Below are 136,176 nucleotides of genomic sequence, written 5' to 3' on the forward strand. Positions count from 1 at the left end.
TGCAGGTAAGGGGAGGGGGCTATGGGGGGGGAGATGGGTGAGGGAAGGGGGGCAAGGGGAGGGGGGGCTACAGGTGAAGGGGCTCCGAGGGACACTCGGGGACCCCTGGGGGACACTCAGAGACCCCCGGGGTGTCCCCACCCACTGACCCGCCTCCCCCCCCCAGCCTGAGGGACGCCTTGGACAAGGAGAGCACGGCGGGGACGGGGACGGGGACGGGGACAGGGACAGGGACCACCCAGCGCGTGGTCACCGAGACCACCCGGGAGGTGAAGATCCGGACCTACTGAGGGGGGGGCGCTGGACCCCCGGCCCCCCGAGCCGCGGGGGGGGGCCCCCGAGCCCCCCCAAATCGCAATAAAGTGGTGACTCCCCCTGGAATTCCCCCCGGACGGGGGGGATGTGCTCGTGTGTCTTTTGGGGTGGGGGGGTTTGGGGACACGGAGGGGGGGCTTTGAGGGGGGGGAACTGAGGCCCGAGGGGGTCCGGGGGGTGTGGATGGGTGGGTGGGACCCCCAGCTCTGTCCCCATTCCTGTTCCTGTCCCCAACACTGACCCCACGGGCACGGGACCCCCCTGGGACACCCCTGTTGTCCCCCCCATATCGGGGTCTCAGAGGACATCGAGCCCCCCCAAAACCAGCCGGGGGGGACCCGAAACTTGGAGGCCCAAAAAGTGGGACCCCCCGCTCTGGAGACTGTCCCACCCAAGGAGGGAGGGGGTGGTGTTGGGGGGTCCCATTGCGGTACCAGGGGGGCTTGGGGGGCCCAGTGCAATGGTCGGGGGTTCTGGGGGTCCCCGTGCCCAGGGGTCCCAGTGTTGGGGGGTCCCAATGCGGTGTCAGGGGTCCTGGTGTGATGCTCGGGGGTCCCGGGGGTCCCCCTGCCCAGAGAACACGGTGTTGGGGGGTCCCATTGCGGTGCCCGGGGGTCCCGAGGGTGTCGATTCTTGGGGGTCCTACTGTGGGTGCTTGGGGGTCCCGGGGGTCCCCGTGCTGAGGGGTCCCAGTGTTGAGGGGTCCCAATGCGGTGCCCGGGGGTCCTGGTGTGGTGCTCGGGGGTCCCGGGGGTCCCCCTGCCCACAGAACACAGTGTTGGGGGGTCCCAATGCAGTGTTGGGGGACCTGCTGTGGTGCCTGGGGATCTCGGGGGTCCCCGTGCTCTGGGAACACGGTGTTGAGGGGTCCCATTGTGGGTGCCCGGGGGTCCCAGTGAAGTGCTTGGGGGTCCCCCTGCCCAGAGAACACGGTGTTGGGGGGTCCCGTTGCGGTGCCCGGGGGTCCCGAGGGCGTTGGTTCTCGGGGGTCCCCCTGCTCCGGGAACACGGTGTTGGGAGGTCCCATTGTGGTGCCCGGGGGTCCCGAGGGTGTCTATTCTCGGGGGTCCTACTGTGGGCGCTTGGGGGCCCCGGGGGTCCCCGTGCTCTGGGAACACGATGTTGGGGGGTTCCAAGGTGGTGCCCGGGGGTCTCCCAGTGAAGTGCTTGGGGGTCTGGGCGTTCCCCTGCCCACAGAACAACAGATGTTGGGGGGTCCCGTTGCGGTGCCCGGGGGTCACGAGGGTGTCGATTCTCGGGGGTCCCCCTGCTCTGGGAACACGGTGTCGGGGGGTCCCATTGTGGCACCCGGGGGTCCCCGGGGGTCCCCATGCCCAGAGAACACGGTGTCGAGGGGTCCTAAGGCGGTGCCCGGAGGTCCCAGTGAAGTGCTCGGGGGTCCCGGGCGTTCCCCTGCCCAGAGAACACGGTGTTGGGGGGTCCCATTGTGGTACCCGGGGGTCCCAGTGAAGTGCTCGGGGGTCCGGGCGTTCCCCTGCCCACAGAACACGGTGTCGGGGGGTCCCATTGTGGTACCCGGGGGTCCCGGGGGTCCCCGTGCTCCGGGAACACGGTGTCGAGGGGTCCCAAGGCCGTGCCCGGGGGTCCCAGTGAAGTGCTCGGGGGTCCCGGGGGTCCCCACGTCTTGGAGTCCCAGCATCGGGAGGTTAAAATTCTCCGTCCCACTCCCAAAATTCCGGAGGGGCGGAGATCCCTCCCAAACAAAAAACGTGCCCGCCCAGAAACCTCTCGCTGCTTTTGGAGTCCCCCGGGTGGGTCCCACCCGCTGCCCCCGAGCCCCTGAGCCCGAGGGCTTCCTTCCCTCGCCGAAAGAGCCGCGGTTTGCTCGCAAGATCCCGGGTTTGCCCAATTTCCCAGCGCTACTCCCGATATTAAATAATAAATATTAAATAATAAATATTAAATAATAAATATTAAATAATAAATATTAAATAATAAATATTAAATAATAAATATTAAATATCGACAGAGGTTCCTCCCAGACGGAAGGCGGCAGGACACGGAGCTCCCGCTGCCCGCGGGGACCCCGAGACCCGAAGGCTGCGAGCCTTTTTTTTTCCTGGGAAAAGGGCTGTTAATCCAGAACTCGGTTCCAGCAGAGGGCAGAGGATCCCCGCGGATGGGGTTGCATCGCCCTGCTGGGAACAAGAGCGATGCTTTTGCACCGCTTTTGGATTATTTAGATTGTTTAGATTACTTAGATTATTTAGATTAGATTATTTAGAATATTTAGAATATTTAGATTATCTAGATTAGATTATTTAGATGATTTAGAATATTTAGATTATTTAGATGATTTAGAATATTTAGATTAGATTATTTGGAATATTTAGATTATGTAGATAATCTAACCTCTGCCTACTGTTCGAGCAGAAAAACCAGCTGTTAAAAGCATTTCCAAAAAAAATCTGAGGCTGAAACACCTTCCTGAAGTGCTTATACCTGCCCTGAATTAATCCACCCCCAAGAAACATTGGGATTTGACTGCCTGTTTGCAGCCTGAGGAACACAGGAAGTCACTGCAAGGGCTGGATCAGCGGGAGAAACAATCCCAGGGAGAAGGAGGGTGATGATAGCGAGGGTTCAGTTAACTGACCCCTCTGCCTACGTGAGGCCCCCCCGCCCCACACGTGCTCAGGGTGTGTCTGCCGGGCCCGGGAGACCCTCAGATACCAACGGCCTCCCCTGGCTCCTCCTGAGGGCCCCTTTATCTGCCAGAGCAAAGCCTTCCCTTCTATCGGCCCCCGGAGAGACACCCAACTGTCCCCCAACTGCTCTGATGGGATGATAAACCCGGAGGAGCCTTCGCTGCTGCTCTGGGAAAGCTCCAGGGCCTTGGGGAGCTGATGTGGGGCAGGGAGAGCAGCAAAGCAGTGGGGCCAACGGGGCCGGGGAAGTGATTCCTGCCCTGGGCTCGGCGCTCCAGGGAAAAAGAACTGAGGGAGGGCAGAGAAACGCGGGCGAGAAGTTGCAGCGGGGTCATAAATGCAAAGGTTGGAGGGGGAAAAGTGTGATCTGAGGGCTTCCCTCCTGTTCCACAGGGACACCCACTGGGAAAAACCCTCGTTTTGGGGTCACCTGGCTGCGGGTGACGCGGCAGAACGGCCACAAAGGGGCTTTGTCCGAGCTGGGAAGAGGCAGGACGGGATAACTCAAGGTCCTGGGATCCAAGGCCACGGGTGGGACGGGAGCTCTGGAGCCGGGCTGGGTCCTGCTCAGCCCCCGAAAGGTGCTACCAGAGCTGCCCGCTCTGCCCACGCCTTCCAGGAGCTGCCTCCAGATGGTGCTCCAGCCGGTTTTCTGGGATTTGAAGGGATTCCACTGCCTCTCCGATGGCTTTTCTGTGTGAGCAAGGAGGGAGGAGCGGGCTCAGCCCAGCGGCTCCTCCGCTGGAAACCCCCGGGAACGAGCCCCAAACGAGGCGCCCATAGGAAAGGAGAACTTTGGGTTCAGAACCTCGGATTCGTTTTGTCCGCTTTGCTTTATAAAGGACCCAGAAAGCAGCAGCTCTGCTGTCGCCACGTCGGGCTCGTCCAGACCCGGCGAGTCCCGGCCAGGGAAACCAGTCCCTGGGTGTTTCTTTAACGACCCACAGCACCCAAACCCCCCCAGATGATGAGACCGAGTTGCCCAGGGTGGGATCTGTGACTCTGTGACTCTGTGACCGAGCCAGGGGTGGCACCGAGGACCCTCCTACTCCTCCTGGAGATCCCACCAATTAACCCTCCACCCCCCCCGTGGATCCCCCAGGGAGCCTCCCCATGCCTGGACTGAATCCTGCTGTGCCGTGCCTCGAGGGGGAAAAAAGGGTTAAAAAAGAAACCGGAGCGATTTTGTGGAGAATGGGAAGAGTTGGGGGGGGGGTCAAAGAGCAAAACGTTCCCAGGGGGATATTCCTGCAGGGGAGCTGAGGAGTCACCACACAGGTGACTCTTGTTAGGAGGAATAGAAACCCTGAGAGGAAAATTAACCCTACCCAGGCCTGCTTAGCCCTGGCATTTGAAATCTGGGACAATCTTCCAGCAATCTCTTTTATTTTTTTTTTAATTATTTTTTTTAAATTTTTTTTTATTTTTATTTTTTATTTTTTTTTTACAAGGATGAGAAGTCGAGGATGTTACTTTGGGAAGGGCTGCGGTCCCTCAGCAGCTGAGATGGTGCAGGATGTGCTGTCAGAGGCAGTATCCCACTGGAAACTCCTTGCTGGTGCCATTCCCAGTGCTGGAAACACGAGGATTCCCCGTTGTCCCCCCCATACAAATGGTGTAGGGACAGAGAACAGCGTTAATGAAAAGTCTTTATTTTTTAATGATGTGCTGTTATTTTTCAATCCCTCCATCCCACGGGGGGTTTTCTCCCCTTTGGCAGGGCAAGAACAGCTCCAGCTGCTCGTTTTAATTTTTAAGAACTTTTATATTTCCCCCTGATCCGGCCAAAAAAAGACCCCGACACCCAAGTTCCAAAGGGGACTTGGGTATCTCACAATTTCCCAATACACCCCTATACATAAAAATCGTATTTTATCTCTCATAAAATCAAGGGGGGGGGGGTTGGAACACTGTTAAAAAATAATCTAAATAATCGAAATATTCTAATTAATCTAATCTAAATAATCTAAATAATCTAAATATTCTGATCTAAATAATCTAAATATTCTAAATAATCTGGAAAGGGGTAAAGACTCTTTTACACCAAAGAAAAGCTGAGGAACGGTGGGATCTGCCAGGAATGGTCAGGGCTGCCCCAGCACCTGAGCCCGGGAGACTTCCCAGAGCCTGGTGGTGCTCAGGGGGTGAGCAGGGCAGCCCTGGCAGCCTCAGGCACAGAGAACTCTGCAAAGTGTGTGGAAAAACAAGCGGAGGCTGAACAGAAACCCCTCGCTCAGCACTTGGGGGCCGTTTGTTTCTCCCGTTCCCGAGGCAGCTTCACCTCCCCTCTGCGGAGCTCCGAGGACTCCAGCAGATCTGCCAAACGAGCTCCTTCCCCTGCCCGACCCACTCTTCCTTCAGCCCTTATCTACCCTCACCTGTCTCCACCGGGTCGCTTTAAAAGTCCCAGACGCTTCCTTCCTTTGTTTGCCTTGGCCCGAAAGGGAAATGTCTTGTGTGTCAAAGGTTTGGTGCAGATTCCTGGCCGAGCTCTTTAACCATCCCCGGCCTCAGCAAATCGAGCTTCTTCTCCCAGCCGGGGGGTTGCACAGGGACTCAGGCTCTCTGCCCACATTTCTCCCTCTCCTGCCTCCACCTGGGATCGAGGTGGAGCATCAAAACCAGGGGTTAAATCCCTCCTGGCTCCTGCAAATTGGGGATGGAAAAGAAGTTCTGGGTTTCAAACGAATTTGCCCAGAGCCAGAGTTTCTCCGGGGCTGTGCCGCTGTCCCAGCTCTCCTTTCTCTGGAGGAAAAATCATCTGGGCTTAGACACCCAAAGCAGGACAGAGGGGTCCCTGCCAGAGGGGTGGGCAGGAGGCACGGCCTTGGTGAGCTTTGCCTGGGCTGAGCTGAGGACTCTGAGGAAGAATTTCCTCCTGGAAAGGGTGGTCGGGCAGAGGAAGGGGCTGCCCAGGGAGGTTTGGAGTCCCCAGCCCTGGAGGTGTCCGAGGAAGGCCTGGACGTGGCACTCAGTGCTCTGGGCTGGGGGACGAGGTGGGCATCGGGCACAGGGGGGACTTGGTGATCCTGGAGGGCTTTTCCAGGAGAAAAAGCCCTTTTTCCAGGGCCCATAGAGGGAGCCTGGCAGCTCCTGTCACCCTGGAGCACGGTGAGCCTGGGATGTGTCCCACAGAGTCTCCCCTTTCCCTCCCAGCCCCGTGTTTTGCTGAGGAGCAGAACCAGGGTGAGGAGGAGCAGAACAGGGTGAGGAGCAGAAGGAGGGTGAGGAGCAGAACCAGGCTGAGGAGGAGCAGAACAGGGTGAGGAGGAGCAGAACAGGGTGAGGAGCAGAAGGAGGGTGAGGAGCAGAACAGGCTGAGGAGGAGCAGAACAGGGTGAGGAGCAGAAGGAGGCTGAGGAGCAGAACCAGGCTGAGGAGCAGAACCAGGGTGAGGAGGAGCAGAACAGGGTGAGGAGCAGAAGGAGGGTGAGGAGCAGAAACAGGGTGAGAAGGAGCAGAACAGGGTGAGGAGCAGAACAGGATGAGGAGCAGCACCAGAGTGAGGAAGAGCAGAACCAGGGTGAGGAAGAGCAGAACCAGGGTGAGGAGGAGCAGAACCAGGGTGAGGAGCAGAACCAGGGCCAGGGGGTTCAGCAGCCCCAGGTGCATCCCCAGAGCAGATTTTGGGGCTCAGGAGGGGCTGGGCCCACCCACCACAAGCCGAGCACGCGGGCAGCACTTGGGTTGGGAGCTCCTCACCCTGTAGACGAGCACCTTGATGTAGGGGCTGAGCTCCCCCTCACCTCCTCCTCCTCCTCCTTCTCTTCCTCCTCCTCCTCCTCCTCCTCCTCACCAGCTCAGCAAGGAGCACTGGAAGGGGCTGCCCAGGGAGGTTTGGAGTCCTCATCCCTGGAGGTGTCCAAGGAAGGACTGGACGTGGCACTCAGTGCTCTGAGCTGGGGGACAAGGTGGGCATGGGGCACAGGGTGGACTTGGTGATCCTGCACAGCTTTTCCAGGAGAAAAAACCCCTTCTCCAGGGCCCACAGAGGGACTGAGGAGCACGGTGAGCCTGGGACGTGTCCCACAGAGTCTCCCCTTTCCCTCCCAGCCCCGTGTTTTGCCGAGGAGCAGCACCAGGGCTGAGCAGTTCAGCAGCCCCAGGTGCATCCCCAGGGCGGATTTTGGGGCTCAGGAAGGGCTGGGCCCACCCACCACAAGCCGAGCACGCGGGCAGCACTTCAGTTGGGAGCACCTTGATGTGAGAGCTGAGCTCCCCCCTCTCCTCCTTCTCCTCCTCCTCCTCGCGGTCGCGGGAGCAGCACCTGCCCGCGGGGGGAGAACCCGGTGCCAGCAGCTGCCAAAACCGCAGCCCGGGCGATGCCACCCCGCTCTCCCTCGCTGTGCTGCATCAAAACAAACCCACCCGGGGCCGTTCTCACCCCAAACTCCCCCGGGGCAAACAGGAAGCCGCGAGCACGAAGCGGGGAAGAGCGAGAGAGCCCCGGGGTGACCCCAGGAACGTCCCCCCCCCCGGGCAACACCTGCGGGGAGAGGGGGTTGGCAGGTAAACACGGGGGTTCACCTGGGCAGGGGATGCCCCCGGCACGGGGATCCGAGGCGGGGGGTTGCCCTCCCCGAGCTCTGTGCCCGCGTTAAACGGTGGTTCAGGTGCAGCTGTTGGAGTTTAACGTTGGAGCCGGGGAGGAAAAGGGGTTGGAGGTGTCGTGGTTTGGATCACACCAGGTCCCTGAACCCACTCCAAAAAGCCCCCTTCCCTTTATTAAAGGAAAGGGGAAAAACAAAACCCAAAGGACTTGATATAAACCGAACTAAAGCAATATATATATATATATTTACGATTATTTACAGTTCCCTTCCCTTCCCTTTCTTTCTTTTCCCAAACCTTCCCAAACCATCCCACACCTTCCCACACCTGTCTGTGTGTGTTTTCAGAGTGTTTCACCGCTCCCAGCCTCTCATTCCCAAAATTCCCAGCCCCGGGTCTCCCTGGGTCTGGCACGTGCCTGTTGGGGACATTTCGGGGCGATTTGGGTCTGTCCCAAAGGCACAGCAGGAGGTTGTGTGGTGGCATCCCAACATCCAACTGCAGAGATTCCTGCACATCCACCTGCACATTCCCTGCAGGATCCACCCTGGAGAATCCACCCTGGAGACATTCCTGCCCCTGGGGCACTCCCTGCCAAGGGCCCACCCCAGGACAGGGCTTCCAAAAGGGGTTGGGAAATTTTTCTCGTGCCGTTTTCCTGCGAGTTCTGAAGTCAGGCCCTCCCTGTCCCGACATCTCATCCCTCCTCTTCACAGCTGCTTCTCATTTCCCAGCCGTGGCCTTCCTGTTTTGTTGGATTTGTATTTTTTTTCAATCATTTTTGAGTTTTTTTTTTGGGGGGGGGGGCTGCCTTTAGCAGCTGCACACGATTCTCCCCCACGCCCATCACTATATTTAGCCCTCCAGACAGGCCAAACAAACGAGCAGGGCTGGGGTTAATAATCCCAAAATGGAGTTCAGCTGCCTCTGAACTGTGATTTACTGGGACCGGGGCCAGGCAAGATCCTCCTCACGCCCTCGCTGCGGAATCGCCCACCGGGGACCGGCTCCTTCAAAAGGGGAGAAATCATTTAAAATGCCTCTTCCTGGCTCAGACTGGGGATGGGAGATGGTTCTGCCGGGGGGTGAGGCCTCCAGGGAGGTGCTGGAGGGGCACTGTGGGTGTGAGTGATGCCTCCTCCACCCCTGAGCCGGGATTAGGGGTGGGTTTAACCCTAGGTGTGGTGATGCCTCCTCCACCCCTAAACCCGGATTAGGGGCGGGTTTAACCCTCCCGTGCCCCTCCCTGGGGCTGTTGGGGGGGGCTGGATGGTTTCCAGTGGGAATATCCCGCGAGGAATGAGCGTCGGGGTCGCCCTCAGTTCATCAGTGCATCCCAGAGGGAAGGGCTCTGGGATCAGGGATGTTCCAGGTGGCTGGAATGTTCTGGGTCTTTGCCACGTGGACACGGAGTGGGGCCACAGCCGCCCCCTTTCCAAAGGGCTCGGAGCTGTCCCCTTTCCCGAGGGCTCAGAGCCATTCCCTTTCCCGAAGGGTTGGAGCCGTCCCCTTTCCCGAGGGCTTGGAGCCATCCCCTTTCCTGAAGGATTGTTGGAGCCTCCCCCTTTCCCAAGGGTTTGGAGCCTCCCCCTTTCCCAAGGGCTCGGAGCCGTCCCCTTTCCCAAGAGTTTGGAGCCTCTCCCGAGGGGTTGGAGCCTCCTCGTGTCCCCCGTGCTGGGAGTGGCTGTGCAGGGGCACCCAGACCCCCAGGGGCACCTTCCCTGCCCCCTTCACGACCCCAATATCGATGTGGCAACCCCACAGGGCTCAAATTGGGTCCTAATCCTTAACGAACCAGCCACCACGTTCTGAGCCTAAAACACAGGTGGGACCCAAAACACCCAGTTTTGTGGGGCTGGGACACCCCAATCCTGCCCTGAACACCCCCAGGGCCTCCCCTACCAGGGCTGGGAGGAGGCCACGGTGCCACAGATGTGGCATTGCCACCTTTCCCCTGGGCATGGGGCACCAGCATCTCAGAAAGGACCCTCAGAGAGGTGAAGGTGCCTCAGGAAGGTGAAGGTCCCTCAGAGAGGTGAAGGTCCCTCAGAGAGGTGAAGGTGCTTCAGGAAGGTGAAGGTCCCTCAGAAAGGTGAAGGTGCCTCAGGAAGGTGAAGGTGCCTCAGGAAGGTGAAGGCCACCACCCTGGGGAGGGTTTTGGGGTGGGAATTCCAGGTGGAAGGAGCCACCTCCCGAGAAGACTCAAGCACTGGAGGACAGTCCCTCTACTCTCCCGCTTCCCTTCCCGCTCTCACCATCCTCCCCAGCCACCCCTCGCCCACCCCGGGGTCCTGGGGGGGCTTTTATTTTTAGCTGCCCTGCCTGGCAGACAGAACTCTCCTCCTCCTGCAGGAGCAAACCTGCTCCTCTCCTGCCTTCTGTGGGGAGCTGTGGCTGCGGGCAGCTCTCCTTCCCTGCCTGCAGCTCTCCCTCCCTGCCTGCAGCTCTCCTTCCCTGCCTGCAGCTCTCCCTCCCTGCGGGCAGCTCTCCCTCTCTTCAGGCAGCTCTCCTTCCCTGCAGGCAGCTCTCCCTCCCTGCAGGCAGCTCTCCCTCCCTGCCTGCAGCTCTCCTTCCCTGCCTGCAGCTCTCCTTCCCTGCCTGCAGCTCTCCCTCCCTACCTGCAGCTCTCCCTCCCTACCTGCAGCTCTCCCTCCCTGCCTGCAGCTCTCCCTCCCTGCCTGCAGCTCTCCCTCCCTGCAGGCAGCTCTCCCTCCCTATCTGCAGCTCTCCTTCCCTGCCTGCAGCTCTCCTTCCCTGCAGGCAGCTCTCCCTCCCTGCCTCGGGCATCTCCTGCTGGCACTGAAGGTCCACTCGATGCCCGAGGGTGGCTCTGGCAGTGCCCCTTCGGGCAGGGAGGGGGTCTGGGGTGTGATGAGAGCAGGATTGTGCCACTGGAAGCGCGGGCAGGGCCCTTGGAAGCACGGGCAGGGGTGGTGGGATGTGTCCAACTCAGCTCAAGACCCAGCTTTGACTGGAATTGCTGAGCTCCTGAAGGACCTCGTTCAACACTGGGCACCTGCCAAGCTTGTTATCCAAAGGTTTTCCAAACCCCACCCACCCCCTTTGCACCAAACACCGCCTCAGACCTGCCCCAGCCTCGTTATTCCTGGGAACAGCAGCCCTGGAGTTCCCACAGGATGAACAGGACTCTGCTCGTCCCAAAATGGTTTGGCTGGGAAGGGACCCCAAAGCTCTTCTGCACATTTTGTTTTCCAAGCACCTGCAGCTCCTCGGACACGTTGGATGCTCAGCATCCAGAAAATCCACATATTTCAGTCACTCTTTGCTGTATTTAATCCAAAAGCCTCTGGCTGAGTGAAAAGGGAAAATAAACCAGGGAAGAAGACAAAGAATATTTTGGGGGAAAAAAAAAAAACAAACCACAGGATATAATGACTGGTAAATCCCCAAAGGTATCAGATCTAGGACCCAAATTTTATAGAGTTCCAAATCTGAGTGACCACCCCCTGTCTTGGCTTTCCCAAGGGTCCTTCCAGCCAACAACTGGAAGAGGGAAACGTTCCCTCGGAGAACCGGGAGGCCCAAAATCCTCCTCTGGCTCATCCAGCCCTTGGCCTGTCCCGCAGGGAAATGCCCAGTTTGCCTTTGCCCTCGGGTGTCTCCGATGGAGATTTGGGACAGATCCACCTCCCACACCTCCAGGAACCTCCTGAGATCCACCCCCAAACCCCCTCCCAGCTGCCACAGGACACCCTTTGGGTTCTCTGGGACAGATCCACCTCCCACACCTCCAGGAACCTCCTGAGATCCCCCCACACAACCCCTCCCAGAGCCTGAGCTGCCACAGGACACCCTTTGGGTTCTCTGGGACAGATCCACCTCCCACACCTCCAGGAACCTCCTGAGATCCCCCCACACAACCCCTCCCAGAGCCTGAGCTGCCACAGACACCCTTTGGGTTCTCCAGTTGGTAGAACAGGAGCTTTCCTGGTCCCTTCACCTTTGGAACACAAAGATTTTTTTTTAATCTCTCCCTCCTGGGAGGCTTTGGGTCTGTCCTCCTAATTAGCCAGGGTTGCCTCACTTCCTCAGACGTGGAAATGTCTCTTTGTTGAGCAGGGCAGGGGCTCTTTTCTCCCCCTGCCCTTTGAACGGCTCCACTTTTGGCGATTCCTGCCCGTCCCTGCCCGTCCTTCCACCTCACGTGCAAATAATCCAAATAATTCGAACATCCAAGTAGGGAAAAGTTTGTGGCTCCTCATCCAGACCTGGCTCAGCCCCTGGAGCAGGAGAGTGACCCCGTCCTGGGCACTCAGCTCCTCCTGCCTGGTTGCCAAGCTCCCTCCTGGGCACACCTTGCCCACAGCCATCGCCTTTCCCCTCGGGATCTTTCCATGGGATCTTTATTCCCCCCTTTTTTCTTTTTCTGTTTCAGGATATCAGGTTCTCTTCTCTGAGAACAGAGGCAGAAAAATCCCAAGAACAAGGTGTTTGTGTTTTTTTTAACCCTGTGGGGACTTCTCCAGGAACTGGCATCACGTGGCTTTTAGAGGTGGGAAGAGGATGTTCTTCCATGCTCCCTCTTCTCCACTCACTGTTCCCGTTGGCATTAAAGGATAATCAGTGGATTATCCCGGCTGGAAACACCCAGGGCAGGTTGACTGTGATTCCCAAACCCAGAGCTCTGCTCCCTTCTCTCCACTGCCACTGTTCCCATGGGCATTAAAGGATAATCAGTGCCCGGGCTGGAAACTTTAATTAGAAATTAAATCACCGTTGGAGACTGTGATTCCCAACCCCAGAGCTCTGCTCTCAGGAGGGTTCCTGTGCTCTCTGCACAAAGCAGGGCAGCTTTAGGGGAAGAGGTGGAGTCCATCCCTTCGGAAGGCTCCCAGGAGGATTCTCCGGGTTGATGGAGGTTTTCCTTCCCCTGGACAGAGGCAGAACCCAAAGCCACGTGGTTGGAAGGGACAGGCAGGAAGAGCATCAGTGTCCTCCTCCTGGGGCTGAACCCTGAGGACAAGGGCCCTCAGAGAGGTGCCTCAGAAAGGTGAAGGTGCCTCAGAAATGTGAAGGTGCCTCAGAAAATTGAAGGGCTCTCAGAAATGTGAAGGTCCCTCAGAGAGGTGAAGGTGCCTCAGAAAGGTGAAGGTCTCTCAGAAAATTGAAGGGCCCTCAGAAATGTGAGGGTCCCTCAGAGAGGTGAAGGTCCCTCAGAGAGGTGAAGGTGCCTCAGAAAGATGAAGGTGCCTCAGAAAGATTAAGGTGCCTCAGAGAGGTGAAGGACCCTCAGAAAGATGAAGGTGCCTCAGAAAGGTGAAGGTACCTCAGAAATGTGAAGGTCCCTCAGAGAGGTGAAGGTCCCTCAGAGAGGTGAAGGTCTCTCAGAGAGGTGAAGGTGCCTCAGAAAGGTGAAGGTCTCACAGAGAGGTGAAGGTGCCTCAGAAATGTGAGGGTCCCTCGGAAAGGTGAAGGTCCCTTGGAAAGGTGAAGGTGCCTCAGGAAGGTGAAGGTCCTTCAGAAAGATGCAGATCCATCAGAAAGGTGAAGGCCACCACCCTGGGGAGGGTTTTGGGGTGGGAATTCCAGGTGGAAGGAGCCACCTCCCGAGAAGACTCAAGCACTGGAGGACAGTCCCTCCAGTCTCCCCCACTGTCCCGCTTCCCTTCCCGCTCTCACCATCCCCATCCAGGCCCAGGTTGTGCTCCCACCACCAGAGTGGGATGTTCAGAGCTACAAAACCAACTGTGGTGACCCCTAATTCCCACCAGATCCAGAGGGTGATGCTGCACCTGCATCCTCACGTTTTCCAAGCACCTGCAGCTCCTCGGACACGTTGGATGCTCAGCATCCAGAAAATCCACATATTTCGGTCGCTCTTTGCTGTGTTTAATCCAAAAGCCTCTGGCTGAGTGAAAAGGGGGAATAAAACAGGGGAGAAGACAAAGAATATTTTTGGGCAAAAAAAAAGAAAACAACTCCGCAGGATATAATAACTGGCAAATCCCAAAGGTATAAAATCGGACCTATGGCCCAAATTTTTTAGAGTTGTGAATCTGAGTGGCCAAATGTGATTCCCACATACAGAGTGTGTGTGGATCCAGAGGGGATGCTGCTGGAAAAACCCTGGAAGTGTCAGGCCTGGAACGTCCTCGTGGGTGAAAGTTCCCACCTTGGGACAAACCCAAGGACTGTCAGATGAGCAAACAGGACTTTTGTGACCCCGAAATCTCGTGTCTGGGAAGTTGTGCCTCCCCTGGGACGGGGTTTGGAGCAGCCTGGAAGGGGGGGATAGGTGAGCTTTGTGGTCCCTTCCGACCAGAATTCCCAGAGCTCTGTGTCTGCACAGTTTTGTTCCTCTCTGGCCCCCCTTTCCCACCTGTTTCCCTCGTTTCTCAGCCACCAGCACAGGTTCCCTTTCCCTGGGGACAGGAGTTAACGCCCCATCCCCGGCTCTCAGCCCCGCACTGAACACAACCACTCAACCCTCGCCGGGATGGGGGAAAAAAACCCAAAAAAAACAAAAAGGAAGAAGAGGAAGAGCCGAATCCTGTGCCGGTGACACTTTCTCGCGGGCCAACAAACCCAAGTCTGACGAGCTGAACCCTCTGGATGCCGCATTCCAGCTTGGTAACATTTCGGTAACACATTGCAAACGTTTGACTCATAGAAACTTGGACGGCCGGAGCCGGGGGAGGGGGGAAGAGCGTCACATTCCCATTCCCATTCCCGGCCAGGGTTTGCTTGTCGGATTTTTTTTTTTTTAATTATTATTATTTTTTTAATTTTTTTTTTTTTTTAAAGAACTGAAACTTCTCTCTGTTTAATGGGAGGAACAACAACAAAAAGAAAAGAAGCGTTTGAGCCTGCCGGCTTCCACCGGCGCTCTCATTGTGTCGGGGAGCGAGGGGCTGGTGGGGGAGGGCTCTGCTGCCAAGGGAGGGACCCGGGGCAGCTGAACTCGCTTTTCTTCTGCCAGTTTTTTTTCTCTTTTTTTCTTTTTTTTTTTTTTTTCTTTTTTTTTTCTCCCTCTGTGTTCCCAGGGCAGGGTTGGCTTTCTAGGTTTGATAAAGCATTTCCTTCCATTGTCATTCTATACGGCCTCTGGGCCCTTCGCTCAGTCCCTCCCCTTTCGCCGTCCCCTCTCTCTCTCTCTCTCTCTGTGTCTCTCTCTCTTCCTGAACTTCAGTGAATCTCGAGATATAAAGAAAGCAGCTGCCTCCCTCAAGCGCAGCCCGAACAATGAGACCTCATCTCCCCGGGCTTTAACTCCTCTGGATGCAGGGACAAAGCCAGGGTGAGTATCCCGCTGCTGGCTCCTCCAACGCGCCTTTCCCGGGGGGTTCCCGGGGCTCTGCCGGCTCCGGGGGGCTCCCACAGCACCGGAGGGGATGCTCAGAGTGTAAAACCTGCCCCAAAAACCCCAAAAAGCACTGCCGCCGTCCCCGCCGGCCGCTCCCGAGCGCCGGGAGGCTTTTCCCTGGATTTTGGGAAAATCCTGGTGACGCGGGGGGTGGGGGGGGGTAAAACCCGGCTCTGGGCGAGGCGGGAGGAATCCTGAGCTCAAAGGCAAAGGAAAACAAACATGATGCAATCAGGCGTGAGCTGCGGGAGGGGAGGGGAGGGGAGGGGAGGGAGGGGAGGGGAGAGGGAGATCCCCCCGCGGCTCCGGGGCTGTGCGGGGCAGGGGGATGCGGAGAGAGGAGCTTGGGAAGGCACCGGGAGAAGGGTGGGAGATGCCTCCAGGAGCCGGAGGTGCTTGGGCTGTGTGAGGACGGGAGGGTGCGAAAGGAGCATCTCCCGGGGATGCAGGGGGTGGGCAAAGCCTCAGGGTGCGGCGTGGGGCGTTATCGGGGTCTGGCTTTGCCCGAGCGATCCCTTCAGGTTGTTCCCTGCACTAAAAAGCGGGAGGTGAGAGACGGGACATCTCAGCAGCAGCAGGATGCAAATTAATCGAGGGAGAACCCGGGACAAAGTGATGGAGTTGCTCCTGAACCTGCAGCTCCCAAATCTTGCCGCCGCTCTGACCCTCCCGGGACAGTGTCACCCCTTCACGTGGGAGGCTGTGGTGTGGGGGTGGTATCAAACAGCCTCGGGGGGAGGTCCACGAGGCTTCCCTGCCCCACTGGGATGACCCCCAAGGCTGAGAGGTTGGTTTAGTGCCTCTAAACCCAGCCCAGGTGCCCCCCACGTCTCAGCAACCCCCTCTCTGAGTTCCTCCACCTCACCCGCCTCCTGTGCCTGTGACAAAACGTGATTCACGGGATCTCGGGCCTCATAAACAGGGGGATGACGGAACAAGGCATAAAAAGGACGTTTTTATTGCTCATTAGGGCATTACTGAGACTGTCTGGGGCTCTGGGCTGGTTCGGGGAGCTGTCGGAGAGTGGCGTGTTCTTGTGCCACGAATCTAAGAGTTCTCCCGTGTTCTGAGACACAGAAACTGCTCCAAACACGACTGGAAGTTCTCCCAGAGACCTGCAGAGTCACCCAGAGGGCCTGTGCAGTGTCTTGTGTGGAAACTCAGGGAACGCTTGACAGAGTTTTGAGTTTTTCTCTCCATAAAATCCCAGTCCTGGTCTGGTTTTGGAGCGTTTTCCCTCCGTCCTGGGGCAGCTGAGTGTGTTTGGGTCGTTTGCTCTTCATCTCTCCCAAATCCAGCAATTCTGGGCGGCTCTCTGGTGTCCCTGACAGCGGGTGGGGATGGCCTGGGAGTGGACATGAACTCCAGGGAGGAGCAGATCCTGTAGGAGGGAAACTGCCCCTCACCTGAAATCCCAGAGACTGAGCAGAAGGAGTTGGATAAAATTGGCCTTTGAAGCAGCAGAGAGAGAGGGGGGTGAAAGGAGCATCTCCAGGCTGGATCTGCAGCCAGAGGAGACCCCCAGGGCTGTCGTGCTCCTGCTGGGTTGGGGGTTCCTCCAACAGGAAGGAACCTAAATCCAAGGGAAACCTTCAGATTTCACGGAGCTTTTCCGGGGCGGATTCCCTCAGTTTTCAGGACGGGATGGGAACTTCACTGCCACTCCAAGTGCCCCCTCCCAGCAGAGTCCAGGAGCTCATCCCTGCTCCTGGCACTCCCACCAGGGAGGAAAGGGGCCAGCATTTCCATGGCAGCAATCAACTTTCCAGGGATGTTGCCTGGATTTTCCAGCAAGGGAGGGAGGGAACGGCATCGGCAAAGCTTTCATCCACCGGGCCAGGGCTGAGGTTCTGCGGTGGGAAGGAGCAGACACGGTTTGGAAAGGCTCAGGTGGGAGCCTTGAGAGGGCAAACAGCCCCAGAGGCCGTTCCTGCAGCACAGGAGATCTGGATCCAAGCGTGTCCTGGTGCTTGGAGCTCGGGAATTGTCCCTGCTGTGCTGCCCCATCCCTGGGAACGCTCCAGGTCCCACCTGATGGAGCTTCTGGGCGTCCTGAGGGACTCTCAGAGCTTTGGGTGCTCCTGGTCCCGGCTCTCTGACCCCGTTCCCTTGGTGGGGCTGAGCTCAGGGTCACACGTAAGGAAGGGAAACTGGGACAAAGTGCTTGGGAAGCGCCACCTGGATCAGTCAGGAAACAGGGATAGGGACTGAGGGGTGCCCAGCTGTGACCTCAGCAGCTGGGCTTGATGGTCCTGGAGGCCTTTTCCGACCCCAGTGATTCCAGGACCTTATTTCCAGCGACACTCCGTGTCTCTCCCGGACAGACCCGGCCACGAGCTGTGGGAAGATGCCCTTTAAATATGTATTAATTGGGCTTGGCCGATCCATCAGGGAGTTGACTTTCAAAGCAAATAAAACCAGGGAGCAGCCAGAAGGCCAGGAGGAAGGTAAACTTATTTTTTCCCCCGACAGACCAGGTGGATGAGGCGGGAAAAAAATCATGTGTGAGCTGCAGGAGTTCAGTGTTCAGTGGTTCCAATACCACCAGCAAACTGCTGGAGTTTGTGTGTGGTGGCCACACAGAAAGACCCTCGTGGCCACACACATTCCCCCCACCCTTGGAATTGGCTGGCCAAGGCACTGCAGGGCTGTTGGGGGCTCTGGAATTGTTATTCCCTCACTCCAGACTTGGATCTGCTTCGCTGTTGTTTTGGCGTCTTTCGAGTGCAAAACGCACGGGAGAGGGAAAAAAAATCCTTGTGCTGCGCCTGTAAAACCCATCCTGGGGCAAACCCACGGCAGGGAGAGCCAGGATTTATCTGGGGGGCTGCTCTTGCACCCCCTGGATTGAGTTTGGAGTGGGAGGAGACGGAGCCTCCCCGAGCTCAGCGGGTGCTGCTGCAGCCCTGGGCTGCCAGGCCGGGGCTCCTGCTGGTGCCCAGCGGGCTGGGAGACAGGGAATGCTGTGGCTCAGCCTGGTTTAGCCTCATTTTTCCATGTCCTCCTGCTCCTCCTGTCACCTCTGGCCTCCTTTGTTCTCGGTCCGTGTTTCTCAGCAGGTCGGGGAGAAGCTCTGCCTTCCAAACCCAGCCCCAGCACAGCCCCGGCTCCTTCCTTTCTTGCTTTCTTTCTTTCTGGGCTCGCTTTTCACACTGGGAGAGCAGTTTTTCCAGCCAGCCTGGCTTTGGAGAAGCTCAGGGCACTGGACATGTGCTGAATGAGCAACGTCTGGAGGGACAGATCCCAGGCTGGAGAGAGAGATCCTGAGCTGGAGGGAGAGATCCTGGGCTGGAGGGACAAATCCCAGGCTGGAGGGAGAGATCCCAGGCTGGAGGGAGAGATCCCAGGCTGGAGGGACAGATCTTGGGCTGGAGGGAGAGATCCCAGGCTGGAGGGACAAATCCCAGGCTGGAGGGACAGATCTTGGGCTGGAGGGACAGATTCCAGGCTGGAGGGAGAGATTCCAGGCTGGAGGGAGAGATCCCAAGCTGAAGGGAGAAATGGACCCCAGGCTGGGGGGAGAGATCCCAGGCTGGAGGGAGAGATGGACCCCAGGCTGGAGGACCTGTCCCCTGCCAGAGCCTTACAGGAGAGAAAAGAACTTGTTTGGGGACAAAAAAATGTTTTTAAAGGGAGTAAAGGCTTTGCAGAGCTGGATTTTGAACCTGAGGTTTCAGGTTTGGAGCAGAGTTATTTCCTTCCTTCTCTTTGTGCCTCTGCTTTGAATCTCCTTTAAATCTGGTGAGTGACACACGTTCCCCTCTGCTCCTTCACCCAGACAGACCCAGTTACTCTACATTTAACTCTTTAAAGGTGATTTAACTCTGTTAAATGCAGCAGCAGAGGCCACACTGGGATAGGGAGGACCCGCCTGGGGATTCCTGCTGCCTTTCCAGCCCGATCTCTTGGCTGGGATTTGTCCAGATAAAAGGTTTTCAGCGAGTTGGAAGAGCACCATGAGGTTCCTGGATGCTTCCCAGCCTCCAGCATCCTCTGGCTGCTTTTTCAGACGTGAAACCCTGAAATTACGAGGAGCTCAAGGTCAGGTTGCTGTGGGATGATCTCACAGCCCGGGGATCCTGCTCTGCTCAGGTGTCACAAGCAAAGATCCCTCTTCCCATTCCCTGAATCCATCACAGTTGAGGAATTCAGACAAACCAACACCTCATTTCTGCAGCAGAGCAGAAAAGGAAACGTTTCTGTCGTTGTGAAACCAAATCTCAGAGCAAAACTGAGACGAAATAGAGACCAGACACTGAGGCCTGGCTCAAATCCACCCCGGGCCGTGGGAACCTGAGCTGGGCCTGGGGCAGGAGGGGGAGTCAGTGGAGAGTCAAACACCCCCCGGGGCCAGGGGTGAGCTCAGAGGGTGGGGGGCACCGACCTGCTGCCCCTGCCCTCCTGCAGAACCTCCAGCCTGGGATCTGTCCCTCCAGCCTGGAATCTCTCCCTCCAGCCTGGGATCTGTCCCTCCAGCCTGGGATCTGTCCCTCCAGCCTGGAATCTCTCCCTCCAGCCTGGGATCTGTCCCTCCAGCCTGGGATCTGTCCCTCCAGCCCGGGATCTGTCCTTCCAGCCCGGGATCTGTCCCTCCAGCCTGGAATCTCTCCCTCCAGCCTGGGATCTGTCCCTCCAGCCCAGGATCTGTCCCTCCAGCCTGGGATCTGTCCCTCCAGCCCAGGATCTGTCCCTCCAGCCTGGGATCTGTCCCTCCAGCCTGGAATCAGTCCCTCCATCCTGGGATCTCTTTCTCCAACCTGGGATCTCTCCCTCCAGCCTGGGGTTGTCCAGACATTGCTCATTCAGCACATGTCCAGTGCCCTGAGCTTCTCCAAAGCCAGGCTGGCTGGAAAAACTGCTCTCCCAGTGTGAAAAGGGAGCACAGAAAGGAAGCAGGGAGCAGGAGGGATCAGGCACCTCCTGGAGTGATGGGACGGGTGAGTGGTGAACCTGGGACATCCCAGACTGCCAGGTTTGGGGAAGGAGCCATGCCAACAGCCAAGGCTGTGTCCCAGCTCAGCCCTGGGGAAGGCAGGACCCCCCCAGTTTCACCCCAGGGAAACACATCCAAAAATAAGAGGTTTGTAACCTTGAAAAGGCCCTTCAGGCTCTGCCTTCCCTCCATCCCTGCGGGGAGTGGGAGGGATCGGGGATCCTGGAGTGATGGGATGGGTGAGAGGTGACCCTGGGACACCCCAGACCACCCGTTTTGGGGAAGGGCCAGTGCCAACACAGCCAGGGCTGTGTCCCAGCTCAGCCCCAGGGGAGGCAGGACCCCCCCGTTTCACCCCAAGGAAACTCCTGCTCAGGCTGGAGGGACAGATCCCAGGCTGGAGGGAGAGATCCCAGGCTGGGGGGACAGATCCTGGGCTGGAGGGACAGATCCTGGGCTGGAGGGAGAGATCCCGGGCTGGAGGGAGAGATTCCAGGCTGGGGGGACAGATCCCAGGCTGGAGGGACAGATCCCAGGCTGGAGGGAGAGATCCCGGGCTGGATGGACAGATCCCACACTGGGGGGAGAGATCCTGGGCTGGAGGGACAGATCCCAGGTTGGAGGGACAGATCCCAGGCTGGAGGGAGAGATCCTGGGCTGGAGGGACAGATCCTGGGCTGGAGGGAGAGATCCTGGGCTGGAGGGAGAGATCCTGGGCTGGAGGGACAGATCCTGGGCTGGAGGGAGAGATCCCAGGCTGGATGGACAGATCCCAGGCTGGAGGGAGAGATCTCAGGCTGGAGGGAGAGATCCTGGGCTGGAGGGACAGATCCTGGGCTGGAGGGAGAGGAAGGCAGAGCCTGAAGGGCCTTTTCAAGGTTAGAAGCCTCTTATTTTTGGCTGCCTTTCCCCCTGGAGCCGGCCCAGGCTGGAGCTGTTGAAGTTTTTTTCTCGGGCCCTTTGTTTGTTTAATTGAAGTGCTGTTTGTTTTTGATCACGGGCCTGCGATAGGAGCTTCCTCTGCAGGCAGGAAGCCGAGATTTCCTGTCGGCCCCGCGGCCAACTCTCCCCGCGCAGGAAACCTCACTCTGCTCTGCTGAGTGGTCACTTTTCGGGGCTGCAGCGTCTCTGGGAGGTTTTTTTTCGCGGCGTTGTTTTGGTTTTTCTCTCTCTTTTGTTTGGTTTTTTTTTTTTGTGTGTGTGTGTGCGTTTTCCCCTTCCCCTCTCCGAGCTGTCAGCTCCCCGGGGGAAGGATGTGTGGAGAGCCCGGGGGCGGGGGGATGCTGCTGGCTGTGGAAATGGGAATGTTTAGGCTCGAATCTGTCGGTTCTGCCGAAGTTCTCGGGGTGAACCTTTATTGTTTTTTCACGGGACGCCGTTTCCTTTACTGCCAAGGAAGGTGTGTTTGCCCCAGGTCGTTTAAACCCCTCGCCTGGTGTCGTGTAAAGACTCGACACACAAACAAGGGGTTAAACCAGACCTGGATCAAACCAGGCCTGGATTAAACCAGACCTGGATTAAACCAGACCTGGATTAAAACAGACCTGGATCAAACCAGACCTTGATTAAACCAGACCTGGATTAAACCAGACCTGGATCAAACCAGACCTGGATTAAACCAGACCTGGATCAAACCAGACCTGGATTAGAACAGACCTGGATTAAAACAGACCTGGATCAAACCAGACCTGGATTAAACCAGACCTGGATTAAACCAGACCTGGATTAAACCAGACATGGATTAAAACAGACCTGGATTAAACCCCGCAGCTTCAAGTGTTTGTTTGCTTTGCTGTGCCAGGAGGGTCTTCAGGCAGAACTGGGATTGTTCACCCCGGAGAAGGGAAGGCTCTGGGGTGACCTCACTGTGGCCTTTCAGGACCTGAAGGGAACCTGCAGGAAAGATGGAGAGAGACTATTTCCAAGGGCCTGGAGTGCCAGGACAAGGGGGAAGGGGTTCACATGGACAAAACACAGGGTTAGGTGGGATATTGGGAAGGAATTCGTCCCTGGGAGGGTGGGGAGGCCCTGGAATGGAATTCCCAGTGGCTGCCCCTGGATCCCTGGGAGTGTCCAAGGGCAGCTTGGAGCAACCTGGGCTAGTGGGAGGTGTGGAACGAGATAATCTTTAAGGTACCCCCCACCCCCTGACCTCCAGGTCAGTCCCACAAACCCTCAGGGCCGGGATTTGACGTTTCCCAACCCGTGCAGGCGTTTCTGGGTGGAAAAGAGCTGCAGAATCGCAGCTCCCCGGCAGCTCCGGGCGCAGGGGGGGGATGGTTTTACTCGGCCTGTTTCTCCTGGAGCCTCCAGGAGCCGCCCCCAAGCCAGGCTTTGTCCCTCAGCGCCGCGCCCAGAGGTGAAGCGCCGCGGGATCAGATGGCTCCGGCCCCGGGAAGGCCGGACAGACAGACGGACCCGGAGCTGGGAGCGCCCCGGGGGCAGCAGATGGGCCGAGGTTTTAATGATCCGCCTGTCGTTAAAGGGGCTCCCCCGCGGGGAGGGAATCGGGGACGGGAAGGAGAAGAAGAAGCGGCCGCGGGAACAAAGCGGGAGGGAAGCGGCCGGGAAAGGGGGAGAGGAGCTGCTCCCCCCGGGAAAGGGGGAGAGGAGCAGCTCCCTCTGGGAAAGGGGGAGAGGAGCAGCTCCCCCCGGGAAAGGGGGAGAGGAGCAGCTCCCCCCGGGAAAGGGGGAGAGGAGCAGCTCCCTCTGGGAAAGGGGGAGAGGAGCAGCTCCCCCCGGGAAAGGGGGAGAGGAGCAGCTCCCCCGGGAAAGGGGGAGAGGAGCAGCTCCCCCCGGGAAAGGGGGAGAGGAGCAGCTCCCCCCGGGAAAGGGGGAGAGGAGCAGCTCCCGACCCCCGAGGAAGGGCGAGGGACGGATCAATCCTCGAGGAGGGGGCGGCAGAAGAGATGCTACGAGGTTTTAGCCGGAGTTGTGCAAGAGCAGCCGGCTGGGACCGTTTTGGGGGGGATAAAACGCCGCGGGATGAGCGGAGGGATGGGAGCTGGAGGAGGAGGAAGAGGAGGAGGAGGAGGAGGAGGAGGAGGAGGAGGAGGAGGAGGAGGAGGAGGAGGCAGAGGGCAGGACGGTCTCGCTCCAGCCGCGGTGCAATTTGGCTGCGAATCGTGCGGGGGGGATAAAACGCCGCGGGATGAACGGAGGGATGGGAGGAGGAGGAGGAGAAGAAGGAGGAGGAGGAGGAGAAGAAGGAGGAGGAGGAGGAGGAGGCAGAGGGTAGGACGGTCTCGCTTCAGCCGCGGTGCAGTTTGGCCGCGACTCGTGCTCGGAGCCATCCAAGGAAAAGTCCTCCTGCGGCCCCAGCCCTCGGCGAGCGCGTCCCCGCCAGCGCAGCCCCTTGTCCTGCCCCGCGCTCCCGGGGAGCTCCCGGGGAGCTCCCGCGGCCCCTCCGAACCATCGCACGGCGCTGACATCACCGCCGGTTGCCGTGGAAACGGCAGGTTGGCCAAAACACGACCCCTCGGCCCCGTCCCGTGTGTGCGTGTGTCAGGAAATGAAGGTTTTACGGCCCAGCTCGAGCTGAAAGAGCAGAAAGAGCAGAAAGAGCAGAAAGAGCCCGAGTGGGAACGGGCGGCCCCGGTACAGGCAGAGAACCACCCCCCCCCGGGGAAACCGGGACTGCTCCGGGGCTGGAGAGGCTGATTTGTGTGTCCTGAGTTATTTCTGGGCTGCGGAGCTTTCTGCTCGGGGCTGGAGTGCCCCGAGAAGGGGCAGCCCCCTCCTTAAATCCTTTGCCGTGGGAGTGGTGCCCGGGGAAGCCGGGGCTGCCCCGTCCCTGGAGGTGTTCAAGGCCGAGCTGGAGCGACCTGGGAGGGTGGGAGGTGCCCCCAGCCATGGTTGGGATGATCTTTGGGGTCCCTTCCGACCCAAAGCGTTTTCTGATTCTCCGACTGAAGCATTTCGGCTGCAACCCGGGGAGAGGCAGCAAATCCGGGTGAGGAGCTGAGCAGAGGCAGAAAACGGGAGAGAAATGGTCAGCTGGGGCTTGTGGCTGAGGTTGCCCAGAGGAGCGGGGGCTGCCCCATCCCTGGGGGTGTCCCAGGCCAGGCTGGAGCAACCTGGGCTAGTGGGAGGTGTCCCTGGGCTAGTGGTAGGTGTCTCTGGGCTAGTGGAAGGTGTCCCTGGGCTACTGGGAGGTGTCCCTGGGCTAGTAGGAGGTGTCTCTGGGCTAATGGAAGGTGTCCCTGGGCTGGTGGAAGGTGTCCCTGGGCTACTGGGAGGTGTCCTTGGGCTACTGGGAGGTGTCCTTGGGCTAGTGGAAGGTGTCCCTGGGCTACTGGGAGGTGTCCCTGGGCTACCGGGAGGTGTCCTTGGGCTAGTGGAAGGTGTCCCTGGGCTAGTGGGAGGTGTCCCTGGGCTAGTGGGAGGTGTCCCTGGGCTAGTGGAAGGTGTCCCTGGGCTAGTGGAAGATGTCCCTGGGTTAGTGGAAGGTGTCCCTGGGTTAGTGGGAGGTGTCCCTGGGTTAGTGGAAGGTGTCCCTGGGCTAGTGGGAGGTGTCCCTGGGCTAGTGGGAGGTGTCCCTGGGCTAGTGGAAGGTGTCCCTGGGCTAGTGGAAGATGTCCCTGGGTTAGTGGAAGGTGTCCCTGGGCTAGTGGGAGGTGTCCCTGGGCTAGTGGGAGGTGTCCCTGGGCTAGTGGGAGGTGTCCCTGGGTTAGTGGAAGGTGTCCCTGGGTTAGTGGGAGGTGTCCCTGGGCTAGTGGGAGGTGTCCCTGGGCTAGTGGGAGGTGTCCCTGGGTTAGTGGAAGATGTCCCTGGGTTAGTGGGAGGTGTCCCTGGGCTAGTGGAAGGCGTCCCTGGGCTGGTGGAAGGTGTCCCTGCCTGTGGTAGGGGTAGGATGGGATGGGATTTAAGGTCCCTTCCCACCCAAACCATTCTGTGACTGATTTTGTGCCTTTAGCACCTTCCCCAGCTCTGACTCAGGTCCAGGAAAATCTGAGCCTCGAGGCTCTCGGGCATCCCTGGCACTGAGCACAGCCCGTGCCCACCCAGCCACCAGCTCCAGGTCCAGCCCTGCCAGCAAATTCCCAATCCTCCAGAGCCTGTTCCTGCTTTAATCCCCATCCTCCAGCAAATTCCCAATCCTCCAGAGCCTGTTCCTGCTTTAATCCCCATCCTCCAGCAAATTCCCAATCCTCCAGAGCCTGTTCCTGCCTCACTCCCCATCCTCCAGCAAATTCCCAATCCTCCAGAGCCTGTTCCTGCCTCACTCCCCATCCTCCAGTAAGCTCAAATATTCCCACCAACCCTTTCTGGCTGAAATTTGGATTATTTACATTTTAACTCTTGCCTTACCTGCCCCCCCCCCCCCCCCGGCCAAAAATAAAGCCCAAACAAAGAGAAATCACTGGGCAGGAAAGGGCGAGATTTGGGCAGGGAAAGCTGAGTTTTGGGCAGGGAAAGCTGAGTTTTGGGCAGGGAAAACTGAGATTTGGGCAGGGAAAGCCGAGCTTTGGGCAGGGAAAACTGAGATTTGGGCAGGGAAGGCTGAGTTTTGGGTAGGGAAAGCCGAGCTTTGGGCAGGGAAAGCCGAGCTTTGGGCAGGGAAAACTGAGATTTGGGCAGGGAAGGCTGAGTTTTGGGCAAGGAAAGCTGAGCTTTGGGCAGGGAAGGGCAAGATTTGAGCAGGAAAAGCCGAGATTTGAGCAGGAAAAGCCGAGCTTTGGGCAGTGAAAGCCGAGCTTTGGGCAGGGAAGGGCGAACTCTGGGCAGGGAAAGCCGAGCTTTGGGTGAGCTTTGGACCCGGGGCCGGCGCTGCCGCTCGGCTTTTTTGGGGGCTGTTGTGCCGCGGGTATTTTTAGGCGGTGCCGCCCCGGGGCTGTTTCGCTCCAGGATGTCCGCTCGGAGCGTCTTTCTGGGAATCCCGCGCTCTCCGCGTGTAAACAGCCCCATTCAGCGGCTCTCGGAGCGCGGCTTCTGCCGCCGGGGGTGAGTCAAACAGGAAGGAGGAGGGGTTTAACCGGGCCCAAAAAAAATGAAAAATAGCGCCCTCGATGAACCGCTGGCGCAGCCGTGCTCTGGATAAACGAGTTCCCGGGCCCGAGGGATGCTCGGGGTGATTCCCGTGCTGCCCACACCGGGGTTTGGCTCTGAGCCTCCTCCACCCCCCCCCCTCATCAAAAAGTGATTTTTGAGGCCCCGGCTGCTGCTTTTGGGAGCGTCGTGGCTGCGGGAAAAGGGCTCTGGAGCAGGAGAGAGATCCTCGAGTGAGGAGGTGTCGCTTCGGGGGCTTCTCCCCCTGCTGTCCCCGAGCCCAAAATACGAACAGAAGTTGAGGTAGCTTCGAAAAATCGCCGTTAGAACAGGCTGGGAGGGCTGGGGGTGTCCAGCCTGGGGAACGGAAGGCTCCAGGGACACCTTAGAGCCTCTTCCAGGGCCTAAAGGGGCTCCAGGAGAGCTGGGGAGGGACCTGGGACAAGGGATGGAGGGACAGGACAAGGGGCAGTGGATTCACATGGACAAAGCACAGGGTTAGGTGGGATATTGGGAAGGAATTCCTCCCTGGGAGGGTGGGGAGGTGCCCAGAGAAGCTGTGGCTGCCCCTGGATCCCTGGGAGTGTCCAAGGCCAGGCTGGAGCAACCCGGGCTGGTGGAAGGTGTCCCTGCCCGTGGCAGGGGGTGGCACTGGATGGGCTTTGAGGTCCCTTCCAACCCAAACCATCCCACGGCTCCAGGACGAAGGTCCCTGAATCCTGATGTGCTCTGGGGTGTCAGCACAGCCCGACCCCATTTCCTGACAAACACCCCCCAGACACCTCATGAGGCACAAACACAAAACTCCAAGAGCCCCTCAGAGCCTCCTCTTCTCCGACCCTCACCAACCTTTCCCCTCCACCTCCAGAATCACCCGTGGCAGGGGGTGGGATGAAATGAGCTTTGAGGTCCCTTCCAACCCAAACCATTCCATGATTCCACGGCCGGGCCAGGACGGATCAGTGGCAGAAAGAGCCACATTTCCAAAAGGGGCCGAGGGCAGGAGGCTGCCAAGGACCCAAATCCGGGAGGAACGTGAGTCACACGGAGCATCCACAGGGACTGGGACTCCCAGGACACCTCAGCCCCCCGGGAGAAGTGCCCCTGGTGGTGAAGGGGGGGGGCTGGTGGCACGTTGTGCCACCTCTTATCTGAGTCATTTCAGTGGCTCAGGGGCCGATAAACAGCTCCTGCTCCCGGCCCCCGCCTTCGCCAACCGAAATCGGGAGGTTATTTTTAACCCCAAAAGCCCCGTCGAGAGCGGGGGAGGCTGTGAGGGGGGGCAGGAGGTGGGTTGGCACCGTGGGGATGGCACGGTGGTACTGCCAGCCCCACAGGGATGATGTGGTGGCACTGCCAACCCCGCAGGGACAACACAGTGGCACTGCCAGCCCCGCAGGGACAACACAGTGGCACTGCCAGCCCCACAGGGATGGTGTGGTGGCACTGCCAGCCCCGCAGGGATGGCACAGTGGCACTGCCAGCCCCGCAGGGATGGTGTGGTGGCACTGCCAGCCCTGCAGGGACAACACAGTGGCACTGCCAGCCCCATAGGGATGGTGTGGTGGCACTGCCAGCCCCACAGGGATGGTGTGGTGGCACTGCCAGCCCTGCAGGGACAACACAGTGGCACTGCCAGCCCTGCAGGGACAGCATGGTGGCACTACCAGCCCCGCAGGGATGGTGTGGTGGCACTGCCAGCCCCGCAGGGATGATGTGGTGGCACTGCCAGCCCCGCAAGGATGGCACAGTGGCACTGCCAGCCCCGCGGGGACAGCATGGTGGCACTGCTTTTCCTTCTTCACATCCCCCAAACCCAAACAGCTCCAGCTTTTCCTTCTCCATCACATCCCCCGAGCTGAACCCGCCCGGTGCCGCCCTTTCCCGAGGGGCTGCTGCTTTCTGGGGGGCTGGGAAAGGCCTCCAGGTTGGAGGAGAGGTCTGGAAGCAGCAGGAGAGGTGGAATTTTGGTTTCCCAGCCCAAGTGTGGGCAGGCAGGGCCGGGCTGAGACCGAGGGTGGCCGAGCTGCTGCTCCCCCAAGGGGACGGAGGGAGGGCCGGTCCTGCCGGGGTTTGGAAGGGTTGGCAGAGCCTCCAACTGCTCCAGGTGTGGAGCTTTTCCTGCTCCTCCAGCCCGGCTCTGTGGTCAGGGCAGGACACCTTGTGCTCTCTCTGGGCTGGTTTTGGATGAGGATGAGGCTTCCAGGCCTCCCTCGGGAAAACACCTCCGCTCCCAAACGCTGCAGGAAGAGTCTGGTTGTACTTGCTGCCCAAACAAAGGCTGCCTTGAGCAGGAGCAGCGACCCAGCCCTGCCACGGGATGACACCCCAGGTTTCCTTTCCAAAGCCCCCACACTGTCCATGAGGCCTTTGGGATCCATCAGTTCTGGGACGGCTTTTTCTGGCTTCGGGAACATTTCCATGGCCAAGACTCCCCAATCTCTCTGCTCTTCTCCCTGCACAGTGTGAGCAAAGACTCCCCAATCTCTCTGCTCTTCTCCCTGCACACTGTGAGCAAAGACTCCCCAGTATCTCTGCTCTTCTCCCTGCACAGCCCATTATGAACAAAGACTCCCCAATATCTCTGCTCTTCTCCCTGCACACTGTGAGCAAAGACTCCCCAATCTCTCTGCTCTTCTCCCTGCACACTGTGAGCAAAGACTCCCAAATCTCTGCTCTTCTCCCTGCACACCACAGTGTGAGCAAAGACTCCCCAATCTCTCTGCTCTTCTCCCTGCACACCACAGTGTGAGCAAAGACTCCCCAATCTCTCTGCTCTTCTCCCTGCACAGTGTGAGCAAAGACTCCCCAATATCTCTGCTCTTCTCCCTGCACACTCCCAGCACCCCTGGAAGGATTTGATCCTCTGGCTGAGCTGATTTGTGTTGCAGCCCCAGGACAGAGCTGGGAGCTGCTGCTTTTGGAGGAGGATACAATGAGATGGATTGTATCAGGGCACAGGAAGGATCCTCCAGGCCCAGCCCCAGAGCCCAATCACCCCTTTCCAACAGAGATTTCGGGAGGCAGGAGCTCCTGTTAGAGGCACTTGTGCAACAGGTTGTCACCAGAGGAAGTTTCTCCTCAGCCCTGGGCAGTTGGGGGTTGATTTATGTCCTGCAGCTTTAGATTTTCCGAGTTGCAGCAGCGTTGCACGAGGAGATAATTTGACCCTGAGTGTCTTAAAAGCCCTCTGCTGTCGGGGAACGTCTCTTTTTTATCCCCTTCTCACACACACCTGGTTCCTCCACGATGGAAAATGCAGGAAAATCCCGTGGCTCGGGATATCTCACCTGTGAGAGCGAGGCTGGGAATTGTCTCAGAGGGAAATGTTGGGTCTGGGATCTTCCAGGGAGCTGAACACGTTTCCCTGCGAGTTTTATCCCCCCCAAAAAATAACACCAGCTCTGTTCTGTGCCTTTGATTCCTGCTGCTCCCTCCAGGCACCGGGGACAATAAACACACAGTGGGGGGATGTGGGATGTGGACTTCTGTGGACAATTTGGCACCATCTCAGGCCAGCCAGGCACTAAAGCTGGACTTAATGGCCCTGGGAGCACTTCCAGCCCGTGGTCCTTCCTAGGTGAGAGCTGCCCTGAGTGGGACTCGATTCCTCTCCTGGCAGGGGAGGCAGACGAGTCCTGTGCCCCGTGGCAGCTTCACTGGGCTCTCTCCTGATTTACCATTTTCCTTTAACCCAAAATAAACGTTATTTAGGCTGAAAGCACTGAAAGCGCATCAGCAATTAGTGAACAGAAGGGCAATTACAGACAGAGAATTAATTTCCACCAGTGTGGCGGGGGGGGGGACACAAACTCTGCTCCATTGTCTGAGCCACGGGGGCCTTCCCAGCAGAAGGTTCTCTATTTGCCTCCAGAAATCCTGGATAACCACAGTTCTGGAACTTTCCCTCTTGCTCTTGGCCTCTTCCTCATTGTCCCAGCACGGTGGGGGTGGTCCCTGCAGCCTCCCCACACGGATCAAAAGCTTCATGTGCTGGTGGAGGACCAGGGTCCTGTGTCTGCCCTCGAGAGCAGAGCCCCATCCCACGGGGATGGCTGTGCCAAGAGCCAGCAGCTCCCGGGAATATTGCACAGGGAGGGCGACCCCAGAGCCCTGAGATCCTCCACGGAGAGCTGAGACAATTCCTACTCTTTCCTAGGCTTGCCCTCGAGGAATTCCATCCCACTCATCCTTGCAGGACTGGGGGACAGGGACCCCTTTCTGCTCTCCCGTCCCATCCCTCGTCCGTGAGGCGTCGGGAAATCCCAGCTCCAGGCTGGAACTTCTGGGATTGAGGGATTTCCCCCTTCCCGGGTGAGTGTGGGTGGCTCTGAGGCCGCTCCAGTTTTAGCTGCCCTGCCCCCCCCAGCTGTTAAACGGGACATTTCGCTGCCTCTGCTCCCGGGAGATCCGTTGTCTGGGAGATGCTTCTGCTCCCGGGACATTCGTTTCCCGGGAATCCGGCGGGAGCTTCCATGGAAACACCACCCCTTTCTCTGCCACGGCTTTGCAGGAGGTTGGCACAGAGCCCCGGGAGATTCTGGCAGCTTCGTTTGGCTTTGAACGGGGTCAGTCCCCGGCCCGGGTGCGAGAGCAGGAGGGAAGGATGCGAGAGATAAACCCGCTGGTGAGAGCGGGCGAGGGCAGCGCCGGGGCTCGTCATTCTGAAACCAGGCATGGAAACTGCTGAGAAAAGAGCTCCAGAGCGGGGCTCGGGCTCCTCCACACACGGGGCAGACCACGCCAGAGGGCTGCTCTCCCTGCCTGGGGTGCAGCAGCAGGGGCAGAGAGCAGAGACCTGACGGGCAGCGGCGGCTGCGGGCGGGCAGATGAGCGCCGACGACAAAGGTACCCCGTCCTCTGCGTGGTGCCCTCGCCCAGCCCACCTCGGGGGGCTTCTTGGGGCTTTCTTCACCCTCTGCTCATTGCTGAACGCCTCTGTTTGTCCTCTCGCTGTCGTGGCTCCCTGGGTGGTTTTAGGCCGGGTCCCCAGGCCGAGGAGATTCTGGAGGTGGAGGGGAAAGGTTGGTGAGGGTCGGAGAAGAGGAGGCTCTGAGGGGCTCTTGGAGTTGTGTTTGTGCCTTGTGAGGCACCCAGTGAGGTGTCTGGGGGGTGTTTGTCAGGAAATAGGGTCGGGCTGTGCTGACACCCAAGAGCACATCAGGGTTCAGGGACCTTCATCCTGGAACCATGGAATGGTTTGGGTTGGAAGGGACCTCAAAGCTCATTTCATCCCACCCCCTGTCACGGGTGATTCTGGAGGTGGAGGGGAAAGGTTGGTGAGGGTCGGAGAAGAGGAGGCTCTGAGGGGCTCTTGGAGTTCTGTGTTTGTGCCTTGTGAGGTGCCTGGGGGGTGTTTGTCAGGAAATGGTGTCGGGCTGTGCTGACACCCCAGAGCACATCAGGATTCAGGGACCTTCGTCGTGGAGCCGTGGGATGGTTTGGGTTGGAAGGGACCTCAAAGCTCATCTCACTCCACTTCCCTGCCATGGGTGATTCTAGAGGAGGCTCTGAGGGGCACTTGGAGTTGTGTTTGCACCTTGTGAGGTGCCTGGGGGGTGTTTGTCAGGAAATGGGGTCAGGGGGTGCTACTCTCACGGTCCTGACACCCCAGAGCACATCAGGATTCAGGGACCTTCGTCCTGGAGCCGTGGGATGGTTTGGGTTGGAAGGCATCTCAAAGCCCATCTCATCCCACCCCCTGCCATGGGCAGGGGCACCTTCCACCAGCCCAGGTTGCTCCAACCCGGCCTTGGACACTTCCAGGGATCCAGGGGCAGCCCCAGCTTTGCCATCTCCATCCTCAGAACTCGTCTTTGCCTCATTGGGGGTCACTTTCAGCTCCCTGTGCTCGTTCCAAAGTTGTCAGCAGCCCGGTCTGGGCTCCTCTTGGGCTTCCAGAGGGGCTGGGACACCCACAGAACCTTTGCCATCCCACCTCAGGGTACTCTGGGGGTTAAAGGGGGCAGAGCTGGTGCCCAAAGTGACTTCAGAAGGGCTGAGACATGCACAGAACCTTTGCCATCCCACCTCAGGGCACTCTGGGGGTTAAAGGGGGCAGAGCTGGTGCCCAAAGTGACTTCAGAGGGGCTGGGACACCCATAGAACCTTTACCACCCCACCTTGTGGCACTCTGGGGGTTAAAGGGGGGAGAGCTGGTGCCCAAAGTGACTTCAGAGGGGGGGACTGGCCAAGTGAGAGCAGCTCCCGGGGTACCTGGGTGCCAGGGGGTTTCTTTGCCAGGCTCAGTTAATCTCGGATTGTGGGCGCTTCCCGCGGACACCGGGCTGTCTCTGCACCCGCAAACCCCGCGGGAGAGGCTTCGGGGCGGCTTCGGCGCCCGGTTATCGGGGAAACCTTCTCCTAAAGGTTTATTAACCCCTCCCAAAGGTTTATTTATCAGAGGCCACCGAGTCCCGCCCGGAGCCGGGAGGGGGCGCGGGGCCGCCCGGGCTCGGAGCAGAAACTTTGAGTCACTCGCGGGGTGTTTTGGAGCGAAAATTCGGAGCTGCCGCGGCCCCTTCCCGGCCCCTTCCCGGCCCATTGTTGTGGTTTGACAATCACATTTTCCTGTTTTTAAAGCGAATGTTTTTCTCTCCCCCGGGGCCGCAACCGAAGCCCCGCGAGCGCCGCGGGGGAAGGTGGCCCGGGGGCTGATGCGACCCCCGGGGGGGGGCTGCGAGCCCGGAGAGACCCCCCTGGGACCCCCTCGGGGTCTGCAGACCCGGAGTGCCCCCCTGCGACCCTTCCGGGGGGGCTACGAGCCCAGGGCCACCCCCGGGGGGGCTGCGGACCCGGAGAGACCCCCGAGGGGCTGGAGACCCGGAGAGACCCCTCTGCGACCCCCGGGGGGGCTGCGAGCTCGGAGAGACCCCCTCTGCGACCCCTCCGGGGGGGCTTCAGACCCGGCGAGACCCCCTGCGACCCTCCCGGGGGGGCTGCGAGCCCAAGGCCACCCCTGGGGCGCTGCGGACCCGGAGAGACCCCCCTGAGACCCTCCCGGGGGGGCTGCAGACCCAGAGAGACCCCCCTGCGACCCCTCCGGGGGGACTGCGAGCTCGGAGAGACCCCCCCCGCGACCCCTCCGGGGGGGCTGCAGACCCGGAGAGATCCCCCTGCGACCCTCCCGGGGGGGGTTGCAGACCCAGAGAGACCCCTCCCTCTGCCACCCCTCCGAGGGGGCTACAGACCCCCCCCCGCGACCCCCTCGGGATCTGCGGACCCCCGAGGGGCTGCAGACCCGGAGACCCCCCCCCTGCGACCCTGCGGGGGGGCTGCGAGCTCGGAGAGACCCCCCCGCGGCTGCAGACCTAGAGAGACCCCCCCCCCTCTGCGACCCCCTCGGGGTGGATCTGCAGGCCCGGAACGATCCCCTCGGGGGTCTCCAGACCCGGAGTGACTCCCCCAGGGTTGCGACCCCCCCCAGAAAGACCCTCCCACGCTGTGCCGGGGGGTCGCAGCCCCGAAACGACACCGGGGGGCGACCCCTCCCCCTGCCCGGCCTCGCCCCCTCCCTCCCATCGCGTCTCGTTTTGCGCAACGGCGGCGGGGGCGGGGATTTGGGGGGGTGGGAGGGGGCGAAACGGGCAGAAACGTGCGATTATTTTTAATTTTTTACTTTATTTTTTGGAGGTTTTGGTTGGTTTTTTTTTTTTTAAGTCGACGGTTCCTCTTTGCCGCGCTGCGGTTTCACGCCCGGCAGCGGGACACGGCGGGGGGGGGGGTATTTTTGTTGGGCTTATTCAAGGAGCGTCTATTTAAAACAAACTTTTTGGGGCTGCCCAGCGCGCGTCGCCGCTCGGTTCAAAGCAGGGGCGGAGGATGGGGAGGGAGAGGGGGAAATGGGGGGGCCGGTGGCAGCCCCTCGGGGGGTGTCTGAGGGTGCTCAGAGCTCTCTGGGTGCTGGTGGAGGGCGGACCCACCGCCGGCACACACAGAAGTGGTGCAAGACAAGGGAGAAAAGCTATTTATTGCTCAAGTTCCTGTGTGCAGAGCGGCCCGAACGCTGCCAGATTTGCATAAAACATGAATAGTTTTACTGAATGAAAAGTCGAGAAGTTGAAACGCTGAGTGTTTGGCCGCGCTGGGCGTTTGCAGGCGGGATGAAATCGGGGATATAAAACGGCCAGGAGTGGGGTAACGCCTGCCCAGCACGGCCGGGAGCTGCTCGACCCTGCTCTGGCCCCGTTTCCTCCTCTCAGAGCTGAGCTGTGACACAGAGAGCCCTGAGCTGTGACACACAGAGCCCTGAGCTGTGACACACAGAGCTTGAGCTGTGACACACAGAGCTTGAGCTGTGACACACAGAGCTCAGAGCTGTGACACACACAGAGCTTGAGCTGTGACACACAGAGAGCTCAGAGCTGTGACACACAGAGCCCTGAGCTGTGACACACACAGAGCTTGAGCTGTGACACACAGAGCTTGAGCTGTGACACACAGAGCTCAGAGCTGTGACACAGAGCTCAGAGCTGTGACACACAGAGCTCAGAGCTGTGACACACAGAGCTTGAGCTGTGACACACAGAGCTCAGAGCTGTGACACACAGAGCTTGAGCTGTGACACACAGAGCTTGAGCTGTGACACACACAGAGCTCAGAGCTGTGACACACAGAGCTCAGAGCTGTGACACACAGAGCTTGAGCTGTGACACACAGAGCTTGAGCTGTGACACACAGAGCTCAGAGCTGTGACACAGAGCTCAGAGCTGTGACACACAGAGCCCTGAGCTGTGACACACAGAGCCCTGAGCTGTGACACACAGAGCTCAGAGCTGTGACACACAGAGCCCTGAGCTGTGACACACAGAGCTTGAGCTGTGACACACAGAGCTTGAGCTGTGACACACAGAGCCCTGAGCTGTGACACACAGAGCTTGAGCTGTGACACACAGAGCTCAGAGCTGTGACATACAGAGCTCAGAGCTGTGACACACAGAGCTCAGAGCTGTGACACACAGAGCCCTGAGCTGTGACACACAGAGCTCAGAGCTGTGACACACAGAGCTTGAGCTGTGACACACAGAGCTCAGAGCTGTGACACACAGAGCCCTGAGCTGTGACACACAGAGCCCTGAGCTGTGACACAGAGCCCTGAGCTGTGACACACAGAGCTTGAGCTGTGACACAGAGCCCTGAGCTGTGACACACAGAGCTCAGAGCTGTGACACACAGAGCTTGAGCTGTGACACACAGAGAGCTCAGAGCTGTGACACACAGAGCTTGAGCTGTGACACAGAGCCCTGAGCTGTGACACACAGAGCTCAGAGCTGTGACACACAGAGCTCAGAGCTGTGACACACAGAGAGCTCAGAGCTGTGACACACAGAGCTCAGAGCTGTGACACACGGAGCTTGAGCTGTGACACACAGAGCTTGAGCTGTGACACACACAGCTCAGAGCTGTGACACACAGAGCTTGAGCTGTGACACACAGAGCTTGAGCTGTGACACACAGAGCTTGAGCTGTGACACACACAGCTCAGAGCTGTGACACACAGAGCTCAGAGCTGTGACACACAGAGCTCAGAGCTGTGACACACAGAGCCCTGAGCTGTGACACACAGAGCCCTGAGCTGTGACACACAGAGCCCTGAGCTGTGACACACAGAGCTCAGAGCTGTGACACACAGAGCCCTGAGCTGTGACACACAGAGCTCAGAGCTGTGACACACAGAGCCCTGAGCTGTGACACACAGAGCCCTGAGCTGTGACACACAGAGCCCTGAGCTGTGACATACAGAGCTCAGAGCTGTGACACACAGAGCCCTGAGCTGTGACACACAGAGCTTGAGCTGTGACACACAGAGCTCAGAGCTGTGATACACAGAGCTCAGAGCTGTGACACACAGAGCTCAGAGCTGTGACACACAGAGCTTGAGCTGTGACACACAGAGCTCAGAGCTGTGACACACAGAGCTCAGAGCTGTGACACACAGAGCTTGAGCTGTGACACACAGAGCTTGAGCTGTGACACACAGAGCCCTGAGCTGTGACACACAGAGCTCAGAGCTGTGACACACAGAGCTTGAGCTGTGACACACAGAGCTTGAGCTGTGACACACAGAGCCCTCTGTGCCCAGGGTGCATCTCCAGCTCCCACTGATCCCACTGTGCTCACTCCCTGTTCCCACTCCCAGTTCCCATTGATCCTACTCCCTGTTCCCACCCCCAGCACCCCCGATCCCAATCCCAGCATCTCCTGATCCTGCTCCACTCCACTCCCTGTTCCCACCCCCAGCACCCCCTGATCCCACTCCCAGCACCCCCGATCCTGCTCCACTCGCTCCCTGTTCCCACCCTCAGCTCCCCCTGATCCTGTTCCCTGTTCCCACCCCCAGCACCCCCCGATCATGCTCCCTGTTCCCACCCCCAGCGCCCCCTGATCCGGATCCCTGTTCCCATCCCCAACGCCCCCTGATCCCGCTCCCTGTTCCCACCCCCAGCACCCCCGATCCCGTTCATTCCCTGTTCCCACCCCCAGCATCCCCTGATCCCGCTCCACTCACTCCCTGTTCCCATCTCGAGCACCCCCCGATCCCACCCCCAGCACCCCCCGATCATACTCCCTGTTCCCACCCCCAGCATCCCCTGTTCCCACCCCCAGCAGCCCCCAATCTTGCTCCCTGTTCCCACCCCCAGCTCCCCCCAATCCCTCTCCGCTCTCTCCCTGTTCCCAGAGCGTCTCCTCCCGGCTCTTGCCCAACTCCAGGGAGTTCCTGCACTTGTATCATCAGCAGGGAATAAAAAAGGGCACCGGGCTCTCCTTGTGCCCGAGTCAGCACCTCGCCCACCTGCCTGCTGGGCCGGCCTGTCCCGCTGCTGCAGCAGGAGCAGCAGGTCCTCCCGAGCATCCCAAACATCCCAAATTCCACCCCCAGCAGGGAAAACACAGCGGGGAAAAGGGAGAAAATCTGTGATATGAAGGTAGAGGTCGGGAGGAAGGTGTGGATCCTGCCCAGGCACCGAGCGGGCTCCTTGGGGCATGTTTGGTCAAGTCTCTGGCAGGAGGGCCCCAGACAGGGGGGTCTCAGGCAGGGGGGGCCCAGGCAGGGGGGTCCCAGGCGGTGCCACATGGGCTCTCTGGTGTCGCCAGCACAAGCCCTCCCAATGCCGTGTGTTCTCCCAGGAGATCCGAACATGAGCCAGAGTGTGCCCAGGGGGCCAAGAAGGCCAATGGATCCTGGCCTGGCTCAGGAACAGGGTGGCCAACAGGGCCAGGGAAGTGATTCTGCCCCTGGACTCAGCGCTGCTGAGGCCACCCCTGGAGTACTGTGTCCAGTTCTGGGCCCTCAGCTCAGGAAGGACATTGAGGGGCTGGAGCAGGTCCAGAGGAGGGCAACGAGGCTGGGGAAGGGACTGGAGCACAAGTGCTGTGAGGAGAGGCTGAGGGAGCTGGGGGGGCTCAGCCTGGAGAGGAGGAGGCTCAGGGGAGACCTCCTCACTCTCTGCAACTCCCTGACAGGAGGGGGGAGCCGGGGGGGGTTGGTCTCTTTTCCCAGGCAACCATCAGCAAGACAAGAGGGCTCGGCCTTCAGCTGTGCCAGGGGAGGGTTAGGTTGGAGATTAGAAAGAATTTCTTTCCATAGAGGGTGCTCAGCCATTGGAATGGGCTGCCCAGGGAAGGGGTGGATTCTCCATCCCTGGAGGTTTTTAAGGACAGACTGGATGTGGCATCAGTGCCATGGGCTGGGAACCACGGTGGGGTTGGAGCAAGGGTTGGACTGGATGATCTCGGAGGTCCCTTCCAACACGGCTGATTCTGTGATTCCCTGATTCTCTGTTCCCAGGGCTCTGGGAAGGGCAGCCCCATGCCAGGACAGGGCTGGCTGTGGCCCAGCCCCGGGGAGCAGGGCGGGTCGGGGTGCTGGGTGTGCCTCAGAGGGAACGCTGCACTCTGGGAACGTCACTCCCGTGGGATCAGAACCCCGGCACAGCCACCACCCCCTTGCTGCTCCACGTGCTGCCCTGGGAAGTGTGGGAAGGGGAACGTGGCAGTGCTGAGCTCAGAGGGGGTGCTTGGGGGTCTCTGAGGTGTTCCTGGATGGGGTTTGGAGGGTGGAAAAGATGCCGAGCAAAGGGCTACCTGTGTCCTTTTTCCCTCGGCACATCCCGGTGGCTCCTGGTGCCCAGCAAAGGGCTGCCTGTGCCCTCTTTCCCTTGGCACATCCCAGTGGCTCCTGGTGCCCAGCAAAGGGCTGCCCATGCCCTTCTTCCCTTGACACATCCCAGTGGCTCCTGGTGCCCAGCAAAGGGCTGCCCGTGCCCTCCTTCCCTTGGCACATCCCGGTGGCTCCTGGTGCCCAGCAAAGGGCTGCCCATGCCCTTCTTCCCTTGACACATCCCAGTGGCTCCTGGTGCCCAGCAAAGGGCTGCCCGTGCCCTCCTTCCCTTGGCACATCCTGAGGGCTCCTGGTGCCCAGCAAAGGGCTGCCCGTGCCCTCCTTCCCTTGGCACATCCCAGTGGCTCCTGCCATTTGGAATGCCAGGAGTGCCCCCCTTAGCCCTGGAGACGTTCCCAACCTCACCCTTATGTCTTCCAGCTCCACGTCTGACTCGGGAGCCCGGTGTGATGGGCGGGGGCTGGAAAAGTAGCCCCGTGGCTTTGGTGAGGAGCCACCACTGTCACCCACCCTCCTTCCCCCCAAAAAACCTTCTCCTGGTTCCCCTCCACCCCTGGGCATCGGGGCTGAGCCCTAGGGGTGCTGCAGGGGTGCCCTGAGCCTCACCCACCCTCCTTCCCCCTCCGGGCAGCCCAAAACCTTCTCCTGGCTCCCTTCCACCCCTGGGCATCGGGGCTGAGCCCTGGGGGTGCTGCAGGAGCCTCCTCAATTCCCTGAGCCCCTGCTCGGAGCTGGGACGAGCCCGGAGCGACTTTGTCCCGTCCCGGGGGTTGCGCCTTTGTCCCGGGGGTTGTGCCTTTGTCTGGGGGTTGTGCCTTTGTCTGGGGGTTGTGCCTTTTGTCCCGGGGGTTGCACAACGTGTGGGGGTGAAGCACCTTCATCTCCCCGATCAAAAGAACCCGTTTCTTTCCCAACCGGCAGCGGGTTCTGCAATGTCCTTCCCCCCGCCTGCTCTGCACGGGAGGAGGGACCCGGAGAGGGAAGCGGTGCCTCCCTTTCCAGGCTAAAAATACCGGCTGCGCTTCCGAAATCCTCCCGGTTCAATGATCTCCCCTGACCCCGGGGCTGCTGAGGGGGGAATTCCTCAATAGTCATTCCTCAGTAATTCCATCCAAGCCCCTCACCCGGCTGGAGGGGGGTCTCGGTGGGGTCTGTTTGCTGTCGGAGGTGGGTTTTGCTTGTGGTGTTCAGGGAATTTTTGAGAGGGGCCGAAGCCAGGCTGCTGCTCCTCCTGCTTCAAAAACGGAAATGGGAAAAGCTTACACGTTCCAAAGGTGGATCCAGAGGCTGGGAAAACTCTGGTTTTCCAGCTCTGCAAGAGAGAAACCCCAGCTTCCCCCAGGATGTGCTGGGGTGGATTCCCAGGGGTCCTGGTGTGAGTTTTGGGGCTGTCCTGTGCAGAGATACGAGCTGGACTCGGTGATCCTCGTGGCTCCCTTCCCACTCGGGATATTCCACGATTTTATCCCACGATTCTGGACCAGAATGGGAGGGACCTGCATGGGAGCTCAGCAGGATCGGCTCCACCACGTCCTTCCCGAGTGGTTTTGAGCCTTTGGAAGAATGAATTTTAGGGAATTTGGAGGGAACTGAGCAGCAGGAAGAGCTCGATGGGGAGGATGAGCCCCTTTTCCCCCAGAACAGCCCCCTCCCCTCCCACTTTTGATTGGCTTCACTGAGTAATATGCAAATTTATGCAGAGCGGGGCCCGCTGGGACTGAGTTGTGAAGTTATTGACATAAGAACATTGTCAAGGCAATTCGGGTGTTGCTGGGGCTCTCTGAGAGGACGAGGACTTCTGTCCCGGGGTTATTTTCCAAACCAAAGAGGCACTTTGAAACCCCTGGGATGAGGAATTCCTGCCAAAGCCTCTGTTCTTGCCGCGGGCTGAGGCATCAGGTGCCGTTTGAGGGCTGAGCCTCTCCTCGGGGGAGCTTTTGCCGCCCGTTTCCGAGGTGAAACCGTGAATCCATGAAAGGATCCACGAGGTTTTGGAAGCTGGAACCGTGGATCCGTGAGGTTCTGGAAGTGAAAGGGAAGGAAAGGGCCGATCCTGGAGAAAACAGGCATAAACGAAAGGGAAAGAGAAAACCCCAAGAGGTGAGAGAGAGGCGCCCTGAAACCTCTCAGATTCGAGAGAGATGCCAAAAATAACCTCTGGGTTACCGGGGTTACCAGCGCCGGCCCCCGGGGGTGCTCGGTGTGTAACTTCCCGGCGCTGTTTTGGTGCCGTCAAACCGAGCAAAACAGCTCGGCAAAAACACCTCCCGGCCCCAAAACACCTCCCGGCCCAAAAAACACCTCCCGGCCCAAAAACACCTCCCGGCCCAAAAACACCTCCTGGCCCAAAACCACCTCCCGGCCCACTCGTGCTCCGGGGTTTGTCCCCCGTGAGCCCCCCGGGGCTGCAGCCGAGCCGCGGCTCCTCCAGGTCTCCCCCTCCGGGCTTTGCTCTGAGTCTGAAGTGATTTTCTTCCTCGCAAAAGAGAAGTGCGATGCAGCGGTTGGAGAATCCCCCCCGCGCTCTGGATTTCCTGGAAGAGCAGCTGTTCCCTCTCTCCCGGGAGCCGCGGCCAAGCAGCCGCCGCCGCGGGCTGTTCCCCCCGCTGGCAGCGAGGGAATCTCGGGATATCGCCGGGCTTTGGGACGGGATTTAACGGCCCCGAGCTCCTCCGCCTCCTTCGCTCGGAACTCGGCTCCGTTTCTTTCTTTGGGGGGCTCGGTTTCCCCGGGAGCGGCGTGGGGAGGCTCCCGCCGTCCTGGGGGATGTCCTTACACATCCCCAGCTCATCCCGGGGGATTCTCCTGCTCTCCTGTGCCCACCTCATCCCCCAGGATGCTCTCCTGTGCCCACCTCCTCCCGCAGGATGCTTTCCTGCGCCCACCTCATCCCACAGGATTCTCCCGCTCTCCTGGCACCGGCTCCTCCCTCCTCCCCCCGGTTCCTCGGGCTGCAGCGGGAGCTGCCCCATCCCTGTCCCGGTGCCCCGGGAGGGTGACGGGGGACCCGCCACAGGGGGAGCGGGACCCCGGGCAGGGGCGGGCGCGGGGGGTGCGGTGCCTTAATCCCGGAATTTACCGCCCTTTGGCGGCTCGTCTCTGCGCTCCCGTCTCCAGTTGAATTCCCAGAGCTCTCCCCGGCTCAGACGCCCCCGGGATGGAGCAGCTCGGGGGTAGATTTGACTCCCAGCCTCCAGGACTCGCCCCGCGTTCCCGCTGCCCGGGTCTCTCCCCCCTCCAACCCCCCGGGGGTGTCTGGAAGGAGCCTCTCGCGGTCCCTCGGCTGGGACCCCGCAACTCCCCGCCCGCCCCCGCCGCTGTTGCCGTCGCAGCCGGTGCCGGGGGCGGAGCGGCACCGCCCGCAGCCCTCGCCGGGGCCGCCCCGCTCCTCCCGCCCGGTTCCGGCGCGGCCGCGGCGCCGCAGGTGGAGCCGAAGCCCCGCGGAACCCTCGCGGAGCCCCCCCCGGGGCCACCCCCGCCCCCGGGACGCTCCGGCATCGCCTTTGTCCCCCGGCCCCGCCCGAGGTAGGTCCCGGCTCCATCCCGCGGGTCTGTCACCCCCGGTCCCCCCCGCCGGGCTCAGCCAGGGCCCACTCCCCGCGAGCCCCCAGGGAGGAGCCGCCTCTCCCGGGTCACCCCCCGAGGGGCTCCGCTCGCCCCTTCCCCAAGTCTTGCACCCCTCGCTCTCCGCACACCCCCCCAGGGCTCGCGGGATCCTGGGAAGGGGTGCCCTGCCCGGCGTTGGGATCCAGGAGCTCCCCGCAGGGGCTGGTCCGGATCGGGGGTCCCGTTCCCGGGGCTCTGCAGCCTCCGGGCGGGGCTGACAGGGGGTCGGTGCCCCCCGGGTGTGGGGAGAGGCGCTGGCAGGGCTGTCACCCCTGTCACCTCTGGGTCTGTCACCCCTGGGTGTGGAGTGCCAGGCTCGGGGCGCTGCGGAGAGCCCGGGCCGTGCCGGTGTCCGGGGAAGCGTCGGGTGATGGCAACTCCCAAACGCAGCTGATCCAGCCGGGAGGAGCCGGTGTCCCGTCGAGCGCGCGCGGGGCTCAGCCTGGAACCGCGGGAGGGACTCCGGGCTAACGAACCCCCGGCTCAGGGGGTCCCTCGACCCGCGGCCGCCTCCCGGAGCGGGCGTTGGGATGCGGCAAAGCCGAGCCTGGGGTTCGCTGGAGTGTTTCGGGGCAGATCCCGCTGCCTCTCCCCGCGCGGGGAGCGGGGCTGGGAGGGCACAGCGCCCACAGCACTGCCGGGTTTGCCCTCCTCGGGTGGGTTTGCTGCGAGGGCACCACTCTCTCTCTTCTCAAACACCTTGTGGGGAAGGGATGTGCCCCGGGAAAAGAGCTGTCGGTGCCCCGAGTAGCCCGGATCCACCTGGAGATTGAGCAGGAGCCAGTGCAGCCCCCTCGTCCAAGACTGGCCCTGTGCTGGCAATCCCTGGGCAGCTTCCCACACCTTTTTTTTCCACGGGAAGGGTGTTCTGTGGGGTTTGGATGTTTTAGGAGGCTCTGCCGAGTGATGGGATGTCGGGAGACTCCTGCAGAGGGTGTGGGATGTGCTGGACTTGGCTCAGTGGGGAGTGAGCAGGGCAGATGAGTGAGGTGTCGCTCGAGGGGGAAGGAGGGAAGCGAGAGGCCGGAGGGTTTGGATTGTGCCTCGGTTTCTTCCCGCCTGGATGACCCGTGAGTGGCTCTGCCCTGTGCCTGTGCCAGGAGGAGGGTGGGGAGCGTGGGCCCCTCTCCGAGGGTCCAGATGTGATCCCTCTGCCCAGATGTTTGCAGAGGGTTCCAGCCCCAAATCACAGCCCTTCTCAGGAGATCCCCGGCGCTTCCTGGTTTCGCAGCGAGAGGGTCGGAGGATTTCAGCACTTCCTACTCCCTGCCTGCTGCGAGCAGGAAGTGGGAGCACAAAAATGGCAGCAGAAGCGCTCAGAGCCGGGCTGGAAGCTCGGCAGGAAGAGCGTGGGATGGCAGGGAGGTCACCCCTGAACTGAGCAGGGTCCTGAACCTTCGGGACGCGTCATTTGGGATGAGGGGTCAGTCCCAGTGTCGGGGCTGGTCCGAGTGTGTGCCTTGTCCTGGGACAGAGGATGGAGGTGAGTGAGGATGGGACAGGAGCATGTCTTGTCCTGCAGTTTATTAAATGGCTTCGTTGGGAACCTCCCCGGGGCAGGGAGAGGCTCTGGCTCCGTGCTGGGAGCTGTCCTGGCCGCTCCTGAGCCGGCAGAGGCGTTTCAGTGCCACGCCGTGTTCCGTGCGGGCCGACAAAGCCACAGACTCTGTGGTTTTGTGGGGCTGGATTTGTGTGGAGGGCTGGGGAATCCAGGCTGGGGGGGCTGGAGCACAACTGGCCCCGGTTTCTGCTTCACACTTGGCTGGCTGTGGGCTGGAATCGGGACCCAGGTGACACCAGGGGACAGAGGCCGGTGGCTCCGAGTATCCCGAGGCCGTGGCACGTGAGCGGCCACGTGGATGGCTTTGGGATACACGAGGCCAAAAAGTTCCCCCAGCGTGGGACAGGAGCAGTTCTGGGGGGAGCCGAAAGCCGGCCCTGCAAAACTCCAAAGCCATTTAGGAAGCGTTGAAAGAAAAATGAGGCTGGAGAGCGTCGGCGGCGAGGAGACAGTTTGTGTTGGGAGTCTGTGGCTCGGATTTTCAGGCGTTTTCCTGTTCCAGCCGTGGGACACAATGGCATACGTGCTTTTTCAGCGAGTCTGGGAAATCCTGCAATCATGGCTTTAACAGCTGGGACCTTGAGGAGGGGAAAAAACAAACAAGTGTGTTGGCAACGCTCCGAAAGGAGGCAGCTCCTCCTGTGCCCCGGCAGGGCAGGGTGTGAATCTCCTCTTCCATCTCTGGTTCAAACATCAAACCCTGGTTGTTCTGCTCTGATTTATTACCTTTTGATCTGCATCCAGCCCAGCCGCTGCTCTCCGGGGCAGCACAGGAGGGAGGTGAGTCAGTCCTGTGTCTGTGCCTCATTCCCTTGCTATGCTCCCCGAGGGCAGGAGTCAGGAATGCATCCGCTCTGTCCCGCTCAGGCTCCCCACTAACAGCTTCTCTGCCGACTTTGGGTCAAAAAAAGCCTGGCCTGGCCTGGCTGAGTGTGCACAGGCCGAGTGGTCTCCTGTCAGCCTCGAGCAGCCCCCCCTGTGCCCGCGGCTCAGCTCCCGCCTGGCACGGCCCCGTTCCCTTCTCTGCCGCCCTAAAAATCCCTCAGGAAGCCCTGCTGGGAGCAGCCCCGCGGCCTTGCTGAGCGAATGGGATGTTTTCCTGCCTTTGTTGGGGTTGTTTGTGGTTCCCCCCCCTCTCCCAGCTCTCTGGCCGGGCTGCTCTGCTCAGGTGCCCTCCCCGCAGAGCTGGGCCCAGGGCGTGCTGGGGACGCTTCTGTCACTGAGAGCTCTGAGCTGGCACGTTTGGGGCATGATGTGACACTTCTGTCACTCAGAGCTCTGAGCTGGCACGTTTGGGGCATGATGTGACACTTCTGTCACTCAGAGCTCTGAGCTGGCATGTTTGGTGTGCGATGTGACGGTGCCACCAAGCTTTCAGGGGGGGTGCAGGGCCCTTAATGTGGACTTCTTGGCAGAAAAGCCTTGTTAAGCTGAGCCAAGGAACTTGGGGAGAGCGGGACGGAGACGAAGGATTTGTTTTCGTTGTGTCTTGGAGAGCTCCGTCCTCCCTTTTCAACCGTGTTCCCCATACGGCAGCAGTTGGAACTTGGGATGAATATCCTGGATTCGGGCAATTCTGGAGCTGCTCAGGATGAATGTCCTGGATTCGGGCAGCTCTGGAGCTGCTCAGGATGAATGTCCTGGATTCGGGCAGCTCTGGAGCTGCTCAGGATGAATGTCCTGGATTCGGGCAGCTCTGGAGCTGCTCAGGATGAATGTCCTGGATTCGGGCAGCTCTGGAGCTGCTCAGGATGAATGTCCTGGATTTGGGCAGCTCTGGGGCTGCTCAGGATGAATGTCCTGGATTTGGGCAGCTCTGGAGCTGCTCAGGATGAATGTCCTGGATTTGGGCAGCTCTGGGGCTGCTCAGGCTCCCTCCCAGCGCTCGGTTGGCTCTGAGTTCAGGCCGAGCTGGGACGCCGGAGTGGCACCGTCCCCGTTGTCACAAACGGGGCCCGAGCGCCCCTTGAGCTGAGCCTGGAGATTTCCCAGAGTCAGCCGGGAGGAGGGATCGGTGCCAGGGCACGGCAGCCCTTGGCAGAGCGGGGCTGGAGTGGGGAAGGATCAGCAGGAGGCACCGGGACTGGCAGGGAGTGAGGGGGTGGCACAGTCGAGGCTGGTGGCACACGTCCCTGTCACTGTGGCACATTTGGGGCTCGTGCCACATGTCCCTGTCACTGTGGCACAGCCAGGGCTGGTGCCACATGTCTCTGTCACTGTGGCACAGCCAGGGCTGGTGCCACATGTCTCTGTCACTGTGGCACAACCAGGGCTGGTGCCACATGTCCCTGTCACTGTGGCACATTTGGGGCTGGTGGCACACATCCCTGCCACCACAGGGCTGGGCTGGTGCTGTGGCAGCCACAGCCAGGGCTGGTACCACATGTCCCTGTCACTGTGGCACAGTCAGGGCTGGTGCCACATGTTCCTGTCACTGTGGCACATTTGGGGCTGGTGATATGGCACATTTGGGGCTGGTGCCACACATTTCTGTCACTGTGGCACAGCCGGGGCTGGTGCCACATGTCCCTGTCACTGTGGCACAGTCGGGGCTGGTGATATGGCACATTTGGGGCTGGTGCCACATGCCCCTGTCACTGTGGCACAGCCAGAGCTGGTGATATGGCACATTTGGGGCTGGTGCCATGTGTCCCTGTCACTGTGGCACATTTGGGGCTGGTGCCATGTGTCCCTGTCACTGTGGCACATTTGGGGCTGGTGCCATGTGTCCCTGTCACTGTGGCACAGTCAGGGCTGGTCCCACATGTCCCTCTCACTGTAGCACAGTCAGGGTTGATGCTACATGTCCCTGTCACTGTGGCATATTTGGGGCTGGTGCCACACATCCCTGTCACTGTGACACATTTGGGGCTCGTGCCACATGTCCCTGTCACTGTGGCACAGTTGAGGCTGGTGCCACACATCCCTGTCACTGTGACACAAACAGGGCTGGTGGCACACATCCCTGTCACTGTGGCACAGTCGAGGCTGGTGGCACACGTCCCTGTCACTGTGGCACATTTGGGGCTGGTGGCACATGTCCCTGTCACTGTGGCACAAACAGGGCTGGTCCCACATGTCCCTCTCACTGTAGCACAGTCAGGGTTGATGCCACATGTCCCTGTCACTGTGGCACATTTGGGGCTGGTGCCACACATCCCTGTCACCATGGCCCATGTTGGGCAACGTCCGGGGAAGGATCTCTGAGTCAGTGCTGTGCTGTCACCCAGCCAGGCCTCCAGCAGGGAGGGATCATCCCAAGGGGGATCTCCGTGGAGGTCCTGACACGGTGGAAGGGCTGGAGTGAAGCAGTGACCGTCCCACTTTGGTACCTGAGTGCGCCCATCACGCCTGTTGGTTTGCCTCCTGTCCACCTAAAATTCTCTGGGGGTGTTCTTGAGCCTTCAGGGAGGGAGGAACTCTGAGGGAAGGAGGATCTCTGAGAGAAGAAGGATCTCTGAGAGAAGGAGGATCTCTGAGGGAAGGAGGATCTCTCAGGGAAGGAAGATCTCTGGGGGAAGGAGGATCTCTGAGGGAAGGAAGATCTCTGGGCGAAGGAGGATCTCTGGGGGAAGGAGGATCTCTGAGAGAAGGAGGATCTCTGAGGGAAGGAGGATCTCTGAGAGAAAGAGGATCTCCGAGGGAAGGAGGATCTTTGAGAGGAGGATCTCTGAGGAAAGGAGGATCTCTGAGGGAAGGAGGATCTCTGAGGGAAGGAGGATCTCTGAGGGAAGGAGGATCTCTGAGAGAAGAAGGATCTCTGAGAGAAGGAGGATCTCTGAGGGAAGGAAGATCTCTGGGGGAAGGAGGATCTCTGAAGGAAGGAGGATCTCTGAGGGAAGGAGGATCTCTGAGAGAAGAAGGATCTCTGAGGGAAGGAGGATCTCTGAGGGAAGGATCTCTGAGGGAAGGAAGATCTCTGGGGGAAGGAGGATCTCTGGGGGAAGGAGGATCTCTGAGAGAAGAAGGATCTCTGAGAGAAGGAGGATCTCTGAGGGAAGGAGGATCTCTGAGGGAAGGAGGATCTCCGAGGGAAGGAGGATCTTTGAGAGGAGGATCTCTGAGGAAAGGAGGATCTCTGAGGGAAGGAGGATCTCTGAGGGAAGGAGGATCTCTGAGGGAAGAAGGATCTCTGAGGGAAGAAGGATCTCTGAGGGAAGGAGGATCTCTGAGGGAAGAAGGATCTCTGAGGGAAGGAGGATCTCTGAGGGAAGGAGGATCTCTGAGGGAAGGAGGATCATCTCTTACACAAGGGAGGGGAAAAGCTGTTGATGCTGAGGCTGCTCTTTCAAAAGCCGCCTCTGTTGCGTAAGAGGAGCCTTGGGCGGCCCCAAAAACGCGGAGAAAACTTCCTCTCGAGGCCGGAGACAAAGCCAGGATTGCTCCCTCAATTCCTTTCTTCCTCGAACGTTTTCCTGAACTTCAAGGCTTATGTAAATTCCCCAGGTTTGCTCGGGGCTTGGGGCACCGGAGATTAGTTTCCTTACGTCGCCCAGGGGTGCAGCCACCACGTGAAAATCCTCCTGTGCTCCTTCCACAGACTCTTGGCTTCACCCAGTGCCTTCAGCAACACTTGGGAGGCCACTGGGAGCAGCTACTGCTTTCCAGGTTTCCCTTCGGTGTCTGTAGGGTGGGAATTCTGGTGGCAGAGCTGTCCCTGAGGCGGGACTGTGTCCCCGCTCCCCTCGCCTTGCTCACTCCCAGCTTTTGCCACGTCCCTCCTGCCCCCCTGGGTGCTCTGACCTCCCTGTCCTCATCCCAGGGCTGGCCCGGGGCTCCTTGCTGGCCCAGGGATGCCGAGGAGGGAGGATTGGCTGGTTGGAGGGTTGAAGGTTCGGGAAGGAAGGAGCCTCTGCTTCTCTTGGGGCTCAGCTCCCGCTTTCTGCTGAGCTCAGGATCATCCCTGCTCCTCCTTTTCCTTCTTCCAAGGCCACCCCAGCACGTCCCTGCAGCAGTGGGAGGGTGTCCAGGTGAGGCTGTGCACGGGAGGGTGCCCAGGTGAGGCTGTGCAGGTCTGGGAGGGTGCCCAGGTGAGGCTGTGCATGGGAGGGTGCCCAGGTGAGGCTGTGCAGGTCTGGGAGGGTGCCCAGGTGAGGCTGTGCATGGGAGGGTGCCCAGGTGAGGCTGTTCAGGTCTGAGAGGGTGCCCAGGTGAGGCTGTGCAGGTCTGGGAGGGTGCCCAGGTGAGGCTGTGTACGGGGGGGGGGGGGAGGGGGTGTGCCCAGGTGAGGCTGTGCACAGGATGGTGCCCAGGTGAGGCTGTGCATGGGAGGGTGCCCAGGTGAGGCTGTTCAGGTCTGAGAGGGTGCCCAGGTGAGGCTGTGCAGATCTGGGAGGGTGCCCAGGTGAGGCTGTGCAGGTCTGCAGCCGCTCCATCCGCCTGGGATGTGTTTGGAGAGGGGATTGTCCTGCTCTGCTCCGAGCTGGGATGATCCTCGTGGGCCTCTCCCAACTCACATTCCATGGTTCTGTGAGAGACCAACCCTGGGGGCAGACACGGTTCCCCATGGATCAGGGATGGGTCAGGGATGGATCATGGATCAGGGATGGATCAGGGATCAGGGATCAGCGATGGATCAGGGATGGATCACGGATCAGGGATGGATCATGGATCAGGGATGGATCATGGATCAGGGATGGATCAGGGATGGATCATGGATCAGGGATGGATCATGGATCAGGGATGGATCATGGATCAGGGATGGATCAGGGATGGATCATGGATCAGGGATGGATCAGGGGTGGATCACAGATCAGGGATGGATCAGGGATGGATCATGAATCAGGGATGGATCAGGGATGGATCACAGATCAGGGATGGATCAGGGGTGGATCATGAATCAGGGATGGATCATGGATCAGGGATGGATCAGAGGTGGATCACAGATCAGGGATGGATCAGGGATGGATCACGGATCAGGGATGGATCAGGGATGGATTATGGATCAGGGATGGATCACAGATCAGGGATGGATCAGGGATGTATCACAGATCAGGGATGGATCAGGGATGGATCATGGATCAGGGATGGACCAGGGATGGATCAGGGATGGACCAGGGATGGATCAGGGATGGATCATGGATCAGGTCACTCCTCGTGAGCCAAATCCCACCGTGGCCTTGCTGGGACTGGGACAGGGCAGGTCTTCCTCATCCCCAGTGTCCCGTCCGTCCCCACAGGAGGTGGCAGTGTCCCCCGAGGGCCTCCCCACCCCGGGGGACAGTCCCTGCCACGGTGCCACCACGGCTGGGTGTTGTCTGGGGGACAGTCCCTGCCACAGTGACACCACAGCTGGCTGTTGTCTGGGGGACAGTCCCTGCCATGGTGCCACCACAACTGGTTGTTGTCTGGGGAACAGTCCTTGCCACGGTGCCACCACGGCTGGCTGTTGTCTGGGGGACAGTCCCTGCCACGGTGCCACCACGGCTGGCTGTTGTCTGGGGGACAGTCCCTGCCATGGTGCCACCACGGCTGGGTGTTGTCTGGGCCCCTGCCAGCCCCGTGCCTGTCACCTGCTGGCACCGGGCAGAGGGGACAGCGGTGCCAGGCCACGCCCTGGGACAATGGAACTGCAGAGTTTAGCAAATCTGCAGCCTGGGGTGGATATCCAGCCTTTGCAAGCCGGGTTTAACACGGGCAGGCTCAGAGGCCTCAACAAGCAGTCGCTGTCTGGGCGAGGGCTGGGCCGGGAGGTTCCCTCAGATGCCCCCCAGGTGAGTTTGGGGGATGTTTTTAGAACAGATCGAGCTGGTGGGTCTGGGCAGTTCAGTTATTTCATCGAATTTTAGAATGGTTTGGGTCAGAGGGATCTTAAAGCTCATCCAGTCCCACCCCTGACACCTTCCACCAGCCTGGGCTGCTCCAGCCTGTCCCTGGACACTTCCAGGGATCCAGGGGCAGCCACAGCTTCTCTGGGCAACCAGAGGGGCCTCCCCACCCTCCCAGGGAGGAATTCCTTCCCAATGAGCACTGTGGGCTCTGTCAATCCCTGCTGGTGACTTACTCCTGTCCAAAAACCAGGAGAAAATCCCCTGGTGGGAGGGGAGTGAGCCGGCGGAGCCCCCCCGGCACCGCGGGGATCCAAACACAGCTCCTGCCGACGGGGTGGACGCGCCGGGATTGGGCAGGGACCGGCTTCGGGTGGGGAGTTGGATCCCCAGAAACTGCAGCTCGTGTGTGTGTGTGTGTGTGTGTATTTGTTTTCCCCGGTCTCCAAGGGCTGGAATCAAACCCGCTGCCGGGGTTGCCGTTCGGACTTCCCCGCGTTGATCTCAGCGCTGGTGGTTAACCAAGAGCAGACCTGTCCTGCGCACATCTGGCGGCTGGGTGGGATCCCAGCCCTTCCCTCCATCCAGGAGAGAGCCTGGGTGGGATCCCAGCCCTTCCCTCCATCCAGGAGTGAGCCTGGGTGGGATCCCAGCCCTTCCCTCCATCCAGGGCTGAGCCTGGGTGGGATCCCAGCCCTTCCCTCCACCCAGGGCTGAGCCTGGGTGGGATCCCAGCCCTTCCCTCCATCCAGGAGTGAGCCTGGGTGTCATCCCAGCCCTTCCCTCCATCCAGGAGAGAGCCTGAGTGTGATCCCAGCCCTTCTTCCCTCCATCCAGGAGTGAGCCTGGGTGTCATCCCAGCCCTTCCCTCTATCCAGGAGTGAGCCTGAGTGTGATCCCAGCCCTTCCCTCCATCCAGGAGTGAGCCTGGGTGTGATCCCAGCCCTTCCCTCCATCCAGGAGTGCAATCCCAGCCCTTCCCTCCACCCAGGGGCGAGCCTGGCAGGCTGGGAGGGGCTCCCAGAGCAGAGATTTCGGGGGCTGGGGGTGCTCTGGTGGCCTCGGTCGTGTCGGTTCCCTCGGAGGCCCCGCTGGGCCGCTCGATCCCGGCGGGATCTCTGCCAGTCCTGCTCCAGGGAGCTGCCTGGGCAGGCTCAGCCCAGGCCAAGGGGCTCAGCTCCACGTGGGCTGTGTGCTGCAGGAGCTGCTTGGCCAGGGTTTGGCCGGATCCTGGTGTGGCCACACCGGGCTGGTGCCCACGGGGCTCCAGCTCTGCAGCTCTCGGTGGGCTCCTCCAGCCCTGGGGACGCTCAGGGGGCCGTGGGGTCACTGCCGTGCCCGGGGGCAACCCACACGGCCTCCCGCTCCTGTGGGGATGCTGCAGTTTGGGATTTGAGTGTTTGGGATTTGAGGGACGGAGACGCCACCGGGGGGTCATCCCAGCGTCCCCCCCGCGTCCCTGCCCGCCGCTCCCCGAATCTTTCTCGGGGAGGTGAGAGTTGTTGTGCAGAGTTTCCTCTCTGTGTCCTCTTATGTCACGCAGCCCCGGCGGCTCCCGAAATAGCTGCCAATCCCCGGAGGTTTCACTTCAAGGTCTCTATTCTTAGCGCTGGCGGCCGCTCGAGCCGCGTTACTCAGCCATGAGCTCAGGGACCGCGGGGTGAGCGCCAGCCCGGGCCATGCGGGGCTCCCGCCCGTGCCCCGTGGCACCTCCGGAGGGTCGGTGCGGGCAGGACCGCGGGGTCCCGCGCTCCGAGGGAGCCGCGTGCGCCTGAGCGGGCAGCGAGCGCTTTGCCGGAGCCGCTCTCCCTCCTTCCCTCCCTCCCTCCCGGCGGAGTCGGCACGGGATGACTCAGTGCTGAGAGTCCCCTCGGTGGCCCTGTTGCATCTCAGCCGCCCCAGAAGCCGCCTCGGACGCTCTCCCCGCCCCGCCGGCCGCGGGATGCGCGGCGGGGATGGAGCAGAAGTGAGCGTGGGATGCGCAGCGGCGGCTTCCCGGGAGCGGAACCCGCTGGATGTTCTCGGCTGAAGGGCTCCCTCGCCCTGGGGATGTTCAGCCCCTCCTGTGAGTGCTTTGCCCGTTCCTGGGATGTTGGTTTGGGTTTTTTTTCCCCTTCCTTGCATCCAGAGTGGGTGGGGTGGGACGGCTGAAGGTGTGCAGGGAACATCCCTATCCTGGATGGAGAACTTCCCAAGCTCTCCCCTGTGCGCGGTGGGCACGGCCACCGCCGGGGCAGGGGTAGGGCTCTGAGGTTTGATCTCCTGTCCTCGGGGTCCCGGGAGCTTCCAGCAGCCACGGGAGGGCAGCGGGGCAGCCCCAGACACGGGACAGGCTCCTCTGTCGCTGCATTTTCCCTGAGCACTCACCAGTCACCCCCCAGCTCCTCTCAGACCTGCTCAAGGTACCGCCTGGGTGGGTGCAAAGGGACCCCTCGCCAGTCCTTCAGCAGGACTTTGGCTGTTTGAAAGCGCTTTTTTGGGGAGGGATCTTGTTTTCCAGGCTTCACTTCAACCCCCTGAACATTTCCAAGCCCTTCCTGGAGCTGTTTGGCTCCAGCCTTGCCGGGCTTAGGGCGCATTTCCACCCCGGCTCGGGTCAGACCCAGGATCCTGCACCTCGAGGAGGGGGGAACGAGCCCTTTTTTTGGGTGGGAAAGGTGCTTTTGCAGCGCAGGGAGGCGGCTGGGGCCGCTGGGGAGGGAGTGTTGTGTTCCGAGCTCGCATCCTGCCTGCGCCGCGGGGACGGGTCACGTGCGGGCGAGGCCTTTGTCCTGCGCCTCGCTGCTTTTTTTAACATTTATTTTTAGGTGCTCTTTGGCTTCCTCTTCCTCCTGCTCCGCGCCGCACTCCCTCTTTCTAAAACTCCCTCTTCTAGGACTGCTCTTTTTTTGAGCATTCGGTTCCTCCTTAAGCCCGGTTTTTGCAGGCCTTTGTCTGCGCCTGGGAGCCGGCCCAGCGGAGCGTTTGCAGCTGCTCGGCTCCTTCGGGGCAGGCGAGAACAAATAAAGGTTTACACGGGGTGAATCACTGGAGCCTTATCTGTCGCTGGGATTTGGGACAGCTGGACAACTCCCGCTGGAATCTGCCTGGAGGGCACGGAGGCTCCTGGGGAGGGAAAAACTTCCCCTGCCAAGGGCCTGAGTGGGATTGTGCTGCTGATCCCTCAGTGGGTTTGTGCTGCTGATCCTTGAGTGGGTTTGTGGTGTGGATCCCTCAGTGGGTTTGTGCTGCTCATCCCTCAGTGGGTTTGTGCTGATCCTTGAGTGGGTTTGTGGTGCTGATCCCTCAGTGGGTTTGTGCTGCTGATCCCTCAGTGGGTTTGTGGTGTGGATCCCTCAGTGGGTTTGTCCTGCTCATCCCTCAGTGGCCTCAGCAAATCCTTCGTCGTGTCCCTGAGATGGTGATGAAGCCCCGCTCTGGAATAACTCCCTTTGCTCTGGAATAACTCCCTTTGCTCTGGAATGACTCCCTTTGCTCTGGAATAACTCCCTTTGCTCCGGAATAACTCCCTTTGCTCTGGAATGACTCCCTTTCCTTAAAGACTCGCTCCGGGCTCCTGTGGAACTTCAGCCTCGGGGGTGCTTTGGGTGGTTTGAGCGCTGGGGGGGAAAAGCAGAAGGGTCCTGGTGGGACCCTCGTGCTGGAGGGACTCTTGGAGTGCTGGGACCCTTGTGCTGGTGGGACCCTCGTGCTGGGGACCTTTGTCCTGGTGGGACCCTTGTGCTGGTGGGACCCTCATGCTGGTGGGACCCTCGTGCTGGTGGGACCTTTGTGCTGGTGGGACCTTTGTGCTGGTGGGACCCTTGTGCTGGTGGGACCCTTGTGCTGGTGGGACCCTTGTGCTGGTGGGACCTTTGTGCTGGTGGGACCCTTGTACTGGTGGGACCCTCATGCTGGTTGGACCCTGGTCCTGGTGGGACCCTCGTCCTGGTGGGACTCTTGTCGTGGTGGGACCTTTTGAGTGCTGGGACCCTTGTGCTGGAGGGACCCTCGTGCTGGGGACCTTTGTCCTGGTGGGACCCTTGTGCTGGTGGGACCCTTGTGCTGCTGGGACCCTCGTGCTGGTGGGACCTTTGTGCTGGTGGGACCCTTGGAGTGGTGGGACCTTTGTGCTGGTGGGACCCTTGTGCTGGTGGGACCCTCAGAATGGTGGGACCCTTGCGCTGGTGGGACCCTTGTGCTGGTGGGACCCTTGTGCTGGTGGGACCCTCATGCTGGTTGGACCCTGGTCCTGGCGGGATCCTTGTCCTGGTGGGACCTTTGTGCTGGTGGGACCCTGGTGCTGGTGGGACTCTTGTGCTGGTGGGACCCTTGTGCTGGTGGGACCCTCATCCTGGTGGGACCCTCGTGGTGGTGGGACCCTCCTCCTAGTGGGACCCTTGTGCTGGTGGGACCCTCGTCCTGGTGGGACCCTCAGAGCGGGTGAGCTCTGAAGGCCCAGAGCCTTTGTGGGAGGGAGCCCTCGGCACCCCCCGGGCGCTGCAGGAACCCTGGTGTGGCTTTGCTGGTTTAGGAGGCAGGATTTGCAGATAAAGTGGCCTCAGTTGGCGTAATAACAGAACTGTGGGAGAAGGGAGGGGACTCCAGATAAGCCCTGGGCTTGTGCCGGGGCAGTTTGAACCTGACACCGAGGTGGGAGTTGCACCAGAGGAGCCTGTGTTGTGCTCCTGCTGTTCCCATCCCCTGGCTCTCTGGCTTAGCCTTGGTTTATCCTCTTTCCACAGATCAAGGCACCCCCTACCCCTAACCAAGGCCTTACCCACAGCTCTGGTGGTGTTTAGTGGCAGGAGTCCACCCTTCCTGGCGAGCCAGGCCTCGGGAGGGGACGGTGGCTCCACTGGGGAGCAGGGACAGACCTCAGCTCCCGAGTGCAAGGGCTCTGTAAACCAACCCCTCAGGCCCAGGATGGGGCAGTTTAGGGGCAAATCTGCGGTTCTTGGGAGTTCTGAGGGACATCCTGGCCAGCCTGGATCGATTCTCCCTCCCCTTCTGCGTCCCCACCCGTGTCAGGCTCCGAGTGCTCCGTGCTGGGGGAAGCAAACAGGGCTCGTAAAACCCTCCCAGGCCGGGGTGGAACCTGCTTTTCCCGTATGACAGAGCAGCTCTCAGCCACTCTGCCTTTCCCCACGAGGGTGCTCAGCCAGGGTTTGGCTTTCCTGCCCCATAACTCGATTTTTAGCCGTTATTAAACGGGGCAAAAGCCCCGCTGGCTTCGTCCAGGCAGCTCTTCCTGGAGTCAGGTTGTCCTGTGACACCTTGTCCGGTGCAGCGGGACTGCCCCTGGGCGTGCCCTGGCTGCCGACCCCTCCTCTCCTCATCAGCTGGATGCTCCATAAAAGCAGCAGGAATAACAATTCACCGGGGTTAAACCACGACCCTCCCCTCCCGGACCCTCCCCTCCCCTCCCCACTTCAGGGCTCTGCCGCCGCAAACAGCCGCGTAGAGGGGGGGTAGGAGGGAAAAGGGAGGGAGGGGAAGGTGAGTGCCAAGCCCTCGTGTCCACAAATGACTAAATCCTGCCTGAAAAGTCCAAGTATGAAAACATTAGTTTTTGGTTTTGGCCGAGCCTCGTGGCTCGCTGGGCTCGAGCCACCCCTGGCTGCTGCCTGAGGCTCTGCCCGCCCTGCAGATGGACGGTGTGGGGGGGTGTCGGGGTTCTGGGGTGCAGGGGGGGATGTTTGAGGGCTCTGAGCAGCCTCGGAGCCCGGGATGAGCCGGCAGGGATTGCTGTGCCCGCTGGCGAAGCGCGTTGGCAGGAGCTGAGGGCGGTGCTGCGGTCCCTGGAGAACCGCGGGGGTTGGGGAGGAGCCGCCGGGGCGGCCACCGGGGGCAAACCCGGCCCCTCGCCCGCCCTCGGGGCTTCGCAGGTTCCTTCTCGGGCCTTCCTTTCATGGGGTTCCCACAGGCTCCTGCTGCTCCAGCATCCCGGGCTGGGACGGTGGAGTGACGGTGTCACCTCCCTGCCCGGGAATGGGTCGCGAGCCTCGCTGAGCCCCGGGGTGGGTCAATCCCCCTGTTTGTGGGGAGCAGGGGGGTCTCAGGTGGGACATGGGGGGTCTGAGGTGGGACATGGTGGGTCCATCCTCCTGTTTGTGGGGAGCAGGGGGGTCTGAGGTGGGACATGGTGGGTCCATCCCCCTGTTTGTGGGGAGCAGGGGGGTCTGAGGTGGGACATGGAGGGTCCTTCCCCCTGTTTGTGGGGAGCAGGGGGGTCTCAGGTGGGACATGGGGGGTCTGAGGTGGGACATGGTGGGTCCTTCCCCCTGTTTGTGGGGAGCAGGGGGGTCTCAGGTGGGACATGGTGGCAGATCAGAGCTCTGAGCAGCCCCGAGCCAACACTTGGTGCGTGTTGGGCTGTTTAATGCAGAGCAGGAGCTTGGGAGGGAGCAGGGGAGGCTGACTCAGTCCAACGGGGTGTCCTGGGAGTGCAGATCCTGCTGCCCCCAACATGCTGCTCCAGCATCCCAGGCTGGGACAGTGGCCCCGTTGTCACTTCCCTGCCTGGAGCTGGGTCTGGAGCCTTGTGGTGGGTCCATCCTCCTGTTTGTGGGGAGCAGGGGGGTCTCAGGTGGGACATGGGGGGTCTGAGGTGGGACATGGGGGCTCTGAGGTGGGACATGGTGGGTTCATCTTCTTTGTGGGGAGCAGGGGGGTCTGAGGTGTGACATGGTGGGTCCATCCCCCTGTTTGTGGGGAGCAGGAGGGTCTGAGGTGGGACGTGGTGGCTTTTACCATCTCTCCTCTGCCAGCCCTGAGCCACAGGCACTTGGTGTGTGTTTAATGCCCAGCAGGAGCCTGGGAGGGAGCAGGGGAGGCTGACCCAGTCCAACGGGGTGTCCTGGGAGTGCAGATCCTGCTGCCTCCAACATCCAGCGTGTCCCACCCCCGTGGTCCAGGCAGGTGCCTCCAAACCCCGGTGTTGTTGAACCGCAGAGCTGCCAGAGACCTCGTTCCTGGGGGAACAGGGCGGGAGCCCGTGGTCTCCTCGTGCCTTTGCCATGTTTTGAGCACGAGCAGGGCTGGTCCAGGCCCTGCCCAGCCCCTGAGCATCCCTGAGCACTCCTGCCTGTGCTCTGCTCTCCAGCTCCCCGGGCTGAAGAATTTCCTGCTGCTGCTGCTGGAGCCTGGATGATGCCGATGTCGGGCTTTCCCCTCCCGATTCCCAGCTGGTCGGGCTCTCCCAGCTCTGCCCCACGGGCAGGGGCAGTGCCTGGCTGGATCAGGAGGTGGTTTGGGGCCGGATCCCCCCATTCCCGACCCCGGCCCCGTTCCCAGGTTTGGGGCCAGGGCCTGGCAGCCCCTGGTGCGCGGCCGGGCCCGGCGGTGAGACGCTGGTATGTGAGACATAAACTCAACCCCCAAGTTGAGATTCCAGCCCTGTGAAAAACATCAGCTCCCCTAAATGGAGCCCAGATGGTGGCGGAAGGAAGGGTCAGGAATTGCAGGAGCCCGGGGAGCAAAAAGGGCCCCGGGGCCGTGGGGGAGGGAGGGGAGCTTGGGTTACAGCTCGGGGTCAGCTCCTAAACCCAACCCCGCTGCTTAATCCACCTCATCCCCTTGGAAAACAACCCGGGGATGACAAAAGTCTCCCGAGTTGCATCACCGGGAGTGCAGCTTTTCCAAAGAGGAGCTTTCCCACAGCCCTGGAGCCGGTGGGAGGGTCTGAGAGAGGTCAACACATGGGCTGTGCCCACCCGGGGGGACAGGAGCTTCCCAAAGTCCCGTTTAGGGTGTGTTCAGAGCCCTGGGGGAGCCTAAACAGGCTGGGAATGGCAGGGACAGGTTATGGGATGGCAGGGACGGGTTATAGGATGGCAGGGACAGGTTATGGGATGGCAGGGACAGGTTATGGGATGGAAGGGACAGGTTATGGGATGGCAGGGACGGGTTATAGGATGGCAGGGACAGGTTATGGGATGGAAGGGACAGGTTATGGGATGGAAGGGACAGGTTATGGGATGGCAGGGACAGGCTGGAGGAGCCTGGACAGGCTGGGGGATGGCAGGGACAGGTTATGGGATGGCGGGGACAGGTTATGGGATGGCAGGGACAGGTTATGGGATGGAAGGGACAGGTTATGGGATGGAAGGGACAGGTTATGGGATGGCAGGGACAGGCTGGAGGAGCCTGGACAGGCTGGGGGATGGCAGGGACAGGTTATGGGATGGCAGGGACAGGTTATGGGATGGCAGGGACAGGTTATGGGATGGCAGAGACAGGTTATGGGATGGCAGGGACAGGTTATGGGATGGCAGGGACAGGTTATGGGATGGCAGGGACAGGTTATGGGATGGCAGAGACAGGTTATGGGATGGCAAGGACAGGTTATGGGATGGCAGGGACAGGTTATGGGATGGCAGAGACAGGTTATGGGATGGCAGGGACAGGTTATGGGATGGCAGAGACAGGTTATGGGATGGCAGGGACACGCTGGGGGAGCCTGGCTGTGACTCAATATCCTGTTGTGACAAAAGCAAACGTCCCGGGGCACTGCTGGGAGCTGTGTCTGGGAGGCTGGGAGCCCTGGGAGGCTGGGAATTGGGAGCCAGGGGAGGCTGGGAGCCATCCTCCCTCCCTCCCTGGGCCACAGGAGCCTCCAGTGCAGCTCCTTTGGGGTGTTTTGAGAAGGCAGCGAGCGGCTGATGAGGTGGGGGGACCTCAGGGGTGTCTGGTGGGGCTGGATGGAGCCCGGGAAGCCAAGCAGGGCCAGGAGAAGGAGATCTCCACGTGCCCACAGCAGGGAATTCCCTTTCCAGGTATTTCCTTTCCAGGAGAGGTGCTGGCCCTGGGCTGCAGCACAGACCTGGCTCCAGGGGTGAGAGTGTCCTGGGAGGGTCCCTGGAGGGTTTGGCCATGTTAGAGGAATGTTGGGAAGGGCTGAATTCCTTGTCCCCTCTGAACTTGGAGAGCTGGGGGGGAACAGAGGGGAAGGGGGGAGGTGTTTGTGTAGGAATCAGGGCTCTCCCTGCCAGAAGAAGTTGTGGAGACCTCAAACACACCCAGGTGGGATCAGCACCCCTCCCTCAGGACCCACCATCCCTCCAACCTCCCTCCTCTCCCTCCCTTCCCCTCCTGGGAAGAGCTGCTGTGCCCCAGTGCCCCCTGCTCGGGTGGTGACAAAGAGGGCAGGGCAGGAGGGCTGCAGAGGAGTAGGAGCTCTGCTGCAGGTCCTGAGCCACGGGGTGAGCTCCCAGGAAGGCCCAAATCCCTGGAGATAACTGTGTGTGCAGGAGCAACACACCCCTGCCCTGTGGGAGATAAGTCTGTGTGCAGGCACGGCCCGGGGACAAACAGCCAGGAGGGCAAACACCCGAGTTCACCCTCACCTGCAGGGACACAGGGAGCCTGAAGCACCTCCTGGGGGGCACAGCCAGGCCAGGAGGGAGCTTGGCACTGCCCAGACCCAGTTTGGGGTCGGAAAATCACATCAGAGGGACCTGGACAGGCTGGATCCAGGGGCTGATTGCAAGGGGATGAGGTTCAACCAGGCCAAGTGCTGGGACTTGCACTTTGGGCACAACAACCCCTGGGGCCAGAGGGGCTGGAGAGCAGCCAGGCAGGAAGGGAGCTGGGATTTGGGATGGACAGGGAGCTGAACAGGAGCCAGAGTGTGCCCAGGGGGCCAAGAAGGCCAATGGACCCTGACCTGGCTCAGGAACAGTGTGGCCAACAGGTCCAGGGAAGTGATTCTGCCCCTGGACTCAGCGCTGGTGAGGCCACCCCTGGAGTGCTGTGTCCAGTTCTGGGCCCTCAGCTCAGGAAGGACATTGAGGGGCTGGAGCAGGGCCAGAGAAGAGCAACGAGGCTGGGGAAGGGACTGGAGCACAAGTGCTGTGAGGAGAGGCTGAGGGAGCTGGGGGGCTCAGCCTGGAGAAGAGGAGGCTCAGGGGAGACCTCCTCACTCTGCAACTCCCTGACAGGAGGGGGGAGCCGGGGGGGGTTGGTCTCTTTTCCCAGGCAACCATCAGCAAGACAAGAGGGCTCGGCCTTCAGCTGTGCCGGGGGAGGTTTAGGTTGGATATTGGGAAGAATTTCTCTACAGAGAGGGTGCTCAGCCATTGGAATGGGCTGCCCGGGGAGGGGGTGGATTCTCCGTCAACCTCTGTGTCCTTCCACCCTCGCTGGTTCTGCTGGGAGAGGTTTATTGGTTGTGCATCAGCAACTTCCACGTCCAGGAGAAGGAACTGAGCCACTGGGAGAGGGAGATGATGCTGGTCCTGCTTGGGCAGTGCTGTGGTGGCTGTGCTTGAGTCCTCCAAAATCACAGAAGGATTGAAGGCTCCCCGGAGTCTGGGCTCTTGGGGGATGCCAGGAGGCAGCAGGAATTGGGCCAGGAGGTGGGAGAAAGGAGATGGGACACCAGTAGGAGAGAGGAGATGGAATGTCTAGTAGGAGTAAGGAGATGGGACACCAGTACGAGAAAGAAGATGGGAAACCAGGAGGAGTGAGGAGATGGGACACCAGTAGGAGAGAGGAGATGGGAAACCAGGAGGAGAAAGGAGATGGGACACCAGGAGGAGAAAGGAGACCCTTCTGTGGCTGGTGACTCTCTGGTGGCCTTAACACTGTGGCAGCACTTCAGAAAAGGCAGTGGCCCAACCAAAAATCCTCAGAGCTCCAAAAAGCAGAGCCTGCCTGGCAGGGGGAGCTGGGGCCGGAGCTCAGGGGGTTCGTTCCAGCAGAGCAGACCCGAGGTTTCGGCCGCGGGACGGAGGCGGCGACGCGTCGGGGGCAGAGGTTGGCCTGTGGTTTTGGGGTTGACCTTGTCCATCCTGTGTGAACCGGCCCAGCAGCACCACGTCCCATCACTTCCCGGCTCAAATCTCAGTGAAGGGAGTCCCTGGGGAGGCGTCTGGAGTCGGGTCCTTCCCCGGCCCAGGAGCTCCACGCCTGGTTTGCGGTTCCAGCGGCTCCGGCGGCTCCGGTGGTTCCGGCTCTGTCCATGCTCGGGGGGGTTGTGGGGCTGTGTTGGTGCTGATGACAAAGCCCTGGTGGGTCTGTTGGGGTCAGGGGGGTTGTGGGGCTGTGTTGGTGCTGATGACAAAGCCCTGGTGGGTCTGTTGGGGTCAGGGGGGTTGTGGGGCTGTGTTGGTGCTGATGACAAAGCCCTGCCAGGTCTGTCCGTGCTCGGGGGGCTCTGGGGTCGTGTTGGTGCTGATGACAAAGCCCTCGTGGGTCTGTCCGTGCTCGGGGGGCTCTGGGGTCGTGTTGGTGCTGATGACAAAGCCCTGCCGGGGTCGGGGTCGGGGGGCTGGGAGGGTTTGCACTCGGGGGGTTGTTTCCTCAGGGGGCCCTCGCTCTCGGGGCTGGATGTGCCGTGGGTGTCTGTCCTGTGGGCATCTGTCCCATGGGTGTCTGTCCCGTGGGCGTCTGTCCCGTGGGTGTCTGTCCCCTGGGTGTCTGTCCCGTGGGTGTCTGTCCCGTGGGTGTCTGTCCTGTGAGTGTCTGTCCCGTGGGTGTCTGTCCTGTGAGTGTCTGTCCGTGAGTGTCTGTCCGTGGATGTCTGTCCATGGGTGTCTGTCCCGTGGGTGTCTGTCCATGGGTGTCTGTCCCGTGGGTGTCTGTCCTGTGAGTGTCTGTCCGTGAGTGTCTGTCCGTGGGTGTCTGTCCATGGGTGTCTGTCCCGTGGGTGTCTGTCCTGTGGGTGTCTGTCCCGTGGGTGTCTGTCCTGTGAATGTCTGTCCGTGGGTGTCTGTCCGTGGGTGTCTGTCCATGGGTGTCTGTCCCGTGGGTGTCTGTCTGTGGGTGTCTGTCCGTGGGTGTCTGTCCTGTGGGTGTCTGTCCGGCTGACTCACAGGGTGAGTGGAGGTTCTGCCCCACCTGGGCTGGGGAATGGGGCTGGGGATGGGAATGGGAATGGGAATGGGAATGGGAATGGGATGGGAATGGGATGGGGATGGGGATGGGGATGGGGATGGGAATGGGAATGGGGATGGGAACAATGTTGCCTGATTTATCCCCATTCCCCACCTGGATTTATCTCCATTTCCCACCTGGGCAGGAAATGGAGATAAATCCAGGTGGGGATGGGGGTAAATCCAGGGGGGAATGGAGATAAATCCAGGTGGGGATGGGGATAAATCCAGGTGGGGATGGGGGTAAATCCAGAGGGAAAGGGAGATAAATCCAGGGGGGGATGGAGATAAATCCAGGTGGGGATGAGGATAAATCCAGGGGGGAATGGAGATAAATCCAGGTGGGGATGGGGGTAAACCCAGATGAGGATGGGGATAAATCCAGGGGGGAATGGGGATAAATCCAGGTGGGGATGGGGATAAATCCAGGTGGGGATGCGGGAGAGGTGGGTGCTGGCACAGAGGGGACCTCGACTCTCCCCCAGCCCAAACCAGCCCGGCCCGGCCGTGCCTGGCACGAGGTGCCAAGGGAGCCCAGGAGGTGCAGGGTGTGGCTGGGAGGGGTGCAGGGTGTGGGACGGGGTGCTGGCACATCTGCAGGTGGGACAGGGAGACTTGCAGAAGGATTTGTGGGCTCGGCCCGGTTGGGGCGTGTGCTGTGTCTGCACAAATCCCTGGGCTCCCTCCCTCCCTCCCTCCTGCCTCACTGGAGCAGCTCCTGGCAAAGCCCCACAGCATTCCCTCTGCCCAGGGGGCTCCTGGGGTCGCCTCCTCACAGCAGCTCTCGTGCCTTCCTGACCCTGGGGATGAGGTATGATATTTGCCAGAGCTCCCCCACTTGCCAACCAGTCAGCCCAGTGCCCATTCCCATTCCCATTCCCGTGCCACTGGTCGCTTTTGGGATCCATCAGCACCTGGATCTCCCAGCTGGGGAGATGGGGACACCCCAAATAAATGAGCAAAGCTCCCAAAGTGGCATCTCACTCCAGAACCTGGCGGGTTGATTTTGTCCGAGCACCCGAATTAACGTCGGGAACTCTCTGACTTCTGTGACTTCATGGCAGGGAGGAGAAAATCACCCTCCGGAGGTCTGGCTGGGAATTGTGGCTTTAATGCAGGAGGGAAAAAGAGCTCTGTGAGGCAAAGACTAAGGAGGGAACTGCCTTTGGGGCTGGGTGGGTGGATTTAAGCCCGGAGTGGGACGGGGGGCTCTGGGGAGGGTTTGTGCAGCTCAGGGCTCTGCTCCCGGGTCAGGCCTCAGCTCTGGCAGGGCTGGGTTTAAAGGGGAGCCAAACAGCTGGGAGAGGAGCTGAGGCTGCAGGAGCTGATTTCTCTGGGAAGGTTGTGGTTTATCCAGTCGGGATCGTGGCCTCCCCGGGCCGTGCGAGGCAGGGGCTGTTCACCTCCTGTGGGAGCATCTCCACCTCTGCCAAGGCAGGAATTTGCCCTGGGCACTGCTCCCCGTCTGTCTGCAGGGACAGGGACCCGAGGGAGCAGCCACAGCCCCCGCAGAGCCCGTCCCTGCGTCCCTTTGGGTGTCACCAATTCCCGCTCCAGGACCATCCCAGCGCTCCCAGCTCCCCGTTCTTCCCTCCAGCAGCAGCTCTGGGACCATCCCGGCTCTCCCAGCTCCCCGTTCTTCCCTCCAGCAGCAGCTCTGGGACCATCCCAGCGCTCCCAGCTCCCCGTTCTTCCCTCCAGCAGCAGCTCCGGGACCATCCCAGCGCTCCCAGCTCCCTGTTCTTCCCTCCAGCAGCAGCTCCGGGACCATCCCAGCGCTCCCAGCTCCCTGTTCTTCCCTCCAGCAGCAGCTCTGGGACCATCCCAGAGCTCCCAGCTCCCCGTTCTTCCCTCCAGCAGCAGCTCTGGGACCATCCCAGAGCTCCCAGCTCCCCGTTCTTCCCTCCAGCAGCAGCTCCGGGACCATCCCGGCGCTCCCAGCTCCCCGTTCTTCCCTCCAGCAGCAGCAGCCACGTGCCCTTCCCACGGCCCACGCGGTTTTTCTCGGGTTGCAGGAGCCCTGGCAGTGGCTGAGGGAGCAGAGCTCCCTGCCAGCCCTCCGAGGGTGGAGAGACCAGCTTTTCTCCTTCCCTCAGCACCGGGAGCTGCTGGGCTGGAGCCGCCGGGCCACGGGTTTGGCAGCCACGAATCACAGAGTCCTGGAATCACTGAGCTGGGAAAAGACCTCCAGGGTCACCAAGTGAAACCTTGGAGGGGTTGGGATGGCAGGAGAGGGGCCACCTGAGAGGGCACAGGGGGCTGGCAGCGAGCAGGGACGAGCCAAGGAAGGGCCAACTGATGCTGGACCTCCTGGAAAGGGAGAGCTGCTGCTGCTGCTGTAGAGAGAGGGGGGGGAATAATTTGGGAGCATGGGAATGGTTTGCCATTAGATGGAGTGAATGGTCTCACAGGCATGTATCTTCAGGACCTTGGAGTGAATGGTCTCACAGGGATGTATCTTCAGGACCTTGGAGGTGGGAATAGGTCCTGTCTCCCGGGCTTGACTTTGGGGAGCTGAGCTGAGTTTGCCATCGTGGTGCTCCCGAGGGATGTGTGTGAGGGGGGCATCCACTCCCAGGCAGTGAATGTGGAGCAGAAGAGTCACCTCCAGGCATTTTGGGCACAGCAGGAGAATCCTGGAGCTCTCTCCAAGCCCGTGTCCTCCAGCGGGAATCGTTTGGGTCTCTCCAAGGTGGGAGTTTTCACGCGAGGGTGGAAGATGCAGAGTCAGGCAGTGGAGGGACCTCTGTGTTCCAGCAGGGCTGGTCCTCCTGGGGCTTTGGGAAGGGACAGTGGCCTTCTGGGAGCTGGAAGTGTCCTGGTGACGTGCCCGGAGTGGCAGTGGGACCTCCTGGAGCAGGAGCCGCCCGTGGATCCCCGGAGCCCTGGAGCCATCCCTGGGGAGCTGGGGACTCACAGCAGGGCACCCCATGTCCCCTCCTGCCCTGTCCCCTCTCCCTGAGGGCAGAGGGGGCTGCAGAGCCTGTCAGGAGCAGCTCCCAGGGCTGGGATGGGGATGAGCCCCGTTGGGAATGTCAGGAAGGGCCAGGATGGGCATGAGACCCCTTGGGAATGTCAGGAAGGGCCGGGATGGGGATGAGCCCCTTTGGAATGTCAGGAAGGGCCGGGATGGGGATGAGCCCCTTTGGAATGAGCTGCCGGAGGGGGCTGAGGGAGGAAATCCAGGGGCTGAGGGAGGAAATCCAGGGGCTGTCGCTCTCCGGGGCCGGCGGGATTTGAGGAATATCCCTGCAGCCACCCGGTGATGCAATGGGGGGGGGGGGAGATGCTGAGCTCTGCCCCCGCCCCTGCCCCGGGGAGGGGTGACCTACGGCTGCAAAAATGCACTTCCACTTGGGGGGACTGCTCCCAGTCAGGGATGAAAACATTTGTTCCTGACATTGGAGTCATTCCTGGGATTGCAACACCCGGGCTGTGTTTCCAATTAATCTGCTGAAGCCGTCACGTATTTCCAGCACGGAGAAAATCTGGCATTCCCTTCCCCCCTCCCCCCCCCCCGGCGCTGAAATGCCAGCTGGGATGGGATGGGATGGGATGGGATGGGATGGGATGGGATGGGATGGGATGGGATGGGATGGAGTGAGGAGGGAATGCCCTCCCCCCGGGCACGGGATCACGGAGGGGCAGCGGCAACTCCTGGGGGATGTGGGAGAGGGCAGAGCGGCTCCTCCTGGGAACGGAGCCGCTTGGAAGGGCTGTTGGGTCACTGCTGGGTTTTTCCCGACCGGTTTCCTGCTGTCTCTGGGGGGTGTGTTGGGTTTTGGGGAGAAGGGGGAGGGGGGTGCAGTGGGTTGTGCTCGGGGGTATTCGCCCCGCGGGATTCACGGCCCTGGAGGGAAGGGCTGGGAGAGCTGGGGATGGGGGAGTGACCTCTCCAGCCCAGCCTCCTCCCAGGCCCTCCCCTGGGTGCTCCTGCCCCGGCTGAAGGCTGCAGGGTGGGTTTTTTTGGGAGCTGAGCCATCCCTGTGGCGCGGGGATGGATCAGGCTCCCGGGGTCGGGATGGGTTTGGAGCCCCCAGAGCTGGGTGTGGGATGGGGGGTCCTGGAGGTGCATCCCCACGTCGGGCGGCTCTCCAGGGAGCCGCTGGAAGGACAGACATCCCCTCGCTGGTGGATTCCTCTCCCTGGGCTGCCTTCGCTGCCCGGAGCTGGAAGGGACCCGTCACATTCCTCTCATTCATCTCCCGGGGGATTTTCTGAGGAATGAAACGGGCTCTGGAGCCCGGCCCCAGCTGGGCGGGAGCGTGTTGTGCACAAGCACAAACACTCTTGGAAAGGCCCTAAAACCCAGCCCTGCCCAAGGAGGAGGATCAGGATCCCCCCTCCCCCCAGAGCCCGCAGGGATGACCCCGGGATTGGGGATGGGGAAGCTCCGAGGGTCTCCTGGGCTGGTGAAGAGGTGGCTGCTGACTGGGGTCACTGGTGGCCTTTCCCTCGAGGGAGAGCCCTGCGAAACCGCCTTTGGAAAAGGAATGTGGGAACTGCTTTGCCCCGGGGGGAGCCAGAGCCGGGCTGGGGTGTCCCCTGGCCCCCCCGTTTCCCAGAGCTGTAGGGACAGGGTCGGGGGTTTCCTGCTCCAAACGGCTTCCTCTGGAGCTGCAAAGCGTTAAGTGAGGGGGGCGGTGACGAGACCACTCCCAAAAAGCGGGTCGGGCTCCGTTCCCAGCGCGAGGGCAGCGCCGGGGCAGCGCGTTCGTGCTCCTCCGGGGGGGGAGTGCCGTGCAAACCCGAGCCCCCTCCTCGGAGCAGAGCCCTAAAAACCCGCCCCAAAGCCCCGGGAAGCTGGGAGAGGAGGGGGGAGGCAAGTTTAGTGCAGGTATTTAATGCATCGGTGTAACCAACCCAAAGGATTCTGTGCCGAGTTCCCAAGTCGCTCCTGGAATAGAATCTTCCCGATGTGCCTCTGCTGGAAGAAGTCTGGGCCGTGCAGTTTTGGTTGTTTTTTTCTTTCAGCAGGGAGGATGTAACCTTTCTATATTTTGCTGGCAGGACAATAATCCTGATGGGTTCTATTTTTAACCTGTCAGCGGGGCAAAAACGCGCTCGGGAACGTTGAGGGAGCGGGAGCGGCTTCGGGAGCCACACCAGCAGCTCCGAGGGGGCCTGGCCCCCATTTTTGGCAGGTCAAGAGAGGTCAGGCTGCTCTGGGATGGTCTCCCTGCTCTGGGATGGTCTCCCTGCTCCGGTGGGGCCCGGGGGTCGTGGTGGGGAGGAGGGGGGACGTGTGGCATCATCCACCCTCCTCCTCCTCCTCCCCGTCCCCGCCCAAGGGTCTGTGCTGCCGACTCTGGGATGCTCCTTCAGCCCTGAAATCCCAGCTCATGTCCTAAAAGCATCTCAAACCTTTTAAATAGATGCGGTTTATGGGTTTTTTTTTAAAGGAGAACAATTTATTTTTTACAAGGAAACAGTTCCTGTCGCCACCTCGATGCCGCCGAAGGGCTGCGAGTGGCAACTCGCCCTCCGAAATCCCTCCCGGGTGGGGGGTGGGTACCAAAACTGGCACCGTCTGGAGCCGCCACCCCCAAATTCGGGGGCTGACCCGTGACTTCGGAGCAGGCCCTGCTGCTGCCACCCTCCTGTGCCGTCAGCAGCGTCCTCGGCAGGCCGGGCTTGCGTCGCTCCTCGCAGAGTTTTCCAAGTGCTGACGTGTGTGCCGGAGCAGCCCGAACACGTGCACTTCCCATCTGGAGCAGAAAACAGGGATTTAGGGTGGGACCGGCTCCCCCGGGGGCTTCGTTTCGCCCTCGGGGCTGGGCCCGGAGAAAGTGTCTTCTGCCGTCTCGGTGCTGCTTTTTTTTCCCGTGTTTTTTTTTTTTTTTTTTTTCTTCTGAGCGGTGGAAAATCCCCCCCGCTCCGGGGAGTGGATTTTGGGGCGTCGCAGAGTCTCTGCCTTGCAGCCCCTCCGCGGGACCGTGCGCAGGGAGCTCCGGGCGTCCACGGCGGCCGCCGGATTTGGGATTCAATCGGGACCTGGGGGGGGGCCCCGGTGAAGCTGGAGCTGGACAGGGCAGCAGGTTTGTGTTCGGGGCCGCTCCTCTGGGGCTCGGAGGCGGTTTTGGCTCTGCCCTGCCGGGCGCGCAGCTCGGCCCGGGGCGGACAATGGCAGGAAGCGGAACCACGAGCGGCTCCCGCATCCTCCCGGAGCCTCTCCCGAGCTATTTCCATCCCATTGTCCGCGGGGACAGGAAGGATGTTTCCAGCCTTCTTCCTTTTTGCCTCACAGGGACGCGTGGGGCGGGCAGGGAGGGAGAAGGAGGGGATTTGTGTCGCCGGTGCTTGTGCAAGAGGCACAATCGCGGCTCTTTGAAGCGCCGCCCCGGGCAGGGGGTGATGCGGCTCGGGCTGAGACCTCCCTGAGCTGTCCCCGCGCTTGGCACCGGAGATGCAGCTCGTCCTGTGTCCCCGCTGGCAGCCGGCGGGCTCCGGGGTGCCCTCCCGGGGGCTCGGAGCCCTGCCAGAGCTGCTCCTGCGGCGCGGCCGGTAGTGGACCTGGGCACTGGGGGTGGCAGCGCCGGTGGAGACGCTGCTGCCTCCACTTCCCTCGCTCCCGGGGCGGGGGTGAGGCGGCTGGAGCTCCCTGGGAGGTATTTTGGGGAGGCAGAGTGAGATCCTGGCGTTATCGGTGCCCTGAGCACCGTGGCGGGGTCGCGAGGGGATGAAACCATCCCCCTGTGCCCTCGGGGTGGGGATGGTTTCAGTTGTCTTTGCGACGTCCCCTCTTGCTTCGTGATGCAGAAATAGGGCCATGAAAGGGAGTTCTGCCTTTCTTTGCCTGTTTTTAGCCCTTCCCCTCGTGGACAGGGCTGTGGTGGTGACAAAGAGGGGGCTGCGAAGTCCTCCCCGTGTTTTTTTTGCAGAGCTCCCGTTGCTGGGGAAGGCGAAGCCGAGGCTCCTCCTCGTGCTCCCACGTGCCAGGAAGTGAAAGCAGAATTAATTAAGGCGAGAAATGATCTTAATTTGTCGCCGGCTGAATCCCTTTAGCACCAGCAAACCCCGAAGCTCGTGGTCGGAGCGCGGCCACACCTCTCCCGCCGTTCGGAGGTGCAGAAGGGGCACAGCTCCCAGGGTCTGGGGGTTTACTGGTTTTACTGGGGGGGATTGTTGCTTCCTGGTAGCGGCCAAACTGGGAAATGCCCATCTCCCAGTGACCTGGATCGCAGCTGAGCCGGGATCATCCTGGGACAGCCAGGAGAGGCCAAAGGCAGCTCTCACATGTGCTGGCGCCGAGTCCGTCCCGGGGTTTTTTTTCCAGGGAGGAGCAGAAACCTTTCAGGATCCCTTTGGGCTCTTCCCTTCGCCCGTCCCGCGGCGGATCGGGAGTCAGCGTGGCTCTTCCATCCCCCTGGAACAGCACCCGCCCCGCGCGGTCCCTGTCACGGGGACACCCCCCAGAGCCCTCCCGGAGCCGCCCAAACATTCCTGACACATCCCAGGGTCGGGGCCAGCCCCTGGAACCTGCCCGGAGCACCGGGAGCTCCCGGATTTCGCCGTGTCCAGCGGTGCCAGGGAGATGGAGCAACGCCTCGGCCCTCGGAGCTCTCTGGATCAGGGAAACCCGCGGACGAGCCCCGTTGTGCCCAGGGCTCGGGGTGACACCCGCCCCTGGTTTGAACCCTTCCCACACGCTGTGCGTCGGCCTGTGGGGCGCGGGGGGGTGGAGAAGCCCCGGGGAGGAGGAGGAGGAGGAGGAGGAGGAGGGGATGTGCAGTTCTGTGGTTTCGTGGTTGGAGGGAGCACAGGAGCAGCTCCGGCACCGGCGATGCCGGAGGAGCCGCCGCGATAAAACCCCACGGCAGGGCAGGGCTGGAGTTTCCCCTCCCAATATTTCTTTTAAAACCGGAGCGAGCAAAGTGGTGGCAGCTTTCTGATCGCACCTCCCTGCCACGGCCAAGGGGGTCGGGGTGGGCACCGCCGGGAGCGGCAGGAGGAGGGCTGGAATTGCGGGCTGGAATTGCGGGCTGGAATCGCAGGCTGGAATTGCCGGCTGGAATTTTGGGCTGGACGCTGCTCGTGCCTCCCCTGCCGAGAGCCCTCGGCGTTTCCACCTGCCGCCGCACCAACCACCTGCCCCGAGGAGCCCACGCAGAGCCGCCTGTTTGTTTTGTCTGAAAGCAAACTATCCCCCCAAGGGCCCGGGGGAGGGATACCCGCGCTGCCTTAATTGCCTTTAATGAGCCTGCCGGGGCCGGCTGCCAGCGAGGGCTCTGCCAAGGCCGGGGCTCGCCCGTGGGAACCGCACGGGCGTGGTGGGAGCGGGATCCCGGAGCTGGGATCGCGGGGCTGCTCTGCCCGTGCCGTCGGTGTGCCGGGGCTGGCCGGGCACGGGGACCCGCAGGGACACGATGCCGTCTGTGAGGGGGGGTTGTGAAGCGGGTGGGAGGTGCCCCGGGGGTCTCACGGAGACAAAGGGGTGTTTTTTTAAGTGCCCCTGGAGCATCTTCCATCCAGAGCGGGGTCGGTGGGTGGGTCCAGCCACCTCTGTGTGAGTTTTAGGGGTCGGGATGTGTCTGGGATTCTGAGTTGACTCCAGCTCTGCTCCTGAGAGGTTCTGAGGGCTCAAATCCTGCTCCCTCCCCGAGTTACAACTCGGCGTCCGAGTCATCCCGGCTGCCCTGGGCTCGCCAGGAGTTCGTCGTTTATTCTCCTTTCCCCCCTCCTTATCCAGGAGGGATTAATCCCTCTTTCTGGGTTAACCCCCGGGGCGGTGTTGCTCCATGTGGAGCACACACCCACCGCACCCTCCGTCCCCACCTTCTGCCACCTCAGCGGGACCCGGGGCCTCCTCCGAGGTTTTCCCTCGTGCTCCTGCTTTTCCCAGCCCAGGCTCCAGCTGCTCGGGGCACTCCAGCTCCTCCTGGCATTTCTTCACCCTCCCAGCTCTTTTCCCCGGGAATCCTTCCCGGTGCCTTGCCTGGTGCCTTGTTCCCCTGTAGCTCCTCCAGCCCGGATGGAATCCCAGGGGGTGGATCTCTTCCCAGCTGCTTCCAAGCACCAGCTGGAACCCGGGTTCATCCCGGGGGGTTGTCACTGGTGTCCCCGGTTGGATCCAGGCAGGTTTGATCCCCGAAGGATTTGACACCTCCACCTTGTCCAGCTGCTCCCTGAGCCCAAGGCTGAGCTTTTCCAGCTCCTTCCCGAGCCCCCCGGGCTGGGAGGCAGCACCAGCCGGGCCCAGGGGGAAGGACCCCGGGAGTGTCTTGGTGCAGGGAACCGAAAACCTTGTGGCTTCCGTGCTCTGACACAAATAACTCTCACCCCGAGCTCTCTCTGCTCTCCCAGGGGAGCTCCTCGGTGGCTCCTTTCTCCAGCTCCAGGGTGGTGGTGCCGGTGGTTGAGCAGTTCTGGATCCACACAGAGGGAGTTCCCTCTGTGCCTCTTTCCCTGGGATGCACCTTGTTCCCCACTGGGTTGGGACTGCCCGTGTTCCTCGCAGCTCCTTGTCCTGCTGGGCCTGGGGGTTTGTGGGTTTTTTGCCTTAAATTCTCTTTTCACGCCCCTTTTCTGCCCTGGGCCAGCATTTGCCAGGGGGGGGTTCCTTCTGGGCAGCTCCCAGAGAGGCTCCAATGCCCGGGCAGGAGAGTGGGTGTTGTGGCAGTCCAGGCTTTTTTTTTGTCTCAGCACTTCCAGATCCAGCTTTGGAGAGCCCTGAGCTCTGCCCCGGGGCACAGGGGGGTGGGTTGTGACCCAACCCCACTGGGTTGGGACTGCCCGTGTTCCTCGCAGCTCCTTTTCCTGCTGGGCTTGAGGTTTTTGGGGGTTTTTGCCTTAAATTCTCTTTTCATGCCCCTTTTCTGCCCTGGGCCAGCGTTTGCCGGGGGGGTTTCCTTCTGGGCAGCTCCCAGAGAGGCTCCAATGCCCGGCACAAGGCACTTGCTGACAGTGGATATTGTGGCAGTCCAGGCTTTTTTTTTTTTGTCTCAGCACTTCCAGATCCAGCTTTGGGGAGCCCTGAGCTCTGCCCCGGGGGTTGTGACTCAATCTGGGCACAGCGATTAAAACAACCAGGATTTCGGCTGAGCTGTGGCACTGCCGGGTGACCCAGACCCCAACCCGCGCCGTGCCCACCGGGGGGATGCTCCAAAGGGGGGGTTCCAGCCGCGGGGTCCCCGGGGGGGGGCCGTGGAGCGGGAGGTGCCGCCGAACCCTCCTCCGGGCTCCTTCCAAACCGGTCGGGAGCGCCGGGAACGCTCCCCCCCGCCCCTGCAAAGGGCTGCTGGCCGAGGAGAGGTTCTGCAATCGTTTGATCTCTCCCTCCCCTGCCTCCCTTGGCGCGGAGGCCGCATCCTCTCGTGCTGATGCAATCGGAGCCCGAGCGGGAAGAGGACGCGTCCCGTGTGCCCGGAGGAGCCGCCGCGGCTTCCCGGGAGCGCTTGGATGCGGCCCCCGGGCTCCGCCGGCACCATTCCCGCTGGGAGAGCGGGGAGCTGGAGCAGCGCACGGTGCCAGGAGCGCTGCCAGAGCCTGTGCCCGGAGGAGATCCGCGGGGATGCGGCGGTTCTAGGCTGGAGGCTCCTCTCGCCAGGAACCTGCCGAGGGACGAGATGAGGCTGTGGGAGGCCCCCGGGGTGTCCCAGCTCGGGCGGAGCGGGGGGACTCGCCTGCCCGGAGGTGCTGCCGGTCGCCCGCGTCCCTTTTCGCCCGCGGATCTCGGCAGCGTTTGAGTTCTCGGGAGCGAACCCGGAGCCGCGTCCCGAGGAGGGGGCGGCGAGGAAGGGCGAGCTCTCCTGGAGGGGCTTCGGGGGAGGACCGGGAGGAGCAGATTTGCCTCTCCAGTGGGATAACGCGATGTTTGGGGCTCCGCCAACCCGCGGCTGCCGCCTCTGGAGCGGGGAGTGACCCTGAGGTGAGGGGAGAATCCCCCGGGATGGGGGGATGTTTCCCTGCCGGGAGGGGGGAGGACTTTTCCCCAGATCACGAGTTTCCACGAGCCTGCCCTGCTCTGGGGGGAGCGCGAGGCGCTGCTTTGGCTTTTTCCCTCGGCAGAGCCCCGTGGTCGCGGATTTCCCTGCGTCCCGCAGGAAAAGCGGCGGCGGCTCCCAGGTTTCCTGGGAATACCTCGCGCTCCTCCGCGCGCCCCCGGGATCCTCCTGGGATGGGCTCTGTGGCCCGTGGGGGGTGGGAGGAGGTGGGAAATGACTGCCAGGGAAATTTCCAGCCGTGCCAGGGATGCTGGAGATGGATGGAACCCCCCCCCCCGCCGTGCCTCCGGTCCCAGACGAAGCTCCTCAGTCCCGCCTTGTCCCTTGTGCTTCCCACGCTCCACCCGCGTGTCCTGGGACCCGTGGGGTGTGCCCAGCCCTGCCCGTGCCCAGCTCTGCCCGTGCCCAGCTCTGCCCGTGCCCAGCCCTGCCCGTGCCCAGCCCCTGCCGTGCTTTAGGACTTGGCTCTTTCTGTGAGCCGCCCATCCCAAATTTCGGCCCGAACCCCCCAAAAATCGCCGCTTTCCGCCGCGGTTTTGTACCTCTGCGCCTTCAAAAGGCGCCTCCGAAGGCTTTAAAAACTCATCCAGGCTTTTAAAAGCTCATCCCGGGAGCTCGCGCGGGGGTCGCTCCATCTCCTCCGGGAGCTGTGGCTGAGCAGGAAGGAAGTCGTTGGGTGGTTTGAGCCCTGCCCGAGGTGGAGTTCGTGTCCTCGCTTAAAGGTTTGGGGCTTTTGGGGCCGTTTAATGTGGTGCAGGGTTTGGGATTGCAGGGTTTGGGATTGCAGGGTTTGGGATTGCAGGGTTTCGGATTGCCTCGCCTGCCTTTACCCCGGGGACAGAAGCTTTCAGGGACGTGTGGATTTGAGAGCACGTGGAAAAAAACAAACCCTTGGAATAGGACACCCTGGACGCTCCCGGGTGGATCTGCTGTCCCAGAGCTGCTGCCTCGTGTCTGTGGGGTCCTCACACGGAGCCGGGGCCGCCCCCAGGGATGGGTTATTTAGTCCTGAAGAGTCCTCTGCACCCCTTCCCTTGGCGCCGGGATCCTGCCTTCTCCTCCCGCTGGATGCTCTGGGAATGTTTGCACATTCCGGGGCTGGATTTGCCGGGGGGTTTTTTTTGCGGGGAGCAGCGTTTTGTCCTCGATCCGACGCGGTGCCCCGAGGGCCGGGCGGGGTCACACACGAGGTGCCGCGACTCTGGGATGAGTCCGGGATGAGTCCGGGATGACTCCGGGATTTCCTATTCCTCCAGTTCCCCCTCTGTGATCTCCCCGTGCCTCCAGCAGAGGCCCTTTCGTGTGGTTTCTCCTTTAAGTGTTGTTAATTGGAGCGAATTCCCCCCTCGGGCTGCTTTTCCTTCCCGGGGAGCAGCTCTGGAGAAAAGACCTTTTCCTTTCATCCGGGAGGAATGTTTTTAATCTTCGACCCCGGTGAACTCTGAGCTTTTCCCAGCGAATGAGCTGGAGATGGGAAATGGGAAATGGGTTTATGGAAGTTTATAAAGGTTTATAAAGGTTTATAAAGGAGAGGGGTTGTTAACAAACACCCCCCCCCAGCTTTGGCTGCTGCTCCGCCTCGGGGAGACTCCTCACCCTGTGCTGTGGCCTCATGGGCAGGGATGCAGGCAGGGATACAGGCAGGATGCAGGCAGGGATATAGTCAGGGATACAGGCAGGGATACAGGCAGGATGCAGGCAGGGATACAGTCAGGGATACAGTCAGGGATACAGGCAGGATGCAGGCAGGGATACAGGCAGGATGCAGGCAGGGATACAGGCAGGGATATAGGCAGGGATACAGGCAGGGATACAGGCAGGGATGCAGGTGGGATACAGGCAGGGATACAGGCAGGATGCAGGCAGGGATACAGGCAGGGATACAGGTAGGATGCAGGCAGGGATACAGGCAGGATGCAGGCAGGGATACAGGCAGGATGCAGGCAGGGATACAGGCAGGGATGCAGGTGGGATACAGGAGGATACAGGTAGGGATACAGGCAGGGATGAAGGCAAGGATACAGGAGGGATGCAGGCAGAACCCAGCCCGTGCATCCCAATCCCAGCCGGTGCATCCCAATCCCAGCCCGTGCATCCCAATCCCAGCCCGTGCATCCCAATCCCAGCCGGTGCATCCCAATCCCAGCCCGTGTATCCCAATCCCAGCCCGTGTATCCCAATCCCAGCCCGTGTATCCCAATCCCAGCCCGTGCATCCCAATCCCAGCCCGTGCATCCCAATCCCAGCCAGTGCATCCCAATCCCAGCCCGTGCATCCCAATCCCAGCCCCGCGGGGACAGCGGCTGAGGCTCCTGCCCGAGGGCTGGGCTGCTCTCCCGGTGCCCCCATTCCTCCTCCTGTGCCCCCAGTCCTCGTCCTGTGCCCCCAGTCCTCATTCTGTGCCCCCAGTCCTCCTCCTGTGCCCCCAGTCCTTGTTCTGTGCCCCCAGTCCTCCTCCTGTGCCCCCAGTCCTCATTCTGTGCCCCCAGTCCTCATTCTGTGCCCCCAGTCCTCGTCCTGTGCCCCCAGTCCTCATTCTGTGCCCCCAGTCCTTGTTCTGTGCCCCCAGTCCTCCTCCTGTGCCCCCAGTCCTTGTTCTGTGCCCCCAGTCCTCCTCCTGTGCCCCCAGTCCTCCTCCTGTGCCCCCCCGGTGCCCAGCACGTGAAGTTTTGTGTTTTCCAAGCCCTGGCAAACCGCCCTGAGTGTCGTGGTTGGGTCCCGTGTCACCCCGGGGCACCTCAGCCCCGTCCCTGCTCCCGCCGTGCCTCCTTTCATCCCACCCTCCCTTTTTCCCAGCTCCTAAAAAATCCCTCCGAGGCATCCCCAGCCCGGTGTGGGATGGGCAGGGGGAGGGTCCCCGCGGGCTCCTCCCCGGCGGCTCCGGAGCCTCCTGGCCCCGGGGATGCTCCGGAGCCTTTTTCCCGTCTCGGGGGCGGGTGCTGAGGAGTTGTTTTCCTGGCTGCCGGCTCCTGCCCGCCCTTCCCTCCCGCTTCTCCTCCGCCGCCGCCGCCTCGGGGGTTGTTTTTGTGAAGCCCCAGATGAGGGAGGGAGATTCCCAGAGCCCCCTCCTCGCCCTCCCCCTCGGCTCCGTGTCCTGCCCGCGTCTCCCCCTCCATCCCAGGGGTGGCCGTGGCAGCTCCTCCTTCACCTCTGTGTGCCCCCCAAGACTTTTTTTGCCCCCCCCCAGACCTTTTTTGCCCCCCTCAAGTCCTTTTTGCCCAATTTTGCCCCACCCCTCAAGGCCTTCTGACCCCTTTTTGCCTCCGGGGCAGGAGCAGCATCAGCCCCAAGGGTGGGGAGGTGACGCCAAAGCTCCACTACTGCCCTTTGGAGCTCCCCGGGGGCATCTCGAGGCTCTCAGGGTTGGGGTGACCCTTCTCCAGGTGCTCCAGAAGCCTTGGTGGGCTGGTCCCTTCCTCCTCGGACCCCTTTTGATCCTCCTCAGACCCCTTTTGATCCTCCTCAGCCCCCCTTTGATCCTCCTCCTCGCTGGGAAATGGGCACCAGGAGGTGACAACCCGGGTTGTCACTTAAATCCTTCAAAATTGAGACTTTTGGGGGCTGCTGGAGCTGGGGGGGAGGTCTCTGGAGCAGAGGAAGGGCTGGGAGGAGACAGGACCAAGTTCTGCAGCCCCTTGGGATGAACTGTCGGCTCTCTGGAGCACGTCAGTGGTTTTTGGGAGCCCTGCCTGGCGGGTGTGGGTGGGTGGGAGAAGACTGGGGGTCTTCATCTTCGGGGTGACACCGCCCAGACTCTTTGTTTGCCCCTCAAAGCTCGGCTGAAACGTTCATCGTGTCCTTTGTTCATCTCCTTGTGCCGTCCTGACCCCCCAGAAGGGGCCGTGGGGCTCCACCTCGTCCCGTGGATCCCACATCCAGCAGATCCCACATCCCAGGGATCCCACATCCAGCAGATCCCACATCCCAGGGATCCCACATCCAGCAGATCCCACATCCCAGGGATCCCACATCCAGCAGATCCCACATCCAGCAGATCCCAAATCCCAGGGATCCCACATCCAGTGGATCCCACATCCCAGGGATCCCACGTCCAGCAGATCCCACATCCCAGGGATCCCACATCCAGCAGATCCCACATCCCAGGGATCCCACATCCAACAGATCCCACATCCAGCAGATCCCACATCCAGTGGATCCCACATCCAGCAGATCCCACATCCAGCGGATCCCACATCCAGCAGATCCCACATCCCAGGGATCCCACATCCAACAGATCCCACATCCAGCAGATCCCACATCCAGTGGATCCCACATCCAGCAGATCCCACATCCAGCGGATCCCACATCCAGCAGATCCCACATCCCAGGGATCCCACATCCAGCAGATCCCACATCCCAGGGATCCCATATCCAGCAGATCCCACATCCCAGGGATCCCACATCCCGTGGATCCCACATCCCAGGGATCCCACATCCAGCAGATCCCACATCCCAGGGATCCCACATCCAGCAGATCCCACATCCCAGGGATCCCACATCCAGCAGATCCCACATCCAGCAGATCCCACATCCCAGGGATCCCACATCCAGCAGATCCCACATCCAGCAGATCCCACATCCAGCAGATCCCACATCCAGCAGTGCCACGGGAGCTCAGCAGCTTCCAGGGTGATCTCCATCACCCTCCCTGTCACGGGGTGCAGCAATTAGAGCCAATTAACCGGGGGCAAATTAAACCCCAGGCTGTTATCAGGGAGGTGGAGAGAGGGGGAAACCCTGGGATGAGGTTTCCTGGGAATGTCAGGGCCTTCTCCTCCCCCGTGGCCTGAGGCCGGGGATGGTTCTGTCCTGGTAAATTAGGGGGCAATTAGGCAGAGCTAAATTAGGGGTCAATTAAGCAGAGCTTTGGGGAAAATGCCCTGGGGCTGTGGGTGCTCCAGGGGGGAAAATGGGACTGGCTCAGGGGTGTAACTGGGACAGTTTCACGGGTGTAAATGGGCTGATTTGGGGTGTGCAACTGGGCTGATTTTGGGTGTGCAGCTGGAACTGTTTCATGTGTGTAACTGGGACTGTTTCATGTGTGTAACTGGGACTATTTCAGGCTTATAACTGGTGTTATTTTGGGTATATAAATGGATTATTTCAAGTATGTAACTGGCAGTGTTTCAGTGTATAACTGGCACTGTTTCAGTGTATAACTGGCACTGTTTCAGTGTGTAACTGGCACTATTTCAGTGTGTAACTGGCACTATTTCAGTGTATAACTGGCACTGTTTCAGTGTATAACTGGCACTGTTTCAGTGTGTAACTGGCACTATTTCAGGTGTGTAACTGACACTGTTTCAGTGTGTAACTGGCACTATTTCAGGTGTATAACTGGCACTGTTTCAGTGTGTAACTGGCACTATTTCAGTGTGTAACTGGCACTGTTTCAGTGTGTAACTGGCACTATTTCAGGTGTGTAACTGGCACTGTTTCAGTGTGTAACTGGCACTATTTCAGTGTGTAACTGGCACTATTTCAGTGTATAACTGGCACTGTTTCAGTGTATAACTGGCACTGTTTCAGTGTATAACTGGCACTATTTCAGTGTGTAACTGGCACTATTTCAGGTGTGTAACTGGCACTGTTTCAGTGTATAACTGGCACTATTTCAGTGTGTAACTGGCACTATTTCAGTGTATAACTGGCACTATTTCAGGTGTGTAACTGGCACTATTTCAGTGTATAACTGGCACTATTTCAGGTGTGTAACTGGCACTATTTCAGTGTATAACTGGCACTATTTCAGTGTATAACTGGCACTATTTCAGTGTGTAACTGGCACTATTTCAGTGTATAACTGGCAGTGTTTCAGTGTATAACTGGCACTATTTCAGTGTGTAACTGGCACTGTTTCAGGTGTGTAACTGGCACTGTTTCAGTGTGTAACTGGCACTGTTTCAGTGTATAACTGACACTATTTCAGTGTATAACTGGCACTGTTTCAGGTGTGTAACTGGCACTGTTTCAGTGTGTAACTGGCACTATTTCAGTGTATAACTGGCACTGTTTCAGTGTATAACTGGCACTATTTCAGTGTGTAACTGGCACTATTTCAGGTGTGTAACTGGCACTGTTTCAGTGTATAACTGGCACTATTTCAGTGTGTAACTGGCACTATTTCAGTGTATAACTGGCACTATTTCAGGTGTGTAACTGGCACTATTTCAGTGTATAACTGGCACTATTTCAGGTGTGTAACTGGCACTATTTCAGTGTATAACTGGCACTATTTCAGTGTGTAACTGGCACTATTTCAGTGTGTAACTGGCACTGTTTCAGGTGTGTAACTGGCACTGTTTCAGTGTGTAACTGGCACTGTTTCAGTGTATAACTGACACTATTTCAGTGTATAACTGGCACTGTTTCAGGTGTGTAACTGGCACTGTTTCAGTGTGTAACTGGCACTATTTCAGTGTATAACTGGCACTGTTTCAGTGTATAACTGGCACTATTTCAGGTGTGTAACTGGCACTGTTTCAGTGTATAACTGGCACTATTTCAGTGTATAACTGGCACTATTTCAGTGTATAACTGGCACTATTTCAGTGTGTAACTGGCACTATTTCAGTGTATAACTGGCACTATTTCAGTGTATAACTGGCACTATTTCAGTGTGTAACTGGCACTATTTCAGTGTATAACTGGCACTATTTCAGGTGTGTAACTGGCACTATTTCAGTGTATAACTGGCACTATTTCAGTGTATAACTGGCACTATTTCAGTGTGTAACTGGCACTGTTTCAGTGTGTAACTGGCACTATTTCAGTGTATAACTGGCACTATTTTAGGTGTGTAACTGGCACTGTTTCAGTGTGTAACTGGCACTATTTCAGTGTATAACTGGCACTATTTCAGGTGTGTAACTGGCACTATTTCAGTGTATAACTGGCACTATTTCAGGTGTGTAACTGGCACTGTTTCAGTGTATAACTGGCACTATTTCAGGTGTGTAACTGGCACTGTTTCAGTGTATAACTGGCACTATTTCAGGTGTGTAACTGGCACTGTTTCAGTGTGTAACTGGCACTATTTCAGTGTGTAACTGGCACTGTTTCAGTGTATAACTGGCACTATTTCAGTGTGTAACTGGCACTATTTCAGTGTATAACTGGCACTATTTCAGTGTATAACTGGCACTATTTCAGTGTATAACTGGCACTATTTCAGGTGTGTAACTGGCACTATTTCAGTGTATAACTGGCACTGTTTCAGTGTATAACTGGCACTGTTTCAGGTGTGTAACTGGCACTGTTTCAGTGTATAACTGGCACTGTTTCAGTGTGTAACTGGCACTATTTCAGTGTATAACTGGCACTGTTTCAGTGTGTAACTGGCACTATTTCAGGTGTGTAACTGGCACTGTTTCAGTGTGTAACTGGCACTATTTCAGTGTGTAACTGGCACTATTTCAGTGTGTAACTGGCACTATTTCAGGTGTGTAACTGGCACTATTTCAGTGTGTCACTGGCACTATTTCAGTGTATAACTGGCACTATTTCAGGTGTGTAACTGGCACTATTTCAGTGTATAACTGGCACTATTTCAGTGTATAACTGGCACTGTTTCAGTGTGTAACTGGCACTATTTCAGTGTATAACTGGCACTATTTCAGTGTATAACTGGCACTATTTCAGTGTGTAACTGGCACTATTTCAGTGTATAACTGGCACTATTTCAGTGTATAACTGGCACTGTTTCAGTGTGTAACTGGCACTATTTCAGTGTATAACTGGCACTATTTCAGTGTGTAACTGGCACTGTTTCAGTGTATAACTGGCACTGTTTCAGTGTATAACTGGCACTATTTCAGTGTATAACTGGCACTATTTCAGTGTATAACTGGCACTATTTCAGTGTGTAACTGGCACTATTTCAGTGTGTAACTGGCACTATTTCAGTGTATAACTGGCACTATTTCAGTGTGTAACTGGCACTATTTCAGTGTGTAACTGGCACTATTTCAGTGTGTAACTGGGCTGTTCCGGGTGTGTAACTGGCACTATTTTGGGTGTGTAGATGGACTCTTTCAGGTGTGTGAGTGGCACTATTTTGGGTATGTAAATGGACTCTTTCGGGTGTGTGAGTGGCACCATTTCAGGAGCCTCTTCACCCTGCAAAGCCCTTCCCAGCCCTGGTGTCAGAGACACCTTGGAGACCTTCCAGAGGGGTGGGATTTAGGGGAACATCCCCCCGCCCCCCCAATGGCTTTGCAGGTGTGTGGCTGCTCCTCCTCCATGGCCTGTTCTTCCCACTGGCATCAACCTCCTTTCCCGGGATTTGCCATCCCTGGAGCTCCTTTTCTGAGATTTGCCATCCCTGGAGCTCCTTTCCCGGGATTTACCATCCCTGGAGCTCCTTTCCCAGGATTTGTCATCCCTGGAGCTCCTTTCCTGGGAACTACCATCCCTGGAGCTCCTTTCCCAGGATTTGCCATCCCTGGAGCACCTTTCCCAGGATTTGCCATCCCTGGAGCTCCTTTTCTAAGATTTGTCATCCCTGGAGCTCCATTCCCTGGATTTGCCATCCCTGGAGATCCTTTCCCGGGATTTGCCATCCCTGGAGCTCCTTTCCCAGGATTTACCATCCATGGAGCTCCTTTCCTGGGAACTGCCATCCCTGGAACTCCATTCCCTGGATTTGCCATCCCTGGAGCTCCTTTCCCGGGCTCTGCCCTCCCTGGAGCTCCGTGCCCGGGTGAGGAAGGAGGAAAATGCCTCCCAATCCCACCTTTCCCAGCATCCTGCCAGGAAACCCCCCTTGGCCACTCCGGAGCTGGGGAAGCAAAGTGGGGGTGGGCACCGACTTGGGGGTCCCTCCCCCTCCCAAAAAAGCCTCAGGCCCCACCCCCAGAGCCGGGCAGGCCCAGGGAGGGGGGGTTTGGATTTGCCGGGTTTTTTTGCGGGGAGCAGCGTTTTGTCCCTAATTAACGGGGGTGCCTTTTGTCCCTAATTAACGGCGGTGCCTTTTATCCCTAATTTGCTGGGTTAGAAACTGGCTGCTGGGTCAGGAACCGGCTGGAGGGCCGGGCCCAGAGAGTGGTGGGGATGGAGCTGCATCCAGTTGGGATCCATCACCAGTGGTGTCCCCCAGGGCTCAGTGTTGGGCCCAGTTCTGTTTAATGTCTTTATTGATGATTTAGATGGGGGGATTGAGTCCATCATCAGCAAATTTGCAGATGACACCAAGCTGGGGGGGAGTGTCCATCAGCTGGAAGGCAGGAGGGCTCTGCAGAGGGACCTGGACAGGCTGGATCCATGGGCTGATTCCAAGGGGATGAGGTTCAACCAGGCCAAGGGCCGGGTCCTGCCCTTTGGCCACAACAACCCCCGGCAGCTCCAGGCTGGGCCAGAGGGGCTGGAGAGCAGCCAGGCAGGAAGGGAGCTGGGATTTGGGATGGACAGGGAGCTGAACAGGAGTCAGAGTGTGCCCAGGGGGACAAGAAGGCCGATGGATCCTGGCCTGGCTCAGGAACAGTGTGGCCAACAGGGCCAGGGAAGTGATTCTGCCCCTGGACTCAGCACTGGTGAGGCCACCCCTGGAGTGCTGTGTCCAGCTCTGGGCCCTCAGCTCAGGAAGGACATTGAGGGGCTGGAGCAGGTCCAGAGAAGGGCAACGAGGCTGGAGAAGGGTCTGGAGCACAAGTGCTGGGAGGAGAGGCTGAGGGAGCTGGGGGGGCTCAGCCTGGAGAGGAGGAGGCTCAGGGGAGACCTCCTCACTCTGCAACTCCCTGACAGGAGGGGGGAGCCAGGGGGGGGTTGGTCTCTTTTCCCAGGCAACCATCAGCAAGACAAGAGGGCTCGGCCTTCAGCTGTGCCAGGGGAGGGTTAGGTTGGAGATTAGAAAGAATTTCTTTCCATAGAGGGTGCTCAGCCATTGGAATGGGCTGCCCAGGGAAGGGGTGGATTCTCCGTCCCTGGAGGTTTTTAAGGACAGACTGGATGTGGCATCAGTGCCACGGGCTGGGAACCACGGCGGGGTTGGAGCGAGGGTTGGACTGGATGATCTCGGAGGTCCCTTCCAACACGGCTGATCCTGTGATTCTGTGATTCTATGATACTATGATTCTGTGATTCTCTGAATCTGGGATTCTGGGATTTTGGAATTCTGGGATTCTGTGATTCTGGGATTCTGTGATTTTGGGATTCTGGGATTCTGGGATTCTGGGATTTTGGGATTCTGGGATTCTGGGATTCTGGGATTCTGGGATTCTGTGATTTTGGGATTCTGTGATTAATTACCGGCGGTGCCCCGAGGGTTCCCCCCTGCTCTGAGCCCAGCAGGGTGTGACCCGAGCATGGCAGGGACTGACCCGAGCCCAACAGGGACTGACCCGAGCCCAACGGGGACTGACCCGAGCCCAACAGGGACTGACCTGAGCCCAATAGGGACTGACCCGAGCCCAACAGGGACTGACCCGAGCCCAACGGGGACTGACCCGAGCCCAACGGGGACTGACCCGAGCCCAACAGGGACTGACCCGAGCCCAACAGGGACTGACCCGAGCCCGGCAGGGACTGACCTGAGCCCAACAGGGACTGACCCGAGCCTGGCAGGGACTGACCCGAGCCCAACAGGGACTGACCCGAGCCCAACGGGGACTGACCCGAGCCCAACAGAGACTGACCCGAGCCCAACAGGGACTGACCTGAGCCCAACAGGGACTGACATGAGCCCAACAGGGACTGACCCAAGCCCAACAGGGACTGACCCGAGCCTGGCAGGGACTGACCCGAGCCCAACAGGGACTGACCCGAGCCCAACAGGGACTGACCCGAGCCCAACAGGGACTGACCCGAGCCCGGCAGGGACTGACCCGAACCCAACAGGGACTGACCCGAGCCCAACAGGGACTGACCCGAGCCCGGCAGGGACTGACCCGAGCCCAACAGGGACTGACCCGAGCCCGGTAGGGTGTGACCCGAGCCCAACAAGGTCTGACCCGAGCCCAACAGGGACTGACCCGAGCCCAACAGGGACTGACCCGAGCCCAACAGGGACTGACCCGAGCCTGGCAGGGACTGACCCGAGCCCGGCAGGGTGTGACCCGAGCCCAACAGGGACTGACCCGAGCCCAGCGGGGACTGACCCGAGCCTGGCAGGGACTGACCCGAGCCCAACAGGGACTGACCCGAGCCCAACAGGGACTGACCCGAGCCCGGCAGGGTGTGACCCGAGCCCAACAGGGACTGACCCGAGCCCTGCAGGGACTGACCCGAGCCCAACAGGGACTGACCCGAGCCCTGCAGGGACTGACCCGAGCCCAACAGGGACTGACCCGAGCCCAACAGGGACTGACCCGAGCCCTGCAGGGACTGACCCGAGCCCAACAGGGACTGACCCGAGCCTGGCAGGGACTGACCCGAGCCCAACAGGGACTGACCCGAGCCCAACAGGGACTGACCCGAGCCTGGCACGGACTGACCCGAGCCCAACACGGACTGACCCGAGCCCAACAGGGACTGACCCGAGCCCGGCAGGGTGTGACCCGAGCCCTACAGGGACTGACCCGAGCCCAATGGGGACTGACCCGAACCCAACAGGGACTGACCCGAGCCCGGCAGGGACTGACCCGAGCCTGGTACGGACTGACCTGAGCCCAACAGGGACTGACCCGAGCCCAACAGGGACTGACCCGAACCTGGCACGGACTGACCCGAGCCCAACAGGGTGTGACCCGAGCCCAGCATGGACTGACCCGAGCCCAGCATGGACTGACCCGAGCCCGGCAGGGACTGACCCGAGCCTGGCAGGGACTGACCTGAGCCCAACAGGGACTGACCCGAGCCCAGCATGGACTGACCCGAGCCTGGCAGGGACTGACCCGAGCCTGGCAGGGACTGACCTGAGCCCAACAGGGACTGACCCGAGCCCAGCAGGGACTGACCCGAGCCCAACAGGGACTGACCCGAGCCCAACAGGGTGTGACCCGAGCCCGTTGTGTCCCCGCAGCCGCCGTGCCCCCCCCGTGCGCGTCCCCGCGGGGGCCCCAGGCCGTGCCCATGGACCTGCGGCTCGGGCAGCGCGTGGTGAAGCCCGGCTCGGACACGGCCCTGCTGACCCTCAAACACACCCAGCAGCTCCAGCACCAGCTCTTCCTGGCCAGCCTGCACCAGCAGCAAGTGGAGCAGCTCGCCCACCAGCACGTCAGGGTACGGGGGGGGGGGGGGTGGGAGGGGGGGGTTACGTCTGCTTTTGGTATTGTTTGGTTACGTTTTATTTAAATTAAATTATTTATTTTATTTAGATTTATTTTATTTAAATTTATTTTATTTAAATTTTTCATTTAAATTTTTTACTTTATTTAAATTATTTATTTTATTTAAATTTATTTTCTATAGATTTTTTATTTAGATTTTACTTAAGTTTATTTAAATTATTTTATTTAAGTTTATTTTATTTAAATTATTTATTCGATTTAAGTTTATTTTGTTTAATTTTATTTTATTTAAATTATTTATTTTATTTAAATTTATTTTCTATAGATTTTTTATTTAGATTTTACTTAAGTTTATTTATTTTATTTAAGTTTATTTTATTTAAATTATTTATTCGATTTAAGTTTATTTTGTTTAATTTTATTTTATTTAAATTATCTATTTTATTTAAATTTATTTTCTATAGATTTTTTATTTAGATTTTACTTAAGTTTATTTATTTTATTTAAGTTTATTTTATTTAAATTATTTATTCGATTTAAGTTTATTTTGTTTAATTTTATTTTATTTAAATTATTTATTTTATTTAAATTTATTTTCTATAGATTTTTTATTTAGATTTTACTTAAGTTTATTTAAATTATTTTATTTAAGTTTATTTTATTTAAATTATTTATTCGATTTAAGTTTATTTTGTTTAATTTTATTTTATTTAAATTATTTATTTTATTTAAATTTATTTTCTATAGATTTTTTATTTAGATTTTACTTAAGTTTATTTATTTTATTTAAGTTTATTTTATTTAAATTATTTATTCGATTTAAGTTTATTTTGTTTAATTTTATTTTATTTAAATTATTTATTTGATTTAAATTTATTTTCTTTAGATTTTTTATTTAGATTTGACTTTATTTTATTTAAATTATTTATTTGATTTAAGTTTATTTTATTTAATTTTATTCTATTTAAATTATTTATTCTATTTAAATTATTTATTCTATTTTAATTATTTATTCTATTTTAATTTATTTTATTTAAATTCTTTCTTTTATTTAAATTTATTTTCTTCAGATTTATTTTATTTAAATTTATTTTCTTCAGATTTATTTTATTTAAATTTATTTTCTTCAGATTTATTTTATTTAGATTTATGGCTTGGGCACTGCAGGGGGAGGGTTTTGCTTTCCTGGGCCGTCATCCCTGAGCTTCTCTGGCATCCCCCGGAATTCCTGCCCCGTCAGGAGGTTACAGCAGGATTTGGGGGGATGGTTCCTCTGGGGGAACCAGAGGCGCTGCAGAGGGAGGGCGGCTGGGGGGGCACACAGGGGGCTGTGGCCACCTCCAGGGGGCTGTGACCACCTCCAGGGGGCTGTGGCTGCATCCAAGGAGTTGTGGCCACCTCCAGGGAGCTGTGGCCGTGTCCAGGGAGTTGTGGCCGTGTCCAGGGAGTTATGACCATCTCCAGGGGGCTGTGGCCACCTCCAGGGAGTTGAGGCCATGTCCAGGGAGCTGTGGCCACATCCAGGGAGCTGTGGCCACGTCCAGGCAGCTGTGGCCACGTCCAGGCAGCTGTGGCCACGTCCAGGGAGTTGTGGCCGTGTCCAGGGAATTGTGGCCACGTCCAGGGGGCTGTGGCCACCTCCAGGGAGTTGAGGCCACGTCCAGGGAGCTGTGGCCGCATCCAGGGAGCTGTGGCCACATCCAGGGAGCTGTGGCCACGTCCAGGGAGTTGTGGCCACGTCCAGGGAGTTGTGGTCGTGTCCAGGGAATTGTGACCACCTCCAGGGGGCTGAGGCCCCCTCCAGGGAGTTGAGGCCACCTCCAGAGAGTTGTGGCCACGTCCAGGGAGTTATGACCAACTCCAGGGGGCTGTGGCCACCTCCAGGGAGTTGAGACCACCTCCAGGGAGTTGTGGCCACCTCCAGGGAGCTGTGGCCACCTCCAGGGAGTTGAGGCCACCTCCGGAGAGTTGTGGCCACGTCCAGGGAGTTGTGGCTGCATCCAAGGAGTTATGACCACCTCCAGGGAGCTGTGGCCACCTCCAGGGAGCTGTGGCCACCTCCAGGGAGCTGTGGCCACGTCCAGGGAGTTGTGACCACCGCCAGGGGGCTGTGGCCACCTCCAGGGAGCTGTGACCACGTCCAGGGAGTTGAGGCCATGTCCAGGGAGTTGAGGCCATGTCCAGGGAGCTGTGGCCGTGTCCAGGGAGCTGTGGCCACCTCCAGGCAGCTGTGGCCACGTCCAGGCAGCTGTGGCCACGTCCAGGGAGTTGTGGCCGTGTCCAGGGAGTTGTGGCCGTGTCCAGGGAATTGTGGCCACGTCCAGGGGGCTGTGGCCACCTCCAGGGAGTTGAGGCCACGTCCAGGGAGTTGTGGTCGTGTCCAGGGAATTGTGACCACCTCCAGGGGGCTGAGGCCCCCTCCAGGGAGTTGAGGCCACCTCCAGAGAGTTGTGGCCACGTCCAGGGAGTTATGACCAACTCCAGGGGGCTGTGGCCACCTCCAGGGAGTTGAGACCACCTCCAGGGAGTTGTGGCCACCTCCAGGGAGCTGTGGCCACCTCCAGGGAGTTGAGGCCACCTCCGGAGAGTTCTGACCACGTCCAGGGAGTTGTGGCCACGTCCAGAGAGTTGTGGCCACCTCCAGGCAGCTGTGGCCACCTCCAGACCCACCATCAGGGTCTCCAGTGCTGATGCTCCCCAGGTGATGCCTTGGGCTCGGGGGGGGGGCTTTGGGCTGTGCTGGGTGGGATTGGGGTCTCCAGGGGGGGTTTGGGGGGGTCTTGGCTTGTGCAGGGCAGGGTTGGGGGCTCAGTGGCCGTGTCCCTGTCCCACAGGTGGCCATGGAGTCCCCGCACCACGAGGCTGAGCCGGGGCAGCAGGAGCAGGAGCTCAGGCAGCTCCTCAACAAGGACAAGAGCAAGCGAAGTAAGGACCCAAAATCAGGGCCCTGTGACCCCAGAATCAGAGCCCTGAGGCTCCCAAAATCAGGGGTTGTCTCGTGGGGGAGGGAATGAGATCGGAGGGGCTTCTCCAGGGGGGTTCTGACCTCGTCCAGACCGAGCTCTGCCTTCCCTCGTCCAGCTGGGAGAGCTCACTGGGATCCCCGGGATGGGTTTGGAGACCCCCTGTCCATGGCAGGGCTCGTTGGGACCCCCAGGATGGGTTTGAGGAGCTTGATGGGACCCCCAGGATGGGTTTGCAGCCCCCCCCAGGGCTCGTTGGGACCCCCAGGATAGGTTTGGGGAGCTCAGTGGGACCCCCATGGTGGGTTTGCAGCCCCCCTGTCCATGGCAGGGCTCAGTGGGACCCCCGGGATGGGTTTGGAGACCCCCCCATCCATGGCAGGGCTTGGTGGGACCCCCAGGATGGGTTTGGGGAGCTCAGTGGGACCCCCAGAGTGGGTTTGCAGCCCCCCCAGGGCTCAGTGTGACCACTGGGTGGGTTTGGGGAGCTCAGTGGGACCCCCAGGATGGGTTTGCAGCCCCCCAGGGCTTGGTGAGACCCCCAGGATGGGTTTGCAGCCCCTCCAGGATGGGTTTGCAGACTCCCTGTCCATGGCAGGGCTCGGTGGGACCCCTGGGCTGGGTTTGCAGACCCCCCAGGACTCGGTGGGACCCCCAGGATGGGTTTGAGGAGCTCAGTGGGACCCCCAGGATGGGTTTGCAGCCCTCCTGTCCATGGCAGGGCTCGGTGGGACCCCCAGGATGGGTTTGGGGAGCTCATGGGACCCCCAGGCTGGGTTTGGGGAGCTCAGTGGGACCCCCAGGATGGGTTTGAGGAGCTCAGTGGGACCCCAGGGTGGGTTTGCAGCCCCCCTGTCCCTGGCAGGACTCGGTGGGACCCCCAGGGTGGGTTTGAGGAGCTCATGGACCCCCAGGATGGGTTTGGTGAGCTCAGTGGGATCCCTAGGATGGGTTTGGGGAGCTCAGTGGGATCCCTAGGATGGGTTTGGGGAGATCAGTGGGATCCCTGGGATGGGTTTGGGGAGCTCGGTGGGACCCCCAGGATGGGTTTGCAGCCCCCCTGTCCCTGGCAGGACTTGGTGGGACCCCCAGGCTGGGTTTGGGGAGCTCGGTGGGACCCCCAGGATGGGTTTACAGACCCCCCAGGACTCAGTGGGACCCCCAGGATGGGTTTGCAGCCCCCCTGTCCATGTCAGGGCTCGTTGGGACCCCCAGGCTGGGTTTGGGGAGCTCAGTGGGACCCCCAGGTGGGTTTGCAGCCCCACCATCCATGGCAGGGCTTGGTGGGACCCCCGGGATGGGTTTGCAGCCCCCCCCAGGGCTCGGTGGAACCCCCAGGATGGGTTTGGGGAGCTCGGTGGGACCCCCAGGATGGGTTTGCAGCCCCCCCAGGGCTCGGTGGGACCCCCAGGATGGGTTTGCAGACCCCTCCAGGATGGGTTTGCAGCCCCCCCAGTGCTCAGTGGGACCCCCGGGAGTGTTTGCAGCCCCTCAGGATGGGTTTGAAGCCCCCCCCGGATGGGTTTGCAGCTCCCCCAGGGCTCGGTGGGACCCCCGGGTGTGTTTGCAGCCCCTCCAGCCGCGATGTCCCAGCGCCATCTGGTGCCGGCACTGGTGGAACTGGGGACGGTGCTGGGGAGGGAGGGAATGGGCGGGATTTGCTCCCAATTTTGGGACGTGCAGGGCTCCCCATCGCACCCCGAGGAGCAGCTGCGCCCACCCCGCTGCCCCTGAGCCCCCTGAGCCCCCTGAGCCCCCTGAGCCCCCTGAGCCCCCTGAGCCCTCCCTGAGCCCCCTGAGCCCCCTGAGCCCCCTGAGCCCCCTGAGCCCCCTGCCCACCCAGCCCCACCCAGCCCCAGCTCCCTCGGGGAGGGGTTTTCCCAGCAGGGTTGGTTTTCCCTCCCATGCCATTCCCAAGGATTCAGCTCCTGGGAACAACACCCCCCCCCCCCCCCCCCCCGCCCCTCTGGAAGTCGCTCCTGGAATCCTGGACTGGGTTGGGTGGGAAGGGACCTTAAAGCTCATCCAGTGCCACCCCCTGCCACAGGCAGGGACACCTCCCACCATCCCAGGGGGATCCAACCTGGCCTGGGACACTTCCAGGGATCCAGGGGCAGCCACAGCTCCTCTGGGCAGCCTGTGCCAGGCCCAGATTAGTCACACAGATTAAAATAAATTAGGGGACATTAAAGCTCATCCCACCCCTGCCATGGGCAGGGACACTCCCACCATCCCAGGGGAATCCAACCTGGCCTTGGACCCTTCCAGGGATGGGGCATCCTCTGGGAAATCCATTCCAGGGCCTCCCCACCCTCCCAGGGAGGAATTCCTTCCCAATATCCCATCTAACCTTCCCCTCCTCCAGTTGGAAGCTCCTCATCCCTTGGCCTGGCTTTGTCCCAGGTCTCTCTCCGGCTCTTGGAGCCCCCAGGGAAGGAAAACGACCTTTAAAGGGTCACTTCCAACCCAGAATGTTCAGGGATCCCATGAAAATGAACAGGCAGGAATACAGGAAAAGCTGCTCAGTCTTGGAACAATGGAGGGGAAAATTAAAAAACTGTGGAGTGCTTTGGGTTGGGAGGGACATTAGAGCTCATCCCACCTTTCCATGGGCAGGGACACCTCCCACCATCCCAGGGGGATCCAGCCCGGCCTTGGACACTCCCAGGGATCCAGGGGCAGCCACAGCTTCTCTGGGAAATCCATCCCAGGGCCTCCCCACCCTTCCCAGCCAGGAATTCCTTCCCAATATCCCTCCTAAATCCCCCCTTTCCCACTGGGAAGCCATTCCCTGTGTCTGTCCCTCCAGCCCTTGTCCCCAGTCCCTCTCCAGCTCTCCTGGAGCCCCTTCAGGCCCTGGAAGGGGCTCCAAGCTCTCCCTGGATCCTTCCCTTCTCCAGGGGAACATTCCCAGCTCTCCCAGCCTGGCTTCAGAATCGAGGAATCCTGGAATGGGTTGGGTGGGAAGGAGCATTAAATCCCATCCCATCCCACCTTTCCATGGGCAGGGACACCTCCCACCATCCCAGGGGGATCCAGCCCAGCCTTGGACACTCCCAGGGATCCAGGGGCAGCCACAGCTTCTCTGGGAAACCCATCCCAGGGCCTCCCCACCCTCCCAGATTAACCACACAGATTAATTAATTAATCTGAGCTCGGAGGTGCCGGTTGCTGGCACAGGAACGTGGAGCATCCAGAGGCTGTTCCAGCCGGGATGTGGGCTGGGAATGGGCCCACCCCCGTGCCCTCAGGGGGGCTGCAGCCCTGCTGGGGGTTTGGGGGGCCCTGCAGGGACCCTCCCCAGCGCTCTGGGCCCCCCCAGGTGCCGTGGCCAGCACGGTGGTGAAGCAGAAGCTGGCCGAGGTCATCCTCAAGAAGCAGCAGGCGGCCCTGGAGAGGAGCAGCAACCCCAACCCCGCAGCCCTGCCCTACAGGTGAGTCCCTGGGGACGCTCCCAAAACCCTGGGAAAGCTCCCAAAAACCCCAGGAAAGGGGCTCCCCCCGGGAAGGTGACGTGGTTTGACCCCACAGAGCCCGTCTTGAAAACTTCTCTCGACGTTTTAGGGGATTTGGGGGGGATTTGGGGGGTTGGGGAAAAATTTGCTTTGGGGTCAAACCACAAATTTGACCCCTTTGGAGGGTGGTGGAGCAGCTCCAAGGAGCATTTGGGCCCTTTTGGAGCAGCTCCAAGGGGGATTTGACCCCTTTGGAGGGTGGTGGGGCAGCTTTTGGGGGATTTGACCCCTTTGGAGAGTGATGGGCCAGCTCCAAGGGGGATTTGACCCCTTTGGAGGGTGGTGGGGGCAGCTCCAAGGGGGATTTGACCCCTTTTGGAGCAGCTCCAAGGGGGATTTGACCCCTTTTGGAGCAGCTCCAAGGGGGATTTGACCCCTTTGGAGGGTGGTTGAGCAGTTCCAAGGGGGATTTGACCCTTTTTGAGGGTGGTGGGGCAGCTTTTGGGGGATTTGACCCCTTTGGAGGGTGGTGGGGGCAGCTCCAAGGAGCATTTGAGCCCTTTTGGGGCAGCTCCAAGGTGGATTTGACCCCTTTTGGAGCAGCTCCAAGGGGGATTTGACCCCTTTGGAGGGTGGTTGGGCAGTTCCAAGGGGGATTTGACCCCTTTGGAGAGTGATGGGCCAGCTCCAAGGGGGATTTGACCCCTTTTGGGGCTGCTCCAAGGTGGATTTGACCGCTTTTGGAGCAGCTCCAAGTAGGATTTGACCCCTTTGGAGGGTGGTGAGGCAGTTCCAAGGGGGATGTGACCCCTTTTGGGGCAACTCCAAGGGGGATTTGGCCCCTTTGGATGATGGGGGGCTCTGAAGATGGTTGGGGGGGGCTTCTCCCCGCAGGTCTCTGGAGCCTCTGGACCCCGAGGGCGCTGCCCCCACCGTGCTCAGCACCTTCCTGCCCCCCGTGCCCAGCGCCCCGCTGGACCCCCCGGAGCACTTCCCTCTGAGGAAAACGGGTCAGGCCTCGGGGGGGTGACCCCAAATCCCCGCCCCCTGCTCAGAGAGGGCGGCTGGAGCCCCCCCCAAGGGGTCCCAGGCCTCACCCCCCGCCCTCCCCGCAGCGTCGGAGCCCAACCTGAAGGTTCGCTGCAAGCCCAGGAAGTGCCTGGAGCGGCGCAAGAACCCCCTGACCCGCAAGGAGAGCGCTCCCCCCTCGCTCAAGAGGCGCCCGCCCGAGCCCATCGGTGAGAGCCCGGCCTAAAGGGGGGCTTAGGATGGGCTTTGGGGCCGGCCCAGGGTGGCCACAGCTTGCTCGGGGTCCTGCAGTAGGAGCAGAGTCGCTGGTTCCCTCCCCGGAGCCAGGAGAGGACCTGGATGGTCCAGGAGGGACCTGCAGGGCTGGGAAGGTCCCAGACCCCCTGGGCAGATGGGGCTGCTTGGGGTTCCTCGCCCTGGGGGGCTTAGGATGGGCTTTGGGGCCAGCCCGGGGTGGCCACAGCCCATCCAGGGTCCTGGAGCGGGAGCAGAGTCTCCGGGTTCCCTCCCCGGAGCCAGGAGAGGACCTGGATGGTCCAGGAGGGACCTGCAGGGTTGGGAAGGTGCCAGACCCCCTGGGCGGATGGGGCTGCTTGGGGTTCCTCACCTTGGAGGGTTTAGGACAAGCTTTGGGGCTGGCCTGGGGCAGCCACAGCCCGCCCGGGGTCCTGCAGTGGGAGCAGAGTCTCCGGGTTCCCTCCCCGGAGTCGGGAGGGGACCTGGATGTGGACTTTGGGGGGTCCAGGAGGGACCTGCAGGGCTGGGAGGGTCCCAGGCCCCCTGGGCAGATTGGGCTGCTTGGGGTTCCTCACCCTGGGGGGCTTAGGATGGGCTTTGGGGCCGGCTCGGGGTGGCCACAGCCCGCCCAGAGCCCCAGGGTGGGAGCCAAGTCTTGGGGTCTCTGCTTCCACATCCCCTCCCCGGAGGCAGGAGAGGACCTGGCTGCGGATTTTGGGGGGTCCAGGAGGGGCCTACAGGGCTGGGAGGGTCCCAGGCCCGGGGCAAATGGGGCTGCTCGGGGTTCCTCACCCTGGGGGGGAGCTTCCTGTGCTGCTGGGGCAGCTCCAAGGGGGATTTGGTCCCTTTTGGAGTGACTCCAATGGGAATTTGACCCTTTTGGAGGGTGGTGGAGCAGCTCCAAGGGGGATTTGACCCCTTTTGGGGTTGGTGGGGCAGCTCCAAGGGGGATTTGACCCCTTTTGGGGCAGCTCCAAGGGGGATTTGGCCCCGGGAGCTCCAAGGGGAATGTGACCCCTTTGGAGGGTGGGGGGCAGCTCTAGGGGGGCACTGAGGGGCTGTGCAGCCCCGCTCTGGGGGGTTGTCCCCTCACCCCCTGGGTGTCCCCCCAGACTCGTCCCCCAGCAGCAGCAGCACCCCCGTGTCTGGGTGCAGCTCCCCCAACGACAGCCTGCCCTCGGAGCACGGAGCCCTTCCCAGCGCCCCTGGGATGGCCCACGAGGTGAGGCTGTCCCCATGGCTGTCCCATGTCCTGTGGGTGTTCCCAGTGTCCCCATGGCTGTCCCCACGGCTGTCCCATGTCCCTGTGGGTGTTCCCAGTGTCCCCATGGCTGTCCCCATGGCTGTCCCATGTCCCTGTGGGTGTTCCCAGTGTCCCCATGGCTGTCCCCACGGCTGTCCCATGTCCCTGTGGGTGTTCCCAGTGTCCCCCTGGGTGTCCCCCATGGCTGTCCCCAGTGTCCCCCTGGGTGTCCCCAGTGTCCCCTGCTCCCAGCCCTCCATCCCAGAGTGCATTCCCTGTTCCCTGCCTTGTGTGTTGTCCCCATGGCTGTCCCCAGTGTCCCCATGGCTGTCCCCAGTGTCCCCTTGGGTGTCCCCAGTGTCCTCCTGGGTGTCCCCATGGGTGTCCCCTGCTCCCAACCCTCTTTCCCAGAGTGCATTCCCTGTTCCCTGCCGTGTGTGCTGTCCCCGTGGCTGTCCCATGTCCCCATGGCTGTCCCCTTGGATATCCCATGGCTGTCCCCTTGGGTATCCCATGGCTGTCCCCTTGGATATCCCATGGCTGTCCCCTTGGGTATCCCATGGCTGTCCCATGTCCCCATGGCTGTCCCATGTCCCCATGGCTGTCCCCTTGGGTATCCCATGGCTGTCCCCAGTGTCCCCATGAGTGTCCCCAGTGTCCCTTACCCTGGCCCCCGATGTCCCCACGGGCAGCTGGGGCTCAGCCACCCCCTCGTACCACCTGAGCTGGTGTTGGTGCCCCCCTGGTGCCCCTTGAGCTGCCCCAGGCTCCGACCCCTGCCGGAGTCGGTGCCCCCCATGACCCCTGGTGCCCCCCGAGCTGCCCTGGGCTCTGATCCGTGCCGGTGTTGGTGCCACTGGAGCCGCTCTGGGCTCTGATCCCTGGTGGTGTCGGTGCCCCCCTGTGCCCCCCGCCCTGCCCCAGGGTCCAATCCCTGCCAGTGTCAGTGCCCCCCGTGACCCCCAGTGCCCCCTGACCTGCTCAGGGCTCTGATCCCCCCAGTGTCGGTGCCCCCGGTGCCCCTGGTGCCCCCCCAGGCTCTGGTCCCTGCTGGTGTCAGTGCCCCCCCGGTGCCCCCAGAGCCACTCCAGGCTCTGATTTCCCCCGGTGTCAGTGCCCCCGGTGCCCCCCAAGCTGCTCGGGGCTCTGATCCCTGCCAGTGCCCCCTGGTGCCCCAGGCTCCAATCCCTGCCGGTGTCAGTGCCCCCCGTCCCCGCCAGGGCCCCCTGAGCTGCTCGGGGCTCTGATCTGTGCTGGTGTCAGTGCCCCCGGTGCCCCCGGTGCCCCCCGGGCTCTGATCCGTGCTGGTATCAGTGCCCCCCGTACCCCCCCCCGGTGCCCCCTGGGCTCTGATCCCCCCTGGTGTCAGTGCCTCCCAGTGCCCCTGGTGCCCCCTGGGCTCTGATTCCCCCCCCCCGATGTCGATGCTCCCGGTGCCCCCCCCGGGCTCTGATCCGTGCTGGTGTCAGTGCCCCCCGGTGCCCCCCCTGGGCTCTGATCGCCCCCCCCCCGTGTCTCGCAGCCCCCCCGGTGCCCCCCAGGCTCTGATCCCCCCCCCGATGTCGGTGCCCCCGGTGCCCCCGGGGCTCTGATCTGTGCTGGTGTCAGTGCCCCCCAGTGCCCCCCCGGTGCCCCCCCTGGGCTCTGATCCCCCCCCCCCGTGTCCCGCAGCCCCCCCGGTGGCCCCCAGGCTCTGATCACCCCCCATGTCCTGCAGCCCCCCGGTGCCCCCTGGGCTCTGATCCCTGATGGTATCAGTGGCCCCCCAGTGCCCCCCTGTGCCCCCCCCGGGCTCTGATCCCCCCCCCGATGTCAGTGCCCCCGGTGCCCCCCAGGCTCTGATCCCTGATGGTGTCAGTGCCCACCAGTGCCCCCCCGGTGCCCCCCCCGGGCTCTGATCCCCCCCCCGTGTCCCGCAGCCCCCCCTGGCCCAGCGGCTGCGGCTCCAGGAGAGCTCCCTGGCCCAGTTTGCCCTGCAGAGCGCGGCCTCCCTGCCCGCCCTCACCCTGGGGCTGCCAACCACTGCCACCGCCAGCGCCAGGGTAGGCACTGCCCGGGGCCTCGGGGGGCGGGAGAGGTCCTTCCTGGGGGCACTGGGGGTCTTGGGGGGGTCTGGGGGTCCTGCTGGCTTTGGGGTTCCAGGAGAAGCTCTTTCTGCTGGGTTTGGGGTTCCTGCTGGGTTTGGGGTTCCTGTTGGGTTTGGGGTTCCTGTTGGGTTTGGGGTTCCAGGAGAAGCCCTTCCTGCTGGGTTTGGGGGTCCTGCTGGGTTTGGGGTTCCTACTGGGTTTGGGGTTCCTGTTGGGTTTGAGGTTCCTGCTGGGTTTGGGGTTCCTGTTGGGTATGGGATTCCTGCTGGGTTTGAAGTTCCTACTGGGTTTGAGGTTCCTGCTGGGTTTGAGGTTCCTGCTGGGTTTGAGGTTCCTGCTGGGTTTGAGGTTCCTACTGGGTTTGAGGTTCCTGTTGGGTTTGAGGTTCCTGTTGGGTTTGGGGTTCCTGTTGGGTTTGGGGTTCCTGTTGGGTTTGGGATTCCTGTTGGGTATGGGATTCCTGCTGGGTTTGAAGTTCCTGCTGGGTTTGAGGTTCCTACTGGGTTTAGGGTTCCTGCTGGGTTTGAGGTTCCTGCTGGGTTTGGGGTTCCTGCTGGGTTTGGGGTTCCTGCTGGGTTTGAGGTTCCTGCTGGGTTTGGGGTTCCTGCTGGGTTTGGGGTTCCAGGAGAAACCCTTCCTGCTGGGTTTGGGATTCCTGTTGGGTTTGGGATTCCTGTTGGGTTTGGGGTTCCTGCTGGGTTTGAAGTTCCTGCAGGGTTTGAGGTTCCTACTGGGTTTAGGGTTCCTGCTGGGTTTGGGGTTCCTACTGGGTTTGGGGTGCCAGGAGAAGCCCCTCCTACTGGGTTTGGGATTCCTGCTGGGTTTGGGGTTCCAGGAGAAACCCTTCCTGCTGGGTCTGGGGGTCCTGTTGGGTTTGGGGTTCCTGCTGGGTTTGGGGTTCCAGGAGAAGCTCTTTCTGCTGGGTTTGGGGTTCCTGTTGGGTTTGGGGTTCCTGCTGGGTTTGGGGTTCCTGCTGGGTTTGGGGTTCCAGGAGAAGCCCTTCCTGCTGGGTTTGGGATTCCTGCTGGGTTTAGGGCTCCTGCTGGGTCTGGGGTTCCTGCTGGATTTGGGGTTCCAGGAGCAGCCCCTCCTGCTGGGTTTGGGGGTCCTTGCTGGGTTTGGGGTTCCAGAAGAAGCCCTTTCTGTTGGGTTTGGGGTTCCTGTTGGGTTTGGGGCTCCTGCTGGGTTTGGGATTCCCAGGCAGGTACCATCCCCTCCTCGCTCTGTGCTGACCCAACCTTCTTCCTCTCTTCCTCCTCCTCCTCCTCCTTCCCCCCTCCCCGGCCCAGGGCGAGTCGGAGCGCCGGCCCCTGCCCAGCCTGGCCCACCGGGTGCCGGTGCTGAACGGGCCCGTCCTGCCGGGCACCCACCCGGGCACCCACCCGGGCACCCACCCGGGCACCCACCCGGGCACCCACCCGCCCCTGTTCCTGCCCGCCAGCCTGGAGCAGCACGAGCCCGGCGGGTCCCTGTCCCCCCGCCTGCAGCCCCTCATCATCCTCGAGCCCTCGGTCACACACGCTCCCCTGGTGGCAGGTGAGGATGGACGGGCTGGGAACGGGGGGCTGGAGGGCAGTGCCCGACCCGGGGGGTGCCGGGGGGTGCCCGGTTGGCAGCCAGGAGAGACTCCTCCCTGGCAACCAGGAGGGATGTCCCTGTCCCGGGGGCATCGGGGAGGGGATTGTCCCGCCCTGCTCCCACCTGGGGTGGCCTCACCTGCAACACTGGGGCAGTTTTGGGGCCTGACCTGCAACATTGGGGTGTTTGGGGTCTCACCTGCAGTATTGGGGTGTTTGGAGCCTCACCTGCAATATTGGGGCGGTTTTGGGGCCTCACCTGCAACATTGGGGTGTTTGGGGTCTCACCTGCAGTATTGGGGTGTTTGGAGCCTCACCTGCAATATTGGGGTGTTTGGGGTCTCACCTGCAACATTGGGGTGGTTTTGGGGCCTGACCTGCAACATTGGGGTGTTTGGGGTCTCACCTGCAGTATTGGGGTGTTTGGGGCCTCACCTGCAACATTGGGGCAGTTTTGGGGATTCACCTGCAATATTGGGGTGTTTGGGGGGTCTCACCTGCAACATTGGGGTGTTTGGAGCCTCACCTGCAACTTTGGGGTGTTTGGGGTCTCACCTGCAACTTTGGGGTGTTTGGGACCTCACCTGCAACATTGGGGTGTTTGGGGCCTCCCCTGCAGCACTGGGGCAGTTTTGGGGCCTCACCTGCAGCACTGGGGCAGTTTTGGGGCCTCACCTGCAACACTGGGGTGTTTGGGGGTCTCACCTGCAATATTGGGGTGTTTGGGGTCTCACCTGCAACACTGGGGTAGTTTTGGGGCCTCACCTGCAACATTGGGGTGTTTGGGGCACCGAAAGAGAAGATTTGAAGCCATTTGAGAGGCAATGAAGGTGGGGAAGGGGCTGGAGGGGCTGAGGGCACTCGGTGTGTGCAGCTGGGGCAGAGGAGGCTGAGGGGAGACCTCACTGGGGGTTCAACGGCGTCAGGAGGGGCAGAGGAGGGGCAGGGACTGAGCTCTGCCCTGGGGGGAGCAGGGGCAGCACCCGGGGAATGTTCTGGAGCTGGGCCAGGGCAGGGCCAGGGGGGAGCCCAGGGAAAGGTTCTGCCCCCTGAGGGTGGGTGGGTTGGTGGTTGACCGAGGCTGGCAGAGCTCAGGGGGTGTTTGGGTGATCCTCTGGGGCACAGGGTGGGATTTTGGGGTGTCTGGGCAGGGCTGAGGGTTGGACTGGATGGTCCTGGTGGGTCCCTTCCAACTGGGCAGATTCTGGGATGTCCTGGGGCTGTGCCAGGGCAGGATGGATTTTGGGAAAAGGTTCTTCCCCCAGAGGGTGGTTGGGCACTGCCCAGGCTCCCCAGGGCAGTGGGCACAGCCCCAAGGCTGCCAGAGGTCCAGGAGGGTTTGGCTGATCCTCTGGGGCACAGGGTGGGATTTTGGGGTGTCTGTGCAGGGCACAGGGTGGGACTGGGTGCTCCTGGTGGGTCCCTTCCAGCCGGGCAGAGTCTGTGGCTCTGGGAAGGGCCGTGGGCACAGACTCTGCCCTGTGCCCCTCATCTGTCCCTGCTCTCCCCTGCAGTGCCAGGCCTGGGCACGGTGCCCTTCCCCTTCGGCCCCTCCCTGATCCCCGCCGAGCGCCTGGCACTGCCCGGGCACCACAAACCGCTGGGCAGGACCCGCTCGGAGCCGCTGCCCCAGAACCCCAAGGCCATCCAGCAGCAACAGCTCCTGTTCCAGCAGCACCACGCCCAGTTTCTGGAGAGGCTCAGGCAGCAAACGCACCTGGGCAAGGTGAGCCACGGCTCCCTGTGCCCTCTCTGGGCTCACTGTACCCTCTCTGGGCTCCCTGTGCTCCCTGTCCCCACTCTGTGCTCCCTGTCCCTTCTGTCCCCTCCCTGTGTTCCCTGTCCCCTCTGTTTGCCCTCTGTCCCCTTTCTGCCCCCTTTGTCTCCTCTCTGTGCTCCCTGTCCTCTCTCTGTACTCCCTGTCCCCTCTGTCCCCTCCCTGTGCTCCCTGTCCCCTCTGTCCCTCCTCTGTCCTCTCTCTGTCCCCTCTGTGCTCCCTGTCTCCTCTGTCCCCTCTCTGTCCCCTCTCTGTTCTCACTGTCCCCTCTCTGTCCTCCCTGTCCCCTGTGTCCCCTCCCTGTCCCCTCCCTGTCCCGTGTGTCCCGTCCGTGTCCCGTGTCCCCTCCCTGTTTTCACTGTCCCCTCTCCGTCCCCTCCCTGTTCTCCCTGTCCCTTGTCTGTGCTCCCTGTCCCCTCCCTGTCCCCTGTGTCCCCTCCCTGTCCCCTCCCTGTCCCCTCCCTGTCCCCTGTGTCCCCTCCCTGTCCCCTCCCTGTCCCCTCTCTGTCCCCTGTGTCCCCTCCCTGTCCCCTCCCTGTCCCCTCCCTGTCCCGTGTGTCCCGTCCGTGTCCCGTGTCCCCTCCCTGTTCTCCCTGTCCCCTCCCTGTCCCCTGTGTCCCCTCTCTGTCCCCTCTGTCCCATCCCTGTCCCCTCCCTGTCCCCTGTATCCCGTCCCTGTCCCCTGTGTCCCGTCCCTGTCCCGTGTCCCGTCCCTGTCCCCCGTGTCCCGTCCCCTCTCTCACTGTCCCCGGGGCTGCAGCGCGTGGTGAAGTCGAGCGAGAAGCCCCGGCTGCGGCAGATCCCGTCCTCGGAGGACATGGAGGCCGAGGGGACCCTTCCCGAGGCTGGCACGGAGGGCACCGACCCCGCCAGGACCCGCGGGGAGCCCCCCCGGCCGGGCAGCAGCGGGAAGGAGCCCGAGAGGACGCCGAAGGTGCTGCAGCCTCAGGACGAGCTGCTCCTGCAGCAGGTCCGGGAGGGCTGGCACGGGTGGGCACGGCCCCGGGGAGGGCTCTGGGCAGAGGGGCTGAGCCTTCCCCGCCTGCCCCGGGGGCTCTGGGGGGCACCGCGGGAGGTTTGGGGCCTTGGAACGGGCTCGGGGTTGGGCTGCAGGAGGGGGAGGTTGGGCTTTGTCCCTCACTCTGCATCGGCCCCACATTGCTGGGAATCGTTCCGCATTGCTGAGCTTGTCCCCAAATTATTGGATTTTGTCCCCACATTGCTGAGCATTGTCCCCAAATTGCTGGACTTTGTCTCCACATTGTTGAGCATTGTCCCCAAATTGTTGGGCATTGTCCCCACGTTGCTGGGCGTTGTCCCCAAATTGTTGGACTCCCTGCATTGCTGGACTTTGTCCCCTCATTTCTGGACTTTGTCCCCTCATTTCTGGGCTTTGTCCCCAAATTGTTGGACTTTGTCCCCGCATTGCTGGGCTTTGTCCCCACATTGCTGAGCATTGTCCCCAGATGTCTGGGCATTGTCCTCACATTGCTGAGAATTGTCTCCACATTGCTGGACTCAGTCTCCACACTGCCAAGCATTGCCCCAAAATCGCTGGTGTTTGTCCCCAAATCCCTGATGTTCCTCCCCAGACGGTTGGTGGCTGGTGTTTGTCCCCAGAGGGCTGACCTTTGTCCCCACAGTGCTGACCTTTGTCCCCAGCTGCCCTGCCCTCCCCTCACCGTGCCCTGTCCCCCCCAGGCCTACCTGTGGGATTCCTACCAGCGGGTGCAGCAGCAGCTCCTCAAGCGCCAGCCCCTGGACTCCCCCGCCGTGCCCACCCTGCCCACGGGGCACAGACCCCTCTCCCGGGCACAGTCCTCCCCTGCCACCGCCACCGTGTCCCTGCCTGCCCAGGACAGTGCCAAGGGCCTGGCCCTGCCCGTGCAGGAGCCGCCGGCAAAGCCACACTTCACCACAGGTACCGGGGCCAGCGGGGTGGGCACAGGAGCTGGGGGGCACTCGGGGTGGGCACAGGAGCTGGGGGGCACTCGGGGTGGGCACAGGAGATGGGGGGCACTCGGGGTGGGCACAGGAGCTGGGGGACACTCGAGGTGGGCACAGGAACTGGGGGGCACTCGGGGTGGGCACAGGAGCTGGAGGGCACTTGGGGTGGGCACAGGAGATGGGGGGTATTCGGGGTGGGCACAGGAGCTGGGGGGCACTTGGGGTGGACACAGGAGCTGGAGGGCACTCGGGGTGGGCACAGGAGCTGGGGGGCACTTGGGGTGGGCACAGGAGCTGGGGGGCACTCGGGGTGGGCACAGGAGCTGGGTTAGGGGGGCAGCCCTGATGCCCTGCCCAGCTCAGGCACAGAGCTGGGTCTGGGGCACTGCTGGGGGTCCTACCCAGCCCCTGGCAGGAGCTGGGTTGGGGGCAGCACTGATGCCCTGCCCAGCCTGGGCACAGCAGCTCTGTGTGGGTTGGGGGCAGCCCTGGTGCCCTGCCCATCCCGGGCACAGCGACTCTGTGTGGGTCAGGGGCAGCCCTGGTGCCCTGCCCATCCCGTGCCCAGCAGCTCTGTGTGGGTCAGGGGCAGCCCTGGTGCCCTGCCCATCCCGTGCCCAGCAGCTGTCCCTGTGCCCGTGGCAGGGCTGGTTTACGACTCGGTGATGCTGAAGCACCAGTGCTCGTGCGGGGACAACAGCAACCACCCCGAGCACGCCGGCAGGATCCAGAGCATCTGGTCCCGCCTGCAGGAGCGGGGGCTGCGCGGCCGCTGCGAGGTGAGGGGGGCACGGGACTGGCACGGGGGTGGCACGGGGGCTGGGGGCTGGCATGGGGGCTGGGGGCTGGCACGGGGGGTGGAACGGGGGAGGGGCTGGCACGGGGGCTGGCACAGGGACAGGGTGGCACAGGGAAAGGGTGGCACAGGGAGTGGCACGGGGACAGGGGGCTGGCACAGGGACACGAGGCTGGCACAGGGGGTGGCATGGGGGCTGGCACAGGGAGTGGCACAGGGGGTGGCATGAGGGGTGGCACGGGGCAGGGGCTGGCACGGGGACAGGGGGCTGGCACAGGGGGTGGCATGAGGGGTGGCATAGGGACAGGGGGTGGCACAGGGGGTGGAATGGGGACAGGGGGCTGGCACGGGGACAGGGGGCTGGCACAGGGGGTGGCATGAGGGGTGGCATGGGGCAGGGGCTGGCACAGGGGCTGACATGGGACCAGGGAGCTGGTACAGGGGGTGGCACAGGGGTGGCACGGGGACAGGGGGCTGGCACGGGGGGTGGCATGAGGGGTGGCATGGGGGCAGGGGCTGGCACAGGGGGTGGCATGGGGGGTGAAACAGGGACAGGAGGCTGGCACAAGGACAGGGGGCTGGCACAGGGGGGGCATGGGGGGTGGCATGGGGCACGGGCTGGCACGGGGGCTGGCACAGGGGGTGGCATGGGGCAGGGGGCTGCGGGTGCTGGCACGGGGGCAGGGGCTGGCACAGGGGGTGACACAGGGGGTGGCACGGGGGCAGGGGCTGGCACAGGGGGTGGCACAGGGGGTGGCACGGGGGCAGGGGCTGGCACAGGGGGTGGCACGAGGGGTGGCATGGGGGCAGGGACTGGCGCGGGGGGTGGCACGGGGGCTGGCACAGGGGCAGGGGGTTGGCACAGGGGCTGGCACGGGGGTGGCACGGGGGCAGAGGGCTGGCACAGGGGGTGGCACGAGGGGCGGCATGGGGGCAGGGACTGGCATGGGGGCTGGCAGGGGGCTGCGGGCTGGCATGGGGGTGTTTGGGTGATCCTCTGGGGCACAAAGTGGGATTTTGGGGTGTCCTGGGCAGGGCACAGGGTTGGACTGGGTGGTCCTGGTGGGTCCCTTCCAACTGGGCAGATTGTGGGATTCTGGGATGTCCTGGAGCTGTGCCAGGGCAGGGTCAGGGTGGATCCCAGGGAAAGGTTCTTCCCCCTGAGGCTGGTTGGGCACTGCCCAGGCTCCCCAGGGCAGTGGGCACAGCCCCAAGGCTGCCAGAGCTCAGGGAGGGTTTGGATGCTCCTCTGGGGCACAGGGTGGGATTTTGGGCTGTGGGGTTGGACTGGGTGCTCCTGGTGGGTCCCTTCCAGCTCAGGAGGTTCCGTGGCTCTGGGAGAGGCTGAGCCCTCCTGGCACGGGGTGTTTGTTGGGCCAACTTTGGGGACACCAGTGCCACTTCCAGCCTGGTACAAACCCTGCCCTGCTCCAGCTGGGCCACCTGCCTGTGGGGGCACGGTGCTGGCACCCCCTTCCCAGCCCCCTGGCTGGCACTGGGGGGGTGCCCAAGTCCAAACCCACCATGAGAAGCAGGAGCTGCCGCGGTGGCACGAGCTGGGGCTGCTCTGGCACGGCCAGATGTGCCACCCTCGCCCTGTGGGGCTGGGGTGGGAGCAGCCGTGCCACCCCCTCTGGTGACAGCCCCCTGTGCCCCCCCAGTGCCTGCGGGGCCGAAAGGCCACCCTGGAGGAGCTGCAGTGTGTGCACAGCGAGCGCCACGTGTTCCTCTACGGCACCAACCCCCTGAACCGCCTCAAGCTGGACAACGGGAAGCTGGCGGGTGGGTCTGAGCTCCCAACCCACCCCAGCTGTGACCCTGTGGATCCTGGAGCTCCCTCAGCAGCTCCCAACCCACCCCAGCCCTGACCCTGTGGATCCTGGAGCTTCTGGAGCACCCTCAGCAGCTCCCATCCCACCCCAGCCCTGTGGCTCCTGGAGCTCCTGGAACACCCTCAGCAGCTCCCATCCCACCCCAGCCCTGTGGCTCCTGGAGCTCCTGGAGCACCTTCAACAGCTCCCACCTCATCCCAGCCCTGGCCCTGGAGCTCCTGGAGCACCCTCACCAGCTCCCATCCCATCCCAGCCCCGGCCCTGCAGCTCCTGGAGCTCCTGGAGCTCCCTCAGCAGCTCCCATCCCATCCCAGCCTTGGCCCTGTGGCTCCTGGAGCTCCTGGAGCTCCCTCAGCAGCTCCCAACCCATCCCATCCCACCCCAGCCCCGGCCCTGCAGCTCCTGGAGCTCCCTCAGCAGCTCCCCTGGTGCTGCTCCCAGTCCTGGCTGAGCATTTTTCCCCCAAAATTCCCCAATTCCCCATTCCCTGGTGTCCTCAGTGTCCCCTCTCCCAGCAGCTCCCCTGGGTGCTGCTCCCAGTCCTGGCTGAGCATTCCCGTTCCCCATTCCCTAATTCCCAAGTTCCCTGTTGTCCCCAGTGTCCCTTTTCTCAGCAGCTCCCCTGGCTGCTGCTCCCAGTCCTGGCTGAATGTTCCCCATTCCCTAATTCCCAAGTTCCCTGTTGTCCTCAGTGTCCCCTCTCCCAGCAGCTCCCCTGGGTGCTGCTCCCAGTCCTGACTGAGCATTTCCCACCCAAATTCCCCAGTTCCCCGGTGTCCTGAGTGTCCTCAGTGTCCCCTCTCTCATCAGCTCCCCTGGGTACTGCTCTCAGTCCTGGCTGAGCATTCCCAAATTCCCCTTTCCCTGTGTGTCCCCTCTCCCAGCAGCTCCCCTGGGTGCTGCTCCCAGTCATGGCTGAGCATTCCCAAATTCCCCTTTCCCTGGTGTCCTGAGTGTCCCCTCTCCCAGCAGCTCCTTTGAGTGCTGCTCCCAGTCCTGGCTGAGCATTCCCATTCCCCAATTCCCTGGTGTCCTGAGTGTCCCCTCTCCCACAGGGATCCTGTCCCAGCGGATGTTTGTCATGCTGCCCTGCGGAGGGCTGGGGGTGAGTGCTGCGGCTCGGCCCTTTTTTTTGGGAGGGTCATTCCTTGCTCCCATCCCTCGGGAGCTTTGGGGGAGCGGGGAGTGGCAGCCCCGGGGGTGGGGGGGAGTGTTGGCTTTGGGGGCAGGACCTTGTGTCTCTTCTCCCTGTTCTTGGAGCGTCCCCCCTTCAGAGGGGGGTCCTTTGTGCCCCCTCATGTTCTCGGAGCATCCCACCCTCGGAGGGGGGTCCTTGGTGCCCCCTCACCCCGGGGAACAGCAGCCCAGAGGCCCCTCAGCCATGGCCAAGAGCTGGGGGGGAGCTGCCAGGGAGGGGGGCCCAGAGCTGTGTCACCCTGGGGGTCCCAGAGCTGTGTCACCCGTGTCCAGGGGTCCCAGAGCTGTGTCACCCTGGGCGTCCCAGAGCTGTGTCCCCTCATGTCCAGGGGTCCCAGAGCTGTGTCACCCTGGGGGTCTCAGAGCTGTGTCCACCCATGTCCAGGGATCCCAGAGCTGTGTCCGGGGGTCCCAGACCTGTGTTCCCCCTTGCTGGGAGTCCCAGAGCTGTGTCCCCTCATGTCCAGGAGTTCCAAAGCTGTGTCACCCTGGAGGTCCCAGAGCTGTGTCACCCGTGTCCAGGGGTCCCAGAACTGTGTCACCCTGGGGGTCCCAGAGCTGTGTTACCCCTTGCTGGGGGTCCCAGAACTGTGTTTCCTCGTGTCCAGGGGTCCCAAGAGCTGTATCACCCTGGGGGTCCCAGAGCTGTGTCCCCTCATGTCCAGGGGTCCCAGAGCTGTGTCCCCCCGTGTCCAGGGATCCCAGAGCTGTGTCCAGGGGTCCCAGAGCTGTGTCACCCCCATGTCCAGGGGTCCCAGAGCTGTGTCCAGGGGTCCCAGACCTGTGTTCCCCCTTGCTGGGGGTCCCAGAGCTGTGTCACTCCAGGGGTTCCCAGAGCTGTGTCACCCCCGTGTCCAGGGGTCCCAGAGCTGTGTCACCCTGGGGGTCCCAGAGCTGTCCCCCCGTGTCCAGGGGTCCCAGAGCTGTGTCTGGGTGTCCCAGATCTGTGTCCCCCCATGTCTCTGAGGGAGGGCAGTGGTGACACGGGCCGAGCAGCAGCTCTGCCCCCCTCCCCATCCCCTCCCTGTGTCCCCAGCTTTGCCCCCCTGGTCCCTGTGCACTCACTGCCTCCTCTCTCTTCCTCCCTCCCCCCCGTCTCTGTCCTTTCTCTCTCTCTCTTTTCCAGGAAGGGCCTCATTCCCAAAGCCTTCCTGCTGCCTCTCCTGGTTCTCCTGCTCTCCTCGTGCCCCGCTGGGCACCAGCTCTGCTTTCCCTGCTCTGCCTCCCCCTCCCCGCTCTGCCCTCCCCGTGCCCACCCCGGGCCAGGGGGGGCTGGAGCTGCCCCTGCTCAGGGGGGCTCTGATCCATTGGAGGAACCTTGGGGTGTTCCTGCCCCGACCCCAAAATTAAATAACGAAGGTAATGAACCCAGGGGGGCTGGAGCTGCCCCTGCTCAGGGGGGCTCTGATCCATTGGAGGAACCTTGGGGTGTTCCTGCCCCGACCCCAAAATTAAAACCAGCAGGTAATGAGCCCAAGGGGGGCCCTGACCCCAAAACCCCAAAATTAAATAACGAAGGTAATGAGCCCAGGGGGCCTGGAGCTGCCCCTGCCTGGGGGGGCTCTGATCCATCAGAGGAGCCTTTTTGGGTGTTCCTGCCCCGACCCCAAAATTAAAGCCAGCAGGTAACAAACCCAAGGGGGGCCCCGACCCCAAAACCCCAAAATTAAATAATGAAGGTAATGAGCCCAGGGGGGGCTGGAGCTGCCCCTGCCCGGGGGGGCTCTGATCCATTGGAGGAGCCTTTTTGGGTGTTCCTGCCCCCACCCCAAAACCCCAAAATGAAAGACAGAAGGTAATGAGCCCCGGGGGGAGCCCAACCCCAGAACAAAATAAGGCAGGTAACGAGCCCAGAGGGGGCTGGAACTTCCCCTGCTCGGGGGGGCTCTGATCCATCGGAGGAGCCTTTTTGGGTGTTCCTGCCCCCACCCCAAAACCCCAAAATGAAAGACAGAAGGTAACGAGCCTGGGGGGGCCCCAACCCCAGAACCCCAGAACAAAATAAGGCAGGTAATGAACCCAGGGGGGGCTGGAGCTGCCCCTGCTCGGGGGGACTCTGATCCATCGGAGGAACCTTTTTGGGTGTTCCTGCCCCGATCCCAAAACCCCAGAATGAAAGACAGAAGGTAACGAGCCTGGGGGGGCTGGAGCTGTCCCTTCTCAAGGGGGGGCTCTGATCCATCGGAGGAGCCTTTTTGGGTGTTCCTGCCCCGATCCCAAAACAAAGCAGGTGATGAGCCCGGGGGGGGCTGGGGCTGCCCCTGTTTGGGGGGGTCTGATCCATCAGAGGAGCCTTTTTGGGTGTTCCTACTCCGATCCCAAACCCCAAAATTAAAGACAGAAGGTAACGAGCCCGGGGGGGGCTGGGGGTGGTGGCCTGGGGACAGCAGCAGGAGGTGACACCCCCCTGTCCAGCAGGACCCAGGGATGGGAGGTGACCCCGTGGCTTTGGCCACCGTGCTGGGCCCTTTGGCCACCACGGGTCGTCGTCCCCCCGGCCCCAAGCATGGCCCCTGTGGCCGAGGTGTCCCCCGCCCCGTGTCCCCCGTGTGTGACATGTCCCCAGTGGTGTGACAGATGTCCCCAGTGGTGTGACAGATGTCCCCAATGGTGTGACAGATGTCCCCAGTGGTGTGACAGATGTCCCCAATGGTGTGACATGTCCCCAATGGTGTGACAGATGTCCCCAATGGTGTGACAGATGTCCCCAATCGCAGGTGGACAGTGACACCATCTGGAACGAGCTGCACTCGTCCAACGCTGCCCGCTGGGCCGCCGGCTCTGTCACCGAGCTGGCCTTCAGGGTGGCCACCAGGGAGCTCAAGGTGGGTGCTGCCACGGGGGGGGGGTCACCCTGGGGGTCCCAGAGCTGTGTCACCCCATGGTTGAGGGTCCCAGAGCTGTGTCACCTCGAGATTGAGGGTCCCAAAGGTGTGCCACCCTGGGGGTCCCAGAGCTGTGTCACCCCATGGTTGAGGGTCCCAGAGCTGTGTCACCTCGAGATTGAGGGTCTCAGAGCTGTGTCACCTCGAGATTGAGGGTCCCAGAGCTGTGTCACCCCATGGCTGAGAGTCCCAGAGCTGTGTCACCCTGGGGGTCTCAGAGCTGTGTCACCTCGAGATTGAGGGTCCCAGAGCTGTGTCACCCCATGGCTGAGAGTCCCAGAGCTGTGTCACCCTGGGGGTCTCAGGGCTGTGTCACCCCATGGCTGAGGGTCCCAGAGCTGTGTCACCTCGTATTGGGGATCCCAGAGCTGAGTCACCCTGGGGGTCCCAGAGCTGTGTCACCCTGGGGGTCTCAGGGGTGTGTCACCCTGGGGGTCCCAGAGCTGTGTCACCCCATGGTTGGGGGTCCCAGAGCTGTGTCACCCTGGGGGTCCCAGAGCTGTGTCACCCTGGGGGTCTCAGGGGTGTGTCACCCCAGGGTTGAGGGTCCCAAAGGTGTGTCACCCTGGGGGTCCCAGAGCTGTGTCACCCCGGGGGTCCCAGGGCTGTGTCACCCCATGGTTGAGGGTCTCAGAGCTGTGTCACCCTGGGGGTGTGCCATGGGGGTGACAGGAGTGTGACACTGAGGGTGTGCCATGGGGGTGACAGTGTGGGGTGGCACTGGGGGTGACAAGTGTGTGACACTGGGGGTGTGCCATGGGGTGACAGTGGTGGGGTGCCACTGGGGGGGTGACACTGGGGGTGTGCCATGGGGGTGTGACAGTGGGGGGGTGCCATGAGGGTGACAGTGGGGGGGTGACACTGGGGGATGGCAGTTGGGGGGTGACAGCGGGGGGGTGACACTGTGGGGATGCGAGGGGGTGACAGTGGGGGGATGCCATGGGGGTGACACTAAGGGGGTGCCATGGGGTGACACCGGGGGGGTGACAGTGAGGAGGTGCCATGGGGTGACACTGGGGTGGTGACAGTGAGGGGGTGCCATGGGGTGACAGTGGGGGGGTGACACTGGGGGATGGCAGTTGGGGGGTGACAGTGAGGGGGTGACACTGTGGGGGTACCATGGGGTGCCAGCCCTGTCCCCTGTACTCTGTCCCCAGAACGGCTTTGCCGTGGTGCGGCCACCCGGACACCACGCCGACCCCTCCACCGCCATGTAAGGCCCTTCCCTCCCTGGGGGAGCCCCAAAAAGCAGCTCCTGGCCTCCAAACCCCTTCCCTGGGAGCTGGGCGGGCAGGGAGAGCCCATCCTTGGGGAATGCCGTGGGCCAGGAGCGGGGAGGGCGCCCGGGAAGGGCCCCAGGGCGTGATTCCAGCCCCCTTTTCCCAGGGGATTCTGCTTCTTCAACTCGGTGGCCATCGCTGCCCGGCAGCTGCAGCAGAAGGGGAAGCTCAGCAAGATCCTCATCGTGGACTGGGTGAGTCCCCCGTGTCCCCAGGATGTCCCCAGGGTGTCCCCAGGGTGTCCCCAGGGTGTCCCCAGGAGCAGCAAACCCTCCTCCTTTGGCGAAGGAACCAGGAACAAAAAGGGAGGGGGAGCAGATCCTGGAGCTGGGGAGAGGGACCCAAACCCAGCTCCAGCTGGTTTTAGCTCTTGGATCGCCCTGACCCTGGAAAAACAGCCCATTCTCCCGGTTTTCCTGCCTCCAGGACGTTCACCACGGGAATGGGACTCAGCAGATCTTCTACAGGGACCCCGAGGTTCTTTACATCTCCCTGCACCGGCACGACGACGGCAACTTCTTCCCTGGCAGTGGAGCTGCTGACGAGGTACTGACGGGATCGGGGGGTCTGCGGCTCTGGGGACACGGGGGACAGCCTTGGGGACACAGGGGACAGCCTTGGGGACAAAAGGGACAGCCCTGGACAGTCCTGGGGACAGAGGGGACAACCCTAGGAACACATGGGACAGCTCTGGGGACACAGGGGACAGCTCTGGGCAGCCCTGGGGCAGCTCTAGGGACAGATGGGACAGCCCTGGGCAGCCTTGGGGACACGGGGGACAGCTCTGGGCAGCCCTGGGGACACAGGGGACAGCCTTGGGGACACGGGGGACAGCTCTGGGCAGCCCTGGGGACACAGGGGACAGCCTTGGGGACAGAGGGGACAGCCCTGGGGACACAGGGGACAGCCCTGGGCAGCTCTAAGGACAGAAGGGACAGCCCCGGGCAGCCCTGGGGACACAGGGGACAGCTCTGGGGACACAGGGGACAGCCTTGGGGACACAGGGGACAGCCTTGGACAGCTGTGGGGACACAGGGCACAACCTTGGGGACACAGGGGACAGCCTTGGACAGCTGTGGGGACACAGGGGACAACCTTGGGGACACAGGGGACAGCCCTGGGCAGCCCTGGGGACACAGGGGACAGCCTTGGGGACAGAGAGGACAGCCCTGGGCAGCTCTGGGGACACAGGGGACAGAAGGGACAGCTCTGGGGACACAGGGGACACCCCTGGGCAGCCCTGGGGACACAGGGAACAGCCAGGACAGGGTGGGGGCTGAGCAGGGGCAGTGCCCTGGGGGCTCATTCCCCGTTCCTGGTCCTGCCTGGGTCACCCAGCTCGGCTCTGCTGGCACAAGAGAGGGGGGTCGGGACCCCCAACCTGCCTCTGCTGGCACAGAACTGGGGGTCAGGACCCCCAACCTGCCTCCTGCGGGGCAGGACAAGTCCCTGGCACCCCCCCCCGGGGCCACATCCCCCCCTCAAACCCCTCCTTTCCCCCCCCCAGGTGGGCTCCGGCCCCGGCGAGGGTTTCACCGTCAACGTGGCCTGGGCCGGGGGGCTCGACCCCCCCATGGGGGACCCCGAGTACTTGGCTGCCTTCAGGTACCGCGGCCCCCCCGCCCCCTCCCCGTGTCCCCGCGGGGGTCCCGCTCCCCCCGGGGGGCTCAGCCCCCCCCTGGCGCGGTGTTTGCCCCCCCAGGACGGTGGTGATGCCCATCGCCCACGAGTTCTGCCCCGAGCTGGTCCTGGTGTCCGCCGGCTTCGACGCCGCCGAGGGCCACCCCCCGCCCCTGGGGGGCTACCGAGTGTCCGCCAAGTGTAAGGGGGGGGCTGGGGGGGAGTTGGGACCCCCCAGGAGAGGTGGCAGCTCCTCAGGGAGGTCTCCTGGGGCTGGGAAGGGTGGGTGGGGGCTCAGGAGGGGTGGCGGCTCCTCAGGGAGCTGGGGGAGGTCTGGGGGGGTTGGGACCCCCTGGGAGGGGAGGTTTGGGGGGGGGGGACACAACCCCTGTGAGGGGAGGTCTGGGGGGGTTGGGACCCCCTGGGAGGGGAGGTTTAGGGGGGGGGAACACAACCCTTGTGAGGGGAGGTCTGGGGGGAGTGGGACCCCCTGGGAGGGGAGGTCGGGGTGGGACCCCCTGGGAGGGGGGATCTAGGGGGAGTGGGACCCCCTGGGAGGGGAGGTTTGAGTGGGGGGACACACCCCCTGTGAGGGGAGGTCTGGGGGGGTTGAGACCCCCTGGGAGGGGGGGTTTGGGGAGGTTGTGACTCCCTGGGGGGGGATCTGGGGGGAGTGGGACCCCTTGGGAGGGGAGGTCGGGGGGAAGATGAGACCCCCTGGGAGGGGAGGTCAGGGTGGGACCCCCTGGGAGGGGAGGTTTGGGCGGGGGGGGACACCCCCTGTGAGGGGAAGTCTGGGGGGGTTGGGACCTCCTGGGAGGGGGGATCTGGGGGGAGTAGGACCCCTTGGGAGGGGAGTTTTGGGGGGGTTGGGACTTCCTGTGAGAGGAGGTCTGGGGGGAGTGTGACCTCCTGGGAGCCGGGGGAGGTTGGGGGAGGAATGAGACCCCCTGGGAGGGGAGGTCAGGGTGGGACCCCCTGGGAGGGGAGGTTTGGGCGGGGGGGACACACAACCCCTGTGAGGGGAGGTTTGGGGGGGTTGGGACCCCCTGGAAGGGGAGGTTTGGGCGGGGGGGACACACAACCCCTGTGAGGGGAGGTTTGGGGGGGTTGGGACCCCCTGGGAGGGGGGATCTGGGGGGAGTGGGACTCCCTGGGAGGGGAGGTTTGGGCAGGTGGGGGACAGCCCCTGTGAGGGGAGGTCTGGAGGGAGTGGGACCCCTTGGGAGGGGAGATCTGGGGGGGTTGGGACACCCTGGGAGGGGAGGTCTGGGGGGGTGGTACCCTCTGGGAGGGGAGGTCTGGGGGCGTTGGGACCCCCCAGGAGGGGTAGCAGCTCCTTAGGGAGCTGGGTGAGGTCTGGGGGGACATTGAGCCCCCTTTGGGGGGGGTTCTTCATGTGTTTTTTGGGGGCTTCACGGGGTGCTGGGGGGGTTGTGCTGGGGGCTGGGAATTTGGGGGTGGCAGGGGGTGCTGAGGGAGTGCTGAGGGAGTGCCAGGGATCTCTCAGGGGGTGTCAAGGGGTGTCAGGGGCCAGGGGCTTCCCGTGGTTCTGGAGAGTTGTGCAAGGGCCGTGCTGGGAGCTGAGACCCCAAGGGTCTCAGTTTTGGGCAGGGGGGTCTCACACGGTCCCAGTTCTGGGCAGGGGGGTCTCAGTTTTGGGCAGGGGGGTCTCACATGGTCTCAGTTTTGGGCAGGGGGGTCTCAGATTTGGTCAGGGGGGTCTCACACGGTCCCAGTTCTGGGCAGGGGGGTCTCAGATTTGGGCAGGGGGGTCTCACAGGGTCTCAGTTTTGGGGCAGGGGGATGCCCTGAGGGTCCCAGTTTCTGGGCAGGGGGGTCTCACAGGGTCCCAGTTTTTAGGCAGGGGGATCTCACAGGTTCACCCCCCCCCCAGGTTTTGGCTACCTGACGAAGCAGCTGATGAGCCTGGCGGGGGGGGCCGTGGTGCTGGCCCTGGAGGGGGGGCACGACCTGACGGCCATTTGTGACGCCTCCGAGGCCTGTGTGTCTGCCCTGCTGGGGGACCAGGTGAGGGGGGACCAGGATTCCAAAGGATTCAGGGATTTGTGGGGTTTGGGGGCTCAGAGACCTGTGTGTCTGCCCTGCTGGGGGACCAGGTGAGGGGGACTGGGATCCCAAAGGATTCAGGGATTTGTGGGGTTTGGGGGCTCAGAGACCTGTGTGTCTGCCCTGCTGGGGGACCAGGTGAGGGGGACTGGGATCCCAAAGGATTCAGGGATTTGTGGGGTTTGGGGGCTCAGAGACCTGTGTGTCTGCCCTGCTGGGGGACCAGGTGAGGGGGGACCAGGATTCCAAAGGATTCCCAAGGATTCAGGGATATTTGGGTGTTTGGGGGCTCAGAGACCTGTGTGTCTGCCCTGCTGGGGGACCAGGTGAGGGGGGACCAGGATTCCAAAGGATTTAGGGATATTTGGGTGTTTGGGGGCTCAGAGACCTGCGTGTCTGCCCTGCTGGGGGACCAGGTGAGGGGACACCAGCATCCCAAAGGATTTAGGGATATTTGGGTGTTTGGGGGCTCAGAGACCTGTGTGTCTGCCCTGCTGGGGGACCAGGTGAGGGGACACCAGCATCCCAAAGGATTTAGGGATATTTGGGTGTTTAGGGGCTCAGAGACCTGTGTGTCTGCCCTGCTGGGGGACCAGGTGAGGGGGCAGCTCCGAGGATTCCCAAGGATTTGGGGATTTGGGTGTTTTGGGGGGCTCAGAGGGATCCCCCGAGCTCCAAGGAGTCACCTCATGAAATAAAGGGGTGGGTGGGTTGGAAGGGGCAGCCCTGTCGTGGAATATCCCTGTCTTGGGACACCCCTATCCTGGAATATCCCTGTCTTGGGATATCCCTGTCCTGGGATATCCCTATCTTAGGATGCCCCCGTGCTGGGATATCCCTGTCCTGGAATATCCCTGTCTTGGGACACCCCTGTCCTGGGACATCATGGAAGATGAAATGTATCAACGATACGAAAGATAAGATATGAAATGTATAAAATATAGAAAAGATACAAAATATATAAAAGATATGAAAGGTATAAAGTAAAATATATTAAATATATTAAATATATAAAATATATAAAAGATATGAAAGATATAGAAGATATGAAATATATAAAAGGTGTAAAATATTTGAAAGACATAAAAGATGTAAAAGCCCTGAAATATCTGGAAGCTATAAAAGCCCTGAAGGATGTCAAATCTCCCCCTTCCCAGCTGGATCCCCTTCCCGAGGAGAGCCTGAGGCAGAAGCCCAATCCCAACGCCGTGCGCTCCCTGGAAGCCGTGATCCAGGCCCACAGTGAGTGCCTGGGGCTTGGGAATGTTGGGAATGTTGGGAATGTTGGGAACGTTGGGAATGTTGGGAATGTTGGGAATATTGGGAATGTTGGGAATATTGGGAATGTTGGGGAGGGGCGTGGCAACCCTCTCCAGTGAATCCTTCGAGCTCCAAAGAGTCACTGCATGGAATAACGGGATGGGTGGGGTGGAAGGGACAGCCCTGGCTTGGGACAGCCCTGTGCTGGGACACCCCTATCCTGGGGTATCCCTGTCCTGGGACAGCTCTGACCTGAGATATCCCTGCCTTGGGATGCCCTTGTCCTGGGATATCCCTATCCCAGTCCATCCTTATCCCATCCCATCCCATCCCATCCCATCCTAGCCCAGCCCAGCCCAGCCCAGCCCAACCCTATCCCAACCCATCTCTATCCCACATCGTCCCCATCCCAGCCCATCCCTATCCCCTCCCCATTCCCATCCCATCCCCATCCCTATCCTAGTCCATCCCCACCCCATCCCATCCCATCCCATCCCACCCCATCCCAACCCATCCCACCCCATCCCATCCCACCCCATCCCATCCCACCCCATCCCATCCCATCCCACCCCATCCCATCCCATCCCATCCCATCCCACCCCATCCCATCCCATCCCATCCCATCCCATCCCACCCCATCCCATCCCACCCCATCCCATCCCATCCCATCCCATCCCATCCCATCCCATCCCATCCCATCCCTATCCCATCCCATCCCAGCCCAGCCCAGCCCAGCCCAGCCCATCCCATCCCTGTCCCACCCCATCCCACCCCGTTCCCACCTTTCCCATCGGTGCCCCCATTCCCACAGGGAAGTACTGGGTGGCCCTGCAGCGTTTCTCCTCCAAGCTCGGCTGCTCCTTCCTGGAATTCCAGCGGGACCACGAGGCCGACGAGGTGGAGACGGTGACGGCGCTGGCCTCGCTCTCCGTGGCCGTCCTGGGGGACAAGAGGTGACGGATCCTGCTCTATTCCCTCTGGATCCTGCTCCATTCCCTAGGGATCCTGCTCCATTCCCTCTGGATCCTGCTCCATTCCCTCTGGATCCTGCTGCCCTTCATTCCCTAGGCATCCTGCTCCATTCCCTTTGGATCCTGCTCCCTTCCCTCTGGATCCTGCTCCATTCCCTAGGGATCCTACTCCATTCCCTAGGGATCCTGATCCATTCCCTAGGGATCCTGCTCCCTTCCCTAGGGATCCTGCTCCATTCCCTTTGGATTCTGCTCCATTCCCTCTGGATCCTGCTCCCTTCCCTAGGGATCCTGCTCCATTCCCTAGGGATCCTGCTCCATTCCCTCTGGATCCTGCTCCATTCCCTCTGGATCCTGCTCCATTCCCTCTGGATCCTGCTCCCTTCCCTATGGATCCTGCTCCATTCCCTAGGGATCCTGCTGCCCCTCATTCCCTGATGGATCCTGGTGTCCCTCATTCCCTGATGGATCCTGGGGTCCCTCATTCCCTGATGGATCCTGGGGGGGGTCTGGGTGTCCCTCATTCCCTGATGGATCCTGGGAGTCTGGGTGTCCCTCATTCCCTGTGTCCTGGGGTCCCACATCCCACTGAGGTTCCGGGAGGTCAGGCCTTGGGTCAGGACGTGGGTTGAGAGATTCCCAAAGGAATCCCAGCCCCATCCCTCTCCCCTCCATCGCCCCCCACCCTCCCCAGGGCCCAGCCAGGGTCCGGGGGGGTCTCAATGGGGCAGGAATTTGGGATGCTCCGGGATTCCTGCAGGAGCTGGCCGTTCCCAGAGGCCCTTGGGGCGGAGGGGGCTGTCCCGTGAATCCCCCTGGGAATCCTCACATCCCGTTTCCCCCTCCCAGGGCGCCCGAGGAGCCGATGGAGGAGGAGGAGCCGATGGCCCAGTGACAGTGGGGACTGTCCCCTGCTCCAGGACCTGCCCTTCCCTCCCGGCTCCCCCTTCGCCTCCTCATCCTCCCTGCCCCAAGCCGTGGAAGGGCCTCCTGGACTCCTGGAAGGGACAATTCCGGCCGTGTCCTGGGCTGGGGAGCGAGGGAGGAGCAGGAGCTCCCTCCCAGCCCCGGACTGTGCTCGTGGGGACCCCAAACCGGGCCCCAAAAAAACCCCTCTGGCTGAGGGGGCACATGGATGCAGGTCCCGGGATCTCCCAGGCCGTGGGAAGGGGTGGATCCTTCTCCTGGGATCTCTCTGGCATTAGGAAGGGGTGGATCCTTCTCCTGGGATCTCCCTGGCCCTGGGAAGGGGTAGATCCTTCTCCTGGGATCTCCCAGGCAATAGGAAAGGATGGATCCTTCTCCTGGGATCTCCCTGGCCCTGGGAAGGGGTGGATCCTTCTTCTGGGATCTCTCTGGCAATAGGAAAGGATGGATCCTTCTCCTGGGATCTCCCTGGCCCTGGGAAGGGGTGGATCCTTCTCCTGGGGAAGGGGTGGATCCTTCTCCTGGGGAAGGGGTGGATCCTTCTCCTGGGATCTCCCTAAGGAAGGGGTGGATCCTTCTCCCAAGATCTCCCTGGCCCTGGGAAGGGGTGGATCCTTCTCCTAGGATCTTCCTGGTAATAGGAAGGGGTGGATCCTTCTCCTGGGATCTCCCTGGCCCTGGGAAGGGGTGGATCCTTCTCCCAAGATCTCCTTGGCCATGGGAAGGGGTGGATCCTTCTCCTGGGATCTCCCTAAGGAAGGGGTGGATCTTTCTCCCAAGATCTCCCTGGCCCTGGGAAGGGGTGGATCCTTGTCCTGGGATCCCCCTGGCAATAGGAAGGGGTGGATCCTTCTCCCGGGATCCCCTCAGCCCTGGAAGGGGTGGATCCTTCTCCCGGGATCCCATCCCAGGGAAGGGCTGGCTGTTTGGGATGGACAGTTGTGGTTCTGCTCCCGGAGCTCCTCTCCAGCCCGGGATGAGCAGGGATGGGCTCCCTGTGTCTCCTCCAAGGATTTCCCGGCTCCCCTTCCTCCGGAGCGTGGCAGTGCCATGGCCACGGGCACGGGGGGGCTTTGGGGACACCGTGGGGACCCCGAGGACCGTCCCCTGCCCACAGGTCACCCCCGTGACCCCCCCAAAAACCTGTGGACCCCGATTTGCACTATGGACCTTGACGTGTGCTAATGTGAACCTGACCTTCTCCTGCCTCTTCCCACGCGGGAATTCCGGGATCTGACACCTCCGCCGAGGTGCCCTGAGCCCTTCCCAGCACCCGGGAGGGACCTGGAGGGATGGGGACCCCTGGAATTCCAGCCCAGTTGTCTCCCAGTCACCCCCCCCGCTGGCACCCCAGAGGGACCTGGAGGGATGGGGACCTCCCAGAATTCCAGTTGTCTTCCAGTCACCCCCCGGCACCCCAGAGGACTCAGAGGGATGGGGAGCCCCGGAATTCCAGTTGTCTTCCAGTCACCCTGGAGGACCTGGAGGGATGGGGACCCCCAAATTCCAGCCCAGTCACCCCCCAGCACCCCGGAGGACCTGGACAGACAGGGAACCCCGGAATTCCAGTTGTCTCCCAGTCACCCTGGAGGACCTGGGGGGACAGAGACCCCCCTGGAATTCCAGTTGTCTCCCAGTCACCCCCCCAGCACCTCAGAGGACCTGGAGAGATGGGGACTCCCAGAATTCCAGCCCAGTTGTCTCCCAGTCACCCCCCAGCACCCCAAAGGACCTGGAGGGATGAGGACCCCCAGAATTCCAGCCCAGTCACCCCCCAGCACCCCAGAGGGACCTGGAGGGACAGAGATTCCCCCGGAATTCCAGTTGTCTCCCAGTCACCCCCCTCTGCGCTCCCAAAAAAATCCTGCTGGGCTCTGCTGGGGGGGCTCAGCTCCTCCAGGGATTCCCCAAATTCCAAAAATCCAGCCCCTGGCTCTGTCCAGGAGCTCACGGGGACAGGGGGAGACCCCCCAAAAATGAGGATTCCATCCCCACTTGCCTCATTCCCACCTCTCCCACAGCTCCAGGGGGGGCTTTCCCTGTGTGTCTCCCCCCCCGTTGTGTCCCGAGGGTTTATCCCACCGGGAAAGGTCCCTGCTGGGTTTTTTTGGGAAAGGGGAAGGGACACAAACCTGGCTGAGCTCAGGGTGGGGGGGGGCAGGAGGAGCTCAGGAGGAGATTTTTTTTTTTTTGTCCAGCGCAGGGAGGAGGAGATTTTATATATATTAAAAAAAAAAACAAACCAACCAAACAAAACCAAAAAACACCGAAACCAAAAAAAAAAAAAAAAAAAAAAAAAAAAAGGGAAAATTTAAAAAAAAAAAAAAAAAGAAAATAAAAAAAAAAGGACTTTGGAAAAAATAAACGATCTGTGTGTCTCAGATTGGGCTCCAGGGGAGGGGAGGTTGGGTTGTGGGGTGGGAAAAAGCCCCACGAGGGACCCCAGGGACAGAGTTTGGGGGGCAGAACATCCCCAGCTCCAGTTTTCTTCCCCCCCAAACACCTTTCCCCCCCAAAACACGAAGATTCAAAGAGTCAGAACATCCCCAAGTCCGTTTTTCTTCCCCCCAAACCCCTTTTTCCCCCCAAAACCACAAAGATTCGAAGGGTCAGAACATCCCCAGCTCCATTTTCCTTCCCCCAAACCCCTTTTATCCCCTCCAAAAATCTCAGAATTTGAAGAGTCAGAACATCCCCAGCTCCATTTTCCTTCCCCCAAACCCCTTTTTTCCCCCCAAAATCTGAGGATTTGAAGGGTCAGAACATCCCCAGCTCCATTTTTCTTCCCCCGAACCCCTTTTTCCCCCCAAAATGTGAAGATTTGGAGGATCAGAACATCCCCAAGTCCATTTTTCTCCCCCCCCAACCCCTTTTTTCCCCCAAAACACAAAGATTTGAAGGGTCAGAACATCCCCAGCTCCATTTTCCTTCCCCCAAACCCCTTTTTCCCCCCAAAATCTGAGGATTTGAAGAGTCAGAACATCCCCAAGTCCATTTTTCTCCCCCCCCAACCCCTTTTTTCCCCCAAAACACAAAGATTTGAAGGGTCAGAACATCCCCAGTTCCATTTTTCTTCCCCCCAACCCCCTTTTTTCCCCCCCAAAATCTGAGAATTTGAAGGGTCAGAACATCCCCAGCTCCATTTTTCTTCCCCCAGTCACCCCAAAGACCATTGAAAACCCCCCAAATCTGTTCAAATCCCTCCCTCAGGAGGATAATTTTGCCCATTTTTTTTTTTAAGGATTTTTGCTCCATCCTCGATATCAGGATCGATTTTTTTACTTTTTGAAAACGAGACACCGCCGAATATCGCTTCAAAGTAATTTTTAAAAATGAGATTTTACCTTCTAAAAAAAAAAAACAAAACCAAAAAACAAAACAAAAAAAAAATAGGGTTGGAAAGCAGAGCCTCGCTCCCCAAACAGTGTTTTCCCGTTTATTTTTAAAGCACGATTTTCTGGTGTTTTAAAGAAAATTCGCATTTCTAGAGGTGATTTCGTTTTCCAGCTGCAAAATCCTGGCGAGCAAAACCACCCCCGGCCCCGTTTTTAATGGAATTTTAATTTTCTGAAGCACATTCGGATCCCTTGGGAGCCTCCCGGAGCGGCGAATCCGCTCCCGTTTGTCCGTAAAAATCGGGAACTGGGCGGGGAAAGGCGACCTGAGCCTTTCTGTGGCTCCTCCCTGGATTCTCCGGCGTGGAATTGTGTGGAGTTTTCTCTCCCATGGGAATTATTTTGGCTCCTCCGTTTCCAGCCTCTCCCCGACAGGGATTTCCACCCCCAAAATCCCTTTTTTTCCCGCTATAAGAAGCAAAAAAACCTGATTTTTTTTGGCCTGATTCCAATAAATCCGAGCTGAGGGAGGTGCAGGGAAGGGGGGGGGGGGTCGCTCCCGGCAGCGCCTTTTCCTTGGGAAACACAAGGATTGAACCCTGGAAAATTCCTCCCTGGGCTACCCTGGAGGGAATGTGAAGGGTCAGAACATCCCCAGCTCCATTTTTCTTCCTCTAAACCTCTTTTTTCCCCAAAAAATGTGAAGATTTGAAGGGTCAGAACATCCCCAGCTCCATTTTTCTTCCCCCAAAATCCCTTTCCCCCCCCAAAATGTGAAGTTTTGAAGGGTCAGAACATCCCCAAGTCTTTTTTTCTTCCACCAAATCTCCTTTTTCCTCCCAAAACCTGAACATATGAAGGGTCAGAACATCCCCAGCTCAATTTTTCTTCCCCCCCAAACCCCTTTTCCCCCAAAACGCAAAGATTTGAAGGGTCAGAACATCCCCAGCTCCATTTTTCTTCCCCCCAAACCCCTTTTTCCCCCAAAACACAAAGATTTGAAGGATCAGAACATCCCCAGCTACAGTTTTCTTCCCCCAAAATCCCTTTTTCCCCAAAGAAATCTGAGGATTTGAAGGGTCAGAACATCCCCAGTTCCATTTTTCTTCCTCTAAACCGCTTTTTTCCCTCCAAAATGTGAAGATTTGAAGGGTCAGAACATCCCCAGCTCCATTTTTCTTCCCCCAAAATCCCTTTTTCCCCCAAACCCACAAAGATTTGAAGGGTCAGAACATCCCCAAGTCCATTTTTCTTCCCCCAAATCTCCTTTTCCCCCCCAAAACCTGAACATATGAAGGGTCAGAACATCCCCAGCTCCATTTTCCTTCCCCCAAACCCCTTTTTCCCCCCAAACCACAAAGATTTGGAGGATCAGAACATCCCCAGCTCCATCTCCGACTCCAAACATTTTTCCCCCAAAATGTGAAGACATGGAAGGTCACAGCCTGGACACGGCAGGACACCCCTCCCTCACCCCCAAAATCTCCCGAGCTCCCCCCCACCCAGAGTTCCTGAGTTGTCCCAGATTTTTGGGGGGGCATCCAGCCTTATTTTCCCCTAAATTCCAAGGAATTCCGTCATTCCAGCGGTGCAGTTGGAGGTTGTCCCCGGGGTGGGAGCGAGTGGAGGGTGTCACGACCCCCCAAATCCTCTCCACACCCCCCGGCACAATCCATGGGGACATCCCAGATTTTCAGAGCGGGAATAAAAAGCGGGATCCGCGCTCAGTCCTTTGGGATGTCGGTCCTTGGCAGGGGCGGCTCCAGCCCTTCCCGGAATCCCGGAGGAATTGTCCTGGTGCTGCCTGATCCTGGCACCTCCTGCTCGCGGGGGGGGAGTCGGGAAGGACGTCGGGACATCGGGAATGCCACGGGGAATGCCATCGGGAATGCCATCGGGAATGGCATCGGGAATGCCATCGGGAATGGCATCGGGAATGCCATCGGGAATGCCATCGGGAATGGCAGCGGTGCTCCCGCAGGTCCCGGAGGAGAAAATTCGCCTCGTTTTTTCTTCCCAGCGCGTCCCAAATAAATCACCCCCCGAAGAGTTTCCGTGCATCCCAAAAAAACCAAAAAAACCAAACCGGCTCCTTCCGCCAGAAATCCCGGCCTGGATCGGCTCCCTCGGCATTCCCGGGGTTCGGAGGGGATGGAGCCGCTTCCCTTCCTCTCTCCCGGGAGGCTCCGGCTCCGATTCCAAGGAGGCTGGAACCTGAGGGGAGACGCGGGGGCAGCTTTGAGGGTTTTGGTTCATTCTGGGTTTCCCAAAATCCCCCCGAATCCGGCGCCTGGGCCGGGAAGGGAGCGGGAGAAGATCCGCGCTCATCCCTGAGCCCTCGAGCTCCGGATTCCCAGACTTCCCTGGAGCCGCAAGGGATGCGCCGGGAAACGTCCCCGCCCCCGAGCGCTAAAGGAGGTCCAAAAAATCGCAGCTTTTCCCCCAAAATCCGCTTTTTCGGGAGCGCGGTGGGATGAAGGGAAGAGGTGGAAGCGCTCGCTGCTCCCTCCGCGGGGAGGACGGGGATTATCCCAGGAAAAACGGCTCCCATTCCAGCCCGGGGGGGTCTCCAAGGGGGGGGTGAGGCTGGAGAGACCCCGGAGCTGCCTCTGGACTCCAGCCTGGAATGAGGGGACTGGGAACAGGAGCCGGGGCAGGTCTAAGGATCGATCCCTCTGGGACAGGAGGGATCAATCCCTTTGGGACAAGGGGGATCGATCCCTCTGGGACAAGGGGGATCAATCCCTCTGGGACAAGGGGGATCAATCCCTCTGGGATAGGAGGGATCAATCCCTCTGGGACAGGAGGGATCAATCCCTCTGGGAGGATCAATCCCTTTGGGACAAGGGGGATCAATCCCTCTGGGATAGGAGGGATCAATCCCTCTGGGACAGGAGGGATCAATCCCTCTGGGACAGGAGGGATCAATCCCTTTGGGGCAGGAGGGATCAATCCCTTTGGGACAGGAGGGATCAATCCCTCTGGGACAAGGGGGATCAATCCCTTTGGGACAAGGGGGATCAATCCCTCTGGGACAGGAGGGATCAATCCCTTTGAGACAAGGGGGATCAATCCCCGTGGACATGGAATTCCCTCATTCCCAGGGATCCTGCCTTGTTCCCAGGGCCCCCTGGTCCCATTTTCCCCATTTTTCCTGTGTTTTTCCCTCAGAATCAGGTTGGGATCCAGGCCCTGATCCCATCCAGGGATTCTCCTGTGAATTGTCCCAAAAATCCACGGCTTGGGAATGTTCTCCGGAGCTTCCTGCTCCCGCTCTGCACGAAACGTTGTTTTGCCGTTCCCTATTTCTCCCCAGAACTCTGGAAAATAGGATTATTCCCCTCTCATGGTGGTGCTGGGCACACCTGAGGGGTGGGATGGCCACGGATCCCACAGGATTATGGATCCCATCCCACCTCCAGCGCTCCGGGAGTGGGATAGGAGGGAACCGGGCGGGCTGGAGGCCACCCCAGGATCAGGGAATGTGGGATTTTGACACCTCGGCACGTCCGGGAAGGCGTTCCCTGATTTCCAAACCCTCCCAGGAGGATAAATCGGTGTTTAAAGCCCCGCTCTGAAACCGAAGTGGGATCACCTCCCTGACCTGGAGTGGGATCACCCCCCTGAGCCCAGGAGTGGGATCACCTCCCGGATCTGGAGTGGGATCACCTCCCTGAGCCAGAGTGGGATCACCTCCCTGACCTGGAGTGGGATCACCCCCCTGAGCCAGAGTGGGATCACCTCCCTGATCTGGAGTGGGATCACCCCCCGGATCTGGAGTGGGATCACCCCCTGGATCTGGAGTGGGATCACCCCCTGGATCTGGAGTGGGATCATCTCCCTGATCTGGAGTGGGATCACCCCCTGGATCTGGAGTGGGATCACCCCCTGATCTGGAGTGGGATCACCCCCTGGATCTGGAGTGGGATCACCCCCTGGATCTGGAGTGGGATCACCTCCCTGATCTGGAGTGGGATCACCTCCCTGAGCCGGAGTGGGATCAGGGGATTTTAGGGCTCAACCCTCCCCCCCAACATCCCAGGGGTGGATCCTCGGGGCTCTGCGGCTCCTTGGAGCAAATCCCAAGGGCGGGGAGGGTGAGGAGGGGCCCTTTCCCCACGGGAAGGAGCTGGGGAAACTCTGCTGGAGCGGTTTCCCCGAGGGAAGGACTTGGGAAGAGGACACTGGAGTGGTTTTCCTGGGAGAACAAGTCGGGGAGAGGCCACTGGAGCAGTTTCCCCCAGGGAAGGACTTAGGGAGGGGCTTCTGGAGCAGTTTCCCCGCGGGAAAGAGCTGGAGACACACTCCTGGAGTGTTTTCCCCTGTGGGAAGGAGATGGGGACACACTCCTGGAGTGTTTTCCCCCATGGGAAGGAGATGGGGACACACTCCTGGAGTGTTTTCCCCCATGGGAAGGAGATGGGGACACACTCCTGGAGCATCTTCCCCATGGGAAGGAGCTGGGGACATGCCGCTGGAGCGTTTTCCCCACGGGAAGGAGCTAAGGACACACTCCTGGAGCATTTTCCCCATGGGAAAGGGGCTGGGGACACACTCCTGGAGCGTTTTCCCTGCTGGAAGGAGCTGAGGACCCACCCCTGGAGCATTTTCCCTGAGGGAAGGAGCTGGGGAGACACTTCTAGAGCAGTTTCCCCGAGGGAAAGGGGCTGGGGACACACTCCTGGAGCATTTTCCCCACAGGAAGGAGCTGGGAACACACCCCTGGAGCGTTTTCCCCATGGGAAGGAGCTGGGGACACACCCCTGGAGCATTTTCCCCGCAGGAAAGGGGCTGGGGACACACTCCTGGAGCATCTTCCCCATGAGAAGGAATTGGGGACATGCCGCTGGAGTGTTTTCCCTGCTGGAAGGAGCTGAGGACACAGCCCTGCAGTGTTTTCCCTGAGGGAAGGAGCTGGGGAGACACTTCTAGAGCAGTTTCCCCGCAGGAAAGAGCTGGAGACACACTCTTGGAGAGTTTTCCCCACGGGAAGGATCTGGGGACACACCCCTGGAGCATTTTCCCTGCTGGAAGGAGCTGAGGACACACTCCTGGAGTGTTTTCCCCACGGGAAAGAGCTGGGAACACACCCCTGGAGCATTTTCCCCCATGGGAAGGATCTGGGAACACACCCCTGGAGCCTTTTCCCCATGGGAAGGATCTGGGAACACACCCCTGGAGCATTTTCCCCCATGGGAAGGATCTGGGAACACACCCCTGGAGTGTTTTCCCCCATGGGAAGGATCTGGGGACACACCCCTGGAGCATTTTCCCCATGGGAAAGGGGCTGGGGACACACTCCTGGAGCATTTTCCCCCATGGGAAGGATCTGGGGACACACTCCTGGAGCGTTTTCCCCACAGGAAGGAGCTGGGAACACACCCCTGGAGCGTTTTCCCCATGGGAAGGAGCTGGGGACACACTCCTGGAGCATTTTCCCCGCGGGAAAGGGGCTGGGGACACACTCCTGGAGCATCTTCCCCATGAGAAGGAGTTGGGGACATGCCGCTGGAGCGTTTTCCCTGCTGGAAGGAGCTGAGGACGCACCCCTGCAGTGTTTTCCCTGAGGGAAAGAGCTGGGGAGACACTCCTAGAGCAGTTTCCCCGCGGGAAAGAGCTGGAGACACACTCTTGGAGAGTTTTCCCCACGGGAAGGATCTGGGGACACACTCCTGGAGCATTTTCCCTGCTGGAAGGAGCTCAGGACACACTCCTGGAGTGTTTTCCCCACGGGAAAGAGCTGGGAACACACCCCTGGAGCATTTTCCCCACTGGAAGGATCTGAGGACCCACCCCTGGAGCATTTTCCCCCATGGGAAGGATCTGGGAACACACCCCTGGAGCATTTTCCCCGCTGGAAGGATCTGGGGACACACCCCTGGAGCATTTTCCCCGCTGGAAGGATCTGAGGACCCACCCCTGGAGCATTTTCCCCTCTGGAAGGATCTGGGAACACACCCCTGGAGCGTTTTCCCCCATGGGAAGGATCTGGGAACACACCCCTGGAGCATTTTCCCCCATGGGAAGGATCTGGGAACACACCCCTGGAGCCTTTTCCCCCATGGGAAGGATCTGGGAACACACCCCTGGAGCGTTTTCCCCCATGGGAAGGATCTGGGAACACACCCCTGGAGCGTTTTCCCCCATGGGAAGGACCCGGTGCCGTCGGGGCGGAGCTGCCCGTCCCTACCCGCGCTCAGTGCGAGGCCGACAGTGCCCGGGCTCCCTCCATCCTCCACACGGAGAAGGCGTAGCTGAGCCTCTCCCGGGCCCGGCTGGTGCAGGACGGGGCCGCCCCGGGCCCGGGCTCGTCTCCCCCCAGCACCCGGCGCAGGAAGTCGATGTAACGGGCGGCGAGTTTGAGCGTCTGGATCTTGCTCAGCTTGTCCGAGGGCAGCGTGGGGATGATCTTCCTCAGCTCGGCGAAGGCGTCGTTGAGGGACTGGGTCCTCTGGCGCTCCCTGACGTTGGCGAGGACCCTCTGGGCCTGCCCGTCCTCCCCGGGGGGAGCCGGGGCCGGGCCGCGCTTGCTGCGCTTGCCCTGCGGCCACTCCGCGCCCGCCCGGCCCTGCCCGCGCTTCCGAGGGCACTTCCCGGGCATCCGCTCCCGCTCCTCCTCCTCCTCCTCTTCTTCCTCCTCCTCCTCTTCTTCTTCCTCCTCGCTGCTGCCCTCGGGGGGGGACTCCGGGTTCTCCTCCTTCATCTCCTCACGGGGGGCTCGTGGGAGAGGGGGAGGTGGGAAGAGGAGCTCCGGAGGTGCAGCCCCGGAGCGTCCGCCCTTCCCTGGAGGAAGGGGGGATAATTCCCGAGCCTCACTGGGATCTCCAAGGAATTCAGAGCTCTCCAAGGAGTTCAGAGTTCTCCAAGGAGTTCAGAGCTCTCCAAGGAGTTCAGATCTTTCCAAGGAGTTCAGAGCTCTCCAAGGAGTTTGGAGTTCTCCAAGGAGATCAGAGCTCTCCAAGGAGTTCTGAGCCCTCCAAGGAGTTCAGATCTTTCCAAGGAATTCAGAGCTCTCCAAGGAGTTTGGAGTTCTCCAAGGAGTTTGGAGTTCTCCAAGGAGATCAGAGCTCTCCAAGATCAGAGCCCTCTGAGGAGCTCTGAGCCCTCCAAGGAGTTCCGAGCCCTCCAAAGAATTCAGAGCTCTCCAAGGAGCTCTGAGCCCTCCAAGGAATTCGGAGCCCTCCAAGGAGTTCCGAGCCCTCTGAGGAGCTCTTGGCTTTTCCTTTGGGCTTTTCCTTCGGAGAGGAATTTTTTGGGATGGATTTTGGGGGGGGGAGGCTCCCGCTGATAGGCCGGGCAGGGGGGGCTGGACCAGGCGGGGGCCAATGTGCCGGGAGAGGCGCCGGCACCGGGAACGGCTCCGGAGCTTTATGGGTTCCAGATTTCCTCCTCTCCCTCCTCTCCCTCCGGAACAGATGCTCCCGCTGCCGCCTGGATGGCGGGAAAAGGGGGGGTTCGGTGGGAATCACGGGATATTCCGAGCTGGGAGGGGCCCCCAAGGGTCATGGAGTCGAATCCTTTGGAATGGTCCGTCCGGGGATGGAACCGCAGCCCCGGGGTTGGGGGGGTTGGGGCTCCTGGTGCTCCCAGATCCGGGTTTTTGCCCTTTTTTTTTCCTAAATCCCGGGTTATTTTTTTTCCCTGCAGGGAAATATCCACTGGTTGGGATCACAGGAGGAGCTTTTGGAATCCTCAGAGGGATTCCGGGGGGGATGGGGAGCTACGGGGCTTCCCAGGGGCGGGGCGGGATCCAAGGGAAGGGGGGACAGGGATGGGAATCTGGGATGGGAAAGCATGGGAATCTGGGATGGGAGTCTGGGATGGACAGGGATGGGAATCTGGGATGGGAGTCTGGGATGGACAGGGATGGGAATCTGGGATGGGAATCTGGGGTGGACAGGGATGGGAGTCTGGGATGGATAGGGATGGGAATCTGGGATGGGAGTCTGGGATGGACAGGGATGGGAATCTGGGATGGATAGGGATGGGAATCTGGGATAGACAGGGGTAGGAATCTGGGATAGACAGGGATAGGAATCTGAGATGGGCAGGGATGGGAATCTGGGATGGGAATGTGGGATGGGAATGTGGGATGGACAGGATGGGAGTCTGGGATAGCCAGGGATGGGAATCTGGGATGGGCAGGGATGGGAATGTGGGATGGACAGGGAAGGGAATCTGGGATGGGAAAGCATGGGAATCTGGGATGGACAGGGATGGGAGTCTGGGATAGACAGGGATGGGAGTCTGGAATGGGCAAGGATGGGAATCTGGGATGGGAATCTGGGATGGACAGGGATGGGAATCTGGGATGGGAATCTGGGATGGACAAGGATGGGAGTCTGGGATGGGCAGGGATGAGAATCTGGGACGGGAAAGGATGGGAATCTGGGATGGGAGTCTGGGATAGACAGGGATGGGAATCTGGGATGGGAGTCTGGGATGGGCAGGGAAGGGCCCGGGCTGTGCCTGGGCTTCATTTCTTCATTAAAACTTTACAAATCATAATTATTTTCCTTTTAAAATGAAGTCAAACTGAATTCCGTTCCTCAGGAGGACGGATTTGGCCGAGGGAAGCAGGGTCTGGAATGGGGGCTGGAGATCCTTAAGGAAAAAAAAAAAAAAAGGAGGAATCACAATGAGCTTTGAAGTGCAGGAAGGAAAAACATCCCCCAAGAAAATCGGGGCTTTTATCCCCGGATTTGGGAGGTTTTTTTGCGGCCGGAGCAGCTTTTTTTTTTCCCTTCAAACCGTTTCCATTTGGGGGTTTTTTTTTTTGGGATGAAGGGAAAATTTTCATCCAAATGTTTTTCAGGAGCTTTCCCAGCTCTCCCAGGGGGTCGGGTTTGACACGTCAGGGATCGTTTCGGGCCTTAAAGAGGAGGGAAAATAAAACCCCAAAAGCCAAACCCGGTTCCTCGGGCTCGGTGAGGAGCCACCAGATGGAAGTTTGGAATTCCCAGCCCCTCTGGAATTGTCCCTTCCCAGTTTCCCACACACACACACACTCACACACTCACACCCTCTCCCTGCTCAGATCCATCTTTCCCAAGTGGGATCTTTAGGGAGGGTTACTGGGATTTGGGGACACAATTTAGTGGGATTTGGGGACACGATTTAGTGGGATTTGGGGACACAATTTAGTGGGATTTTGGGCCATTATTTAGTGGGATTTCGGGACACGGTTTAGTGGGATATGGGGATGTGATTTAGTGGGATTTGGGGACGTGATTTAGTGGGATTTTGGGCCATGATTTAGTGGGATTTGAGGATGTTATTTAGTGGGATTTGGGGACATGACTTAGTGGGATTTGAGGATGTTATTTAGTGGGATTTGGGGACATGATTTAATGGTGACCTTGGCAGTGCCGGGGGTGGTTGGACTGGACCCAGGGATGGAGGGAAAAGGGATTTTGGGAGCTGGGCTAGACCCAGGGGTGGAGGGAAAAGGAATTTTGGGAGCTGGGCTGGACCCAGGGGTGGAGGGAAAAGGGATTTTGGGAGCTAGGAGAGCCCCAGGAATCAAGGGAAAAGGGGTTTTTGGAGCTGGGCTGGACCCACAGATGGAGGGAAAAGGGATTTTGGGAGCTGGAAGAGCCCCAGGGATGGAGGGAAAAGGGGTTTTTGGAGCTGGGGATGGAGGGAAAAGGGATTTTGGGAGCTGGAAGAGCCCCAGGGATGGAGGGAAAAGGGATTTTGGGAGCTGGGCTGGACCCAGGGATGGAAGGAAAAGGGGTTTTGGGAGCTGGAAGAGCCCCAGGGATGGAGGGAAAAGGGGTTTTGGGAGCTGGGCTGGGCCCAGGGATGGAGGGAAAAGGGGTCTCAGAAGCCCCAACGTGCCGGGTCTCCACGTGACCCCCCAAAACCGAGAGAAGGGAGCAGCTCCCGCTCCCATCCCGGTGATTTCCATGGATGTCCCAACCCTTGGATGTCCCCCAGCCCCGGGATGTCCCCGGGACAATCCCGGGACGAGCTCAGCTAATTAAAACTCGGCGTTAACGACACCAAGGACACGGTTCTCTGCTCCAGGTGGGTCCTTCCTGGCTGGGAATATCCCGATTTTTGGGACCCCTCGGGAGCCTCCGGGCCGGGAATGGTTTGCAGGAGCCCCTCCAGTTGGTCCCAGTGCTCTCCCAGCGCTTCCCATCCCCCGGCACATGTGGGAGGAACCCGGGAGGCATCAAAGGGTTTGGATGGGGAGGGAGGGGGGAGAGGAAAAGCCGGGAAAATCCTGGCGGGACATGAAAGGAAAAGTCTCCCCCGGCGGCTGGAAGGAGTTGTCGGAGCTTCGGAGTCGGGATTGGGGCCCATTTCCTGAGCCCGGGGCGGGAGCTGCCGCTCCACAGGGACTTGGGAGCAGATGGGGGAGCATTCCAGGGGCTGGGGGAGCATTCCCGGGGCTTTGGGAGTGGGGAGGGAGCATTCCCGGGGCTTTGGGAGCATTCCCGGGGCTTTGGGAGCAGGGAGGGAGCATTCCCGGGGCTTTGGGAGCATTCCCGGGGCTTTGGGAGCGGGGAAGGAGCATTTCCGGGGCTTTGGGAGCAGGGAGGGAGCATTCCCGGGGCTCAGGGAGCACTCCCGGGGCTTTGGGAGCAGGGAGGGAGCATTCCCGGGGCTCAGGGAGCATTCCCGGGGCTTTGGGAGCAGGGAGGGAGCATTCCCGGGGCTGGGGGAGCATTCCCGGGGCTTTGGGAGCATTCCCGGGGCTTTGGGAGCAGGGAGGGAGCATTCCCGGGGCTCAGGGAGCATTCCCGGGGCTTTGGGAACAGGGAGGAGCCGGGAGGGATCTGGGAGGGTCCTGGAACAGCTCCGGGGGGACAAAGGGGGACAAAGGGAGGAGGGGCTGGAACTGGGATGGGAATGGGATGGGGGATGGACTGGAACTGGGGTGGGAATGGGATGGAACTGGGATAGACTGGAACTGGGATGGGAATGGGATGGTACTGGAATAGGGGAGGGACTGGAACTGGGATGGAACTGGGATGGAACTGGGATGGGGGATGGACTGGAACTGGGCTGGACTGGAACTGGGATGGAATTGGAATAGGGGATGGACTGGAACTGGGATGGAACTGGGATGGGGGATGGATTGGAACTGGGATAGGAATGGGATGGAATTGGGATGGAACTGGGATGGAATTGGGATAGGGGATGGGCTGGAACTGCGATGGGGACAGGGTGGAACTGGGATGGGGAATGGGATGGAATTGGGATGGAAATGGGATGGAACTGGAATAGGGGATGGACCGGAACTGGGATGGAGGCAGGCTGGAACTGGGCTGGAGGAATGGGATGGAATTGGAATGGGGACAGGGTAGAACTGGGATGGGGTATGAGCAGGAACTGGGATGGGGGAATGGGGATGGGGGCTGGGCTGGAACTGGGATGGGGATCAGGGTAGAACTGGGATGGGGAATGGGTTGGAACTGGGATGGGGAACAGGCTGGAACTGGGATGGGGAACAGGATGGAACTGGGATAGGGACAGGGTGGAACTGGGATGGGGACAGGTTGGAACTGGGATAGGGACAGGCTGGAACTGGGATAGGGACAGGGTGGAACTGGGATAGGGACAGGCTGGAACTGGGATGGGGACAGGCTGGAACTGGGATAGGGACAGGGTGGAACTGGGATAGGGACAGGGTGGAACTGGGATAGGGACAGGGTGGAACTGGGATAGGGACAGGGTGGAACTGGGATAGGGACAGGGTGGAACTGGGATAGGGACAGGGTGGAACTGGGATGGGGACAGGGTGGAACTGGGATAGGGACAGGCTGGAACTGGGATAGGGACAGGGTGGAACTGGGATAGGGACAGGGTGGAACTGGGATAGGGACAGGCTGGAACTGGGATAGGGACAGGGTGGAACTGGGATGGGGACAGGGTGGAACTGGGATAGGGACAGGGTGGAACTGGGATAGGGACAGGGTGGAACTGGGATGGGGACAGGCTGGAACTGGGATAGGGACAGGGTGGAACTGGGATGGGGACAGGCTGGAACTGGGATAGGGACAGGGTGGAACTGGGATGGGGACAGGCTGGAACTGGGATGGGGACAGGCTGGAACTGGGATGGGGACAGGCTGGAACTGGGCTGGGGACAGGGTGGAACTGGGATAGGGACAGGGTGGAACTGGGATAGGGACAGGGTGGAACTGGGCTGGGGATCAGGGTAGAACTGGGATAGGGACAGGGTGGAACTGGGCTGGGGATCAGGGTAGAACTGGGCTGGGGGCTGAGCTGGAACTGGGCTGGGGGCTGGGCGGGGCAGAGGCTCCATCCCCCGATTTTCCTCATTTTGGAGAAGGAAATTCCGTTCCCATTAAAACCCTTTTGATCTCCACGGAAAAGGGGGAGAGGGGGGAGCAGGGATGGGCTCCTCTCCAGCTGCTGGGCTTTCCTGGGATGATGGATCAGCTCCAGACCGCCGGGATGGAGGGGAAGGAAAGGCTGCAAAGGCCGGGAATGACTCCCAGGGTTTAGGGAAAAGGGGATTGAGCCACTCCCGGGGGCCCACAAACGACCCAGGACTCCCCTTTCCCGGCTCCAGGCTGGTCCCAGTTCCAGGGTTTCCCAGTTTTTGGGGTGTCCCAATTTCGGGGTGTCCCAATTTGGGAATGCATCAACCCCCCCCTCTCCCTCCCCCCTCCGTGGGCTGAAATCCCGAAATCCCAAGGGATTCCTGACAGGAAAAGCACCACGTGACACCCCCCTGGATGTGGGAGAGACCCTCAAATCCTCCCAAAACCCCCAAATATCCGCTGGAATTCCCTCCCCCCCTCCCCTCCCTCCTTCCCAAGGTTATCCCGAGGGAGGGAGAACCTCGGGATTCCCTCGGCATTCCGGGATTTCCCAGGGAAAAGCACCGGAGGCGGTTGGGGCTGTACGGGTGTATTTGTGCTCCGGGCAGGGTTTGGCACATGGAATTCCGGGATAACCCCCCCCCCCTTCATCCCATCCCATCCCAAACCTTCCCGGGTAAAAACGGGAGTCGCTATTTACACACACACAGAAGCTGAGGAGGAGAAATTCCAGGGATAAAACACCGGGATCGGAGGGGAGGAGCCAGGAAAAGCCACTTCAAAGGGAATTCTGCATCCCAGTCCAGGGGGCAGGGGTGGGATTCTGCATCCCAATCCCACCCCGATCCAGGGGGGAGGGACGGGGTTTGTCCCTGGATGTCAAACAGGGCCAAGAGGGGAACAAAATTAACAGGAGAATCCGCTTTAAACCTGGAATTCTGCATCCCAATCCAGGTGGCGGGGGTGGGATTCTGCATCCTGATCCCACCCCTGTCTGGGTGGCAGGTCCTGGGAAAACCCCGGGAGATGCAGATCCTGGGATTTTGTGTGGGAAAAGAAACCCCTGAAGATGCAGATCCTGTGGAGTTTATGTGGGAAGGGAAAATCCAGGAGATCCAGGACTTGGTTGGGAAGTCCTGAGGACCTTGTGTGGGAAAAGAAATCCCCGGAAAGGTAGGTCCTGAGATTCTGTGTGGGAAGAGGAACCCCTGGAGACGCAGGTCCTGGGACTTTTTGTGGGAAAAGAAACCCCTGGAGATCCAGGACCTGTCTGGGAAGTCCTGGGACTTTATGTGGGAAGGGAAAATCCAGGAGATCCAGGACCTGTCTGGGAGGTCCTTGGGACCTTGTGTGGGAAAAGAAACCCCTAGAGATGCAGATCCTGGGATTTTGTGTGGGAAAAGGAACCCCTGGAGATGCAGGACCTGGGATCTTGTGTGGGAAGGGAAACCCCTGGAGAGGCAGATCCTGGGAATTTTTGTGGGAAGAGGAACCCCTGGGGATGCAAAACCTGTCTGGGAGGTCCTTGGGAACTTGTGTGGGAAGGAAAAACCCCTGGAGATGCAGATCCTGGGGATGTTTTTTGGGAAGGAAAAACCCCTGGAGATGCAGATCCTGGGACTTTGTTTGGGAAGGGAAAACCCCTGGAGATGCAGATCCTGGGGATGTTTTTTGGGAAGGGAAAACTCCTGGAGATACAGATCCTGGGACCTTGTGTGGGAAGGGAAACCCCTGGAGATGCAGATCCTGGAGATATTTTTTGGGAAAGGAAAACCCCTGGAGATGCAGATCCTGGGGATGGTTTTTGGGAAGGGAAAACCCCTGGAGATGCAGATCCTGGAGATGGTTTTTGGGAAGGGAAAACCCCTGGAGATGCAGATCCTGGGGATGAATTTTGGGAAGGGAAAACCCCTGGAGCTGCAGGTCCTGGCCATTCCCAGCCTCACTCCCTTCCTCCTTTATCCCTGGGACACCCCCCTGGCGAAGATTTTGGGACTGGGAGAGGCTCCAACCCCCCAAAAAACCCCCCCCGAGACCCCTGGGGTGAGGACGAGGAGCCCCCCAACCCTTCCCCTCCCTCCTCCTCCTCCTCCCTCCAACCCCCCCCCAGGACCAGCCCCGTGCGGCCCCCTTCCCATCCCCCCTTCCCGCGGCTCCCCGCCGCCCGATTCCCGGGATCTGGGGCGGAATTCCCGGGATTTGGGGCCGGGGGGGGAGGGCTCAGAAGTCGCTCAGGATGCTGATGTCGGCGAACTCGGCGCGGTAGCGGCGCGAGTAGAGGCTGAGCAGGAGCGCCCATTTCAGGGCCATGAAGCTCCACACGGCGGACAGGTAATAACTGCGGGGGTCACTCAGCGCTGCCAGGGACAGGGAAAAAAAACAGGCACGGCCTGAAAATCCCGCTTTTCCCTCGTTCCCGGCTCCTCAGAGTCTTAAAATGTCATTTCCCCCTCGGTTTCCCGGCTCTTCGGAGCCTTAAAATCCCATTTATCCCTCGTTCCCGGCTCCTCAGAGTCTTAAAATCCCATTTCCCCCTCGGTTTCCCGGCTCTTTGGAGCCTTAAAATCCCATTTACCCCTCGTTCCCGGCTCCTCAGAATCTTAAAATCCCATTTTCCCCTCAGTTTCCCGGCTCTTCGGAGCCTTAAAATCCCATTTACCCCTCGTTCCCGGCTCCTCAGAGTCTTAAAATCCCATTTTCCCCTCGGTTTCCCGGCTCTTCGGAGCCTTAAAATCCCATTTATCCCTCGTTCCCGGCTCCTCAGAGTCTTAAAATCCCATTTTCCCCTCAGTTTCCCAGCTCCTGGGGGTTTTAAAATCCCATTTCTCCCTCATTCCCAGTCCCTGAGGGTTTTCAAATCCTCTTTATCCCTCATTCCCAGACCCCCCCCCCCCACCCGAGGGGTCTGAACCCCCCCCCAGGCCCCTCAAACCCACCCCCAGTGCCCTCAGTGCCCCCTCCCAGTGGCTCCAGTGCCCCCAGCACTCCCTCCCAGTGCCCCCAGTGCCCCCTTCCAGTGCGCCCAGCACTCCATCCCAGTGCCCCCAGTGCACCATCCCAGTGCCCCCAGTGTCCCCAGTGCCCCCTCCCCGCGCCCCCAGTGCCCTCAGTGCCCCATCCCAGTGCCCCCAGTGCCCTCTCCCAGTGCCCCCTTCCCAGTGTCCCCAGTGCCCTGTCCCAGTGCCCCCAGTGCCCCCTCCCAGTGCTCCCAGTGCCACCAGTGCCCCCAGTGCCCCATCCCAGTGCCCCCAGCGCCCCATCCCAGTGCCCCCAGTGCCCCCTTCCCAGTGCCCCCCGTGCCCTGTCCCAGTGCTCCCAGTGCCCCCAGTGCCCCCAGTGCCCCATCCCAGTGCTCCCAGTGCCCCATCCCAGCGCCCCCAGTGCCCCCAGCGCCCCTAATGCCCCGTGGCAGTGCCCCCAGTGCTCTCAGCGCCCCCTCCCAGTGCCCCCAGTGCCCCCTCCCAGTGCCCCAGTGCCCCATCCCCCAGCGCCCCCAGTGCCCCCTCCCAGTGCCCCAGTGCCCCATTCCAGTGCCCTCAGCACCCCTCCCAGTGCCTCCAGTGCCCCCAGTGCCCCGTCCCAGTGCCCCCAGTGCCCTGCCCCAGTGCTCCCAGTGCCCCCAGTGCCCCATCCCAGCGCCCCCAGTGCTCCCAGTGCCCCCTCCCAGTGCCCCCAGCACCCCCTCCCAGTGCCCTCAGTGCCCCCTTCCAGTGCCCCCAGCGCCCCGTCCCAGTGCCCTGTCCCAGTGCCCCCAGTGCCCCCTCCCAGTGCCCTGTCCCAGTGCCCCCAGTGCCCCCTCCCAGTGCCCCCAGTGCCCCCAATGCCCCCTCCCAGTGCCCCCAGTGCCCTCAGTGCACCATCCCAGCGCCCCCAGCGCCCCCAGTGCCCTCTCCCAGCGCCCCCAGTGCCCTCTCCCAGTGCCCCCAGTGCCCTCTCCCAGTGCCCTCTCCCAGCACCCCCAGTGCCCTCTCCCAGTGCCCCCAGTGCCCCCAGTACCCCCTCCCAGTGTCCCCAGTGCCCTCAGTGCACCATCCCAGTGCCCCCAGTGCCCTCTCCCAGTGCCCCCAGTGCCCCCTCCCAGTGCCCCCCGTGCCCACCCTGGCGCTGGGTGATGGCCAGGGCGAGGAAGGCACAGAATCCCAGCAGGGAGAGGGCGCAGAAGAAGATCCCGACGCCGAGGAAGAACCTGAGGCCCTTTAACCAGGTCCTCCAGTAATCCTGCACATACATCACATGGGTCAGGAGGGCCCAGAGCGCCAGGACACCTGCCCGGGGCAGAGCGACGGGTCAGGGGGGCACCCGGGGGGGGGCACGGCCGGCACACCCACCCCCGGGCACCCGGGAACGGCTGGGAGCAACTGGGAGAGACTGGGAGAAACTGGGATTCAGTGGGACCCAGGGGTGGGCACACACAGCACACCCACCCCCGGGCACCCGGGAACGGCTGGGAGCAACTGGGAGAGACTGGGAGCAGCTGGGAGCAACTGGGAGAAACTGGGAGCAGCTGGGAGCAGCTGGGATTCAGTGGGACCCAGGGGTGGGCACACACAGCACACCCACCCCTGGGCATCTGGGAACGGCTGGGAGCAG

General features: G+C 60.6%; 3 protein-coding genes and 3 long non-coding RNA genes across 10 annotated transcripts in view; 2 read left to right on the top strand and 4 right to left on the bottom strand.

Annotated features, from left to right (window-relative positions):
• Positions 1-4,414: 4,414 nt before the first annotated feature.
• LOC116800036 lies at positions 4,415-7,583 on the bottom strand. 5 transcript variants are annotated; one of them, XR_004361157.1, is made up of 4 exons: positions 7,512-7,572; positions 7,142-7,283; positions 5,363-5,630; positions 4,415-4,557 (listed from the first exon to the last, which is right to left on the bottom strand). It is a non-coding gene; the product is annotated as an uncharacterized LOC116800036 (long non-coding RNA). The 5 variants fall into 5 exon arrangements; XR_004361156.1 differs by having other exon boundaries at positions 7,142-7,332; positions 7,512-7,554; XR_004361159.1 differs by lacking the exon at positions 4,415-4,557 and adding an exon at positions 5,007-5,168 and having other exon boundaries at positions 7,142-7,332; positions 7,512-7,554.
• A 35,433-nt stretch (positions 7,584-43,016) lies between these two features.
• Positions 43,017-44,178, bottom strand: LOC116800029. The gene is made up of 2 exons (XR_004361155.1): positions 43,795-44,178; positions 43,017-43,646 (listed from the first exon to the last, which is right to left on the bottom strand). It is a non-coding gene; the product is annotated as an uncharacterized LOC116800029 (long non-coding RNA).
• Positions 44,179-51,667: 7,489 nt separating this feature from the next.
• HDAC7 (histone deacetylase 7) lies at positions 51,668-116,443 on the top strand. Its single transcript, XM_032713576.1, has 25 exons — positions 51,668-51,900; positions 84,590-84,789; positions 87,632-87,722; positions 91,083-91,194; positions 92,110-92,225; positions 92,331-92,453; positions 93,594-93,703; positions 95,644-95,766; positions 97,101-97,347; positions 98,903-99,114; positions 99,926-100,135; positions 100,867-101,086; positions 101,758-101,891; positions 103,570-103,690; positions 104,796-104,845; positions 107,655-107,762; positions 108,980-109,035; positions 109,209-109,296; positions 109,529-109,648; positions 110,610-110,707; positions 110,805-110,923; positions 112,620-112,753; positions 113,950-114,034; positions 114,864-115,005; positions 115,873-116,443. Exons 1-25 carry the CDS (start codon positions 51,813-51,815, stop codon positions 115,916-115,918), a joined length of 3,153 nt encoding a protein of 1,050 aa, XP_032569467.1. The 5' UTR covers positions 51,668-51,812; the 3' UTR covers positions 115,919-116,443.
• Positions 116,444-116,480: 37 nt separating this feature from the next.
• Positions 116,481-118,123, top strand: LOC116800069. Its single transcript, XR_004361166.1, has 3 exons — positions 116,481-116,792; positions 116,830-117,268; positions 117,461-118,123. It is a non-coding gene; the product is annotated as an uncharacterized LOC116800069 (long non-coding RNA).
• Positions 118,124-125,481: 7,358 nt separating this feature from the next.
• LOC116800062 (twist-related protein 2-like) lies at positions 125,482-125,988 on the bottom strand. The gene is made up of 2 exons (XM_032713627.1): positions 125,949-125,988; positions 125,482-125,915 (listed from the first exon to the last, which is right to left on the bottom strand). The coding sequence occupies exons 1-2, from the start codon at positions 125,986-125,988 to the stop codon at positions 125,482-125,484; spliced, it is 474 nt and encodes a 157-aa protein (XP_032569518.1).
• Positions 125,989-133,765: 7,777 nt separating this feature from the next.
• SLC48A1 (solute carrier family 48 member 1) overlaps positions 133,766-136,176 on the bottom strand; it is a 9,099-nt gene continuing 6,688 nt past the window's right edge. Inside the window, exons 2-3 of the mRNA XM_032713629.1 lie at positions 135,684-135,851; positions 133,766-133,943 (exon numbers count right to left, since the gene is read on the bottom strand). Coding sequence (XP_032569520.1) covers positions 133,807-133,943; positions 135,684-135,851 — 305 coding nt within the window. The 3' untranslated portion in view covers positions 133,766-133,806. The remainder of the gene's footprint in view (positions 133,944-135,683; positions 135,852-136,176) is intronic.

Source organism: Chiroxiphia lanceolata, chromosome 30, assembly GCF_009829145.1.
Source record: "Chiroxiphia lanceolata isolate bChiLan1 chromosome 30, bChiLan1.pri, whole genome shotgun sequence".
NCBI lineage: Eukaryota > Metazoa > Chordata > Aves > Passeriformes > Pipridae > Chiroxiphia > Chiroxiphia lanceolata.

Excerpts from the sequence above, each read along its gene's own strand:
- HDAC7 (XM_032713576.1), top strand. The coding sequence starts at position 51,813 with ATGCGCAGCGGCGGCTTCCCGGGAGCGGAACCCGCTGGATGTTCTCGG. Across the intron at positions 110,924-112,619 it reads CTACCGAGTGTCCGCCAAGT|GTTTTGGCTACCTGACGAAG; the intron begins GTAAGGGGGGGG and ends CCCCCCCCCCAG. Across the intron at positions 112,754-113,949 it reads CTGCCCTGCTGGGGGACCAG|CTGGATCCCCTTCCCGAGGA; the intron begins GTGAGGGGGGAC and ends CCCCCTTCCCAG.
- LOC116800062 (XM_032713627.1), bottom strand. The coding sequence starts at position 125,988 with ATGAAGGAGGAGAACCCGGAGTCCCCCCCCGAGGGCAGCA. Across the intron at positions 125,916-125,948 it reads GTCCCCCCCCGAGGGCAGCA|AAGAGGAGGAGGAGGAGGAG; the intron begins GCGAGGAGGAAG and ends AGGAGGAGGAAG.